This window comes from Cydia splendana, chromosome 24, assembly GCF_910591565.1.
Source record: "Cydia splendana chromosome 24, ilCydSple1.2, whole genome shotgun sequence".
Taxonomy (NCBI): domain Eukaryota; kingdom Metazoa; phylum Arthropoda; class Insecta; order Lepidoptera; family Tortricidae; genus Cydia; species Cydia splendana.
The window spans coordinates 4,846,431-4,990,609 of NC_085983.1; the positions used below are offsets into that span (position 1 = coordinate 4,846,431).

Below are 144,179 nucleotides of genomic sequence, written 5' to 3' on the forward strand. Positions count from 1 at the left end.
ATAGGTCCCTCTTAAAGGGCCTCTGCGCTGTTGGCTTTGGGCCCACGGGTGCCCGGCAAAAGGTCGGGGACCCCATGGTCCGCACAGTTATTGCAAATAATGTATGATCACTAAATAAACACACAAATTTGCATTTTGGTTAAAAACACATATGCGATGAGCTAAGGTTTCGAATTAAGTACCTTATTCTTAATAATTTACACACTGGAAAGAGGAAACTGAATATTCAGAATTAAGCAATGCTATGAATGGTTTACATAAATTAAACCACTTTAGCATTCAGAACCAATCAAGCTTATGCCTACTAGTAGGCACCAGATAAGGTAAACTACTCTTACTGCATATATAGAAATTAATGAGTACAATTAAGGTCACTTGATGATAGCTAAACATGAATATAAGCAGAATGAGCCTGCACCTTTACAAATATAATTGATAAGGTTCTGTGGCATTTCTATATTAACCATTTGAACGCCAAGAGCACCAAAAAGCGTCATAACTAGGCGTGCCCACATGAGTGTTATGTTATGGCTTAAGCTCTCAAAGTAACCTTCACAATTTTAAGTAAGGTTTGTTTAGGTACATTAGCTCGCGTTCGCGTTAGTAAAGCGTACAAAGGATTAACTGCATTTTATAGCTATAACCAAGTATATAGCTCACACTGACTCACAGTCATTAAAGGAATTCAGTAATTCCCTATGACATTTTAGTAAGTAGGTACCCAATATTAACTTTGTGGGTAGTGATAGTGAATTATAACGAATATTTAAAATATTCGTCTACTTAATCCCGAGGGATTCTGGAAACAAGAAAGGTCTTGTCCTTGTTATATTCCTGCAACTGCTTACTTTACTAGATAATTATTATCAAATTTGTTAATAATTGGGAGTTATAAAATAATAAAAACTACTCGAGTACTTTATGATTTTATTCTTTTCATACTTGAATTACATCACTCCTTATCACAGATGTTGTATGCTCCTTGAAGAGTAGACTGACTTATCTCATCTTCTTTTACCTAGTTTTCACATACATATAATTAAGTATAGCACTATTGTGGTGACTCATTTTTTTTTTTTTTTTTTTTTTTTTTTTTTTTTCTCTTTGAACATTTATAAGTACATTAAGTACGTATATGAAATGCAAAGTTAGTAACATAATATAATGGTATATTAAATTGTATGCTTTACATAATACCTCTCTCCTCACAGGTGTTAAAATAAAGGGTGTACTACATAATTAATTAAACACTCGTAATATAATAATATTACATATACATAATAAGTACATGTATAATCACATTGGCTTGGCGTCTTCCCACCACCAGGCGATAACAAACACGTCTCAATATTATTCTTAGGTTTCGAATATCGGTACAGTTGTTTAATGACAGCGTTTTACACAAAAATAAAACGCTAATTAAATAACTTACCATATTCGAAACCTAAAGTTTTAATCCTGCCTGGTGTCAATATGTATAATTTTGAGACAATGACTTGGAAATTTGTTTTGGCGGTAACTGTCAAACACCTGTCAAAACCAACTGCTCTGTGGTGGGAATGTGAGAGAGAGAGAGGGACGTATATGCTAGAAAAGGACAATACGACCGACAACACAATGTTGCCATTCTCAATATTATTCTTAGGTTTCGAATATGGTAAGTTATTTAATTAGCGTTTTATTTTTGTGTAAAACGCTGTCAAAAAACAAACTCTAAAATTTCCATACTATAGTCGCCCAAACAAGTTTGTCAGTAGAAAAAGGCGCGATATTCAAATTTTCTATGGGAAGATAACCCTTCGCGCCTACATTTTTTAGCCGCTTTTTTCTACTGATGGAAATGGCTTGACAGACTATAAATTGTTGCCATGTGTAAGCATTTTACGTCAAAAATGTGACAGCTACGTAGAAAGTGGTGCCCTCATTTATTAACCGACTTCCAAATCTCAAAAGGAGGAGATTCGATTGTGATTTTTTTTATCTTTGTTACTCCGTATCTCTGTCATTACTGGACCGATTTTGAAAATTATTTTTTTGATTGTATGTATATGCATACAGATTGGTCCCGTTTTTGTCAAAACCCAGTTCTGATGATGGGATCCATGAGGAATCGAGGGAACTCCTCAAATCTTAAAAGCATACATATAGTGATTTATGTTTTATCAACAAATCAGGCATATACATTCAAAAAAGTGACATTTGATGAAGTGGAACTGCTATGATGATCAGAACGGAACTCTTCAACGACGCATAGTTCACGTTTGGCGATTTGTCCTCTTCGTTATGTTTGTTAAGCAAGTTAAGTTTTTAAGCCACATTTTTGCCAAGCTCGAGGTCTGATGATGGTATCCATGAGGAATCGAGGGAACTATCCAAATCTTAAAGGCATGCGTATAGAGATTTGTGTATTTTCATCAGAAAATAAAGAATTTACATTAAAAACTGTCGCATTTGATGAAGTGGAACTGCTATGATGATCAGAACGGAACTCTTCAACGACGCATAGTTCACGTTTGGCGATTTGTCCTCTTCGTTATGTTTGTTAAGCAAGTTAAGTTTTTAAGCCACATTTTTGCCAAGCTCGAGGTCTGATGATGGTATCCATGAGGAATCGAGGGAACTACTCAAATATTAAAGGCATGCGTATAGAGATTTGTGTATTTACATCAGAAAATAAAGAATTTACATTAAAAACTGTCGCATTTGATGAAGTGGAACTGCTGATGATGATCAGAACAGAACTGTTCAATCACACGTTTGGTGATTTCGAATTTCGATTTTGACGGAGCTGGCCCTGGAGCCAGACCTGACCCGGATCGGGGCTCTTATCTGGACCTGAACCCGGACCTGGACTTGGACCTGGACCAAGACCTAGACCTGGACCTCGACCTGGACCTGGTCCTGGACCTGGAACTGGACCCGGACCCGGACCCGGACTCGGACCCGGACTCGGACCCGGACTCGGACCTTAACACGGAAAACCACTGATACCTAAGCTAAATAAACCACTATGATTACCTAACATAAAATGTAGGTATAAAGTATAATGATATAATATTTTAAACTTTCGCGTTTTGAACACATCATCATCATCATCATCATCTCAGCCATAAGACGTCCACTGCTGAACATAGGCCTCCCCCTTGGACCTCCATACGTGCCGGTTGGAAGCGACCCGCATCCAGCGTCTTCCGGCGACCTTAACAAGATCGTCTGTCCATCTAGGGAACACATATTAACTCACATTTATAGACGGGTCTAACGTAGGGTTGCCATACGTCCCGGTACGCCGGGACATGTCCCGGTTTGAAGCACGGTGTCCCGGCGTCCCGGCCGATAAGAAAATTGTCCCGGTTTAAAAATCATAGTTATTTAGTAGGGGGCTGGACTTGGTAAATAATAATAAACCTACATTTCTACGTTTCATATGGCCAAAATAAAAAAAATGTTTTATGGTACCTACTTTTACCTAATGTCCAATATCAGTTTCTCAGACACACAATAATTAGATGATTATGTAAATTATGTTATTTTATAGCTTTTAAAGTCTGTAATGTAGAGCTCGAATTTCAGGCTCCCGAGGGCCTAAAACCTCATCAGTGGCACTTCGGCCCTCCAAGTAACTCTTGTACATATGACACATATTATTGTTGAGTAACACTAGCGCTGCTTTCTTACAGCTCGACTTTCGGCGTCGCTTAATTTTTAACAAATATAAAAATTTGTTTCAGAAGCTTGGCCTTTTGCCTCGCATGAAAGCTCACCGCGCTGGTTATAAGTACCCTTCGGCCTTTTTAAGTAATGTGGAGATTTCTGACCTTCAGCCTCACTTTTTACCAAAATTTTTAGTTTGGCTTCCAAATCTCCTCTTCTTCAGCTTAGCCTTTGACCTCGCTGCGCCAAGCTCGGCCTGCGGTTTCGCTTTTTAATACAATGGACATTGGTTGGCGTCTATGCTCTAGCTGAGCTTATCCTGAAGCACGGCTTCGACCTCGCATGAAAGCTCGCCTCACTGGAGAACTTCGGATTTTTAGGCCCGGCCCGGCCTTTTTAACACCCTTTCACAATTTTGTCACAAAAAATTTCGCGCTCGCTGCGCTCGCGTTTTTTACTGGTTGACCCTGAATCCCCTGAATCTACATGGTAGCTTGACTGGTCAATGAATAATCATTTAAACACATGGAAAATTTATCTCCGAAACTACTGTGCTATATAGTTCTTTACCTATCTATGACAGGAAAACCTATTAGAAATGTGCAGTCAAGCGTGAGTCGGACTTAATTATAGACATATTATTTCACTCACGTTTCACGTGAAAAAAATACATTGTTACAAATTGTGTAATGTACGGAACCCTTGAAACGCGACGCGAGTCCGACTCGCACTTGGCCGGTTTTCTTTAAATGTCCCGGTCTGAGTCCCCACACTTATGGCAACCCTAGTCTAACGCGAATTTGATTCAATTACCTTGATTTACCGACGTTTCGACACAGGTTTCACTGGTCGTGGTCGCGTTAGACCCGTCTATAAATGTGAGTAAATAAGTGTAATGATGCCAAACTTACTTAGCCCCTCCCGCTCAAACCCCCGTACACCGTACCGCACGCGCTGTTAAGTAGGTTAGGTTAGGTTTGAACTGCGATCCTCACATAACCGAAAAAAAGTGGGTTAGGTTAGGTTAGAACTGCGAGCCTTACAGAAACGAAATGCTACTAGAAAAGTGGTTTTGGTTAGGTTCAAACTGCAATCTTCACAGAACCGAACTGCTATCAGAGAAGTGGGTTCGTGAGGGTAAAACTGCGACCCTTACAGAAACGAAATGCTACTGCTACCTACTAGAAAAGTGGGTGGTTTTACCTCCTTTTCTACAGTGCACCATCTATGTACAATAATCTTTCAGCGGCCCCCATAGAAATCGTTATTTTTTCTTGAAAATTATTTTCTACTATTTTATGTCTATACGAGTACGTAGGTGCAACAAAGTCAATCGCTCTATATATTTTATGGCAAACCGCGAGTTCTCAGTTCGGGGCGAACTACTAGTTCTAAAGCCTCTCGTGCGCGAATCGCGGCGCGAAGCCACGAACGCGAGTGTGGAGTCGATTTCGCTGTCTGCGTAAATCGACTCCACACTCGCGTTCGCGGCTTCGCCCGCGATTCACGCGCATAGTCTGGAGGGGGCTTAACGCTAAAAAAAACGAACTATAACAGAGTAATACTTTATTTACTTACTTAATAGCATTTGTTAGTTAAGTATGTGTTAGTTGTATTTTAAACAGATCGGTTGCAAGCACTTTAATATAGTTTGGGATATTATTGAAATTTTTCCCTTTGGGCACCCTAACCGCGCCGTTGGCGCCCAAGTCCGCTCATCCTCGCAAAAGAATCAAATTTGCATCTAATTATGTACCTACTTTGCCAGCTCTCGTGAATAAAATGCAACTTTCTCATCAGTTTTTGAAGAATAAAGCCTTTACGAGCTGGAGTGGTAAAAATTGTTATTTGTTATACAATGGGGGCAAAGTTGTTGTTTAACCGCTCGTGCTAAATATTGATACCCGAGCAAGCGCAAGATTCCAAAACTGAACTAGCGAGTGGTTCGAAAAATGGAATCTTGAGCGTTGCGAGGGTTTCAGCACGAGGATTAAACAAAATTTGCCCCCGACCACACCAACCGAATTTTCACCACACCAACCTGAAGCAAATATTAAATGTAAAATATCAAACGAAATCAAACCAATTATATCCAAATGAATGTTATTAAATATTTATCATACAAAATCATCATTTAAAAGTAAATTCTACCAGCAAACATAAGAAAACAACTCAAAAATTGCATTTGATTATTTTGCCTCAGATCTGAATAAAATGTAACTTTGCTATCAGTTTTTGAAGTGCAAAATAAGCCTTTCCGAGCTGGAGTGGTTAAAAAATTATATTCTTCTACCTACAGGGATGGACAACGTCAAATCTAGGAAGATACATGTTTAAATATTACAACACCAGGCCGCCATATTGTGAAGTGATAAACAACCCGGAACGCGGCCATTTTAACATTTTGTGGAGGCCCTGGCCGTGGCTCAAACAGAGACATATGGGACCCCCCATTGGTAATCACATGTAAGTTACCGTTGGCATAGATACATAAGAAATCATTCTTGGTACAAGCTTTTATTGCTGAATGTACTTTTCTGTCCACGGGCAAATAATACTCATCGAGACTATTCTAAAAACCCCAAACACAAGTTGCGTTGTTTTATCACAGAGTTCCTATGGCCACCTCGTGTCTCCATCATCAGATCATGGTACCATTATATTGCATTGTCACCCGAAATACATATTCAGCTTCTTCGGAAACCAGGAAATAAGTCAAATTAAACTTGCAAGATCCCGCACTAGCGTCTCCCGAGCGTCGTCTGGCTAGTGCGGGGTAGCTCTAAGTACTGCAAAATATCCATCAAAAGATAAATAGTAAAAATTATCCCCGACGCAAAAAGGGGGGTGTTATAAGTTTGACCGCTATGTGTGTGCGTGTGTGTCTGTCTGTTACACCGTAACCCTTAAACTGGTAAACCGATATTCAAACGGTTTTCAGGGTTCTGTACCCAAAGGGTAATACGGGACCCTATTACTAAGACTCCGCTCTCCGTCCGTCCGTCCGTCTGTCACCAGGCTGTATCTCACGAACCGTGATAGCTAGACAGTTGAAATTTTTACAGATGATGTATTTCTGTTGCCGCTATAACAACAAATATACTTACACAATCTCTCCGAGGTACAGGACTATGTCTGTATATGTGAACATTTCCTAAACGCGATATCTGGACCATTATTTAGCTTGTCTGATTATCAACTAATGGCATATACTACTAGAAGTAGCGATTGCAAATCCGTGAACATTTTTTCAAATCCGGATTTTCGGATTTTGGTTTGACCGAAATCCGAAGTTCGGATTCAATCCGGATTTTAAGAAAGGAATATGAGGCATAAAGGCAAAGTGAAACAAACAATCAAATTAAGTTGTTTTTATTAAAGTAATAAAACAGAATGCGTACACTGCTACGCCAATAACAAAATCTTTAAAAAATAATAAAAACAAAATACATACGTACACTCCCAAATAACAAAAGGTTCTATAACTAAGGCATTTTATCACCAAACAGTGATATAGTAGGCCTATAATGGTAACCATTGTGACTGCTTGTACTATAAAGGTTTTTAACAGAGCGTTTTGGTTCTATAAGATTAAAGACCTTTTAAGTACTATAATTTAGCTCTTAGAACGCTTATAGGATCATACAAAAGAATCTTTAAAGTGCTGCACTGTAATAGATATACAAAAAGCGATTATGGTACTATTTAATACTATAGACGACTTTACTGATGCTTTTATGTACCTATTTTGCACTAATAATGCGTCAAAGTAACTTTTATAGTACTAGTATTGTAGCAGTATCGTAAACACTATTAGAGGATCAATCTGCACTATAAAAGGATTTTGCACGACCATTACGTAACGTTTTAGCTTTTTAAAAGCTCTCTTAACATCGCTATAAGGCTAGAGTTCTCTAAAAGTCATGAAAGTTTTTCTATAGTGCTATATAGTACCATCAAAGTTACCTGGTACGTTGCTAAATAACTTAAATCATAACTTAAAAAATGGCTGCTGTTTTCTGCCATAATAGCACATTAGCGGCACGGCTGGAGCCTATGTGTACTATAGCAGCCACAGTTGGAACTAGGGAATGCAAATCGGTTATAACCGTAACCGAACGGTTATAACCGAATATTTTGACAAAATTTCATAACCGAATATTGGAAACTCGAATAACCGGTTACGGTTATTTTCGGTTATTTATTTATGACTTAAATTGTATGTTTTTATCATCAAGTGACTACAAAATCCTGCCATTTTTGGCTGTGACGCCTGTGACTATAATTTTTGTCATTCGTGGACTTTAATAACAAAAATATACCAAATTTACTTTCCTTATTTATGAAATATTTTTATTGAATATTGTATCACGTTCAAGGTCATATTTCACTTTTACTGTATTTGGTGTGTTTTATTAACTTACTCACATTCCCTAATACTGTAGGCACTAAAACAAAGATTTTTGTATTTTTTTAATTACTTCATTGTAAATTTATAATTTTTCGTCTAAAATAACCGTAACCGATTATAACCGATATTCGGTTATTTTTCGGGCATAACCGTAACCGAAACCGGTTATGAAGTTTGGCCGGTTATTGCATTCCCTAGTTGGAACAAGTCCTTATTTTATTAATTTTAATTTAATTAAAACATGAAAATTATGAGAGCGCATTGTCAAATTTGAAATTAGCATAATGATTCTATCGATACAATTATTTTCGCATGTACAATGTACCGGCATAGTAACGGTCCACAAATGCTTTTTAGTACATCCTTTTTATTACCTAAATACAAATGTCACTTTAAGAAACAATGGCGAAAGAACTTATTTAATATTTTAGGCACCCACGACGCAAGTATGATAAAAAAGATCACTGGAATCGTTTACGGTGCAAAATAGCACTATAAACATGTTTCATTGGTTACTTTTATAATTCCAAATTGCGACATAAACGTTGCAGACAGCACTATTTTAGTACTAAAGAGCGTTTCTCGTCACTTTTACATTTCAACCATAGAGCTGATTTATCACCGTGAGAGCCTTTATGTAATGTTTATAGAATAAATCAGGGCCTATCTGGGGTTTTGTAAACGTTTACAACACCATTATAGTGCTAATCATGAACACTAATTAGCACGCTCCAAAACGTTCTCAGGACTTTTATAGTACCAAATTTTGTTACTTGGGCTGCTACGCCAAAAAAAAAAGCGGACGCGGGGCAAGCCACAGAACAATAATCGAGATAGAAGGAAAGAGTTCGTCGATTTATATCGAAACCAAGCGTGCCGACTTTTTACCACCTACTGTGACGTCACAGCCGCAATTTAGTGATGGGAAGTCCTAACCGATCTAAGACACCGATGCCCCTCTGCCCCGCTACGATTCAACTGTCTTGCTCATACTCATGGATTTTATATCTGCGCTCCCGCTCGCTAAAAATCACAAATCGATTAACGTGAATGTCATCGATTTTCTGACGGACGAATGATAAAGACAGACGAATGATACAGACAGACAAATGATAAAAACAGACGAATGATATTTAACGGAATCATTAGATTCCTAAATAATATTTGAATTGAATTTTTAAAATAATACTTATTACTTATTCTAAAAAAAGATTGTAAGTATCTAATACTTTTTTATATGTACATGTATAGGTATAAAATTTCGCCTCGCTTCGCCATACTGCAGCTATGTAGTTGTTAGGTGTATAAATACGCATACGCTCTAGAACGGATGGGTTGTCAATAAGATTTCTTAGTAGTAGACAGTAGTGTAAGGCAAGCGTTTGCTTACGCCTTAGCTCGAGAGACTCTAACCCTACCATTCCCAGGACAAAGGATGACGGAAATAAGTATGGGTAGTATCCGTAATACCTTTTGTAAAGATGTCTAGCAAATTTACGTTGGACGCGCTCGATCATGATGTTATACTTTGCTTCCCGAGGGTCCCATGCGATGGAACTGTACTCAAGCTTGCTGAGAACATAAGCATTATAAAGGATTATAGCGATTTTTGGGTCACGAAATTCTGAGGTCGTTCTAATAATGAATCCTAAAATTTTGTAGGCACTTTTGCAGATATTTATAATGTGAGAGTGTATGTTTAGCTTAGTATCGAGTGTTAATCCTAGATCCTTTATTTCTGTTACTCGGTCAAGGGGAGTGTTAGTAAGAGTATATGCCTGGAGAATAGGATCTACAGAACGGCTAAAACTTATTACTTTGCACTTAGATTCATTTAGGTACAAGCGGTTTGTTTTACTCCAGCTGTCAACCATGTTGATTGTTTGTTGCAGAACCGTACAGTCAGATGCATTTACGACCGGTTGAATTATCTTAAGATCATCTGCATAAAATAGTGATTCCACGCCGATATATTATTTGGCAGATCATTGACCATGATTAAGAAAAGAGTAGGCCCGAGAGTGCTACCTTGACTAACCCCGGAACGAGTGTAATATCTTTCAGATTTGTAAGAGTTCAATTGGCATATTGTGTGCGATTCCTGAGGTAGTCAGAGAAGAAAACAAGAAGTTGAGGGGTGAAACCTAAGGCTGACAGTTTGCATAGGAGAGTGACAGTTGTCAACTAAGTCGAAAGCTTTTTTAAAGTCGAAATAAACAACATCAACTTGTCGTACAGTATCCATCCAGCGCAAAACGCTATCAAAGAAGCAGAAGTGGTTGATTGTAGTGGATCGTGAAGCGCGAAATCCATGTTGACAATCAACTAATTTACGATTTATCTGATTAAGTAAGCAGTGGTTAAGAATGGTCTCAAACACTTTTCCAAACACGGATAATACAGCAATGGGCCTGAAGTTTGTGATATCGGAGGACTTGCTTATCTTAGGAATTGGGGTCACTCTCGAGACCTTCCATTGGGATGGATATACCAAAATCGATTTTAATCGATTAAGAATTCGGCATTGAAAATCGTAGGGTACAACACTATATCTTACTTTTGACAGACGAATGAGAAATCAACCTTGAACGCGTCTCGACAAGTTTGGATTGTTTTATTTTCGTTGCTGGTTTTCAATGCTTGCCAAGTCTGACGCGTCAAATTAAAGCCGCAATGGAAAAGTAGCATTAGACACAGAGTCGCCTGCTACTGTTCATATGAAATTAATACTGAGCATCAAAATAAATTGTTTTTTAAATAATAACAGATACTTTAGGGCAAATAGTACTTACCGATGAAAGGAAATGTCTTGATTAATAGCTCCTACATTTTTGGTGGTGTTTGAACAGTTTATTATCGAGCAAGGGGCCATTTTGTTATCACATCCGAACGTCACACACGGAAAGCGGTCGAGAGCAGACTGAGCATCGCGGCGAGCAAAGACGATTTATAATCGTCTTTTCGGCACGCGAGGTACATACACTTTTTCCGTCTACTCGATATAGGTCTGTGGGGCAAGCATACAGGTGCGAGCGAGTGCGCGACGCGCAATGCCCGGCTGGCAATAGCTCTCCCGCGTTACCGCTTCATGTGCACCGCTTTTTATTTCGCATTAGCATTAATTTTGAGCAAATTAGTACTGGTGGGAAAAAATCCGAAAAACCGGTTTTTTCTTTTCAAAATCCGAATTTTAAAACGAATTTTCAAACGCTCCGAAATCCGGATTTTTGAACTTCGAATAATCCGGATTGCAATCACTAACTAGAAGTAAAAAGCTAAGAGGCGGTTCTCTCATTTTGAGTCACAAAAATAAAAAATGTGAAGAACTTCCAATTTGCAGAAAATTATATAAAGATGAATGTTTTGAAATATGTGGTGTAAAACACCACAAAACTAGTTTAAACATAATTTGTTGTTATCGCAGTCCGAACGATGCTAACTTAGAAAATTTTATTGAGCGCCTTGAACAGCTCTTGGAGCATTTTTTCAACAAGAAATGCATAATATATGGTGATTTCAATATCAATTTACTCAAACAAGATAAAAATACTGAGGAGTTTTTATCACTCCTCACTTGTTATAACTTCAAAAGTTTAATTAAATGTCCAACTTTCGTACGCAACCATTCAGAATCATGTCTAGACAACATTTTAACTAACTTGCCAGAGGAGTATGTGGGTCTCCCCGTGGTGGATCACAATGGTCTGGCCGATGGGCATGCAGCCTTAATTAGTGCCATTTCTATTGACCATGGACGGACGGACAAACACGCCGACGAGCATATATGGAAAGAAATTAAGAAATTTAGTGAGAGTGAACAAGTGATGTTTAGAAATAAATTAATAACAGGTGATTGGTCTAACATAGGGGTCAACACTTTCATCAAGAAGTTCAATCATGTTTTTGAAGAATGTTTTAAGAAGCACAAAAAAAGAATAAGCAATAAAACACTCACTAATATTAAATGGATTACGAAAGGCATCAAGGTGTCAAGCAATATGAAACGTATTTTAATGACAAACAAGAATTGTATCCATGAATCAATACTAAACTATGGTAAAAAATATGCAAGTATCTTTAGGCGAGTCATCAAGGACGCCAAAAGATTAGCAGTTCGAGCACAAATTTCAAAAGCCAAGGACTCCTCGAAAGAGATTTGGAAGGTTGTCCACAAACATCGAAATAAGATGACAACAAGAGCACAAGAAAATTTGTTATTAAAAACCGAGAATGAGAATGGGGACTTAAAAGTGCTTAACGATCCTACTGACATTTGTGCAGCTCTGTTAGAACAATTTACTCACAAAAAGGATGTAAGCAATTTTTCTCATCAATCTCTCGCTATCCTGAGAGCGCATGATGTAGAAAGACTTAAAGAATATAAAAACATGTCATTGGAACCGATAACTCATCTAGAAGTGATTTCTCTAGTTAAAAAGCTCAAGCCAAAAAGATCATGTGGATATGATGGCATTCCGATCACTGTTATAAAGGATAACATCGATGTACTTGTGGATCCGCTAGTCAGCTTTTTTAACCAGTGCTTTGAGGACAGCGTCTTTCCGGATCAACTTAAGGTGGCGAAGCTTTTGCCTTTACACAAAAAGGGCTCTAAGTTCGATTCCAAAAACTACAGACCTATCTCGCTATTGCCAACTCTTTCTAAGCTGCTTGAGAGGTTGATGAAGGACAGACTTGTAAAGCATCTTTACCAGAATAAGATAGTCTGTGAAAGGCAATACGGATATCAAAAAAGTAAAGGCACTAGCGATGCAATCGGTACATTCATCAAAGATGTAGTTGATCAAATGAATGCCAGGAAAAAAGTAGCAGGGGTTCTACTAGATTTGAGCTCAGCTTTCGACAGTGTAAATCACGCCACACTATTAGGTAAGTTAGAACATTATGGAGTCAGAGGAAAAACATTAGCTCTTTTTCAATCATACTTAATGAACAGGAAACAATTTGTAGAGATACTCTGGACACAAGATAATAAGGAAAAAACCTACAGATCGAGTGTAGCCAGCATACATAAAGGAGTCCCACAGGGTTCAATACTGGGCCCAATTTTCTTCATCCTGTTCATTAATGACATGATTGCATTTTTGCACAACAATGTACCCGATAGTAAATTTGTGGTTTTTGCTGATGACACTAATGCTGTCATATCGGCAGACAACATTTCAGAGCTAAATGCTAAGGTAAATTATGTTCTTGAAACTTTCCAGTTCTGGTTAAAGATAAATAACCTCAAATTAAACTGCGAAAAAACCAATGCACTTCTCTTTAAATCGACAACAAGAGTTCGTGATTCTCTGCAGCTAAATCTTGAAGGTGAACCAGTTAAACAAGTCGTAACGGGAAGGTTTCTGGGCGTTAATGTCGATTGTTTGCTCAACTGGAAACCTGAGGTTTCGGCGATTGTTAATTCAATAAATTCATCGTGCTATGCTCTCAGAAGTCTTCGCGATGAACTGCGCTTAGCTGAATTGAAAATGGTATACTATGCACTGGTTGAATCCAAGTATCGTTACAGTATTAAATTTTGGGGCAACAGTTATAAGTATAATATCCAGGCTGCATTTGTTGTGCAAAAAAGAGCAATTCGTATTATTGCCAGAATTCCGCAAATTTCTTGTAAACTCTACTTTATTCAATTCAAAATTCTAACCATTCCTTGTTTGTATATATTAGTAGTTCTGACAGATTTGGTTAAAAATATCAAGGATATTGAAACACAAGAACAGAAGGAGAGACGTCTTGCATCTAGGAGGAAAGATTTGCCACAACCTATTATGAGCAAGCTAACAGTGGTCAAACAATCTGCAAATTATCAAGCGATGAGACTGTTCAATCAGTTACCCATTAGCATGAAGGCAATCTATAATAGTTTTCTGTTTAAAAAGAAGTTAAATGCTTTCTTGTTGGAAAAATGTTACTACTCCGTGGAGGAATATTTTAGTAAAAATTTAGATTAATGCAATTATTATGTCTACAAATATTTTAAGATTTTCAATTCATATATTTGACATGAATAATAAATATTAATTTTGGCTTTACATATGAAATATTATTGCCTATATTGTTCTAATTATGTTTTTAATTTAAATTTTCCTTTTAATAACAGTTAATTTCAATATTTATTGTTCATGACATTAGAATTAGATTTTTTTTCATTATTATTATTTTTTAAAGTGTATTTAATTTGGTGTTTTGTATGTCTTGTTATAAGTATCTTATAAGATTTGAAATGATGATTGACTATGAAAATTGTTTATGAAAAAAAAAAAAACCTAAAAAGTACGGAACCCTCGGTGGGCGAGTCCGACTCGCATTTGTCCGGTTTTTTATTTGAACGCTGGTTCTTAGATACGTTTGAACAAAATCGGTTCACCCGTTTCATTGCGGTGATGGTTTTAATTTTTTTGTAATTTAAGTATGTGAAGTTATTACTAATCTTTACCGATTTCATTTCAGTGTTAGTGACCCGTTATTGGGATGCAGCGTGACAAATTGCAAGTTTTTTGAAGACAATAACAGTTTTCTTTCATCCATGGACGCTGTTGTTGTGAATCTACTACAAGGTTTAAATGGTTCGTAGGACATTTAAAAACCGACGTCTTTTCTGTGGACATTACAAAAGTTAACAATTTGTATACATTTTTCTAAGACTATCACCATACGAGTACATATCTTAAGAACTAAGTAAGTACTTAGGTTTTAATATACCTGACGGCGGGATGGCCAAGGCGGGGGCGCATGTCCTCGATACAATAGTTAAACTGTGAAGTTACAACTTCACAGTTTAACTAGTATACTACCAGTGCATGAAATAAGCATTCGGACCTGTAAAGCACAGTCATGTCTAGGTACTATAGACCGACCGCTTTAATGAGTCCTCGCCTGCGCGGTACGGAACGACGGGGAAGGTGCGGCGCCATACACTTGCCGCCACACTCATTTAAGCGGTCGGTCTATACATTTTATCTGTGATTTTATAGAGTCCGCTTCATAGTGATAACCACTCATTTGGTCCCGGGTATGTCCTTAAACTTCGTCCATAAGCAGGCGTGGCTCACTCCGCGATTTCGTCGCTTTGCTACATGTGGCTAAAAGTACATCCCTTCCACACCAATTTTGGTGGCTAGCCATAAGCCGCGCGGGGCGCTGTCGCCACCTAGCGGCCATATCTGTCCTGATCGTAACAGACGCGTTTTGTTAGAGAGTGAGTCTTCTGTGCCTAGTACTATTATTTATTCTGTGCCAAAAGAAAGGTATGGACACGGTTAATGTCATATAGCTTTGTGTGGTAGGGCACAGCACAGCGGATGTCATTCCAGGTCTAGAGCAGAACCCAACTGGGGAAGTACCTCCACCTTACAGAAAACCGCAGCCAAATAACGCTAGACCCTACTCATAGTGGTGTGTTCCTGCCGGTGAGTAAGGTCACTTCGCCAGAGCTCAACGAGGGCGCAACGCGCATGTAACAACTCTGGCGATGCAGACGCATAGGCTACGGAGACTGCTTCCCATTAGCCTTGAAAATCCATATTATTTTTGCAGGCTCTCTACCAGATGTGAAGAACCGCAAGCCGTACCAACGCTGGATATTCTGGACGGACGAGTCTCCAATAAACACATTCGCTACCGTTTCACGGCAGAATAGACCCAGTTTTTCGCAACTGGCTAATGTCTTTAACTGGTCTATGACATACAGGTATGAATAGGATTACTTAATTGATATGAAAGGTGACACCCGGATCACGACTGGGAAAGTATTACCAATATCAAAAATCATTTATTTACATACAATATACATATATACACTGGTACTACTAAACGAAATTATTAACTAGCTTAAACCTAAAATAGGCCCCTGAGGCATTGTACCAAGGATGCTGGCGGCATTTCCTCGTTGTATCGCAATGCTGATACGTTGTGCGAGGTTGCCGCCAGCTCTTCGGTCACCAGTTACGTCAACCAGACGCTTCGCGATTTCTGCAAACAACCAATATTAATATTAATTAAATACCAGCAAAGTTAACATTTTAAGAAATTTAACTTTGAGCTATGATGTATCTACTATGTATCTACCTATTACGGCTACCATGAGTTTACATTTGTGTCGCTTAACTTCACAATCGGATAAATCCACTCGACCCTCTAAACAAATATTGATCCTATTACCTTTTCTTAATACCAAAATCGCATAATCTGACGGATGGATATATCCGAGTTTGAAGGTACCTACTGCCGTTACGTACAGAAAGGACACTTCCTACAAACCCGAAGTTTGACAGCGGTTCAGGGTTGAATCGTGCTATCCCTTTCTAATATATGGCACTATCCCTTTCGGCTATTTAGGGTTGTCAAAATTCAAGTGATTATCTTATCTGTGGTCGTGCACGCAAAAGGAAGTCAAGTGGTGAACCCTAATAATTGCTCGGAGCAATGCTGAGCCGAACGGAGCCGAGTTCGACGGAAGTCAGGAGTGTCTCCCCACTGGTTAAGAGACTCATTTGACGTTTACGCTAGCGACTCCGGTCGACCTCAAGACTGTTCTGTACCTAGTACTATTATTTATTCTGTGCTAATGGTAGCCGTACTATTCTTGTAGAAATTCAGTTCTCTATTTTTTGACCGCAGCCGGTTTGAATTTTATACCTATGTTTTCAGATCCGACTCTGATATCCCAGTACCGTATGGCCGGACAATACCTCTTCGGTATCCGAAACTAAACGACAGAACTGACAAAGAGTTGAAAGAACTCGTTCCATATTGGAAACGAAAACAGACGGACATTTTGGCCGCAATTATAATGTCGCGCTGTCTCGGATTTCGGATGCAGTTTTTGATGCAGCTGCAGAGGTTTATTAACGTGGACGTGTTCGGAAAATGCGCGCTTATTAAGAATCATACGAATAAGTGAGTGATCAGCAGACATCCTAAATTTTATAGCATTTTCGGTACAGCGGAGTGGTATAAACGGAATTGGTATAAACAATTTCGACCCTAATGATTAATTAGCGTTAATTACGTTAATATTAACCTTAATTTACCATTTCAGTTGGAATCATCTATACCAATTCCGTTAAGACTGGATTAATAATGAAGTCGGAGAAATTGTTTGCTTCCATGACACAGCCCTTAAAATATGCTCTCGAGAACCAATATTAGTAGATAAAAAACCGGGCAAGTGCGAGTCGGACTCGCGCACGAAGGGTTCCGTACCATAATGCAAAAAAACAAAAACAAAAAAAAAGCAAAAAAAAAAAACGGTCACCCATCCACATACTGACCACTCCCGACGTTGCTTAACTTTGGTCAAAAATCACGTTTGTTGTATGGGAGCCCCATTTAAATCTTTATTTTATTCTGTTTTTAGTATTTGTTGTTATAGCGGCAACAGAAATACATCATCTGTGAACATTTCAACTGTCTAGCTATCACGGTTCGTGAGATACAGCCTGGTGACAGACGGACGGACGGACGGACGGACGGACAGCGAAGTCTTAGTAATAGGGTCCCGTTTTACCCTTTGGGTACGGAACCCTAAAAAATCGTAGTGAATTAAACGGACTCCCAAGGTCGTGTAATGCAAAAGCCAGCAAATACCTACATTTCCTTCCTTGACAATAATTGTTTATATTGTTCTCTACAGGTGCCCCGGTCACATCAGGGAAGACTGCCCAATAATAGCCGAGTACCTATTCTACATCGTAATAGAAAACTCAAAATGCCGCCAATACATATCAGAAAAAGTTTTCCATCACGCATACTCAAAAGGCGCCATACCTATCATCATGGGAGCACCTTTAGTAGACTGTATTAAGATTTTACCCCCAAACTCTTTTATACATATGGATAACTTTGCTTCTGTAAAGCATTTAGCTAGAAAAATCTACGCTATACGTGACAATATGACTAAATTATTGTCTTATCACGCGTGGAGAATTAATTTTGAAACTGTGGAAGAACATGGTTTTTTTGGTACTAGATCTTTAGCTTTGTGTAGAGTTTGTGAAGCTCTAAATTATAATATGAATGCTGGGAAAGTTTATGGTATAGAGGATATTATGTTGTATTTGGATCCAGCTGTGAGTTGTTCCAGGAATCCTTACTCGAGATCATAGTTTTATGTTTATGGAATGTAGAAAGGGTAATAGAGAGATAGAAACTCTCTCCAGGCGGGTGTTGTGCCTGGGGACAGAAGTCAACTGAGAGTTGGTTAGGATTAAATATAATTTAGTAGTAGTAGTAATCACTTTATAGAACACGACACAGGTTTACATATAAAATTATAATATTTTAGTATTGAGTGTTGTGATTTTAATCTATACACGAGCTCTAACATAAATACCAACGGACCCTGTGTGCAACCATACCTTCATTTATATTAATTATATATAAGTCCTCAAACACACCCAACTTGTCGGTAAATAATCGGCCAAGAGCATGTCGGGCCATGCTCAGTGTAGGGTTTCGTAGTTACCATTCTGTCAAAATAGGCCAAACGGGGGATAAGTATTAGTAGGTAAGTAAAGTATCACAAGGGAGTACCTTTGCAGCGCTTTGTACATTACGTATGACGATATGTAGGATGCTTTAGTTTGGATAGGTAAGTTTAGGTATTTAGGTTAAAACATAACTTGAACGAAGACTAGGTGAAAGCAGGTTAGTTTGAAATGAGAAGTTAGGTTTGGTCAAGTTAGGTTTGGTAAAAGAAGGTTTAGGTTAGTTTAGGCTACCGACGGATTACATGTGTAAATTCTAATTAGGTTAGGTTAGGTTAGAACCTTATAAATCGAAATAGCTCCAAGAGGTTGTAAGATAATAAGATAATCGCAATCGCATCGCAAATAAGTAGCTTTTGCAAATAGAGTCTGTGCGGAAAGAGAAGAGTCGTGGGATTTGAGGGCGCGCCAGTGCTATTTTATGGTTTTTGCTATGCTGACAACACTGGTCACGTGATTATAGTACGACACTAAAGGTCATGATACTTGTATCCCTTTTGTTCCGGTTTTTTACCACGGCTTACTAAACGGAGCCTGGTGGTGGTGTCGGCTCGTCAAATCAATCCTCTGATTTAGCGCAGGCACTAGTTTTCTTTTTAAAACACACTCTTGTTTTTATGTCTCAGATACTAAAAAGTGACAGTGCGATTGACAAAACTGCTAAAACTAGTTAAGAATCTGCCCAATACAACTGTAATTTTAGTACCAAACAAGATAGAGTCTCATTTATGTACTGCCTAATCTGTGCAGTTCAACAGTTATTTTAATTCAAAACCGGGTAGATCGGGTAGAAATTGGGCAATAGAACTGTAATTTTACTATCTGGGATATCCCAGATATATATTTTATCTGGGATTTATTTATTTTATTGTAAACTTGACTTGTAATGTATGTGTACATTATTAGTAATAAATATGAATATGAATAAAAATAGTGCAGTAGATAGGCCTTATTGGGATATGTCAGGTTCTCTCATCTCACGATATTTTACTTCGCCGAAAAGTCTGCTACATATGAAATATAATTTCGTAACTAACAGAACCTAGTAAACGAACTTACAAATAAAGAAATATTTTTATGAAAAAGTTTTATTCTTTGTAATCGAAGTCTGAATTAAAATATTCAATGTCACTTATGTTTGAGCTAGCTTCAGAACAACCAGGGACTGATGTGAGGAACTGGATGTGCTTGAATCCGGCACGTAGATTACGAATTCTTGCATATCACCTACTTAGCGGTCTTTTATTCGAGATACCGTAGGTACTTTTACACAATCCTGAAAAAAAAAATTACATATAAATATGCATAAAATGGCAAGTATCAAGACTATTTGTCAGTAATTTAAAGATCATGAACGACCTGCATATTTATGAAAATTAATATATTTTGAATGAATATATATACTTACCGATTATGTACCGGAGACAAGTTACTTAGGGGCTTATTAAATAGGTAATTATTTAATATTAAATACAACATCAATACCCGTGAATAGCGGAAACACGTTCCGCGACTTTTTGTAAGTCGATAGTCGGCTTTTAGCCGTTTTCTTCCCGCTGACAAAACCGAACAATGTTAAATATAATTTTTCTTGTGGTTTTATGTACGGTTTCATCGTGTTTTGAAAATATTTTATACATAAAACTTGCGGTTTTTGTTAATAAAAATATACAATGACAGAAGTTTGTTTACTTTTTACAAGACAGGTGTCAAAGGTTTGATTGCCATATAAAATTTAAAATGATAGTTCCCGTTTCTGCCACGACTCTTCTCTTTCCGCACAGACTCTACCTATCGCTAATACCTATTGCAAATACCTATCGCTAATACCTATTGCAAATACCTATCGCTAATACCTATTGCAAATACCTATCGCTAATACACTCGGCGTCACGGAAATCGCACACCCACCGATTTTTGTTTTAAGCGAATATAGCTCTTATCATATGTATTATACCCTCACAATATATACATCATTTAAAAGCACAATTAATAAGCATTAAAACATGAGTAAAGCATTTTTGGGAAAAATAATAATAATCACGAAATTACGGCGTTCTGAAAGAACACCTACAATACGCGTTGTAAGGGTCGCTAGTTGCGTTACCTTGGATAGGTTTAAAAGGGGGGGTAAAAGTGGAATATGGGTCATTCGGTATCCAGAGTTCACAGAGGTCACACCGGAACAGCTGGAGAAAGAAAACACCCCAAGAAAATGGATACCACGGAAGCAGAAGCAGCTCAAGCAGTAGCCCTGGTGGAATCAGGAATGACGCAGTCTGCGGTTGCTCGGCAACTCAACATAAGCCGTTTCCGAGTTCTCCGAGCAGTTCATCGATTCCAGAGGACTAGAAGCTTCACCAGGAAGCCTGGATCCGGAGGACAACGCTGCACTTCCGAAAGAGACGACCGCTTTATTGTGTCGACGTCTTTGCGGAACCGTTTCTCCAACGCTGTCCAGCTGCAGCAACAGCTGCAAGCAGTTCGGAGAACGGTGGTGAGTGTCTCTACAGTAAGAAGAAGGTTGCGGGAGAAGAAGATCATGCCCCATAGAGCGGCTACGGGTCCCAAATTGACGGCAGAGCATCGGCGAGTCAGACGTGAGTTTGCTCGCGAACACAAGGATTGGACGGTCGACCAATGGAAGGCCATCCGATCCGATGAGACCAGGGTGTGCCTGTTCTGCAACGATAGGCGCAGAAAAGTGTACAGGAGGCAAGGGGAACGTTATTCACAGGCCTGTCTTGAAGAAACCGTCGGATACGGAGGAGGATCCTGCATGTTCTGGGGTGGCATTTCCCTCGCCGGCAAAACCGAGCTCGTTTGTGTTTCCCGCACTGGTGGTGGTCGAGGCCAGGGATCCATGACTGCTCATCGGTACATCACAGAGATCCTGGAGGACCATGTGGTTCCATACGCCGAATTTGTCGGTCCTGGATTCACATTCATGCAGGATAACGCCCGCTCCCACACAGCGTTGATTGTTCGGGACTACCTTGATCAGGTTGGGATCACCGTCATGCAGTGGCCAGCAAGGAGTCCGGACCTGAATCCCATAGAGCACCTTTGGGATCAGCTAAAACGGAAGGTGCGGTCACGTAATCCTGCACCTGCGACCCTGGAACAGCTTCGAGATGCCGTCATTGAAGAGTGGGATGCTATTCCTCAAGAATACGTCGTGTCTCTCGTGAGGTCCATGAAGGCTCGCATGGAGGCAGTCATTAAGGCCAGAGGAGGCAACACTAGGTTTTAAGTTTAGTTTTAGGCATTTGTATTCCGATATTTGTTGATTTTATTGTGTTTTAATTTGTTGATTTTTTTGCATGAATATACGATTTTTATTTCTTATTAAAAAAGGTGCCTTTTTTTACTCTTTAGTAACTATTGCATTGTTTTTAAATGAAGGGTTAAATTCTCTTTAAAATGATCCCACACACTCATACTTTACCTTCAACAACATAAGGTTTATAACGGCTTGAAACAAAAATCCGTGGGTGTGCGATTTCCGTGACGCCGAGTGTATGTATCACAAACACCTACAGTATACACACATAAAGAAGCCATGAATGGAGACGTCGGTGGGTGAAGGTAAGGAGGGTCCAGGTAGTATGCCCGGTAACACAATAACGCGCCCGAGTCGAGATCTAACAATAGAAAAGGGTCGATAAGCCTATTGTTACCGTGGTGAGCAAGGTGTATTGTTTAATTAGCGTATTTCGTAAGTACTCGAAGGAGGCGCCGGGCGCTGCTGAGACCTAGCGCAATCAATTCAAATGGGGGGCTATTTGTTTTTTTTTTTTTTATTTTTTTTTTAGGGTCAGCAGGGGCGGTGGATCGGCCCTGGGGTCAGGATCGGGGACCACTGAGAGGTGGGGCCAGAATCGGGGAATAGTTTCTATTGTAGTTTCCGAAATACAACCTTTCTAAATTTATAATTTTTTGATTTTGTATTCGTAGGGTAAGTAAGTGCAGTGAGTATGCACTTTTGTCTCAGGCGATGCAGCTTGGCACGATTGTTCCTAAGGTTAAACAAAACTGATTTGAAAATTTTGGAAAATTGAAGAAATTCATAATCATCCGGGTAATTACTAAGTTTTTGAAGGCGGTGCCAACCAACATAAACAATGCCCTTTTATGACGAACGGGCGATTAAAAAACCCTACACTGGGCATGGCTCGACTTGCTCTTGGCCGGGTTTTTTTTAAGACGTGAGCTTCGTTGGTGTATAGTTTGTCGTTTTGTAATGGGCCCCAACGGCTAAGCCTTTGTCTATTGTTAAGTAAAACCGCACGTGCTACTTACCTGCAAAAAGGGGTCTTAATTTATTCTAATTGGCACCTCATCGCGGGCTAGTCCAACGCTCAAAAAACCAGTGTAGGTGCGCTCTCCGATAACGCGCCTTTGTTACGCATCTCGACGATACATTTTAGACTGGTTCTGTAGCGTTCGACTCGCCGGCACTCAGTAACCGTATATAGTACTGAGTGCCGGCAAGTCAAATGGACTACACACAGCCTAGAAAAAATATTTTGCCATTAGTTCATTTTGAACCTTATTGCAATTTCCATAGGAGTTGTAAACTTGTAATTCAATAAGCAGTTAAAGTGACTGCACCATTTTTTATGCAGGGAGTGGCACGTGCCGATTTACTTAACAATAGACAAAGGATAAGCCGTTCGGGGCCAGTTCCAAATCTACGGACTAGACACTTAACAATAGACAAAGGATAAGCCGTTCGGGGCCAGATCCAAATCTACATACTATAAGTAAGGGAAAATATACTAACGGACCAAAAAGCTGGCATTTCTAATTGATCTGTTGGGAAAAATGTACTAACCAACCAATCAGCTGGTGTGTCTGGTTGGCCTTTCGGGAAAAATATACTAACCGACCGACCAGCTGGCATTTCTAATTGGTCTGTTGGGAAAAATTTACTAACTGACCACCTGGTTGGCAATTTAATTGGCTGATTAGGAAAAAAATACTAACAGAACACCTTGTTTGCAGCTTGGATGAATAGTTAGGAAAAAAAAGTTTCAACCCTCCAGCCAGGGTGTAGGTCAGGATTGCCTATTAATAACCAGCAAACCAGATAACCGGTTGGGAAAAAAAAGTACTAATGGTCCAACTGGGTGAAATGTCCGGTTGACAGGTTTGTAATAGACGATTTCAGACATCATGTTTCATAGTAACACTTACTGCTTAAGGCCTACACAATCGATATCTAAATAGAAAGAGTGTTAGTTATGTTTTTCAAAAAGTCTGGATTCAATTCCCGAGCTGAGTACACATTTTTTTTTAAATGTATGAATGCAGTTTTTCTTGTTACTAAAATCAATGACATGGTTCCTAAGAAGAGATCGTCGTATGTCTTATAGTTTCAGATTTTCCCATACTAGCCGATCTAAATAGGCCACCCTGTATATTTATTTATATAACGGCCTCCTAGCCTAGTCGGTAGTGACCCTGCCTACGAAGCAGGAGGTCCCGGGTTCGAATCCCGGTATGGGCATTTATTTGTGTGTTCATCACAAATATTTGTTCCTGAGTTATGGATGTTTTCTATGTATATAATACCGGGTGTGGCCTGTAACATGAGCAAAAAATTAAACTGTAGGCTGTACTCCTCATACTGACCAACATTTGTTCAGCGACTTTTAAAAATAACTTGTGGTTTGATTTTTATTACACTTTAAAGTTTATTCTAAGACGCAATGTATTGCGAATTTTGTTATGTTTAAGGCGTGACAAGCAACGTCAATCACAATAATATGGCGTGGCGATGGCGTCCATTGAAGATAATATTTATTTTGTATGAAAAATAGGGAGTCTAAATACTTCATAATTTTTAAAAGTTGTTGAACAAAAGTGTCACCGTTTGAGGAGTACAATCTATGTTTTAATTCTTTGCTCGTGTTACAGGCCACACCGTGTATATCGAATACCGATGGTCTCAAAGGCGGTGGGCGCGTGGGGTAGTACGATAATGTATTACTTCACAGCTAAACCAGTATGCTACCATGCTACCAGTGCATGAAATAAACCTTAGGACTCGTTAACCATACTAATGCCTACTATATTTCAGAACTAAATGATGAAAAGAATTAATTGCTATTAGAATGTTGACTGGTTAAATTGAGAATGAAAAGATCACATGAAACCGTTCAAATCTTTATTCAAATCAAGCTAGGCCGGCTCCAACCCTACGCCTCTAACATGAGAAGATTTAGCCCTATATGGAACCGGCAACAACACATAACACATCCTTTCTTTATTTCACAAAAGTAAGCTTCTAATGAAACATAAGAAATCAAAATAACACTTGAAATAAAACACTTAGCTAAATGGTTAAACAACACGGGATTCTATAAGCTATCAGAATAATCCTTTAGGTATAAGCCTTCAGGAACGTAGCGAGTTAGGCACGAGGTTGGCTAACGAGTATGTCCGATCTCTAGCGCGGTCCGATCAAGAAGAACTACCAGCGGCGGAGCCTCTCTGCTCCCGCCTCAAAGTCAAGTTGGCAAACCTGCTCGACCAGTCTACCAACATACCGACAAAAATGCCAACTCGTGCCTACGCTCACTCGAGAGAAACCTCTCGACGTTCCAAAGCCTTCTACCTGTCATCTCAGTTCAACAACACGCCAATAGATGGCGTTACTCTCTACGCAACTTTATTTCAACAATGCGCCAATAGACGGAGTTACTGTCTACACAACTTTATTTATTTTGTTACAACCAAATAATACGTAGCTCAACATTGCTAATCGATTTTATACAGGCGTCTAAAATAATGAATTATAACGCTGCAATACGCCTTTCTGGTGTCAGGGTCCGACATATATATGTATTTATATATTTGTGTATATTATATATATCGTCAGTCGTCAGTGTACAGGGGTATTGCACTGCTGCCAACGGCATATAAAGTCCTCTCATATGTCTTATTGGGTCGACTTCAGCCTTATGCCGAAAACATACTCGGTGACTACCAGTGTGGCTTCCGCCAGAACCGCAGCACTGTGGATCAGATATTTCTGTTGAAACAGCTGATGGAGAAGAAATGGGAGTACGCACAAAATATCCACATGCTTTTTGTTGACTTTGCCAAAGCACACGACAGTGTTGACAGAGATACACTGTACAAGATTTTGCGGTACTTCAAAGTACCAGAAAAATTGGTGAACATGGTTATTGTAGCTACCAAAGTGAGCAAGATGAGGGTAAGAGCTTGCGGAGAACTGACGGCCGAATTTGCAGTTGGCACTGGCCTGAAGCAGGGAGACGCCCTTTCGCCAATGCTGTTCAACTTGGCACTCGAATACGTCGTTCGAAAATTGCTTATGTATGATGGGGGTGTAGAGTTGAACGGCAGACATAAGATCATTGGCTATGCTGATGACCTGGGGTTATTGGCTCAAAACAAAAGGGATCTGGAAGCCATGGCTAGAATTGTGGAGCAGGAAGGGGAGAAGATAGGTCTCAGAATCAACCACCAGAAAACTGAATATCTCCAAATGAAAAGGTACAAGAACACCAGAGTGAAAAGAGAAGACCTAGTAGTTGGAGCAACGACCTACAAAGGTGTGGATCTTTTTAGGTGCCTTGGTTGCACAGTAACTGATACCAACCGAAGGGAGGAAGAGATAGATATCCGAATCCAAAACGCCCTAAGATGCTCGGCAGTGCTCCATCGAGTCTTAGTGTCCAAGCTGATCAGTAGACCGACCAAGATTCGAGTCTACAAGACTGTAATTAGACCAATTTTGATGTATGGGTGTGAAGCTTGGACGCTGACTCAGAAAGAAGAGAGCAAGCTCTTAGTGGCGGAGAGGAAAATCTGGCGGAAGATTCTGGGGCCTATCAGAGAGGAAGATGGGACTTGGAGGCGAAGGAAAAATAGGGAGCTAGAGGAGCTTGTTGCGATGCCCAATATAATTGGCGAGATCAAAGCCACACGACTCCGCTGGCTCGGTCACCTGGACAGGATGGGGGAGGATCGTGCTGTGAGAAGAGCGTATGTGGGGCACCCGGGCGCGAATTTACAAAAGCTATACTATTTCAGTCACGACTCAGATTTTAATAGGAGAGCTTTTGTTTATGCATATTACTTGACAATATCTATACCGTTTCGGTAAAAAGTAGTCACTGAAATGGATTAGCTTTTTGCATACATATTTTCAAATATTATTCACGCCAAAACCTAGTCGAGTTTAGTAAGTTCAGGCACGTTTGAATGTGATATCTAAATTTTAATAATACTCATTTACTCAAATGGTTTAGATTTTGTCGCGATATATTTAAACATTAATGCTCTCACAATACCTAGTCGAGCGGAGTCTCGCCGTCATTATTCAATATTATTCATCGAGTTTTATTTGTACGACACTAAAGTTCACTGAATATTGATTTCAACAATTATTTTTTTACTAAATTACTTTTCATTTAGTATTCATGTAAATTGCCAAAAAAGTAGTTTAGGTTAGTTTGATCTGCAACCCCCAAGAAAACGAACTGTTACCAAAAATGTGGGTTAGGTTAAGTTAGAACTGCGATCCTCAAGAAAATGAACTATTGCCAGAAAAGTGGCTTAGGTTAGGTTAGAACTGCAACCCCCAGGAAAATGAACTGTTGCCAGAAAAGTCGTTCTATGTAAAAAAAAAAGTCGGTTCGCTGTTTGGTCGCAGTTCACCTAACACGCTCTTCCTCGCTTCGCTCGTCGTCGCACCTATCTTGACTCAGTGAACTCTCTCAAATGACTAGACGATATCGTATTAATAAATATCTAGCAAGTTGAATGATTTGACCAAAGAAATGTACTCCAAAACGTTGTACACATAGTAATAATCTACTTAACAATAATTCTATAAAGTAAAACGTTGTCATGATGAAAATTTGGCAAATGTTGGTTGCCAAAGTAAATCATCTGCGAAAAGTTGTCTGGCAAGTGAAATTCGGACAATAAAACTTCGGAGAAAAGGCAGAACACCGTAGTAAATCTTGGTCCTTAAATAAATCATCTACTTCGTTATGTATTAGAAAATACAGTCGACTTATAAAATTGTATTACGATTTCACATTAAACATGTCCTAATAAGAAATCTCAACTGATATAGTTCTTAAATGAAAAAAAAAATTAGGCATTTTTAAGTAATTAGCACGAACGGTAATTATTACAATACAATCGGAGTCATTACTAAAATATTATTCAAGTTTAGATCGCAACAAACTAGGATTTGTAGCAATAATATCCATATTAATTTAGCCAACAAAGTCTATACGATTTCAGTAAATTTCTGTACTGTACTGGATTAGGGTTTGGTCAAGTTTTGTCCAAACAAAAGCTAATCCAGTTCAGTTCGCATCTGGACCTTATCAGTATAGGCTTTGTAAATTCGCCACCCGGGCGGAAAACGTCCATCGGGGCGTCCCAGATACCGCTGGAGTGACGAAGCCCAAAAAGACCTGTCCGCCCTCGGAATACCCAACTGGCGTGAAGTGGCGCAGAATAGGGCAGAGTGGCGCTCTCTTGTGTCAGAGGCCAAGATCCACTTTGGGTCACTGAGCCAGTGATGTATGTATGTATGTATGTATGTATATATATCGTCGTCTAGAACCCACAACACAAGCCTTACTGAGCTTACTGTGGGACTAGGTCGATCTGTGTAAATTAATTGTCTTATATAATATTTATAATATTCATTTATTTATTTTATATTTATATATTTCGTGGATCTCGGAAACGGCTCTAACGATTTCGATGAAATTTGCTATATGGGGGTTTTCGAGGGCGAAAAATCGATCTAGCTAGGTCTTATATCTGGGAAAACGCGCATTTTTGAGTTTTTAATACGTTTTCCGAGCAAAGCTATTAAGTATACTTTATGTACCTACCTCTTTACGGCTACCACCAGTTTTGACATTGACAACGCTCACGTTTACGTAACTTACTTTCTATGCATCTCGCTCGTACTCGCATATGCGAGCAATAGTGCAAGCGAGATGTACAGAAAGTAAATTACGTAGACGTGTGCGTTATGTCAATGTTAAAACTGATGGTAGAGGCTCTTATCATAATGTAATCACTTACGAATTTAATGCATTATACTTAACTAGTATCATTACAATGCAACATTAAATAATGAAATTGAATACGTTGAAAACAAGAAATAAAGTACCTACGTATTAACAAACACTTTATAAAAGTTTTCCCAATTCACTAAACTCAAAATTATAAAAACAAGTTTAAAATAAAAAAAAATACACTTAATAAAGGGAGAATTAAAATTAACTCTTATATTACTAAATAGAAATGAAATTCATAACACTGGGACTACTTTTATGTAAGTAAGCAAAGGAATTATAAATATATTTTTTTAATCATTTATTTACATACAATATATATATACAGTGGTACTACTAAACGAAATTATTAACTAGCTTAAATCTAAAATAGGCCCCTGAGGCATTGTACCAAGGATGCTGGTGGCATTTCCTCGCTGTATCGCAATGCTGATACGTTGTGCGAGGTAGCCGCCAGCTCTTCGGTCACCAGTTACGTCAACCAGACGCTTCGCGATTTCTGCAAACAACTTAAAACAATAATAATAAAAAGTAAAAAAAAACCGCTGACACTGACAGACGTCCTTTTACATTTCTTTTAAAAAAAATATATTTTTACATGTGGTTTTTGCCCTAAAAGACTGATAATATACCCATGTGTGAACCGAGTTATTTGTAAAACATGCGGACAATTCATATAATTGAGTATAAACACCGCGATCATGGATTGCAGTCGTTACTACCGTGTTGACATCTGTCATACACCACCGGCAAAACTAGGCAATTAGAAATGATAACAAGAAGTCGAGCTAAAGCGGTAACAACAAGCGCACGCCCACCACCCCCGCCCGCGTCCACATCGTCGTCAGGCGACGAGTTCGCAACGGCGCCTGACACAGACGGGTCCAGTGACGAGAGCGGGCCGCCGCCGCCGCCGCCACGACCACCTGCGCGACGAGGGCGGCCACCGCTGCCGGCACGCTTGGGGATGCGGGACATCCTGCCCCGCCCACGGCTCCCGCTACCGGTGGTATAGTGCGACGCATGAGATGGACTCGAGACATGAACGAGAATGTCATGCGCGCCTATTATGGGGCTACAGAGGGGGGAACACAGCTGTTAGGCGGACAGCAGTCGTTCGAGAATACTGCCTCTGTTTCAGACTCTTGAACCCAGCATCACCGTGTCGGAGCAGCGATTATAGGATCAGAGCAGGAGATCTAAGGTCCCGTTTTCTAAGGGTACCTTGCATTTTGGAGACAAAGCAAACCGCTTGGAACAGGTGTTCCTGGGGGTAACCTGAGCTGATTAAGCCCGGTTGCCAAGAGGTTTCCCCCAGCAGGTGGGCAGGGGAGGGGGGAGGAAAAGTGCCTCCGGCGCGCCTCACTCAAGCTTTATAACTGCATACATCTCGCAACTATATTAAGTTTGGTGTCATTTTCGTATAATTCGAGGATGAAGAATTCATTTCTGTGACTAAATTTTCACTCACCCATACAAAAAATTTGAAAAATACAAAATTAAAAAAAAAAGATTTAATTTTTTTATTCGAAAACCTTTACAAAATTTATACTATGAGGATTTGCTCTAGAAAAAAAAATACCTGTGAATAGCCCAGTTATCCTACTATACAGAATAGTAAACTTGTCAAACATTTTTTTTTCATAACTCTGTTAAAAAAAATGTTTTGTGTCGCGCGGCGTACCTGCATTGTAAGAGCGGTATGCAACGTTTAGGATTTTTAAGTATGTATAGATGATTTCTGATAAGTTGTTATTCTTCTGGTGGTAGATTACATTAATAAATTACTTCTGGACGTGATATATATACAAATATAAATTAAATATATAAATAAAGATGTTGGGAAAACTTTCGCTAATAGAGTTAAGTATTATAAATGTGATCCCACCAAAAACATTCTGTAAAAAACTAGCCAAGTCTCAATGGAGCTGCTTGTTTATCTCTAAAAAGTAATGAAATCTAGACAAAGTCGTGCCAAGTCTAAGGTTCCTTACTGCGATTTTTTTTATTATTATAGTTAATGTTGTGTGACTTGGCCGTTGAAGGGTACACAAGGGTACAAAACCAGGTGCTCCATGACACCATTGCACCAATCTGTCGCCAGAACCGCTACCCATTGACGATGGAAAATTGCCACTTGGAAAACGTTGATTCAATAACCAGTCAATTGTAGGCTTGATAAAGCTGCGTATTTCAATAATACTTATGTATAGGCGAGCCTGAAACAAACACTACTTTTTGAAGCGTCAAATCGACCATCGATCTAACATAAAATAGACGTACAGACGGACTTCTATCAATTATTAGAAGTCCGTCTGTACTGGAAATATTTTTTTATACTGTATGTTTGGTGTCATGGAGCACCTGGTTTTGTACCCTTGTGTACCCTTCAACGGCCAAGTCACACAACATTAACTATAACTAGTAGTTCGCCCCGAACTGAGAACTCGCGGTTTACCAAAAAATATATAGAGCGATTGACTTTGTTGCACCTACTTACTCGTATAGTTCGACATGAAATAGTAGAAAATAATTTTCAAGAAAAAAAAAATTCTATGGGGGCCGGGGAAAGATTATTGTACATAGATGGTGCACTAATGTAGAAAAGGAGGTAAAACAACCCACTTTTCTAGTACGTGGCATTTCGTTTCTGTAAGGGTCGCAGTTTTAGCCTCACGAACCCGCTTCTCTGATAGCAGTTCGGTTCTGTGAGGATTGCAGTTCGAACCTAACGAAAACCACTTTTCTAGTAGCATTTCGTTTCTGTAAGGCTCGCAGTTCTAACCTAACCTAACCCACTTTTTTTCGGTTCTGTGAGGATCGCAGTTCAAACCTAACCTAACCCACTTAACGGCGCGTGCGGTGCGGTGTACGGGGGTTTGAGCGGGAGGGGCTAGTAAGTTTGGCATCATTATACTTTATACCTACATGTTATGGTAAATAATCATAGTGGTTTATTTAGCTTAGGTATCAGTGGTTTTCCGGGTCAAGGTCCGAGTACGGGTCCGAGTCCGGGTCCGGGTCCAGGACCAGGTCCAGGTCGAGGTCCAGGTCTAGGTCTTGGTCCAGGTCCAAGTCCGGATCCAGGTCCGGGTTCAGGTCCAGATAAAAGCCCGGATCCGTCAAAATCGAAATTCGGAATCGCCAAACGTGTAGTCATTGAAGAGTTCTGTTCTGATCATCATCAGCAGTTCCACTTCATTAAATGCGACAGTTATTAATGTAAATTCTTGATTTTCTGATGTAAATACAGAAATCTCTATACGCATGCCTTTAAGATTTGAGGAGTTCCCTCGATTCCTTATGGATACCATCATCAGACCTCGAGCTTGACAAAAATGTGGTTTAAAAACTTAACTTGCTTAACAAACATAACGAAGAGGACAAATCGCCAAACGTGAACTATGTTTCGTTGAAGAGTTCCGTTCTGATCATCATCAGCAGTTCTATTTCATTAAATGTCACTTTTTTGAATGTATATGCTTAATTTGTTGATAAAACACATAAATCACTATATGTATGCCTTTAAGATTTGAGGAGTTCCCTCGATTCCTCATGGATCCCATCATCAGAACTGGGTTTTGACAAAAACGGGACCAATCTGTATGCATATACATACAATAAAAAAAATAATTTTCAAAATCGGTCTAGTAATGACGGAGATATGGAGTAACAAACCTAAAAAAAATCACAATCGAATCTCTTCCTTTTGAAATTTGGAAGTCGGTTAATAAATGAGGGCGCCACTTTCTACGTAGCTGTTACATTTTTGTCGTAAAATGCTTACACATGGCAACAATTTATAGTCTGTCAAGCCATTTCCGTCAGTAGAAAAAGGCGGCTAAAAAATGTAGGCGCGAAGGGTTATCGTCCCATAGAAAATTTGAATATCGCGCTTTTTTCTACTGACAAACTTGTTTGACCGACTATATTATGGAAATTTTAGAGTTCCATTTTATTTCATTTCTACTATTTTATCTCCCACTATAGGCGGCAATGGATCAAAAATCGCGTGGATATATTACAAGGTCTGTGGAGCCCTTAACTGATACTGTATCTGTGGTAAGCCGAAATATTTCCTGTCAAATGTCAAATACCTATATTATGTTTATTTTTATCTTGCTAATTATTTCAAAACGGTAAATTTAAAAACGATATTATAAAAGTGCAAGCCGAGCACTTTCATTTGATACCAAACTCGACCATACTTTCTTGCAAAAAGATGACCAGAATAGCAAGACCCCTCACAAATAGCTTTATAGCCTTCTAAGCTCTTCTAGCTCAATAACCCCTTGATCGAGCCTGCTCATAATTTAATGACTAAAATATAATGCCCTCAACTACACGTTTACCCAATTTCATTTAAATTAGAACAAATTTACTTAAGTTCTTGAGTATCAAACTATCCTCTGATAGTTCAGCTTAAAAACATCGAAAAGTCGGGACGTGCCCCTAGCCAGCCGCGTGTCCCAAGTCGAATGTAAGAACTTCGTTCGCTTCGCTCGCTCGTTCGATAATAAAGAAATCGCAGTAAGGAACCTTAGACTTGGCACGACTTTGACTAGATTTCATTACTTTTTAGAGATAAACAAGCTTAAACTAATAACGCATAGACGGATAGTCTCCATACGGCTAACCTGCCAAAAGTGAAGCCGAAACACGATCGATGTGTGCGTGGAACGCTCGTGTTTTACGCTCAGCAAACACACACATATATACAAAATATGTTGCCAGTATTCATTTACTTCTCTCAAAGTAGGGGAATTTTAACAACATCACACTTGGTTATTAATAATTTGGAAGTGTGTAGATTCGATTTTGTAGCAAAAGCTTTTTGTTTATTTTGGGATTTGTTGCATTTCTGTACTTTGTGAAATAAGGATTAAATAAATAGCTGATAAGTTTTTACTATTTTTATTTATTTAACAAATGTGCATAAAATAATAAGAATAAATTTAAATAGGACAGAGCATATTCGACTGTGTTTAGTCCGTTTCCAATGTTTCCATATTGCGTCATTCCGATTTAGTCTATTTTTTTCCTTCCATCTCGCAGACAGAAGTAGATCAGTCAGAAAACTGAAACGAACATGACACAAAATAAAAATAAGAAAAAAGTAAATACTTACCTAAATAATTAACTTAATTATAATTTTCTATAATTATACAATGAAATTTAATGGAGCGTATTTATTTTAGAATGTAGACGTCATGTCCCATTTGGAGGAAAAAATATTCACTACACTGGCAACATTTAGAAGAAATGGCGGCTGACGAAAATTTGGATTTTTGTATTTACGATTATGTAAAAATATCACATTAAACTCGATACTTACGCGTGAAATGTAATATTAAGCGGTTTGTATTTATTATATGATGTGTTGTGACACCCATTCACTGTACAAACAACCATCTTTCCTGTAGTTTTTGATTTTTAAACGGGAGGTGTACACACACCGATTTGACTTTGAGTACTGCGAGGGCCGTTCGAATACGATGATGCGAGTGTGACGTGACGTCGCACTTGAAATGGCTTCACTGGGGGTGTACGAACTAGGAATCTATGCCTTATAAATCTATGTAAACAAGCAGCTCCATCGAGACTTGGCTAGTTTTTTACAGAATGTTTTTGGTGGGATTTCACTTCTTTTTGTAGAAACGTGGGCATATTGATTTATTTTATTAGATTTTCTTATTTGACATATTTTTTTTCTTTTTAGGAGTAGTTTTTTTATTACCATATCTCTAAAGGCTCCGTCACACATGAGCGTTTTCAAAGCGCGGCGTGAGCGGGGCACGATGCGAGCGTGACGCGAGCGCGTGGCGCTCGCGATCTGCGCCTGGACGCAGCGGCCCGCCGGCGCGCTGCGCGCGCGACCCGCTTTGATCACGCCCGCGCAGTCACACAGAACACAGCGCGTGTTGCGAGCGGTCACTCGATTACTGAACGTTGGACGTTGGAAAGCATGATCATGGACGTTGAATAGTTTCACGAGCGTTTTGTAGCCTGCAGCAGTATATTGCGACAATACTGCCGACTGCATTACTGCAGCAAATGTCAAATACGATGATGCTGACCGAATTTTTGATATTTACCTCAGTAATTCAGTCGGCAGTAGTGCATGCTGCAATCCTGCTGCAGTATAGCTGCCGACTGCATTACTGACAAAAATGTCAAAGTTGATGTATTTTTAACCGCCTTAAAATAAAGGTTCTCAGTTTGACCCGTATGTATGTTTGTTCGCGATTATCTCGCGTTTGGCTGAACCGATTTTGATGCGGTTTTCAGAAAAGTGTTTGTTACATTCTGGTAAAGGTTTTAGTATACATAGATCTGAGCTGATGCTGAACTCTGGTTGTACCTAGTGGAACTCAGGTTTGGTGCAACATAAGCCCACGCTATTTTGGTCATCCGTCACATCTTGATGAGCACTTGGGAGAGCAGTACCTTAGACAGAGCTGATGCTGAATCCTGGCAGTACCTAGTGGAACTCAGGTTTGGTACAACATAAGCCCACGCTATTTTGGTCATCCGTCACATCTTGATGAGCACTTGGGAGAGCAGTACCCAAGATAGAGCTGATGCTGAACCCTGGCTGTGCCTAGTGGAACTCAGGTTTGGTGCAACATAGGCACACTTTGTTTTGGTTAACCGACTTGTCGTCGTGTGCCTGTTGCAGAGTTCCACTAGGCGGTCATCAAGATGTAACGGATGACCAAAATAGCGTGGGGCTATGTTGCACCAAACCTAAGTTCCACTAGGTACAGCTAGCGTTCAGCATCAGCTCTATTTCAGGTACTGCTCTCCCAAGTGCTCATCAAGATGTGACGGATGACCAAAATAGCGTGGGCCTATGTTGCACCAAACCTGAGTTCCAGTAGGTACAGCCAGGGTTCAGCATCAGCTCTATCTTGGGTACTGCGTTCCCAAGTGCTCATCAAGATGTAACGGATGACCAAAATAGCGTGGGCCTATGTTGCACCAAACCTGAGTTCCAGTAGGTACAGCCAGGGTTCAGCATCAGCTCTATCTTGGGTACTGCGTTCCCAAGTGCTCATCAAGATGTAACGGATGACCAAAATAGCGTGGGCCTATGTTGCACCAAACCTGAGTTCCACTAGGTACAGCCAGGGTTCAGCATCAGCTCCATCTTGGGTACTGCTCTCCCAAAGGCTCATCAAGGCGTGTCGGATGACCAAAACAGTGTGTGCATATGTTGCACCAAGCCCGAGTTCCACTAGGTACAGCCAGGGTTCAGCATCAGCTCCATCTTGGGTACTACTTTCCCAAAGGCTCATCAAGGCGTGTCGGATGACCAAAACAGTGTGTACATATGTTGCACCAAGCAAAACGCCTATGTCTGACGGAGCCTTAATACAGCTGAGACCAGCTGAGGGTTCTTCATCAGATACTTTAGATCTTCGATTTTTGACATCAAATGAAGCGGCCCACCAATTTGAATATTTTTTGTAAAGGCGGTATATCGATCTCCAATAGTTTGGTTGGGCTCTTGTGTTTTCTAATCAGGGTCACCAGGTACTCCAGATCTTCGATTATCTTAGTTTTTATAGTTTTCCCTTTATGTGGCCATTAAACCCTAACTTCTCTTCTCTGTACCAAATTTCAGCTCTCTGAGTTTATGGGAAGTACTAGTTCTATTCTGATGATCATAAGTGAGTGAGTGTGTGTCATAAATGCGAAACTTTGCTTTCGCTTAACTTCGGAACTAAATGACCTACAGACTTGAAATTTTGGATTTTAAGTATGTGATTATAGCTTACTGGATGACGAAAATTTCTGCGTTCTGGTCTTATCCAGAGGTTCTCAAATAGGGACCTGAAAATGCGGCGAAATGGTTCCAGTAAAGGATGGTACGGCCGTGTTTGCTTCGCGCTCGACTTGGCGGGGGCACTGCCGTGCCCCCCGATGTCCCATCCCTACGCTTGCACGTGTCAGCGCGCCATGTTTGAAACGACCAATCGCAACGCCGTGAGCACCCCTCCCGCACCTCACAGTTTGGTGATTTGCGTCGGGAACAAAATGGCCAATATTAGGTTTCTAGAGGCGGTGTTCTGTGCCTTCGACCAAAAGTTAACTTGGCACCCTCATCTGAGAAACATTATACAGAAAGCGAAAATGGCCATGTGGTCATGCTGTCGAATGGCAGGAGCAAGATGGGGCTTAAGAGCCAAATTGCTATGTGGTTATACACAGCGGTAGTGAGGCCAATTGTCACCTACGCCTCCGCAGTCTGGTGTAACAAAACCAGCCAAAAGACAGCAATAGACACTCTAAACAGCCTGTAACGCACGGCTTGTTTAACAGTAACAGGCGCCTACTCCTCGACACCGGGAGCGGCCCTAGATGCACTGCTGGACATCATACCACTCCACTTGCAGGTGCAAAAGGACGCCAAGCAGTGCGTCTACAGAATATGCACGCTAAACGGGCCAAAATGGCGCTCTCAGGCATTAACCAATCTAAAGGCCTGGGTTTTTGCGAATAGAACCCTTAGCATGCCCACTGATGACACGCACACCGAATGTCATCTCACCAAACTTTACACAGTAGAAATACCTCCTAGAGACAAATGGATCAACAATAGGGAATGCAAATCGGTTATTTTCGGAATCGGTTATTAACCGAAATCGGTTAATAACCGATAATTTCCATACAAAAAATAACCGAAAATAACCGATTTGCATTCCCTAATCAACAACGAAATGCACGTCGAACAGGGAAGCCACATCTGGTATACAGATGGTTCCAAGAAAGGCAATGATGTAGGATGTGGGATCTATGGTGAGAGATCTAAGCTCAGAGCTAGCGTCAGCATGGGCACACTGGCCTCAATCTTCCAGGCAGAAGTCTTCGCCATCAACAAATGTGCGGAGATCAACCTGGATAGAAATCTAAGACACCAGCATATCTACATCAACTCAGACAGCCAGGCTGCTCCGCTGGCACTAGAATCCCTTGTGTCAAACTCAAAACTAGTCCAGAACTGTAAAACAAACCTAAATGCACTGGCTTACTCCAACAAAGTTACACTTAGATGGGTACCAGGGCACTCCGACATTAACGGAAACGAAGAAGCGGACGAACTTGCTAGAAAGGGCGCAGACACACCCCTGGTCGGCCCAGAACCGTTCTGTGGAAGCACAAAACGAGATGCATATTCTCTGCTCAGCAACTTAGAAAAAACGAGAGCAATCGATTGGTGGAAGTTCGTTAAAGGACAAGAACACTCGAAAGCTCTGATCAAAGGGTTCAACAGCAAAACTGCTAAGGAGCTTTTAGGACTCAAAAGGCACAAAACCTACGCGGTGACCAGAATACTGACTGGACACTGCAAGTTGAACAAACATATGTTTCAAATTGGCAAGAAACAAGATGCGACATGCAGGTTCTGTCAGGAGTCAGAGAAGACTGCAATGCACATTCTCTGTTCTTGTGGACCACTAATGTCAAAAAGAAGTACCTACCTAGGGCGACACGTAGTGCAACCCTATGAGGTACAAAACATTACGGCCCAAAGAATCTGGAACTTTCTGGATGCAACGGGCATTAGTAATGAAATTAAACGGCCGTCACAATAGATCAATGCTGGTCAATGCGACACCCAAAGGCCCACAACACCACAATAATAATAATAATGTCCCGCGGGGGCAGCTTGTGGCGAGCTGACGGTGAGTGGCGATACCGCGGACCCCTATTCCAGAGGGCCCTGTCATCTGGCCCTCGCCTCTGTGCTTGCCTTGATTGGCCGGCCAGAATGGAGTCGCAAGAGCGGGACCTATGCTCCAGGTTGGAAGTGTAAAATGTCATAACGCCGGCGGCCTGCTGAACGGATTACCGGGATCTGGCTACCGCAGACTCACCTCTCGACAACCTCACAGCCACTCCAAAGTGTTGCCCTGTTGTCGCACTGTGCGTGCGGCCATTGCGGGGCCCACTCAATGAGTTGGCGAGTCGCCACCTGTCATTTACAATTTTGAGACTGATTGTCACGGCAGGTATCCGCTAGTCTCTCCCATAGCCCATTATCCAGTCCATCCAACTTTCTACAAAAGTGCTGCACTGCAATAGTCTTTGCACCTGGTGGGGACCATCTCCGGATGTATCACATTGTGCGTTCGGGGATAGTATCCACCACATGTATCCCTTGCTTTTAGATTAAAGTGCCTTAAAGGGCCTCTGCGCTGTTGACTTCGGCCCCACGTACGCCTCTCAAAGGTCCAGGACCCCATGGTCCCGAGATATGGAAAAGACATACAAATAATAATGTTAATTTTATCACATTTATAATAACTTAACTCTGTTGGCGAAAATTTTCCCAACATCATTATTTATATATTTAATTTATATTTGTATATATGTCGCAGTCGGGTCGTATAATCCGCCGTATTACATTACGGCTAGCCGTTTTCAAAAACAGTGGCGTTTTGAAATGCGGCGGTTTAACGATTAGCCGGATTGAATACGGCTGAATGAGAATCCGCCGGAATGTATTCGGCGCCATACGTTCTTCAACACGGCTAGCCGTAATGTAATACAGCGAGTCATTAGCCGCCGCTTTGACAGTTTTTAATTCCCATTTTTAACACCCGTGGCGCTGCCTGACAAACGCTGGGGTGTCCATCAAATCTGGAGTTCGTCGGACTGTTTCTTTTCAAAAAACATTTCTTTCGCAACTTAACTAGACGGACGCGGGGCTCCTATTTCTGAGCGGTTTGCCCTTCGGGCATCTGAAGTTACCTAACGAACCTAACCTACCTACCTATTGATTTAGTGAGACGTCCGTGAAAACATTACACTTTGGGGAAAAAAGCGTAGGTAGGTAAGTAGGTTGGGTTCGTTAGGTAGCTTCAGATGCCCGAAGGGCAAACCGCCCAGAAATAGGAGCCCCGCTTGCGGGGCTCCGTCTATTTAAGTTGTGAAGGAAATGTTTTGGAAAAGAAACACATGTAGTGCGGTGGGACCATGGTAAAAATAAATTAAATTGCAAACATTGTCAAACTCCGGTTACGTAGGCGACCGAAAGAACTGGTCACTCTACAATCTAAAATAGTAGTACGATGCGGCTAAACGTTGGCCGCCTTATTGAAGAACGTATCGCAATGACAATCCGGCTAATCGTCGAACCGCCGCATTTCAAAACGCCCCTGTTTTTGATAACGGCTAGCCGTAATGTAATACGGCGGATTATACGATCTGACTACGACATATATATCACGTCCAGAAGTAATTTATTAATGTAATCTACAACCAGTAGAATAACAACTTATCAGAAATCATCTAACCATACTTAAAAATCCTAAACGCCGCCTATACCGCTCTTACAATTCAGGTACGCCGCGCGACACAAAACATTTTATTTTAACAGGGTTATGAAAATAAATGTTTGACAAGTTTACTATTCTGTATAGTAGGATAACTGAGATATTCACAGGTATTTTTTTCTAGAGCAAATCCTCATAGTTTAAAATTTTTAGAGGATTTACGAAAAAAAAATTAAAATATTTTTTTTGAATTTTGAATTTCTCGATTTTTTTGTATGGGTGAGTGAAAATTTAGTCACAGAAATGAATTCATCATCCTCGAATTACACGAAAAAGACACCAAACTTGATATAGTTGCGAGATGTATGCAGATATAAAGCTTAGAGTGAGGCGCGCCGGAGGCACTTTTCCCCCCCTCCCCTGCCCACCTGCCGGGGGGAACCTCTTGGCAACCGGGCTTAATCAGCTCAGATCACCCCCAGGAACACCTGGTCCAAGCGGTTTGCTTTGTCTCCAAAATGCAAGGTGGTGGACCTTAGATCTCCTGCTATCAAGTGCGCGTCATTCAGCGGCTAAAGCGCTTGGATGACGCGACACTTGATCGACTTCGCCAGGAGGCTCTCTCTGCTCGCGCGGACTCCACCTTGGTGCGAGATCTACCCGCCACGTCGCCAGATCCGGTGCCCGTACCCGACCTGGCACCGGAGGCGCCACGGGTTGATTTCTGTACCGACGAGGGGGACTTCGCGAGTCAGAATGTGAGTACGACTGCTAATGAGCAACTGAGGAGGACTTTGGAAGAGGCGATTATGCAGTATCGCGCCACAACCAACTCTAGGCCACGATTACCATGTCTGCCTATGAATAGACGCAATCTAGCGCTAATGGGAGCCCTAAACGCTTTACTAGAGCCAAGAATATAAGGAAGCAGTGTGCAGTAATCCTCTTGAAAACACAACCATTGAATGCGATTTAGAAGGCGTGCAAACACAAGTTCACCGTGAGCGCTTGAATGTGCACTCACATTTACGGACTAATAAAGATTTTGATGATACGCACTCGATCATGTACTGCGGAGCCATCGCGGCGTGCCGTGTTGCTCGCGTCAAGTTTCTGGACGCTGAACGTGCACCTAGGACCGTCGATGGTGTCCCTGCATGGCAAATGCGGATCGAGCGACGTATCAGCTCGTTTAGGACTCTCATCGCAAAGCTGATCTGCTTCAGGGGGGACACAATTAATCGCCCCTGAGTAATGCGCTTTGTGAACCAGGCGTTCGCGGGGACGGATATCAGGCCCCGCGACTACATGGCCAATGTCACAGAGCGCATCGACTTTCTAAAGCAGAAAGTCTATGCATGGGCAAACCGTATTCGCCGCTACAGAGACCGTGTGGATCGATTCCAGCAGAATCGCCTTTTTCAAAGTGACCAAAGGAAAGTGTACAGAAAGTGGGAGGAAACCAACCTTCTTACGCCCGACACGCAGCCTCCGGATGCTACTGCCATGACTGACTTCTGGCGTAGCATCTGGTCGGTGCCTGCCGGGCACACCAAGGGGAGTTGGATGAGTGTTGTCGAGCGTGAGTGCGAGTCCATCGAACCCATGGGGGCAGTCACCATCAGCCCCTGACGTGAGTTGTGCCATCCGCACGGCCCAGAACTGGAAAAGTCCTGGGCCGGATGGATTGCACAACTTCTGGCTAAAGTGGTTCCGATGCTCTCCCTCGCGCTTGGCAGCACAATTTCAACAAGCCCTCGAGCTTGGTTCTCTCCCACCTTCCTTAACAACTGGTGTCACCTTCCTGCTCTATAAGTCCGGTAGTACCACGGAAGCGAAGAACTACAGACCCGTCACATGCTTGCCTACACTATACAAGCTCCTTACATCCATTTTGAGAGCAAAAATCAACGCGCACATTGTTGCAAACAATATTCTGGCTTCCGCTCAAAATGGATGTAGGGTTGGGTCCCGTGGTACTAAAGAGCTCCTCCTCATAGACATGACCATCTGCCAACAAATCCGGCGGAACAAGGGGGCCGCTTGGATTGACTACAAGAAGGCCTATGATTCGGTGCCTCGTTCATGGTTGGGGAGGGTCTTAGAGTTGTATAAAGTTGCTGCAGCTTTGAGAGCCTTCCTAAGCACGTGTATGAGGCAGTGGACCACAGTCCTTCGTCAACCAGGAGGCGGGGATGACCGCCCTGGCCCGCAGGATTTTATAAGGATTGAGCGAGGAATCTTTCAGGGCGACACTCTGAGTCCCCTGTGGTTCTGCCTAGCTCTGAATCCCCTCAGCACCCTGCTAAAGGATTTGGGACTAGGTTGCCGGCTTCAGAGAGAGGGTGAAGTCATTTCTCACCTTCTGTACATGGATGACCTCAAATTATTTGCACCAAATAGCCAAGACTTGTTGGAGCTACTGAAAACCACCGTGTTCATAACCGAACACAAGTTATATTTATATTAAAACTCTTTAGGTTTTTTTACTGTACTCTTGTCTATGATAGGAAACAATTGAATAGATATAGGAGAAGAGATTGAGTTGTCATGATATAAAAAATGTAAGTTTTGGTGGAGCTGAAATAAATTTATTTTAATACAAGTTGCAGTTAGTTGTTTTAATGTGGAGACACGGTCAGAACCAGGGCCCTTTTAAATTGTCTCGCACATAAAATTGGTCCTTCAAGCTGTTTTAAGAAGATTGCATTTTGCAAATAAAGATGAAAAGTTATAAATCAAGAGCTACATCAACGATGATGAATTTTTAGTAGCTGTTCTTCTTCTCAAGAGAACGACTTCATTCTTAAACCAGACAAGAACGAGTATTTTGTCTGTTCGGAACGTCGTGATTTTCAACAGAGCCAGTTCGTGCGGCGACATCGAGCGGTTTCTGTGTTGGTGTATAGTTTCTAATAGTTTCCGTCGCGGTGAGGCCACCTGCGGCGAACAGTCTTCGGACGAGCTGCTAGCACCTGCTAGTATCCGAACGCGACGGGTCAACGACCGCAGAACTGTCACCGGTCACCGGCGCCTTGTGTTGTTTGTTGTGTTGTGGTGGACGTAAATCTTGTTTATTTAATATAGTTAATAGTTAGCATAACAATAGAAAGCTGGAAAATTGTCATACAAGTGTTCTGCACAAGTTCGCAAACTTATTTAGGTTGAAAATGGCTCAGTTAAAGGAATTAAAGGCCAATCGGGGATATGTAAAAGGGGCGATTAGTAGGTTAGAAACATTTTGTACCTCAAACGAATTCGCGACAGCGACACTTGAAGTGCTTGCTCAAAAAAAAGAAAGGGTGATTAAAGCATTTAATGATTACGAAGCGTACAATAGAGCAATCCTTGCGATTGAGCCTGAGGATGGTGAGTCGTATGAATTGTACGAATCTAAATGCGATTTGTGTATCGCCACGTTAAATACGCGCCTACATCCTGCAGAAGGGTGGATTTCAAAATCCTGCGAAAACTTATGGTTCGGTCTTTATAAAAAAAACTAGTAGGTTGTGCGAGTTGCAACTTTTTTAATATGTTTTTGAGAACTATTATCTTCATGTTTCTTCAATTACCATCTCCAATAACTTAATAGTTTTTTTTATATAAAATGTTTTATGTGTCTAAAATCATCACCGTCTACCGGAAAAATCTGAACCTTATTGTTTGCAGTGAAAATTATAGCATACCTATCGTACGATTGCGATTTTTCTTTTACTTATATCTTTTCCATGTTGTTGTTTAACACATGGGAAAATATGCAATAATTCCTTCACCGAGAAAGTACATTTAAAAATATTTAAAATTTTGTCACAAATATTCGTCAACACCATCATGGTAATGTCAATGTGAGCTTATCTCCGTGTATGAACAACGAAATACCGCTAAAGGTCCTTGCCCTATTTTTCACTTTAATATAGAATGCCAAAAATGATTTCACTATAAAGTCACATCATTGAATCGTGAGAAATATTACGAACAAATTTGTAAATAGTTATTTGTACAACAAGAGATCAAAGTTTGATATTTCTTCGAGTGCTTATTTTGAGTCCCGTGCAAGCGAAAGATTCTATAATAGATTCACGAGCGTAGCGAGTGAATCTAATTTAGAATCTTGAGCGTAGTAAGGGATTCAAAAGCGCACGAGATGTAAATAACTTTGATCTCGTGTAGTACACAAAAATTTTCACCCTAAGCAGTGAGAACATACCTAGAGGGACAGAGATAATAGAACCCAAGTATATCGAACTTGTATTAGACCCCGCATGTTGAAATGACTATAAAGGTCACTTGAATGTCATTATGTCTCACTCAGTGAGCAAAATCGCATTTTGCTCACTGAGTGAGACACAATCAGTGAGCAAAATGCGATTTTGCTCACTGAGTGAGACAAAATGACTCAGTGAGCAAAATCGCATTTTGCTCACTGTTTTTAAGAAGCAAAGTACCCTTGTTCGATCTGCTGAGGTGAAAAAGTAGTTTGTCACAACAGAGCATCATCACCGTTATGCTTTGGTTTAAAAAAGTTACAAATGATATATTAGAAATAATTATTGAAATGAATGGCAAACTACATGAAGTTTATTGTGTAGCATAGACATTAACTACTATTATTCGTATTCTAGAAATAAAAACAAGAAACTCTCAAATTGTCAACACCATACCCATCATCACCGGGAAAAAACGACGACCGGTGATGATTTCATGTGTATGGTGATGACGGTTCTCAGAAACTTTTCTAGTTATTTTGCTATAATTCATTATGAAATTAAGCTGTATGTTTGAAAAACGTTCTCTATGTCTTCTAACACTATATAATGTCTACCTTATAACTGTAGAATAAATGTAGAAGAAGATATGACTCATTTTTTTTACACTAGAGGATGGTTAGTTTTAAATAACATTTTGACTGAAGTAGGCAAAATTTAGGTCACTTAGAACTTAGAATATACAAATGTTTATTTTTTATTATCTAATAATGTAAATCGTGCAACTTAGAGTCTGCAATTGTATGTTAGTCGTGTTAAAACAAAGTATTTAAACAAGCAACATATATTAAGTTTTAAGCGACCATAGGCTACGGTACTGGCTCACTATCGTAATGGCCTTATGTTTTTTGATAATATTATATTAATTGATGTATATAATTACAGCAATTAATAATTATACCATTGGGTAGTCACCGGACCCAATACCTAACATTTTGTAACTTATGACATGCATTACAAGTAGGGGTCTTGCAACTTATAAAACACTGATTATATATTAATGTTTAGCTATTAAACAATATATATATGGATTTAAATCATTATAGCTATTTTTAGAGTTAATTTATAAAACAACAAAAATACAAACTTATGCAATGAATCAAATTATCAAAAAAAAAAGTAATATATCATAAAAATTAAGCTCACTGGTAAGCCAGCAATTTTATAATATGATATAAATACCAAATTATGCAGTAGATAAAAGAAGATGCGGGTTTAAACTGATAATAAGAGTACAATATTGTTAATATGATTTAACATTGAAAAAACCCAAAAAAAATAAATGAATACATATTTTGCCTATTTCGGAATATAAATTATTTAAAATTATACAATAAAAATACTTGTTATATATTTATTTATATGAATAAAATGTATTTTTTATAATTTTCTAAAAATAATTTATGTAGCTAGTCTTATGTTCAAAAACATGTTATTTGTAATGTTTATTAAAGTTCTAAAGCTTTACAATTAAAAAAAGTTTTTGTTTTTTTAATACGTTTTTAATACATATATAAATTAGTTCCCAAATCGTCATTACCGTACATGCAGTGTCATTACCGTCTATAAAAGAGTCATTACCATACCATGATTGTCATCACCATCTTGCGTTTTTATTTTCCGAAAGCGATAACTTCAAATATAAGCCACAAATGATTGTATAAATACCATAAATATCATCAATATACAGCCCCCTATTACTTTACCCAGCTAGAATCGTGTTAAATTAAACATTTAAAAAAAATATTTTTTTGTATGGTGAAATTTTTGGTGATGAAATCCACCCAGAACCACCTGCGGCACAGACATCGACATCTTCCGGACTAGAAGCAGGTAAATTTAAAAAACTTCCGTGCATTAATATTAAAACTTTTGATGGCCAGAGTGTGATGGACTATCACCCATTTATAAATATGTTCAAAGCTCCTGCGAAAAACTGTACTATTTACGGTCGTTTTTGGCAGGAGGAGCTTTAGATTTGATAAAGCATTTAATGCTTACAAATGGAAACTATGAGGTAGCCTTAAAACTCATTGACGATAGGTACAACAACATTCCAAAAATTATAAATTTTCATGTCAATAGTATCACTGACATGCCAGTTTTGACAAAATGTACAGCTTCTGGGCTGCGTTCCATAGTGTCAACTGTAAATATGCATCTGTAAAAACTTGAATGAAAAAGTTGAGTTCTGGGATACTATATTGGTCAAAATTTTGTCTAGGAAGATTGATTCCTACACTTATCGTGGATTTCATCTTGAGCGTGATATGAAAGAGGTTCCTAACTTGTGTGAATTGCTTACTTTCCTAGAAAAAAGAGCAATTGCGTTGGAAGCCACAATGACGGAAGAGCCGAAGAAGCCGGTGAAATCTGTTATGAGTGCAGCGGCTGCCACTGGAGTCACATGTAAGTATTGCCAAGATTCTCATAAAATATATGAATTCGCCAAGTTTAAGTTGCTCCCTTATAAGGAGCGATGTGAGTTTGTTGATGCAAACAATTTGTGTAAATTGTGTCTCAATGGTCATCCAGATAGATGTTTAATGAGATTGAAATGTGCAACTTGTCATGAATTACACAACACTCTGTTGCATTCGCCAAACAAACGTAAGGTAGCTAATGTTTCCTTGGCTGATGAACCCTCTCAGAATGTAAATAATAAAAGCAAATCAAATGATGGTTGCTTGCCTACCGACTCATCCATAAATGTGAGTTTGTCGGCTAGACCTCGGAATGCAAGTGTATTGCTTCCGTCTATAATTGTGAAGTTGAAGAAAAAAGATGGTACCATTACTCATGCTAGAGCACTTCTAGACTCTTGCTCGCAGATACATTTTGCCACTGAAAAACTGATTGAGGAAGTAAGTATTTCTACATATGATACTGATGAGGTAGTGACTGGTGTGTGTGAAAGAGACAATAATATTGCGCAAAAGGCTGATTTAGTTATTTACTCTACCGTGGGTGATTTTAAAGTTGATGTGTCATGCTGTGTGACAAGGAAGATTACTTGTGCCCTTCCGCAGCAAACATTTGACACGTCTCAGTTTGATTTTCCATCTTATGCCCAGTTGGCTGATGAGAAGTTCAATGAATCAAATAAGAATTCACTATTATTAGGTGCCGACGTCTTTTTCCAGGCGTTCCAGTATGTGTGCTGGCAGCTGACACCTGTTGGTCCATATTTGGTGAAGACGAGGTTCGGTCATATTGTAGGCGGGGCGCTGCCCTTCCCTGCTGGCAAGAAGTCTATAAGTAACTATTGTGTTACATCTAAAGGTAATCCTGTTGATTTAAATGTAGCTAGGGATGATTTGCAACCACCTTTCCCATGTGTTAAACAAAGTGAGGTTTGCTTGCTGTCAAACGATTGTCAACCTTCTGAAGACATTGTTGATATAATGTCCAAATTTTGGGATTGTGAAAAAGTACCTGACATCATTAGGGAAACCGGTACAGAGGTTGAGCAGGCGGAACAGATTTTTCAGGAGTCAGTTAAATTGGAAAATGACAAGTTCACTGTAGCCATGCCGGTGAAGGTTGAGTTGGACAAGTTAGACTTAGGTGATTCTTTTAGTAGCGCCTTGCAACGACTTTTCAATTTAGAAAAGCGGTTTTCACGCGATCTGGAGTTGGGTAAAAAGTATAAACAATTCATACAGAATTACATTGACCAAGGTCATGCTAAATATTTTGACATGTCTAATTATGACTTAAGTGCAGGTAATGTCATGTTTCTGCCCCACCACCCTGTGATTAGTTCCAGTAAAACGACACCAGTTAGGGCTGTTTTTGACGCTGGTGCTGTCACAAAAAATGGTATATGTTTAAATTACATTTTGTTAAATGGTCCGGTGGTTCAAAAGGATCTCTTTGAAATTCTGATTTTGTTCAGAACTTTCAAGTATGTATTATTGTGTGATATAAAGGCTATGTATCGCCAAATTTTGATTGAGGATAAGTATCGTTGTTTGCAAAATATCTTGTGGCGCGATTCTCCTGACGAGTCAGTCAAATGTGTACAGTTGCAGACAGTTACATATGGTTTAAAGAATTCTGCGTTCTTAGCATGTAGGTGTTTGTTAGAATTAGCCCGAAGGTATGAAAGTCAATATCCCTTGGCTTCGTTCGTGTTGAAGCACACGTGTTATGTAGATGATATTCAGTGTGGTTCTAATGATTTGAATGAACTTGCGCAGATGAAAAAGGAGTTGATAGGGCTAATGAAGTTCGCTAGTCTGTCTCTACACAAATGGTGTTCTAATAACCAAGAAATTTTAAGCGACATACCGGTTGAATTGCATCAACTCGATAGTAGGAGCTTTGATAAAAATAATGAATATGTTAAAACTCTTGGATTGGCATATGACGTCATTACTGATACTCTCGACATGAAGTGTCCTGTTAAAGAGGTTCAAGAAAAGTATACGAAGCGTCAGATGCTTAGCTTCATAAGTAAAATTTTTGATCCTTTAGGATTATGTGGCCCTGTGTTAGTGCAGGCAAAGATATTAATGCAACAGGTTTGGTTTGAAGCGTAGAAATGGGATGAGGTTTTACCTCAAGGTCTTAACAAAAAATGGGTTGACTTTGCCAATAGCTTAGTTCAAATGTCCAGCATCTCGATCGCTAGGAATATCAATGTTCAAGGAGCGCAATCGTTATAATTAGTGGGATTTTTTTGATGCTTCTAATGCTGCTCATGGATGTTGTTTGTACTTACGTGTCATTGATGCTGACAAGGTTTCGGTGAATCTTTTGTGCTCAAAGACGTGCATCAATCCTAAGGCTAAATCCTTGACCATCCCAAAATTGGAACTGAATGCTGCCCTGTTACTTGCTATTCTAGTTCGGAAGGTGTACAATGCTCTGTCGTTAAAATACTCAGTGAGTGCTCACCTTTATAGTGACTCCATGATTTTACTAGCTTGGTTAAAAACATTACCAGTAAAGCTTAACGTGTATGTAGGTAACAGAGTTGATAAGATTAATAAGCTATCCTCCGACTTTGAATGGCATTATGTAAATACGCATGATAATGCCGCAGATATATTATCTCGTGGTGTAGAGCCCCAATTATTGGAAAAATGTGACATTTGGTGGCATGGGCCAAAGTTTTTGTCTGACCCTACTTACCATCATAAACCTGTAGAACATGACATTTTAAAATCTGATGTACCAGACCTAAAACCTACAACTGAAACCTGTCATACTTGTGTAGATGTAAGTTCTAGCTCGATTGATGCTTTAATGCATAAATATTCAAATATAAACAAATTGACAAGGATTGCAGGTTATCTGCTTAGATTTGTATTTAACTGCAAAAATGTAAATATTAACAAATGTCAGGGATATTTATCTCCCCAAGAATTAGACTCTGCGTTGCGCATGATAATTAAATGTGAGCAAAGAAAGTTCTTTTGTAATGATATTGAAGACTTAAATAATAAGTTGCCATTAAAGTCTGGCTTAAACAGTTTGCATCCTTTTCTTGATTCTGAGGGATTGTTACGTGTAGGTGGTAGATTGCAAAATGCAGGATTGTCCTATGACCAAAAGCACCCGATTATATTGCCCAAAGGTTCTCATGTCACAAAAATAATAATTCATAATGAACACTTGAGGCTAAAACATGCTGGTGCCACTTTGTTATTGAGTACCTACCCTAAATGAAAAATATTGGATTTTGAATGCCAACAGAGAACTAAAGTCCGTTTTGTATAAATGTATAAAATGTTTTCGCCTTAAGGCAAAAAATGCTACTCAATTAATGGGTTCTCTACCACTTGATCGTGTAAATATGACTCGTCCATTTCAAATAGTGGGCACGGACTATGCCGGTCCTTTCCATGTAAAGCAGACTAGGATTAGGAAACCTGTGATCACAAAGGCTTATGTTGTGATTTTTGTATGTTTTGTTACAAAAGCCATTCACGTTGAATTGGCATCTGACATGACAACTGATACTTTTTTAGGGTGTCTTAAAAGATTTATATCTCGTAGAAACAAACCTACTAAAATATATTGTGACAATGCAGCCTATTATAAGGGCGCGGAAAATGTTCTTAAGGAATTGTATGACGTTCAAAATTCCGCTAATCACCAATCAGCTGTGGTTGACTTTTCTAGTTCTGAAAGAATATCCTTTCATTTCATTCCTTCTTATTCCCCAGTTTTTGGTGGTTTGTGGGAAGCTGGCATTAAAAGTGTTAAATATCACATGAAACGTGTAATTGGTAACACGGTGTTTACCTATGAGCAAATGTACACGATTTTGGTTCAATTCGAAGCCATTTTGAATTCTAGGCCGTTGACCCCTATGTCTAGGGATCCTAGTGATATGACCTATTTAACTCCTGGACATTTTCTCACTGGTAGTTCGCTGACTTCTTATCCAGAAACGGATATTACAGATGTAAATATAGGTAGATTAAGTTTTTGGAAACAATGTGTTCAATTGCAGCAACATTTTTGGCGGCAATGGCATAAGCAATACTTGGTTATGCTGCAGAGTAGGCCAAAGTGGAGAAATGAGTCTCCCAACCTAGAAATAGGCACTTTAGTTTTGTTGAGGGAAGACAATACCTCTCCGTTGTGTTGGCCAGTAGGTCGAATTGTTGATGTTAAGCCTGGTAAAGATGGTAAGGTTCGAGCCTTGCATGTAAAAACAGCAAAAGGTTTCATTGTTTGCCTTACCAATAGATTACAGTTAGGTAAACTGTTTTATTCATTTGTTTATAATTTAGCGATAGTGCTGAAGTTAATTAAGGTTTAATTTTTGTTGATTTTTAACATTGTAAGTGTTGTTTTTTGGTTAGGCCCCCAACATGTTCATAACCGAACACAAGTTATATTTATATTAAAACTCTTTAGGTTTTTTTACTGTACTCTTGTCTATGATAGGAAACAATAGAATAGATATAGGAGAACAGATTGAGTTGTCATGATATAAAAAATGTAAGTTTTGGTGGAGCTGAAATAAATTTATTTTAATACAAGTTGCAGTGAGTTGTTTTAATGTGGAGACACGGTCAGAACCAGGGCCCTTTTAAATTGTCTCGCACACACCGAAGTCTTCAGTAATGCCATCAACATGGAATTTGGTATCGATAAATGTGCGGTTATGCATGTACAGCGGGGGAGGGTTGTAAATTCAACAATTTACAACTCTCTGAGACAATGTCTTTCAGATCTATCTCTGAATCAGAAACCTATAAATACCTTGGTATGTCACAGTCGTTGGGTATTGAGGATGAGGGTAGGTATTAGACGGTCGGTGAAGGAGCGCTTTTTCAGTCGGCTCACAAATTAAAGTCCTAAACAGTCTTTTGTCAGGAGGCAACAAAGTGCGCGCCTTCAACGCCTGGGTAATGCCCCTACTCACATACTCCTTTGGCATACTAAGGTGGACTCAGACCGAGCTGGACGCCCTGGATCGGAAGGTCCGATCACTGCTCACCACACATCGTATGCTACACTCGCTCGTCAGTTATGAGATTGTACATCCCACGGAAGTGTGGAGGCCGAGGCTTCCTAAATGCCAAGGATCTCCATAACCGCGAGGTGTACAATCTCAGGAATTATTTCCTTAACAACGAGTGTGGGATGCATCGTGATGTGGTGGCAGTAGACAGGAACCTAACGCCGCTCTCCTTGGCAAACGAGAACTGGCGCAAACCTGTGGTACTAAGTACTGCGGATCGCAAGGCGGCATGGGAGAGTAAGGTGCTACACGGGCGGTTCTACAAGGCCCTCACGGGACCCGACGTGGACCTGCTCGCGTCGGTGAACTGGTTACGATTCGGGGACCTTTACGGAGAAACCGAGGGTTTTGCCTGTGCAATTGCGGACGAAGTGATAGTGAAATATATCCTGAAGGACGGTACGGTCGACATTTGTCGGGCATGCCGCCGTCCCGGAGAGTCACTCAGGCATATCATTTCCGGTAGTTCTCATCTTGCTAACGGCGAGTACTTGCACAGACATAATCTCGTAGCCAGGATTATTCACCAGCAACTTGCTCTTCTATAGGGCCTTGTGGACCGCGAAGTACCGTACTACAAGTACTTACCTGCGCCTGTTCTCGAGAATGGTCGTGCCACGCTCTATTGGGATCGATCTATCATCACTGACAGGACTATTGTAGCCAATAAGCCTGACATCGTGATAATAGATCGATCGCAACGTCGGGCCGTGCTCGTTGACATCACCATCCCCCATGATGAGAATCTCGTGAAAGCCGAGAAGGACAAGTCCAGTAAGTACCTAGACTTGGCTCACGAGATAACCGCCATGTGGGATGTTGATTCGACGATAATTGTCCCAATAGTCGTTTTAGTGAACGGTCTAATAGCGAAGAGTCTCGACCAACATCTTGAGAGACTCTCGCTAGGTGGTTGGATCAAGGGTCAGATGCAGAAGGCTGTGATCTTGGACACGGCGCGGATAGTACGCCGGTTCCTCTCTCTGCGGCCCTGACCACCGGTAGCTTGGGCCCTGCCCCGCTGCTGGCGGCACCCTAGGTTAGGTTTTTTATAATATGTTTATATGTATTTTTTATTGTTTTTTATGTGTTTTTGTATTTTACTTTTATATTCATGTTATAAAGAATCTAACTTATGAAGAAATTAAAAAAACAACCCCAACGCAATGAAATTGATGACTTTGATAAAATATGTCTTTTAAAGGTGACCGTCCATTTCCAACGACAGCTGCACTAGTTTATTAACAAGCTTTTATTAGCTCGACCTATATGTAACTATGTAATGGAATCTTGCAAGTTAAATTTGATCCACTTCCCGGTTTCCGATTGAGCTGAAATTTTGCATGCATGTATAAATCGGATGACAATGCAATATTATGGTACCATCGAGCTGATCTGATGATGGAGACAGGAGGTGGCCATAGGAACTCTGTGATGAAACAACGCAACCAAATTGTGTTAGGGGTTTTTAGAATTGTCTAGATGAGTATTAGTTGTCTGTCGTAAGAAAAGTACAGTCAGTGATAAAAGCTTGTACCAAAAATGAAATTTTGCCAAAAACTTATTTTACTATGGAAATTGACAATAACACCGACGGCGACGCGTTCAGTACAAGTAGTGCAGCTGCGGTCAGAAATGGAATGTTACCCTAAAACTCATCATCTTCCTCGCGTTGTCCCGGCATTTTGCCACGGCTCATGAGAACCTGGGGTCCGCTTGGCGCTCATTGGTACGTGCCGGGGTTTGAATCCGCTACCTCCAGATCCGGATTGCAAGTCACACGCTCTTACCACTTAGGCTACCAGAAACGAATACCGGAAGAAAACCTGTTTTCAAATAAAATTGCATTCAAATCAGTACGTCCGTTTAAGAGCTATAGACAGACACACACATATCGGTTTTTAGGGTTCCGTACCCAAACAGTACCGTCTTTACCATAAGGGCACACGGGTTGCCACGAAAAAAAAACGAAGGACAGACAGTACTTAACAGTATATTGGAGATATATTGTGACCTTTTTTACCACTTAATTATGTGTTATTTCTAGTCAGGATCGCGAGCCCTTTTCATCCTTATAGGAGAAAAAAAAGTGTCCTGAAATTTCCATACTATTTTCAAATTTTCGTTTTTGTTACCACCATACAAAGTATACGGGGAAATGGTAACTCAATAGGAAAAAACTCTGGGACATTTTTTTATCCCATTAGGATCGAAAGAGATCGTGATTCTGAGAAGAAATAACACAAAAGTGGCAAAAAAGGTGACAATAAATAAAAATGGCAAAAAATAAAAGTACGCTCACCTACCCATAATAAATAGAAGATCATAGTAAAAAAATGTTAGTTTAATTAGCTTTCTTTACTTTCCAAAAGGGCCCCAAATTCTTATGTGCCCAGGGTCCCCAGCATAGTTTAAGACGGCCCTGTACCCAAAGGGTAATAAACGGGACCCTCTATTACTAAGACTCCACTGTCCGTCTGTCCTTCTATCTGCCTGTCCGTCTGTCTGTCTGTCACCAAGCTGTATCTCATGAACCGTTATAGACGTTATAGACCAGACAGTTGAAATTTTCACAGATAATATACAGAATATAGTAAACATTTAAATCGGGCTCCCATACAACAAACGTGATTTTATTTGCCGTTTTTTGCGTAATGGTACGGAACCCTTCGTGCGCGAGTCCGACTCGCACTTGGCCGGTTTTATAAAAACTCACTATGTGAAGGACCCTGTACACAATGGGCCAGCGCCGGCCACTCCAAGGGACGCAGCCATGCGGTAGAATGAGATAGCAATATCACTTGCTCCCTCTAACGCATAAATGCGTCCCTTGGAGTGGCCGGCGCTGGCCAATTGTGTACAGGGGCCTTAAGGGAGTATTACTGCAATGCTCTACCGCCAGAGTGCAGCACTAATTTGTTTAGTAAACCATAGAGTAACTTATACCTACATACTAGGATTACTAGGCCTTAAACAGTTTTTTGACAAGTTTTCACTACATATGACATTGATGCACCAAGGCGGTTTGTTTACAGGTGACCTACCGCGAAACGCGAAAATCGAAATTTCGTTATCTGCCTCTCTATCGATCGAATAAGCAAGAGTGATAGAGAGGCAGAAACCGAGCTTTCGATTGTCGTGTTTCACGGTAGGCCATGTGATTGGCCTAGTGACGCCCTCTACTCAGAGTTTTGCGTAATATTCCCTATTGGAGCGTTTCTTTTATTTTTTGTCATTTTTATATATTGTGACTTTTTTTACCACTTTTGTTTCATTTCTAGTCAGGATCGCGAGCCCTTTTCATCCTTATAGGAGAAAAAAAGTGTCCAGAAATTTCCATACTATTTTCAAATTTTAGTTTTTGTTACCGCCATACAAAGTATATACAGGGTGTCCCATAAGTGACACGTCACAGTGACACTGGGGGTAGACCAGGCCAAGAGCCAGGCCAATTAACTATTCATGATGCCGTACACATAAAAAAAATTAACTTCGAGACCTTTTCGAGTGCACACTGGCACTAACAATGTTAAAAACGGTCAAAATTCATGAAAAACCTTAATTTGGCAATACCTAACTCGAAAACCGTGCCACTTTTACTGGGGTCATGTTAAGTTGGTTTGGGTCCTCTTGGCCTGGTCTACCTCCTAGTAGGAGATCCCCCATATAGCCGACCTTCACCAATCTGTCTGACGGATGAAACTATGCAAATATGAAAGAAAATATGTTGTAGAACATAAATAAATAGGGTTGCCTAAAGAAATATGGTCAAGGCTATTTTTAATGAATTTTTGAAAAAAAAATTTATTCCGCAAATTTCACCGATTTGTCTGACGATCGAAATGAGTTTCAGTGGAAAGTATACAACTTGTACAACATACATCATCTAGGTTGCCTATCTTTTTCCGGTCACTATTATGTGGTTGCCGTGTTTAAAGAGGTGATTTTATATCGATAATTGCACTCATCTGTCTGACGCTTGAATTATACATCAAAATTATGGTAATTTTATTGCAAATACAATGGTATAGGGTTGCCTGCGAAAATCCGGTCACAAATGAGGGTTGCCAGGCTTTTAATTAAAATAAGAAGGGAAGACTTTTAACAATAACTCATAAACGGATGAACTGATCAAGTTTGTTTTGATTTTATTTGATTGAGTGTTTTAAGCACTATTTTCATGACTTTTTTTCATTTTTTTTGGACAGATTTTTCAAAAGTTGGAAGTCTCAAGTCCTCACGTACATTTTGTTTCTTTCGAGGCGATTATTTCCTAAAATATTCACTTTATCAAAAAATGTTGTTTTAAGACCCCTATTTATTTTGAAAGACCTATCCAACAACACCCCACACTATAAGGTTGGAACGGTGAAAAAATTGTCACACACATTTTGTTTTTTTTCGAGGCGATTATTTCCGAAAATATTCACTTGATCAAAAAAATTTCTTCTGAAGCCCCTATACATTTTGAAAGACCTTTCCAACTATATCCCACACCATAGGGTTGCCACGAAAAAAAAAATCCTCACGTACATTTTGTTTCTTTCGAGGCGATTATTTCCTAAAATATTCACTTCATCAAAAAATGTTTTCTAAATAACCGTATTTATTTCAAAAGATCTATGGCATTCGGTGTCGAGACACTGGGGCCGCGGGGTCCAAGCGCACATATTCTTTTTAAAGAACTATCCAAAAAGCTGGTCGATACCACCGGTGACCAGAGAGCTGGCAGCTTTCTCTCGCAGCGCATCAGTATTGCGATTCAGCGAGGGAATGCTGCCAGCATCTTTGGCACAATGCCGCGGGGGCCTTTTTTACTTACTTACTCACTTACTCCGTTGGCTCAGCGACCCAAAATGAGACTTGGCCTCCGACACAAGACAGCGCCACTTTTTTCGGTCCTGTGCGACCTCTCGCCAATTGCTGACTCGAAGTTCGCGCAGGTCCGCCTCCACCATGTCGCACCAGCGATATCTGGGGCGTCCGATAGGACGTCTTCCTGCTGGACGGCCCAGGTATGCTCTTGTCACGTTTTTTAGATTTATTTTAATTTAGATTAGTTTAGTTTTATATTTTAGATTTAATTTTAGTTTTTAATTTTAGTTTTTAATTTTAGTTTTAATTTTAGTTTTTAAATTTAGATACTGTACCCTAATATGTAATAAAAGTTTATATAGATTTAATAAATTTACAATAAAAATGTGTTAAAGATCTATCCAACGACAAGCGAAAAAAATGGTCACATACATTTTTTCTTTTATTTTTTCGTTTGATACCTATGTTGTAAGATGTCATTTGATATGAATTTTAAAATAAATAGGGTTCTTCAAAAAACATTTTTTGATAAAGTGAATATTTTAGGAAATAGTCGCCTCGAAAGAAACAAAATGTATGTGAGATTTTTTTTTTCGTGTCAACCCTATGGTGTGGGATGTTGTTGGAAAGGTCTTTCAAAATGAATAGGGGTTTTAGAAGAACATTTTTTGATAAAGTGAATATTTTCGGATATAATCGCTTTGAAAGAAACAAAATGTGTGTGACAATTTTTTTATCTTTTCAACCTCATAGTGTGGGGTGTCGTTGGATAGGCCTTTCAAAATGAATAGGGGTCTTTAAACAACATTTCTTGATAAAGTGAATCTTTTCGGAAATAATCGTTTAGAAAAAAAAAAGGTTTTTCCTTCCAACTTTTGAAACATCTGTCCAACAAATATGAAAAAAATCATGAAAATAGTGCTTAAAACACTCAATCAAATAAAATCAAAACAAACTTGATCAATTCAGCCGTTTATGAGTTATCGCTAAAAGTCTTCCCTTCTTATTTTAATTAAAAGCCTGACAACCCTCATTTGTGACCGGATTTTCGCAGGCAACCCTATGCCATTATATTTGCAATAAAATTACCATCATTTTGATGTATAATTCAAGCGTCAGACAGATGAGTACAATTATGGATATAAAATCACCTCTTTAAACACGGCAACCACATAATAGTGACCGGAAAAAGATAGGCAACCTAGATGATTTATGTTGTACAAGTTGTATACTTTCCATTGAAACTTACTTCGATCATCAGACAAATCGGTGAAATTTGCCGAAAAAATTTTTTTTTCAAAAATTTATTAAAAATAGCCTTGACCATATTTAATTCTTTAGGCAACCCTATTTATTTATGTCCTGGAACATATTTTCTTTCATATTTTCATAGTTTCAGCCGTCAGACAGATTGGTGAAGGTCGACCATATATGTGGGATCTTAGACCATCCAGTGTCACTGTGACGTGTCACTTATGGGACACCCTGTAGACCGCGAGCCACGAACAGATTTCCATGACCAATCGCCTCCCGGGTGATAACTCGTATATTGGTTAACGGCTATGTATGATGATCCCTCATGGACGTCAGCTGGCGCGACATTGGTGGGTTGAGGAATACTCCAGTAAAGATACGGTTACGTTAAACATTAATTAGTAATAGGCAATTTTTTTTATTCCTGTTCTTTAGATCATTTTAAGATACTTTATTTTCGAATCCAACAAACTTTCTGTCCGGAAGTAGGTAAAAAAAATAGTTAAAAAAAAGAGCCGTTCTTGTTTGTTAAAAATAGTAATAGTATTTTTAGTTCGTAAACGTGACGAAAATAATATTTATAATGAGTCGACAATGGAATCAGTCAAAATATTAACACGGAAAATAACTAATTCAATAAATGGCGGGGCCTCACGGATATACGACGTAACTTGATATAAAAAAAAAGTAATAATTAGGTCTTTGATTGAATTACCATAAAACTACCTCATTAAGCTATTTATCCGAGAATCCGACATCAATATTATTTGTATCACTTGTATATATATTTACGCCTTAAACATGCTAGAAAAAATGGTTATAGATATAATTTCTTGCAGACTTTGTTCTGATAACGTTCAAAGTGATATTCAATACATAATCACACAAAAATATGGTCAATGTAATAAATATGTGCATTTTAACAAATTTCTCTAAATGAAACTACCAAATTTGAACTCTTTGCGCTAATGCTAAGGATTACATTTCCTTGCGGCGTGCGGGGACAGTTTCAATGCGGGCGGTGGCGGGAGTTCGTGCCAAGGACGCGTGGATAGTATGTAGGTAAGTATGTACTTACCTACAAGTTGCTACAAGTGACAGGCCAATTCGAACGTGGGCGGGCGTCTCGCTCGCACCAAATATTTGTGCGGCCAAGTCTAAGCAAAATGAACGCGCACGTGAATGATAGCTGATTAAAAATAACTGACATCATTTCCAATATTATTGGTTGATGTTCAAATTATATTCGTAATTATATACGTCAATTATGACCCACTACAAAAATTAAAATTGCGCATGACTATCTATCGTTCTTATTTAATTTCAGAATGGCATAGTGTGGAGTGGCATTATAAAAGGAATACTTATTATCGTAGTCATTTGACAGTTTTGGTGACACTTTCACATTCTGTCACAGCGAAGTGTGTAGGCCCCCTCTTTAATTTGATATTAACGTCTATTCAACAACTTTGTCAGTAGAAAAAGGCGCGAAATTCAAATTTTCTATGAGACAATAACCCTTCGCGCCTAAGCGTCTGTAGACTTTTTTTTTCAACAAACGTATTATATTGACTATTTCGTGCTCTTTCAATTCATAGTTTACTTTCCATAATAAGTATAACATTAAGTTCCATAATAAGTATAACATAGTATAATAAGAGTCGACGTGAAATATATGTTTACACTTTTGCACCTTACTCCTTTGCAATAAGGCGAAAAGTACGGCTTTAAAATGACAGCGTTTTACACAAAAATAAAACGCTAATTAAATAACTTACCATATTCGGAACCTAAGAATAAATAATATTGAGAGTGGCAACACTGTCGTAGGGGCCTATTCATAAATTTAAGTCATTTCAAATTTGGGGGGGGGGGGGGGGGGGTCTGGACATCGGATGATGGTAGCATGACGCAGGAGGAAACGGTGTCATTCGAAGCATGATTTTTTGATGATTTTAGGGGGGGGGGGCGACAAAAATCGTCAAAAATAGATGACGTCCTGTATGGACAGCCCCTAGGTCGTATTGTCTTTTTCTAGCATATACCTCCCTCTCTCCCTCACACCACACAGGCAGGTTGCTTTGTCAGTTATACAAGACAAATTTCCAAGTTATTGTCTCAAAATTATACATATTTGCACCATGCAGGATTAAAACTTTAGGTTCCGAATAGAGATGCACCGGATATTCGGTTACTATCCGGTATCCTATCTCGCACTTATTTTAATATCCAGACGGATACCGGATACTAAAATAAGGGTACTAAATAACTATGCTTGATATCGGAATATAATCGTACTCGATTATTATTTTAAAACAATTAAAACGTTCCATTCACTAGCTCACGCACTAATTTCGTACCTAGTGATAGACCTATATACCGCGCGAAAGTTCATTACGAAACAGGCCAAAACTTCCACAATGCGCACCTGGAAAACCTGAATATTTCCGCCGGCCGAATATTCGGCGGCTGAATACCGAATATTCGGCCTATGGTCAGGCCGTACATCCGGTATCCTGTATGCGGCCAAACAACTATCCGTTGCATCTGTAGTTCCGAATATGATAAGTTATTTAATAAGCGTTTTATTTTTGTGTAAATGCTGTCATTAAACAGCTGTACCGATATTCGGAACATAAGAATAATATTGAAACATGTTTGTTATCGCCTGGTGGTGGGAAGACGCCAAACCAATGTGATTATACATATCCTATGATATACTTATTATGTGTATGTAATATAATTATATTATGAGTGTTTAATTAATTATGTAGTACGCACACCCTTTATTGTAACACCTGTGAGGAGAGAGATATTTAGTAAAGTATACAACTTGACAGGTACATTTTGTAAAATTAACATTTATTGTATTTATTTATTTATTTCAAATAACAAATTGCACCTTACAGCTAATGCCAAAGCGGCACAATTTGGAACACATTAACAACATAAAGCATTTTTAACATTATTTATAACAATACAATATACAGCTAAGACACATGTATTCATTATGGTATGCTACTCTTAGGCATCTCTCTTTCTAATATCCTCTTGCACTTTCACATCACTATTCCGGATCGTTTTTATTTGCTAGATAATTTAATGGACAACTATAGTACATTGTAGGAGAGGACGGAAAACCGCTAAAAGATGGACGAGTGAGTTTGAGGGCCGACACGTTAGTGGAGGCCCTCGAATAATACGGGTCCATCTTTAGCATTTCCGGCCGAGGTTACATAGTGCTTTTCACGACTACTGCGAGGAAATAAGGAAACATTTGGATAACTATAAGTACTAGCCCGCGATTTCTCTGGTAGCAAATTACTAGCCACTGCCTGTGCTGTCTCTTGAATTTCGGTAGGCGTCAGCGTAAGAATATCATTTTCTTCACTAGAAGAACTCATTTTTATAGCGAGCGTAGATACGTGTTTCTTATATTTTATAGTACTATCCAATTCAGTGAGAATTTTCCGATCCCGCCTTTTTTCTTTTTTATCACATTTAAGAGGCGTTTTTATGTTGTTTGCTTCAAACCGACTCTAAACTTAGAAGCGATTTTGCTAAAAAACCACAAACAGCTACAAAAGTAAAAAACACCTTAAGCGTGAATCGAATGAACTGACTGAATGAATTAATAGTTTGACATTTCGTTTTTTTTAAACAAGAAATTGGTCCTATAAATAACCTAAATTTATTTTTGAAGGAAAAAGTTGCGCCAAAAAAGACCTTTTTTTGATTTTTATGTTTTAAATTATACTCATTGCTGTAGCGAACTGTCACCAATGACAGATGATGATAATAATGAAACATTGTAGTAGTGGTGGTTCAGGTGCTACAGCTATTGCCTACTTTCCAGCTTGGTTTTAGACCATCTATTGCCACATTTCCGAACAGTGGCGTGAAAAATTTAATTATTTATTTCACACCAGCTCGGAAAGGCTTACTTTGCACTTCAAAAACTGAGAGCAAAGTTTCATTTTATTCACAAGTGAGGCAAAGGAATCAAATGCAAATTTTGAGTTGTTTTCTTATGTTTGCTGGTAGAATTGACTTTTAAATCATAAATATTTAATAAAATTCATTTGTATTTTATTTTGTATGATATTTTTACATTTAATATTTGCTTTGGGTTGGTGTGGTGAAACATTTTGTGTTTCACTTGGGGCAAATTTTGTTTAACCCTCGTGCTTTGAACTCCTCGCAACGCTCAAGATTCCGTTTCGAATGTTTTACTTGCTCCAGTATCAATATTAGCACGAGCGGTTAAACAACAACTTTGCCCCCTTGTAAAATAAATAACTATTTCAATATAGTCAGCTAAACTGAGGTACAAATTCAAAAACTCACCAGCAGTTTAGCTTCACGACCTTCCAGATGGAAAAACAGCAAGCCAATGACTTGAAAATTTGCCTTGTATAACTGACAAAGCAACCTGCCTGTGTGGTGGGAGTGTAGGAGCGAGGGACGTATATGCTAGAAAAGGGCAATACGACCTACGATAGTGTTGCCACTCTCAATTAGAAATGCAATGGATAGTTGTTTGGTCGGATACCGGATATTTGGCCTGACCGTCGGCCAAATGTTCGGTATCCGACCGCCGAATCTTCGGCCGGCGGAACAATAAAAAAAATAAAAAATCATTTATTTCAGACCTTGGTTCATACACTTACTACTCCAGTAAAGATACGCTTACGTTAAACATTAATTAGTAATAGGCAATTTTTTTTTTATTCCTGTTCTTTAGATCATTTTAAGATACTTTATTTTCGAATCCAAAAAACTTTCTGTCCGGAAGTAGGTAAAAAAAAATAGTTAAAAAAAAGAGCCGTTCTTGTTTGTTAAAAATAGTAATAGTATTTTTAGTTCGTAAACGTGACGAAAATAATATTTATAATGAGTCGACAATGGAATCAGTCAAAATATTAACACGGAAAATAACTAATTCAATAAATGGCGGGGCCTCACGGATATACGTCGTAACTTGATATAAAAAAAAAGTAATAATTAGGTCTTTGATTGAATTACCATAAAACTACCTCATTAAGCTATTTATCCGAGAATCCGACATCAATATGATTTGTAACACTTGTATATATATTTACGCCTTAAACATGCTAGAAAAAATGGTTATAGATATAATTTCTTGCAGACTTTGTTCTGATAACGTTCAAAGTGATATTCAATACATAATCACACAAAAATATGGTCAATGTAATAAATATGTGCATTTTATCAAATTCGCTAAATGAAACTACCAAATTTGAACTCTTTGCGCTAATGCTAAGGATTACATTTCCTTGCGGCACGCGGGGACAGTTTCAATGCGGGCGGTGGCGGGAGTTCGTGCCAAGGACGCGTGGATAGTATGTAGGTAAGTATGTACTTACCTACAAGTTGCTACAAGTGACAGGCCAATTCGAACGTGCGCGGGCGTCTCGCTCGCACCAAATATTTGTGCGGCCAAGTCTGAGCAAAATGAACGCGCGCGTGAATGATAGCTGATTAAAAATAACTGATATCATATCCAATATTATTGGTTGATGTTCAAATTATATTCGTAATTATATACGTCAATTATGACCCACTACAAAAATAAAAATTGCGCATGACTATCTATCGTTCTTATTTAATTTCAGAATGGCATAGTGTGGAGTGGCATTATAAAAGGAATACTTATTATCGTAGTCATTTGACAGTTTTGGTGACACTTTCACATTCTGTCACAGCGAAGCGTGTAGGCCCACTCTTTAATTTGATATTAACGTCTATCCAACAACTTTGTCAGTAGAAAAAGGCGCGAAATTCAAATTTTCTATGAGACAATAACCCTTCGCGCCTAAGCGTCTGTAGACTTTTCAACAAACGTATTATATTGACTATTTCGTGCTCTTTCAATTCATAGTTTACGTTCCATAATAAGTATAACATAGTAAGTTCCATAATAAGTATAACATAGTATAATAAGAGTCGACGTGAAATATATGTTTACACTTTTGCACCTTACTCCTTTGCAATAAGGCGAAAAGTACGGCTTTAAAATGACAGCGTTTTACACAATAATAAAACGCTAATTAAATAACTTACCATATTCGGAACCTAAGAATAAATAATATTGAGAGTGGCAACACTGTCGTAGGGGGCTATTCATAAATTTAAGTCATTTCAAATTGGGGGGGGGGGGGGGTCTGGACATCGGATGATGGTAGCATGACGCAGGTGGAAACGGTGTCATTCGAAGCATGATTTTTTGATGATTTTATGGGGGGGGGGGGGGGACAAAAATCGACAAAAATAGATGACGTCATGTATGGACAGCCCCTAGGTCGTATTGTCTTTTTCTAGCATATACCTCCCTCTCTACCCCACACTCCTACCACACAGGCAGGTTGCTTTGTCAGTTATACAAGACAAATTTTCAAGTCATTGTCTCAATATTATACATATTTGCACCATGCAGGATTAAAAATTTAGGTTCCGAATAGAGATGCACCGGATATTCGGTTACTATCCGGTATCCTATCTCGCCCTTATTTTAATATCCGGACGGATACCGGATACTAAAATAAGAGTACTAAATAACTATGCTTGATATCGGAATATAATCGTACTCGATTATTATTTTAAAACAATTCAAACGTTCCATTCACTAGCTCGCGCACTAATTTCGTACCTAGTGATAGACCTATATACCGCGCGAAAGTTCATTACGAAACAGGCCAAAACTTCCACAATGCGCACCTGAAAAACCTGAATATTTCCGCCGGCCGAATATTCGGCGGCTGAATACTGAATATTCGGCCTATGGTCAGGCCGTACCTCCCGTATCCTGTATGCGGCCAAACAACTATCCGTTGCATCTGTAGTTCCGAATATGATAAGTTATTTAATTAGCGTTTTATTTTTGTGTAAATACTGTCATTAAACAGCTGTACCGATATTCGGAACCTAAGAATAATATTGAAACATGTTTGTTATCGCCTGGTGGTGGGAAGACGCCAAACCAATGTGATTATACATATCCTATGATATACTTATTATGTGTATGTAATATAATTATATTATGAGTGTTTAATTAATAATGTAGTACGTACACCCTTTATTGTAACACCTGTGAGGAGAGAGATATTTAGTAAAGTATACAATTTGACAGGTACATTTTGTAAAATTAACATTTATTGTATTTATTTATTTATTTCAAATAACAAATTGCACCTTACAGCTAATGCCAAAGCGGCACAATTTGGAACACATTAACAACATAAAGCATTTTTAACATTATTTATAACAATACAATATACAGCTAAGACACATGTATTCATTATGTTATGCTACTCTTAGGCATCTCTCTTTCTAATATCCTCTTGCACTTTCACATCACTATTCCGGATCGTTTTTATTTGCTAGATAATTTAATGGACAACTATAGTACATTGTAGGAGAGGACGGAAAACCGCTAAAAGATGGACGAGTGAGTTTGAGGGCCGACACGTTGGTGGAGGCCCTCGAATAATACGACTCCATCTTTAGCGTTTCCGGCCGAGGCATTACATAGTGCTTTTCACGACTACTGCGAGGAAATAAGGAAACATTTGGATAACTATAAGTACTAGCCCGCGATTTCTCTGGTAGCAAATTACTAGCCACTGCCTGTGCTGTCTCTTGAATTTCGGTAGGCGTCAGCGTAAGAATATCATTTTCTTCACTAGAAGAACTCATTTTTATAGCGAGCGTAGATACGTGTTTCTTATATTTTATAGTACTATCCAATTCAGTGAGAATTTTCCGATCCCGCCTTTTTTCTTTTTTATCACATTTAAGAGGCGTTTTTATGTTGTTTGCTTCAAACGGACTCTAAACTTAGAAGCGTTTTTGCTAAAAAAACCACAAACAGCTACAAAAGTAAAAAACGCCTTAAGCGTGAATCGAATGAACTGACTGAATGAATGAATAGTTTGACATTTCGTGTTTTTTTTAAACAAGAAATTGGTCCTATAAATAACCTAAATTTATTTTTGAAGGAAAAAGTTGCGCCAAAAAAGACCTTTTATTGATTTTTATGTTTTAAATTATACTCATTGCTGTAGCGAACTGTCACCAATGACAGATGATGATAATAATGAAACATTGTACACTCGCGTGCAAAAGTATTGCATCACTTTGCATTTTTTCGTCCGCATCCAATATATTTGTAAACTGGTTAATTTCTCTAAATTATTTTAATGTAATCATGTTCCTTGAAGTTTTAGCTTTACGAAAAGTAAAAAAAACATGGAAATCGGCCCAGTATTTTTCAAATTATCGGCATTTTCCCGATTTGTGAGCGGTTTCACGTTATCACGCGCACGAGTTGCGTTACCCTTGACCCTTATAAAACGGGGGTAGAGTAGGGGTTGTTATCAGTCACTTATCAGAAGTCGATCGTTACATATCTCCGCGTATTTTCCCGTGAAAAAGACCTGGAAAAATGGAATCCACTGAAGCTGAAGTCCGCCAAATCATCCAGCCCCTGCAAGCGGGGCGTAGCCAACGTTCAGTAGCTGCCGAGCTGAATTTAAGCCAATCTGCAGTTTGCAGAGTTTACCAGAGGTTCCAGGGGACTGGATCCTTTATTTCAAGACCAAGAAGCGGCCGCAGAGAGTGTACATCAGAGAGGGACGACCGCTTCTTTGTCACAACATCTCTCCGAGATCGACACCAGACCAGCATTGCCATCCAGCAGCGTCTGCGTGAGGTACGAGGAGTGGCTGCCAGTGAGTAGACAATAAGAAGAAGACTTAAGAAAGCGAACTTGACACCCAGGAGGCCCGCAGCGGTGCCCAGATTGCTGGCGCGACACCGTACAGCCTAAAGAGAGTTTACTGAAAATCACAAGGACTGGACCATTGAGCAATGAACCCCAGTTCTCTTCTTGAAAGAGTGCAGAATGTGTTTGAATGGATGTGACCGAAAAGGAAGAGTCTACAGAAGGCCAGAAGAACAGTTCGCTCAATGTTTCTTCTCCGAAAGGGTCGCCTATGGCGGTGGATCCGTAATGTTCTGGGGCGGCATTTCCTACGACGGGCGGACAGAACTGGTTTTCGTGCCTGGCGGGGGCCGTGACAGTGGATTGACCGCTGCCAAGTACATCACTGATATCCTAGAGGAACATGTTGTTCCTTATGCCGGTATTTTTGATGAGGGGTTCATCCTAATGCAGGATAATGTCCCGTGTCATACCGCTAGGGCCACCGCAGCCTACCTTCTCGAAGTGGGCATCGACACAATGGACTGGCCAGCGATGAGCCCGGACCTTAACCCCATTGAACACGTGTGGGACTACCTAAAAAGGAGGGTTCGAAAGCGGAATCCTGCCCTGGTCAATGTTGAGGAGTTGAAGGGAGCCTTGCTGGAGGAGTGGGACGCTATTCCTCATGATCACATTAGAAAATTAATTACGTCTATGAAAAACCACTTGGTTTGTGAAAGGAGGCCTGTAGATGGCAATACCAAGTATTAATTTAATAATAATAAACGATATTGTATTAAAAAAATGACTTTTATTCTCAAGTTTCCGGATTTATTTTTGGAGCATTATGCGACTACTTTCAGTTTTATGATTTTTTATAGTCTTCAGATTCGAAATTTCATTGAATTTACCATTTTTCTAATGCGTTACATTATAAGCTTTCAGTTGATACCAAAATTTTCAGAATCGGGTATAGAATTACAAAGATATTGGGTGCGGACGAAAAAATGCAAAGTGATGCAATACTTTTGCACGCGAGTGTAGTAGTGGTGGTTCAAGTGCTACAGCTATTGCCTACTTTCCAGCTTGGTTTTAGACCATCTATTGCCACATTTCCGAACAGTGGCGTGAAAAATTTAATTATTTATTTCACACCAGCTCGGAAAGGCTTACTTTGCACTTCAAAGACTGAGAGCAAAGTTTCATTTTATTCACAAGTGAGGCAAAGGAATCAAATGCAAATTTTGAGTTGTTTTCTTATGTTTGCTGGTAGAATTGACTTTTAAATCATAAATATTTAATAAAATTCATTTGTATTTGATTTTGTATGATATTTTTACATTTAATATTTGCTTCGGGTTGGTGTGGTGAAACATTTTGTGTTTCACTTGGGGCAAATTTTGTTTAACCCTCTTGCTTTGAAACCCTCGCAACGCTCAAGATTCCATGTTTCGAATGTTTTACTTGCTCAAGTATCAATATTAGCACGAGCGGTTAAACAACAACTTTGCCCCCTTGTTAAATAAATAACTATTTCAATATAGTCAGCTAAACTGAGGTACAAATTCAAAAACTCACCAGCAGTTTAGCTTCACGACCTTCCAGATGGAAAAACAGCATGCCAATGACTTGAAAATTTGCCTTGTATAACTGACAAAGCAACCTGCCTGTGTGGTGGGAGTGTAGGAGCGAGGGACGTATATGCTAGAAAAGGGCAATACAACCTACGATAGTGTTGCCACTCTCAATTAGAAATGCAATGGATAGTTGTTTGGTCGGATACCGGATATTCGGCCCGACCGTCGGCCAAATATTCGGTATCCGACCGCCGAATCTTCGGCCGGCGGAACAATAAAAAAAATAAAAAATCATTTATTTCAGACCTTGGTTCATACACTTACACCAAAAAACTAATTAACTACAAACTAAATTTAACAATACCTACATTTCGGTTTTTAGGTGCGCATTGTGCAGGTTTTAACCTGTTTCGTGGTGAACATTGGCGCGGACTCATTTCTATGTTCGAAATGAGTAGGTACCTACGCGTGCAAGTGAGTGGATGTTTAAATTGTTTTGAAATAATAAACGAGTAATGTACAATATGACCGTGACTGTTTCTTAAATCCAATTTGTTTACTCTGAAATCAAGCAAAGTTACTATCCGGTATCCGGCCGGGTATATTATTCTGAGGTTCCAAATATCGGTACAGTTGTTTAATTGTTGCTTAATTTGGAGATTGACCCCAATTTCATTTCTGATCAAATCGGTCGATTTGATCATCCCGTCTGGACTTCACTTAACAGCCGTAACACATTACCGCGCCGTTCAGGGTCACGGTGCGCCAAACCATAGCCTGATGTCATGTAGGTATGTATAATGTATTTACTAATTATGTTATTTATATGCATTAAACGTTAAATCTGAACCAATTCGATTACTATTCTATAGTGAAACACATTCAGCTTGACTAGAAAAAGCGCGGCAAATTTAAAACATGTATAGCGTTAGGTTTCAATAGCGCTCAGAGACCTGACTTTTATCTCGATATCGTAATTTGAACTGTCGAAAAACTGTCGCAAAAATGTTATCGCTTGTATATCGTGGTACAGGATAGGATGGAGCCATATACTTTACTACTTGCTTGCAAGTATCGTAATTAAACAGTGCTAAGTAGTTAAATACGCGCAATGTATTTTTATGTCATAAATAATGTATTTATTTAATGTTAATTTAGTATTAATTATAGTATGTATATTGTTTTATCCACAAATATGAATAATTGTAGTTAATTTACCAATAAAACATAATTTATACGGCCACAAATGAAATATTAAATGCTTCTAAAGTCTGTTTGGTTATTTCTACATGGAAACGAAGTCATTTCAAATTATAAAAACATTAACTGAACACCTTATTGCCGCCTGCAGTCACCGCTCGCCGCTCAGCTATCCGCTGTCGTTAATACCACGGCCTTACGTTTTATGACACTGAGTCGCGTCAGGGGAGCGACACGGTTCGGTGCGCTTGCGTTCAGTCGAGTTTTGGAATATTACTGCAAATTTTTGTTGTTTGTTAATTTGTTGGTTATTGTTGTTTGTTAATTTGTTGGTTGTGGTGTCGACTTTTATTGCCCTAGTCGCCAAATGATGTTACTAGTGAAATTTTAACCGACACCACACGGTAAAAATAAGTTTAACAATAATTACTTAATTAAAAATCGAATAAAAACGGTATTTCTAATGCATAACTTATATTTTTTGCTATTCAATTAAAGAGTACTAACAAAATCCTATCTCAATTAATTAGTGCAAATATTTTAAGGTTTGCGATTCCTGCTCGGCCTTGCGTCGCAAGGTGCCCGGTACCACTGTATTGCAGCATTAACTAGAAATGCTTACTTTGGGGAACATTAGCAACTGTCGTTTTTGATAATTACATTTTAGTGGTGAGGGGTGGTACTTAAATGACCGCTATTGAAACCTAAAGTTTAAACTTATAGGCGCGAAGATTTGATTTCCCTAAGAAAATTTTAATTTCGCGTCTTTTTCTGCTATCAAATTGGGTGTGTGTCAGTATAATAGCCCTATATAATTGGCCTATTATTGTATTAAATTTAACGCGCACGCAAAGACGGAAAGACTGCAATTACGTCAAATTTACTTTCTTATTTACAGCACTCTTGCCCAGATTAAAGCTGATAATTAGTTCGAATCTAGTCTCCCATATTTTTTACGTTCGCTGGTACATATGTTTTGACCGAGTAAATAGTAAATATACTAAATACTTTTTTAAATATTCGCGCTCGGGGCGATGGAAGTTTCATCGTTCCGTCGCCCCGCTCCATGCAACGACCAATCGCGTTAGCTCGCTGGCTCGTGCGCGGCAACTTTAAAGCAACGATAACGTTTTTGATGGTTTTTTGTGTTACGAATCATATTTCAAGCCGATTTTTACAGTATTCGATGAAGGAGAATTCATAATAAAAATCCCATATGATATTGATCTATTACCATTTTTAACCAGGCAATTAATGCACAACCCCATAAAACCTCCCATACGGTATTATTTAGTGTACGATTAAATTGCAACGCTTGTACTTATTGTAATTTGGAAATAATGAGAGAAAAAATAGCCTATTACCATTTTTGAGGACGGAAATATACTGAATTTAATAATAACCGTAGGTTACTTACTTTAAATGTAGGATACAGAATTATTTTTTGTGTGATTCATGCTTAATGTCATAAAGCAAATATTTCTCTATGAGTATAAATTTAAAAAATGTTATTAATATTTTTTACAAACTTTCTGTGATTTTTTATATTTTTACATTTTTTTTTAAATACCTAAATGTAATATATTTATTTGGATTATGTGTCGACGTAATCACTAGATTTATTATCTGTCCCATACACCGAAAATTTCAGCTATTACTAATTATTTCCATTCCGCCATACTAGCCGAGCGTACCTTTCTTGGCCTATACACCAAAAAACTAATTAACTACAAACTAAATTTAACAATACCTACATTTCGGTTTTTAGGTGCGCATTGTGCAGGTTTTAACCTGTTTCGTGGTGAACGTTGGCGCGGACTCATTTCTATGTTAGAAATGAGTAGGTGCACCTACGCGTGCAAGTGAGTGGATGTTTAAATTGTTTTGAAATAATAAACGAGTAATGTACAATAGGACCGTGACTGTTTCTTAAATCCAATTTGTTTACTCTGAAATCAAGCAAAGTTACTATCCGGTATCCGGCCGGGTATATTATTCTGAGGTTCCAAATATGGGTACAGTTGTTTAATTGTTGCTTAATTTGGAGATTGACCCCAATTTCATTTCTGATCAAATCGGTCGATTTGATCATCCCGTCTGGACTTCACTTAACAGCCGTAACACATTACCGCGCCGTTCAGGGTCACGGTGCGCCAAACCATAGCCTGATGTCATGTAGGTATGTATAATGTACTTAGTCCAAAATTATGTTATTTATATGCATTAAACGTTAAATCTGAACCAATTCGATTACTATTCTATAGTGAAACACATTCAGCTTGACTAGAAAAAGCGCGGCAAATTTAAAACATGTATAAGTAAAAAGCATTTAACGTTTCAATAGCGCTCAGAGACCTGACTTTTATCTCGATATCGTAATTTTCTAGCGACAAATCCATTATCTATACAAAACTGTCGCAAAAATGTTATCGCTTCTATATCGTGGTACAGGATAGGATGGAGCCATATACTTTACTACTTGCTTGCAAGTATCGTAATTAAACAGTGCTAAGTAGTTAAATACGCGCAATGTATTTTTATGTCATAAATAATGTATTTATTTAATGTTAATTTAGTATTAATTATAGTATGTATATTGTTTTATCCACAAATATGAATAATTGTAGTTAATTTACCAATAAAACATAATTTATACGGCCACAAATAAAATATTAAATGCTTCTAAAGTCTGTTTGGTTATTTCTACATGGAAACGAAGTCATTTCAAATTATAAAAACATTAACTGAACACCTTATTGCCGCCTGCAGTCACCGCTCGCCGCTCAGCTATCCGCTGTCGTTAATACCACGGCCTTACGTTTTATGACACTGAGTCGCGTCAGGGGAGCGACACGGTTCGGTGCGCTTGCGTTCAGTCGAGTTTTGGAATATTACTGCAAATTTTTGTTGTTTGTTAATTTGTTGGTTATTGTTGTTTGTTAATTTGTTGGTTATGGTGTCGACTTTTATTGCCCTAGTCGCCAAATGATGTTACTAGTGAAATTTTAACCGACACCACACGGTAAAAATAAATTTAACAATAATTACTTAATTAAAAATCGAATAAAAACGGTATTTCTAATACATAACTTATATTTTTTGCTATTCAATTAAAGAGTACTAACAAAATCCTAACTCAATTAATTAGTGCAAATATTTTAAGGTTTGCGATTCCTGGTCGGCCTTGCGTCGCAAGATGCCCGGTACCACTGTATTGCAGCAATAACTAGAAATGCTTACTTTGGGGAACATTAGCAACTGTCGTTTTTGATAATTACATTTTAGTGGTGAGGGGTGGTACTTAAATGACCGCTATTGAAATTCTAAATGGTTTAAACTTATAGGCGCGAAGATTTGATTTCCCTAAGAAAATTTTAATTTCGCGTCTTTTTCTGCTATCAAATTGGGTGTGTGTCAGTATAATAGCCCTATATAATTGGCCTATTATTGTATTAAATTTAACGCGCACGCAAAGACGGAAAGCCTGCAATTACGTAAAATTAACTTTCTTATTTACAGCACTCTTGCCCAGATTAAAGCTGATAATTAGTTCGAATCTAGTCTCCCATATTTTTTACGTTCACTGGTACATATGTTTTGACCGAGTAAATAGTAAATATACTAAATACTTTTTTAAATATTCGCGCTCGGGGCGATGGAAGTTTCATCGTTCCGTCGCCCCGCTCCATGCAACGACCAATCGCGTTAGCTCGCTGGCTCGTGCGCGGCAACTTTAAAGCAACGATAACGTTTTTGATGATTTTTTGTGTTACGAATCATATTTCAAGCCGATTTTAACAGTATTCGACGAAAGAGAACTCATAATAAAAATCCCATATGATATTGATCTATTACCATTTTTAACCAGGCAATTAATGCACAACCCCATAAAACCTACCATACGGTATTATTTAGTGTACGATTAAATTGCAACGCTTGTACTTATTGTAATTTGGAAATAATGAGAGAAAAAATAGCCTATTACCATTTTTGAGGACAGAAATATACTGAATTTAATAATAACCGTAGGTTACTTACTTTAAATGTAGGATACAGAATTATTTTTTGTGTGATTCATGCTTAATGTCATAAAGCAAATATTTCTCTATGAGTATAAATTTAAAAAATGTTATTAATATTTTTTACAAACTTTCTGTGATTTTTTATATTTTTACATTTTTTTTAAATACCTAAATGTAATATATTTATTTGGATTATGTGTCGACGTAATCACTAGATTTATTATCTGTCCCATACACCGAAAATTTCAGCTATTACTAATTATTTCCATTCCGCCATACTAGCCGAGCGTACCTTTCTTGGCCACCGAAACATGTAAAAAAATAAAATAAATTTTGTCATCGCCTCCCGTTTGATACTTTCTCAGAAGATAGTTTAGATATTATTATAAATAAAAAAAACCGTCAGCCGGTTGTATAGCGGTGGAAACATCGTTAGCTACTTGCATAAACATGTAAATAGTAAGCGCCGTACCTTTTTATTATAGTAATAACTCAATCATGAAACTTTGCATGTAGGATTTCATCAGGCATTTCAATAAAAGCCTTATGGATTTGCGGACATGATAAACTGACGGTCTTTCCACCGCGATACAACCGGCTGACTATTTTTTTAATTCATGATAGCATCTAAACTATCATCTGACAAAGTATCAAGCGGGAGGCGATGACTGACGATATTTGCTCCCGGCCCGCGGTCTAATGTGGGGAAATGGTAACACAATAGGAAAAAAACTGAAATGTCCCAGTTTTTTTCCTATTTATCCCATTAGGCTCGAAAGAGCTCGTGATTCTGAGTAGAAATAACACAAAAGTAGCAAAAAAGGTTAAAGTATATAAAAATGGCAAAAAATAAAAGTAACGCTCATTGAATGTGTACCTACAGTGTGTGGGGCGCCGCTGACTGCCCCCAGAGCACCCAACAAGCCCGGGCTGCGGTTGAAGCCTCAGAGTAAAGACTGGATGCGCAAGGAGATCAGCGCAATCATCCACATGACCGTGGATTTTGTCAAAGGTCAACTCTCATTCATACCCTCATTCTTTTTTTATTTCTGTGTATGTATTGTATAACTGTGTACCTACTTATGACTACTACGGCTATGGAGAGGGCTATGCTCGGAGTTTCTCTGCGTGATCGAATCAGAAACGAGGAGATCCGTAGAGGAACTAAAGTCACCGATATAGCCCACCGGATTAGCAAGCTGAAGTGGCAATGGGCAGGCCACATTGCGCGCAGAGAAGATGGCCGATGGGGTCGAAAAGTGCTCGAGTGGAGACCACGGACTAGCAAGCGCAGCGTAGGACGTCCACCCACAAGATGGACAGACGACCTTGTTAAGGTCGCCGGAGGACGCTGGATGCGGGTCGCTTCCAACCGGTACGAATGGAGGTCCAAAGGGGAGGCCTATGTTCAGCAGTGGAAGTCTTTATTCTATTCTATTCAAAGGGCTTCGCAAAACGTACGTAGGTCCTCACATTAAACCAAGGAGGAGTTTTGGCCAATGGGTGTCAAGTTCCGGCGGTTCCGCGGCCGGCTCCCAATCACTGCGGGGTTGCGTAATGGATCGCAACCATAATTTGTAGTGTTTAGTCACAGAATAAATAATAAAACTAGGTACAGAAGACTCACTCTCTAACAAAACGTGTCTGTTACGATCAGGACAGATATGGCCGCTAGGTGGCGACAGCGCCACACGCGACCACCACCAGAATTGGTGTGGAACGGATGTACTTTTAGCTATATACCTGTAGCAAAGCGACGAAATCGCGGAGTGAGCCACGCCTGGTTTAGTTTTAAAATATATTTTAATAATATGTATGCTAGTTTTAAGGTATTTTTTGTATTGGCCACTAGTTGCCTGAAATAAAAATTTCATTCATTAAATTTAGGTCTCGCTTCCAGATATGGATATGAAAATGCCCGAGGTCCGCCGCATTGAGCGCTTCTACTACAACAGTTTTGACTTTGGCGCCGGGCGCCTACACACCGCTATGGAGAACAAGTTAGACCACATGTGCTCGCTGTACAGAAATACCTCGCAGGTTCCTTACATTATAGAGAAGGAGCGGGATCTGCGGTCGGAGGTCGTCGGAATGCTGCAGTTTATGTGTGAGTCAGACGCACGCAAGCACGCACGCACACTCGCACGCACACACGCACGCACGCATGCACGCACGCAGGCACGCACGCAAGCACGCACGCAGGCACGCACGAACGCACGCACGCAAGCACGCACGCACGCACGCACGAACGCACGCACGAACGCACGCACGCAAGCACGCACGCACGTACGCAAGCACGCACGCACGCACGAACGCACGCACGCAAGCACGCACGCACGCACGCACGCACGCACGCACGCACACACACACACACACACACACACACACACACACACACACACACACACACACACACACACACACACACACACACACACACACACACACACACACACACACACATGTGCGCGCTGTACATAAACACCTCGCGGGTTCCTTACATTATAGAGCAGGAGCGGGATCTGCGGTCGGAGGTCGTCGGAATGCTGCAGTTCATGTGTGAGTCAGACGCACGCAAGCACGCACGCACACTCGCACGCACACACGCACGCACGCATGCACGCACGCAAGCACGCACGCACGCACGCACGAACGCACGCACGCACGCACGCACGAACGCACGCACGCAAGCACGCACGCACGCAAGCACGCACGCACGCACGCAAGCACGCACGCACGAACGCACGAACGCAAGCACGCACGCACGCACGCACGCACGCACGCACGCACGCACGCACGCACGCACGCTCGCACACACACACACACACACACACACACACACACACACAAACACACACACACATGTGCGCGCTGTACATAAACACCTCGCGGGTTCCTTACATTATAGAGCAGGAGCGGGATCTGCGGTCGGAGGTCGTCGGAATGCTGCAGTTCATGTGTGAGTCACACACATACATACACACATGTGCGCGCTGTACAAAAATACCTCGCGGGTTTCTTACATTATAGAGCAGAAGAGAAATCTGCGGTCAGAGGTCGTCGGAATGCTGCAGTTCATGTGTGAGTCACACACACACACACACACACACACACACACACATGTGCGCGCTGTACAAAAACACCTCGCGGGTTCCTTACATTATAGAGCAGAAGAGAAATCTGCGGTCAGAGGTCGTCGGAATGCTGCAGTTCATGTGTGAGTCACACACACACACACACACACACACACACACACACACACACACACACACACACACACACACACACACACACACACACACGTGCTGGTTGTACAAAATCACCTCGCGGGTTCCTTACATTATAGAGCGAGAGCGGGATCTGCGGTCAGAGGTCGTCGGAATGCTGCAGTTCATGTGTGAGTCACGGTTTACTAATGTGTTGCAGAAAGTTTTTTGACATATTTTTGTATTGCATAATGTTACTTGGCAGAAATGTCGTGTGGCAGAATTACCTTTCGCATATATCATTTAGCATACAATCATTTCGCAGAGTTTTAAAATCCAGAACCATGTTTTGGCATACTGTTGATGTTCATAACAGTCTTTTAAACGAATATTGTTTTCGCAGATAAATGTATTGCATAATATTTAGGTGGCATAAAGTTATCAAGTTGAGTCTTCGTCTACGAGGAATGGTGTTAAAGATTTAATAAAACTGCCTTTTGTTCTTCCACGGGTCTCAAACTATCTGCATACCAAATTCCATCTACTCGTAAATCACTTTAGCGGTTTAAGCGTGAAGAGGTAACATACAGACGGATAGAGTTATGATGGAATTGCTGTTTTCTAGTTTTTAAAGTGTGTTTATACGGTAAAATAATCAGTATCTATAAAGTCCGTTGGGTAAAAATATTATGAAATAAATTTCATAATCTAATGATAGGTACCTATCTTAATGTTATGCTCTATAATATAACCTATATTATTTCAGGCGGCGTAGCACGGTCGCGTTTTTATCCCTTGTCACGATGCCTGTCACGTTCTAACAAGTATGTAAGTGCGAAAGGGACGCGCATAGTGATAGACGATAAAAATGGAACCGTGCTGCGCCCACTGGTCGCAGTTCTAACCTAACCTAACCTACTTTTCTGGCAGCTGTTCGTTTTTGTAGTGGGTCGTAGTTCTAACCTAACCTAACCTACTTTTCCGGCAGCCGTTCGTTTTTATAGGAGGCCGCAGTTCCAATCTAATATAAACTTCTTTTCTGGCACAGGTTCAATTTTGTTGGGGTCGCGGTTCTTACTTAACCCATTTTTCTGCTAATAGCATAAAATATCACTATGCCATAATAAGAGTATGCTGCAGGATGATTATGGTAAGTACATAAAATTATGCTAAACTAAAATTGGCGAAAGTAATCTTCTGCTAAATAATATGCTGCAAAATGTATTGTATGCGTAGTAATAGTAATGCCAAGTAATAATTATGCAAAATTATCATTCGACTAAAATTGTTTCTGCGATACATGTTATGCGAAGTGTATTTACAAACAATATTATGCCAGATGAGGGGAACCCGTGAGTCACAGACACACACACACACACACATATGTGCGCGCTGTACAAAAACACCTCGCGGGTTCCTTATATTATAGAGCAGGAGAGGAATCTGTGGTCGGAGGTCGTCGGAATGCTGCAGTTCATGTGTGAGTCACACACACACACACACACATGTGCTCGCTGTACAAAAACACCTCGCGGGTTCCTTACATTATAGAGCAGGAGCGGGATCTGCGGTCGGAGGTCGTCGGAATGCTGCAGTTCATGTGTGAGTCACACTCACACACACACACACACACACACACACACACACACACACACACACACAATCGCCACGAAGGCAGTTGCCAGCATCGTGTCAATAAGATATATTTAAAACATTGTAATACGGGGTTGAGAATTAAACAAACGGATTGATCAGATTAGGGAGCGGGGAACTGTCACAATTTTAGATTAATAATTTTGATAAAATTTGAGAGGAGCCGAAATATGGAGGGGTTAGGAGTTAAAAGTGAGGGCATATGCGTCGGAAGTGGGATGTTTTGAAAGATAAGACCAGAGTACAGGTGTGAATGATCAAGAAGGGGCAATTCAGGAACAGATGGTTCAGGGTTCCATCGTCAAGGCCACATTCACATAAGGATGTGTCCCGATAATGCATTTTAGATAGGCGAACTAAGGAAAGGCAGTGATTCAATCTCATGCGGATAATGGTTGAGGTCGCCCTTTTGCTCAAGAAAACCTTGTGAAACCAGGGTTTTTGCCCTATGTCCGGCTGCAACAACATATTTTTTTAGCTTTGGTCCTACTCGAAACGTGCCACCGGGCGTTCCAGGAATTATACAAAATGTTTTTTGGAAGAGAGAGCAGGTCAAAAGCATAATTTTGTCCCCGCATGATACAGCCTCTTTAGCGGTATGGTCCGCTATTTCATTTCCTGGGATGCCCGAGTGACTGGGAATCCAGGCGAGAACGATTTCAGAGCCTCGAAGGAAGGATGACCTCGCGGGTTTCTTACCTTATAGAGCAGGAGAGGAATCTGCGGTCGGAGGTCGTCGGAATCCTGCAGTTCATGTATGAGTCACACACATACACACACACACACACACACACACACACACACACACACACACACACACACACACACACACACACACATGTGCTGGCTGTACAAAACACCTCGCGGGTTTCTTACCTTATAGAGCAGAAGAGGAATCTGCGGTCGGAGGTCGTCGGAATACTGCAGTTCATGTGTGAGTCACACACACACACACATGTGCGCGCTGTACAAAAACACCTCGCGGGTTCCTTACAATTTACATGATAGAGCAGCGGATTTCAGCTATATATGTACAGGTTGTCCCATAAGTGACACGTCACAGTGACACTAGAGGTAGACCAGGCCAAGAGGACCTAAACCAACTTAACGTGACCCCAGTAAAAGTGGCACGGTTTTCGAGTTATTGCCAAATTAAGGTTTTTCATGTATTTTGACCGTTTTTAACATTGTTAGTGCCAGTGTGCACTCGGAAAGGTCTCGAAGTTATTTTTTTTTTATGTGTACGGCATCATGAATAGTTATTTAAGATAACAGAATAGGTACTTTATCGATAAACAATGTAAAATGCCAAAAAGTACTGGTTTAATCTTGAATTAAATTCACGGCGAAACATTAATTTCGACTTTGACCACCTGTCGTGAAAAAAAAAATACTAGGAAAGTAATGAGCAAATAACGTCAAGCTGTTGAGCATATTATGCAGATTCAAAAATGGTATGACACATGTGCCTTCCTGTAATAAAATAGGAATAATTATCATCTTTCGCAAGCCTCATAAAAAATAAGTTAAAACTAGGAAATCAGCAATCCGTTGCTACTTAGTAAAAATAACGATTTATGTTAAGATATCTCATTCTGGATACAGAAGTAAAAAAACGCCTATTCAGTATTTGCCGAATGCCTAGAAGAAAGAGATGGAAAATTGTTATCTCCCTTTTTAAGGATATCATTGTGTTGATAAAGGTTCAAAGAAAATAAAATACTGCAGGTTGAAGTTTAATCAATTTATTAAAATAATTTTATTTTACAATAAATGCTCGAATTGTTTTTCCCCGGCTCGTATGCACGCTTGGCACCGTCTTGTAAAATGTCAAGTTAATTTCCTTAAATTAATTTTGGATATGTTTCGTGCTGCCTCGAACATACTTACGCCGCCGTAGTTCCTCTTGGGACCTTATTGGCTTGGAGTAAACTTTATCTTTTAAGCATTTAAAGAATCCCCAATGAAAAAAATCTAAACTCCGGGGAACGCGGCGGCCATGCCACTGGTCCCAATCGGCTATTCCATCTGGGAATTTCTGTGTGAGGTGGTCGCGGACATCGCGAGCGTAGTGTTCTGGGCAGCCATCTTGCTGTGGTTCCAGCTCCAAAAAGATGGATCGGCCGACCAGTGGCATGGCCTAACGTTCCCCGGACCTAAAAACATTAGATTTTCTTTATTGGGGATACTTAAAAGATAGATTTTACTCCAAGCCAATAACGTCGCAAGAGGAACTACGGCGGCATGTTCGAGGCAGCACGAAACATATATCCAAAAGTTATTTAAGAAAATTAACTTTTAGAAGACGGTGCCAAGCGTGCATACGAGCCGGGGAAAAACAATTCGAGCACCTATTGTAAAATAAAATTACTTTAATAAATTGATTAAACTTCAACCTGCAGTATTTTATTTTCTTTGAACCTTTATCAACACAATGATATCCTTAAAAAGGGAGATTTTCTAGTATTTTTTTTTTCACGACAGGTGGTCAAAGTCGAAATTAATGTTTCGCCGTGAATTTAATTCAAGATTAAAACCAGTACTTTTTTGCATTTTCATTGTTTATCTATGAAATACCTATTTTTAACCGACTTCCATTTCATAGAAGGAGGAGGTTCTGTATTCGGTTGTGGCTATGTTTTTTTTTTTTTATGTATGTTCATCGATTACTCCGAGACCCGTGGGCCGATTTGAGTAATTCTTTTTTTGTTCGAAAGGAGGTACTTCCAAGGTGGTCCCACATTAATCTGGTGCTGTTCTGATGATGGGATCCATGAGGAATTGAGGGAACTCCTCAATTTTTAAATGCACATGTAGGGTGATTTGGGTGTTTTCTTAAGCAACTCGAGCATTTTCTCTCGAAAACCACCAATTTGATGAAGTAGACCTGATGATGATGATTGTTTTGATGATAATCATGACGATTTCTTAAAATGTACGACGTTCAGCGATTATTCCGAGACCCGTGGTCCGATTTGAGCAATTCTTTTTTTTGTTTGAAGGGAACTGCCTCCAAGAGCGTCCCTCATTAATCTGGTGCTGTTCTGATGATGGGATCCGTGAAGAATTGAGGGAACTCCTCAATTTTTAAAGGCACATGTATGGTGATTTGGGTATTGTCTTAAGCAAATCAAGCAGTGGACCTGATGATGATGATTGTTGATGATAAATGATGATGATTTTATAAGTGTAGATTACTCCGGAACCCGTGGTCCGATTTGAGTAATATTTTTTTTGTTTGAAATGAAATGAAATGAAATGAAAAATTTATTGATAACAATTGTTACATGTCATTTTTTATCATATAAGTGCTAGTATTTGTCTAGTATATTAATGTGCATATACCTGTAAACACAATCCAAATTATATAAATATAAATATAATTAATTGTTATAATTAGCAATATAGGTGTCTAAATTATTTTCAAACAATGAGAAATGTAGTCTATATAGTAATATACAAATGTCACACCTGTAGGTATTAGTTATCAAATTACTAGTGGAATGTCAAAAAACTCACTATAATCGTAAAACATCTTCTCAAGAAGCCACTTTTTTAGTTTAGATTTAAATCCTTCAATGGAAGTTGCATTTCTAATGGAATCGGGTAATCGATTATAGACTGAAGGGCCGAAGCAATAAACCGACTTAGCCGACTTTGCTAATTTGTGTCGCTCTGCTACTAGCCGGTCTCCGTGCTTGTTACTACGCAGTGGATATCTAGAGTTCGTACCCCTGCGTTTGAACCGATCTCGATTAGTGTGTGTAAACACTGCTACTTGCTGTATTAGTATACAGGGTAGGGGTAGAATTTGGAACTCGAGAAATAGCTCCCGGGCTGGAGCGTCGTTCGGTTTACCTGCCATACCGCGGAGTGCTCGCTTTTGCATTGAGAAAACGCGATACCAGTCCGCGGCTCTGGCCCAAAGCTCCACACCATACGTCAACACGGAGTGGACCGTCGCGAAGTAGCATTCTCGCACCGTGGTCCTCCCGGTGGTGCGCGCCAGGCGGCGCAGTGCGAAACAGGCGCGGCCTAGTCGATTACACACCTCGTCTATGTGCCTCTCCCAAGTGAGCGCACTGTCGAGGTGGAACCCGAGCAAGCGTGTGCAGGACACGTGCTGTATAGGGGCATCGTCCGCACACACTTGTAGGTTCTCACTGGGATGGCCGTTGAGTTTTACTGTCATAAAACAGGTCTTATTTTTGTTAAGCGCCAGTCCGTTGGCCTTGAACCACTCATTTAACTGCCGAACAACGTTATTTAGGGCCGTTTCAAGCTCATTTTTCGTGGGCGTACTCACTACCGCAGTGACGTCGTCGGCGTACATGTAAATATCGGCGCCAGTAATTGTAGCTGGTAAGTCGTTAAGTAGTATGCTGAAGAGAGTGTTTGAAAGGCAGGATCCCTGGGGCACCCCCATTAGGTTGTGGCGCTCCGAGGATGTCACGCTGCCGCGTTCTCCAACTACCACTTGTGCCCTCCCGCTCATAAACGAGAGCAACAGTTTTAGAGCTGGGCCTCGAACACCGTAGTAGTCGAGTTTGTCTGCTACGAGCGCGTGGTCGGCGGTGTCGAAGGCGCGTGAGAGGTCGCAGCAGACAATGGCTACGTGACGGCCTGCCTCGCGTGCGCGCAGTGCACAATTGATTACTTCCCGCACGAGATCGGTAGTGGACCGGCCTTGGCGGTACGCGTATTGGCTGTCAGATAGAACATTCCTTGGGAACCAGAATGACAGTAGTCTAATGTTTAACCCTACCTCGAAGCACTTGCTAAGAGCCGGTACTAGCGCAATAGGTCGGTACGATTTCGCGTCTTTTTTGTTACCCTTGCCTTTATATAAGGGGCAGATTTTAACTTTTTTCAAGCATGTGGGGTACGAACCTAACCGCATGCAGTTGTTAAACAGCTGCGAGAGCACGAAGCAAATTGTTGGACTAGCTTGTTTAAGGAGGTTCGCGGACAGTCCGTAGACATCGGTGGTATTTTTTGCTGCTATCTTATAGGCCAGTATAACACTTATTTCCGCCGGGCTGAAGGAGGTTAATCTCAATGAGGTGTCGCTATGTAAAGTGCGGGAGGATAAAGAGGTCAGACACTGCGCGCGGTCCGCGGTGGGAGCACCGCATGCGGCGCCCGCGCATATGAACTCCTCATTCAGTGCATCGACCAGGTGTTGTTTGGACAAGAATGGGTTACCGTCGCTGTCAGTAAGTAGGTCGGTATAATCTACCCGCTCGCGTGGGAGTCTGGCAATTTCCGTGTTTATAGCTCGCCACATTGCTTTATTTTTATTTGAGCTACTACTAATAATCGAGTTGAAGTACTCCGTTCTCTTGGTCTGTAGTTTTCGGTTGTAGGTATTGAGAATTTTTGTTGAGGCAGTATTTACCTTTGTGTTGCCTGGATCGTTTTTAGCTAAGGTAATAAAATCGAAAGCTAGTAATTTTAAGCCGATGAGTTCGGAATCTATCCACGGGCTTTTTTTATGATGTACGGTCACAGTTTTGACTGGCATATGAACATCTTGTAGATAGGTTAAGATGTTGATTATTTTAGTCGCAAACAGCTCGCAGTCGCTTTGGTGTTTGTTTACTAAAATCTGCCAATCTATGGACTCTAGCGAACGAACAAACGAACCAATATTATTACGGCTAAACGCGCGTTTCTTTACTATCGCTGACCGCGGCTGAGGAGCGGGTTGCGGGACGACTAGGCGCTGCGCCATATGATCGCTAAGATTAGTGATAACGCAGGTCGCGGACACACGGCTGTCCCGGATGTTCGAGTAGGCGTGGTCCAACAGTGTTGAACTATCGCCATCTACCCTGGTAGCTTTTTTTACGTACTGCCTAAAGTGGTGGGCGGATAGAATGTCCAGGAGATGTTTTTTTACGGTGGTGTTATTAAGAAGGTCGATGTTTATGTCACCCATAATTATTGCAGTTACCTTGTCGTTGTCTATTTTGGTTAACAGCTTTTCGAATAACTTTAAGTATTCGTTGTGATTGGTTAAATTAGAGTGGTATATTCCTATCACTAACAAGTCATTGTCTAACAAATGTATCGCGCATATGTCAAATATCTGCTCTTGGGACAGTTCGCAATAGTCGAGCCGGTCTATCGCTTTAATGTGAGGCTTCGCATAAATGCAACTTCCACCGCGCTCTATATTTGATCTACAAAACGTTTAGAGAATTTACCTCCAAGGTGTTCCCATAATAGTGTTGGTTATAATCTGGTGACGGAATTCATAAGGAAATGAGGGTACTCCTCAATTTTTAAAGGTACGAGTATGGTAGGGTATTTCATTTTTCCGAATTTTCGATTTTCATCTGACTTTGCTCGAATTCTTGTTCTAAGTGATAAAAAAATATTATACGTTAAAAAAAATTAAAATCGGTCAACATTTGGATGTTACACAACATCAACAAAGATTTTTCAAATAACCAACGACTCTACAGCGGAGGGTAGAAAATGGTTTAAGCGGCTACCATCAAGGCGGAGAGTAGGGTGATACCGAACCTTCTACATATAAATAAATTTTAAAATTAGTAGTAAACTTGGATTTTGGTTACTCGATAAATGTTCTAGTTAAGATTTTTCAGTTTTTCCACCTGTTTCCAAAGGAAAAGTGCTTTTATCGTGTTTTAGACGCAAAATTTAGTTTTCTCATTCGATTTTAGTATCAGTTCATTATATTTTGTCATTTTAGAACATAGTTCATTTTCACGCAATGTATGGGGTTCTCACTCTACCTTTTCAAATTGTGCAACCTCTAAACGTTATTCAATTCTTTTGAAATATGAAATAGATAGTTTTTAGGGTACGGAGACTCCATTGGTGAGCAAAGTCAGGAAAAATATTACAACTTTTTTTTCTCCATACAAAAGTGAAACACCCTAGAGTATGGCGACATCGTTGTTTTTTATAGTAACTAAAACATTTCCTCCCGTTAATAACCCATTTGATGAAGTACAACTGTAGCCTTATCACGAATTTGACACTACATCTTCGCTATCGTCTTCGTAACTTACTTTCTATACATCTCGCTCGCACTAATAGGATGCCAGTACGAGCGAGACGCATAGAAAGTAAGTTACGCACACGCTAGCGAATATGTCAGTGTTAGACTTATGGTAAGGCTACTGAGGAGTCGGGAAATGGCGGTTGAAGGGTTGGTGGTTCAGGCTTCAGGGTCGAGGGGTTCCGTGATGAGGGGTTGATGTGCTGTGAGGTTGAGTGATCTGGGGGTTGAGGGATTGGGTCAGTGGCGGGGCGGAGGATGGATTTTGTGTTTGTACACTGTAGTGACAGGAATGATTACGAATTTAGTGATACGCATCATTATTATTTTCATTCATGCGTCACGCGTCACTCATAAGCTGTTAACAATGCCTTACAATTAAAAATGGAAAATAAAAACTTTTACAAAAAAAAAAAAGAAAACCGACTTCAAAAAGGATAAAATAAAATATAATCCGTTTTTAAGTATATGCGTTACTAACTGATATGTTTGAAGTCGGTGCCAAGACAAATAGTAACAATACCGGTCAAAAATAATCAGCTTTATGTCTATAAATCACATTACAACTGTACTAATAGGTATTATAATAGTGAAAGTCTAAAGGACTAAAGAATAGGTATTATAAGAATTCTGTCTGTCTCTTTGTCACCTTTTCAGCTGAACAACTGCCATGTAAACTGGTGTAATTTGCCATGCAGGTAAAAAGTTAAAGCCCTGTAGATGGTTCTTGAATTGTTTTATATTTTGAAATCAAGTTCTCTGGATAAGAGGCGGGAAATAACTCAGTCCCAATCCCACACCTGAGTACTATGGACAGTTCGAAAATTAGTAAAAATTGCTCTTTAAAAAACATATCGGCAATCACATTGGTTTTATACTAGTACCGACAAACATGGTACGGACTGCGCCAAGGTGGATTGACAGTGGGTTCTTAGGTATCTACAGAAAGTATGATAATTGCTGTCGTGTAAGGCAATCCTTGTTATGGCAAACATTGTTACCGGATCGCCCTAAAATCATGGTATGCTTCAAATTTGGCTTGGCACCGACTTCAAACATATCAGTTAGTAACGCATATACTTAAAAACGGATTATATTTTATTTTATCCTTTTTGAAGTCGGTTTTCTTTTTTTTTGTAAAAGTTTTTATGTTATCTTAAATAACTATTCATGATGCCGTACACATAAAAAAAATTAACTTCGAGACCTTTCCGAGTGCACACTGGCTCTAATAATGTTAAAAACGGTCAAAATTCACGAAAAACCTTAATTTGGCAATAACTCGAAAACCGTGCCACTTTTACTGGGGTCATGTTAAGTTGGTTTGGGTCCTCTTGGACTGGTCTACCTCCAGTGTCACTGTGACGTGTCACTTATGGGACACCCTGTATATAGAGAGTGATTCTTGAGGAAGGTTTATTTATTTATTTATTTATTTATTACTATTCGGAGATCCAACAGCTGTTAACATGTTAATAGGTTTCATAAATGTGATACAAAAAGCCAATTACAGGTTCTCACTAGGGTATGCAGTACCGGTCCCGGTACCAAGAATTTCATTTCCCGGTTCTGGGCATGGCCGGAACCGGGATTCCCGGTTCTTCCCGGTTCTCAAGGCATCTTATGATTATTTTTAAGAAATTGTTTGTGTTAGCGTACAATCTTAATGACTGACTTATTTTCATATAAATAATTGCATAAGTATTTATTTTATTACAAAAAAAAAACACTAATTGGCGTTCCACCATATTTTACGAAATTAACCGGCAGCACACGTTGCTTCCGTATGGGCCGAGCCACACGGCCGTAGCGTAGTCGATGCACTCAGCACTATGACGGCACGGCATACAGAAGTTAAAAATTCGACCCGAGAACGGAATATTTTCATATAAAACCAACTTCCTAGAAGAAGAATATTCGACTAATACCATCCTATTTAAGATTTAAAAGTTGTTTAAAGATATAGCTTAAGTCACCCGGGTCAAAATGTATAGATAGACACCTAATTCATCTAAATAGGTGTAAATTAGTAGCTTTAAGGCTCCATCGGGACATATAACACAAACGTACATAGATTGCTAATAAATAGTCCTTTATGTAACCGGTATAAAAGTACTGAGCGATGTTTCAGATAAAAACAAAATTGAAATAGAAACATGGGTACATTTTTACAACTTACCATTATTCGTACTACTTTTAAATTAAATCGTAAATTCGTCAGGTTATTTGGGTCCTCCGTTTTGTAGTACCATTATAAAATGTTATTTAATATCCCGAGGTAAAGTACTAAAACATTACTACTATTGAAATGGGAATAAATAGTCATATGATGAGAACCGGGAAGTACCGGTACCGGGTCTTCAGTACCGATTCTTTTGACACTATATAATTCCCGGGAATTTGAGAACCGGGAATTCCCGGGAGCATGCTCTAGTTCTCACCAGTAAATACAGATTAACAAAAACACAGTATATAAAACAGTTGTTTAGGTGTATAATGTCGCTTCACTTTGTTCCCCATAAAGTTTTAAGTCATAATGTATTGTTTGTCATATTAACATTAGTCATAAAACCGAATCCGTTAACTTTACAAGATTTTCGTAAGGTCAAGGGTAAGGGGTAAGGTTCAAGTCGGCAATGAACTGACTAGAATTGCCCCAATCGAACTACACATGTAACAACCTAGCAGGGCGGTAGATACAATCTAGGGAGCTAGGAAGGTCTTGCGCCCCTGCCGCCCTGCTGCAGGCCCAATCTAAAAATTGCCCCTGCTTCTCTACACACATCACAATTAAGGGTCCAATTCCAATATTGCCCCTGCGGCAGGTGTGTGGCCCGCTTTATCCTATAGCTAGGTTAGGTTTGTTTTATGGCAATCATGAAAATTAACGCGTTTCTGAACCAAATAAATTATGACTAACGAAAATGCGGGCAAACAGTACATTATGACTTAAAACTTTTTGGGAAACAATTAGAGACCCGTAGGTACTTTGATTCGTGCCCAAAAAACCGACAACTCACGGAACGCAGGCGATGAAAGACGATGACTGGCGGGGACTGCCGAGTATGCTCTCTACACTATCGGTCCCGCCCGTCATCGTCTATCATCGCCGATGGTGTAGACGAGCCATTAAATTTAGGTACTGTCAGTGGGGAGACACTCCTCCTTTCGGGTATTCTCGGCTCCGTTCGGCTCAGCATCGCTCTGAGCAATTAACCGACAGATTACCAGTTGTTCGGAACTGTCACCTTTTGCGTTTAACTGACAGGCTGATATCGTCGAGCGAACTGGTAATCTGTGAGCAAGGGTTGGCACAACTTGACGTCCCCGTGCACGACCACAGATAAGAATGACTTGAATTTTGACAACCCTAAATAGCCGAAAGGGATAGTGCCTTACATTAAGGGGCAGCATGATTCGTCCGTGAATCGCTGTCAAACTTCGGTTTTTTAGGAAATGTCCTGGAACGCAAGATAAACGGGAAAAGACGCAGAGGGAGGCCCAGGCTCACATATCTCGGCCAAATAAAAGATAGAGTTTCTGTCGTGTCGTACGAGGGAGTTAATAGATGGCCCAGCAAAGAGAAAAGTTGCCATTACTCCATCGACAAGAGCATAGCTCTTAAATATTGATAATGACAATGATACCCTATCTATACGGTAATACCATAGAGTAATATAAGTAAAGAAATAGTGGTAACTCCATACATCAGTTTTCTTGCCAAAACGCGAGTTATTTCGTAGTCGACATCTAGATGTCGACTACGAAATAACTCGCGTTTTGGTAAGACGCTAGCGTCAAGTAGCGGAATTTATCAGTACTGCTAGTTGACAATAGATGTCGCGGCGAACGAAAACTCTAATGCTCAACAATTTTCAGCTAATATTATAACCGGATTAACTGGAACTCTATTTTCAACTCCTTCTGATTACAATATAAGTTGTAAATTGTTTTAGTAGTATATTTTTCGTCAGTACTGATAGTTCCACTTCATGCTAGATATCGACTACGAAATAACTCGCGTTTTGGTAAGAATAGTGATGTAATGGAGGTAGTAACTCCATTACATCACTATTCTTTTCCTTTACTTATGGTACTATTACTCTATGGTACTATTATTTATTGTGTGGTACTGTCGACAGTGAGCGACTACAACGAGCTGCAGTCACTGGTAGACCTGTTCAAGGAGCGCGTCAGGCACTGGAGGCAGATGTCGAAGCGCTTTCTGGATCACGATACCATTAAAACGTACCTGATTTCCCAAAAAGTTCTCCCTTCCAAATCGGGCAAGAGTAAGTACATTCAAAATATAACACAAAGCAATATTATTATTAAGTAAGTATACTGTAAGTACTTTTACTAAATTGGTAACAATTTTACCACAATAATTTAAGGTACTAAGGTCGCACATGTCCCATCCCTACGCTTACGCGTGAAGTGGAGTTCAACGGGGTGATCAAATCGACCGATTTGATCAGAAATGAAATTGGCGTCAATTTCCAAATTAATCTCCAATTTTAGATTTATGGTGATATTAGAGCCCTCTAAATTGAAAAAATGCTCCAAAACGAAAATACTGGCGTCACAAATTGGTATTCTTGCGTCCGCACTCCATTTTATCGGTAATATCGGTCATAATCGGCGGTTGAATTCGGCGAGCCAAATTGGCGTTTGCGTCCGCACGGCCTGATTCGATCGGACAATTTAATCAGATTGGCGAAAAATTTACTCCTCTGGACACGCCTTGACTGCGCACCATACCTATTTGGAACGACCAATCGTTAGCACCACAGATATGATTAACACTATACACTAGGGTGGAGCGAAATCCAAAATTCTTGAATATAGCAATGGAACCCGTCTAAAAGGATGTCTAATTTTTTTTATTATTTAAGGGAAAAATAATTAAAAAAATATTGGTATATACTTTTAGCCCTCTACTCTTCGATTATATACAGGGTGGAAAGGCACGACGATCCTTTCCGGAAATGGGAGATAGTTTAGCCTAAGCTCTATATTTTCTCCATAGAAACTATGTTAATATGGGCAACCGTTTCTAAATTATGACCTTTTAAACATCCACGCAAAAAACTACTTTGTTCTAACCCTAACAGGTGACAGGGTCAATGAACTTACTTGTAAACAATCAGTATTCGACAGGAAATTATGCTAATTTGTTGCCATCTAACCATTTTTAGGTCTGCTTACAGCACGGTAAGAATCATTGCAGGATTTTCGCTTTCTTAGTGGTTCCACTTGTTCAATACTTGAATGAAATAGTTATGTTATTCCTTTATATTAATAATACTAACCACAACATTGTTTACAACGACAGTTCAAATGGTGACATTGACAACCACTCAAAAGTACGCAATCGTCTTATAAATATCTCTGGTTTCCTTGACTGATAAAAAGGTTTTAGTTTCTTAACACGTTTCACAAAATTATTTTCGAATAATTGGAAACTATCTAAAATAATTAAAAATTACATGTAGGTTGTGTTAGTTGCACCAAATGAACTTGCAAAAATGAAATACTAAGAATAAATCAAGAATAAATACTTCTTCAATACCAAACTAACAAACCTTCTTGCGTGGTAGGAAATAGACAAGACGTCTGATGTTTGAAATTAAATTTTCATTGAACTATACTTATTGAATGTCATATTCTTCAAATAAAAATGTTAGATGCTCGTGGCTATTTAAATTTGTGGGGCTGTGTAAAAGATATGGTGTACCAAACCAAACTGAATGTGAAACTGCGGACGAAATGAGACAAAGGCTAATTGGTGCTTTCTGCGGAGGATAAATGACGAAGAGCATACACTATATCGCATGTGCATCGACATACTCGGGTACGGGCTGCGGCGGCGTTGTAATACACGGAGGTACATTTGAACACCGTATGTGAAAAGAAGATAGTATTAAATATTGGAAAAAAGTAATTATCTAAGAAAGTAATAAAATTGTTTGTAATATTTTTGCATGCATTTGATTTATTTGACATTTATGCGTCATTCATACATCATTGCGATACTGTCAACGATCGGAAAAAAGTGTAAAGTCCCGAGCTTTCCCGACGGAGATCCTTAATCTAGCCGTCATGTGCACATGCTATAGGGTTATCACCACAGTTAAAAAGTAGTATTTTTGCAATTTTTATTTTTTACTCAATTAACGATTCTTACCATTACCAATAGTCTCTGTATCACTTAAACGACCTAATACTTCCGGGAAGGATCGTCGTGCCTTTCCACCCTGTATAGCAATATATGTATATTTTTAATAAATTTGATTTATGCTTATTTTTTTATAAACAAGTTTTATTCATTAAATAACATCATTTTCATACAGATATACTCGATTCCTATACTTATTTTTGTTTATAACGTATATTTTTATGACACGGTAAAACCACGTAAATAGGGGTTTTATGGAAAATGTCCTTTAACCCGGATATTGTGCACAAATTGGAGTTTACAACCCATAACAGAATCGTGAAAACTATTTTGAACATGATAAGATAATAAAAAGAATACTAATATAAGTATATATATGCCTAACATACGTGTGAACATGACCCAAAAAGGGCGTAAGCGACGCCGAAGGGCGAAATTTGACGCTTATTTAAACATATAAGTAACCCTTTTTTTGCAGTAAAATGATACTTTTCGTAATCAATAACACCGTTACTTTGACACAAGAATGTCTAAAAAAAATAACTCATATATTTTTTTTACACTAGCATTTTCCTTGTTTTGCATGAAATTGCTGTTTAATATGAAATTTTGAAATTATATTATGCATAAATATTGAAAAATGCACTAAAATTTTGGTATTAATTTATTACACGCTTATTAATTTCTTTAGCGCCCGAGTAGAGGGCTAAAAGTAGTGTTGATTTTGAAACTTGATATAATCACTATAATCTACATGACAAACTGCAACTTTTGGTACCGGTTCCACATTGATAATCAAATTTTTATTTTTTTCCATACAACGACGCTCCACCCTACTATACACTGCAGCGGTCGGCAACCTTTTAGCAGTCAAGACCGCTGCTATACAGTGTACAAGTATGCGGCAATTTTTTACAAGGAAAATTATAATGATTTTTCATGAATATTCAATAGGAATAGTTGTTAATATTAATGTAACGTATTTAATCCTTAAACCGGAAACTACCTATACATGCAAGAAGGTCATTCCTGAAAAATCTCATTCCCTGGCCACGCCTATTCTCAAATTTCCAAGAGATTCCGCCATTTTTGTATTTTGTCTCTTTGCCTGTTGAATTTGATATGTTTTCCGATGTATTCGTATGATTTAATGTACATTTTTTTTTAATAAAATATGCATAAAGTAATATAATTCTATAGTAATTTAAATTGTATTTTTCTTATTTACTCGTAATGAATGTTAATTACAAGATGTAAGAATGTTTTGAAAAGATGTGTCCCGCCGAGTTTGTTGCCGGTCCCACATTGGGATACCCTCCTCCAATTGAGGGGGGGATTTAAATCTTCTCAAGGCAGAGGTGTAGGGTTGGAGCCGGTGTAGCTTTATTTGACTTTCATAAGCGCATTGTAATATGCCTACTTGAATAAACTATTTTTTATCCTTATCTTATCTTTTATTAGCATCTAGCTTTTGGTGACTAAGGCCAGGGGAAGGACAGGGTCACAAACGAGAGAGTCCTGGAAATTGCACAGGTTCCTAGCAATCCTAGCATCACCGCCTTGCTGAAACAGGATTTTGCATGTGCAGCGTATGTATAGCACTCGTTTGCCTAGGCAGATTATGTTCAGCTAGATAGCATTTCAAAAGCGCCGCATTGGACGTCCCTTGCTGCGTTTTAAGGACTGCGTGAAACGTGACTAGGGTTACCAGTTGTCAGGAATTTTCCTGACATGTCAGGGTTTTGGCCGTTTGTCAGGAATGCGGCCGGAATACGAAAATGTCAGGAATTTTAGTGAATTAACAGACAACATTAACATTATTCAAATTTGCTTACATAAATCCAAAACAAATCAAATTTAAACAATGTATCAATCATACATAGATAGAGTTACACTTGCACTGCGTGGGCTATCTGAATCTCTGCAGATTTTTCTTGGTCTAACTCTATCGCTTATGATTAGCCAACCCCTCCCCCCGTCACCGATTAATTATTAATTAATTAATCCATATAATTAATCAAGTAAGTACATAATTATCATAATAATTACCAACATAGTATTTACTTAACTTTCAATATTCCTTTGGCGATGATTAACTCAGTGCTGAGACGCAAGGCAGAATGCTCAAAGCAGAATGCAGAATGAATCAATAACGGATCGGTCGGTCCCTTTTATACCCATTTCTACCTGGCAACTGGTTGATCATGCCACTTGTCATTCGATAAGTGACGTCACTGAAGTAGTTTCTCATGTACATCGCCCATTTATCGAATTATGCAGAATAAAACTATTAGAACATCATTTCAATTAACTCCGTCATACATAATTATCAATCAGTAATATTAATACGAAATCAAGTATTCACTTCAAAGTAGTTTACAAATCTTAGTAGTAGGTTAACTTACTGTTTCTCTTGTCAACCGTGGTTTCGTATCGTACCCACATAAATAACAAATTCTGTAAAATTCACGTGATGTTGTGTTAAGTGTTTAAATAGTGTAATATATTATCAACATTGGACGTCAAAGAAAAACATACAATTTGTACATAGAACAACAATATTCTAACACGAGCGTCAGGAAAACAATTCCCAAATCAGGAATGTTGTCAGGAAATCCCAGACTTGGATCAGGTAACCCTAAACGTGACGTCATGACGACGTCGATGTCAAAAGCGACGTGACGACGTTGCTTTTGACATTGATAGAGACTTGGGAGGAGCTCGCGTCAGATCGCGAATATCGCGATGGATGGAGGGGTACTATCGCGAAAGGTCGCGAAATTCACGACAGCGCATGGTTCCAAGTTCCAAGGCCTTGCCCGAAAACGCGCAGAGGCACAATCCACCTGAAGTTACTGCCGACATGGCTCCCTGCTTCAGCTGCCACAAATGCCGTCGCAAATGCCGGTCCCGCATTGGCTTATATACAGCCACGAGAGAACTGTTCCTCGCTTACAGCAGAGTTGGGCAAAATTTAACTGGAATAAGAATAAGAATAAAAACAGAAATTTTATTCTTATTCAAATCAATTTGAATTAGAATAATTCTTGCACTAGTTATTTTAGAATAAAATGAAGGTGAATAATTCATGTGACTTTTATTTTAAATGCGGAATAAAAAACAGAATAATTATTCTAGAAGTGGGGCTATTCTAACTAAGGTTTTATTCAATTAAAATGTTATTTAGAATTAAGTTAATTTTTGTAGTACAATTGGTTACCTATATTTTGTAAGTTGATTTTCACCCTTCTATTTAAAACTCGGATTGATTTGATATTTGTTACTTTAGTTTAGGTATAGTACACATTGAAGAGTTCCGCTATACACTATCTAGTTCTATCATCCGATCAGGGTGCTTAGCCAACATGCCAAACGTTGACGCTCCGTAGAGTTGCGCATAGTCTCTCTCTATCACTCTTACATATTAGTGCGATAGAGAGACAGATAGCGTTTCGTTGTCGTAGCACTCGTGCCGCAAACGATTGGGTGCCTAGCTAAGATGCCAATTTTTGTTTTTAATTTAATAACCAAATCATTAGGTACAATTTAGCTGTTTTTAGCGCTTTCTGTCTCTATCACTCTTACATATTAGTGCGATAGAGAGACAGAGATAGCGTTTCGTTGTCGTAACGCAAACGATTGGCATGTTGGCTACGCACCCATGGTGCCTAGGCAGGATGACAATTTTTGTTTTTAATTTAATAACCAAATCATTAAGTAAATTTAGCTGTTCTGGGGGCCTAGCCAAGATGCCAATCGCTTGTACTCCGACAACGAAGCACTTTCTGTCTCTATCACTCTTACATATTAGTGCGATAGAGAGACAGAGATGCCGTTTCGTTCTCGTAGCGCAAACGATTGGCATATTGGCTACGCACCCAAGGTGCCTAGCCAAGATGTCAGTTTTTGTTTTTAATTTAATAACCATCAAATCTTTGTGTACAATTTAGGTGTTCAGGGGGCCTAGCCAATATGCCAATCGCTTGCGCTCCGACAACGAAGCGCTTTCTGTCTCTATCACTCTTACATATTAGTGTGATAGAGACAGAAATAGCGTTTTGTTGTCGTGGCGCAAACGTTTGGCATGTTCGCTACGCTTCCAAGGTGCCTAGCCAAGATGCCAATTTTTGTTTTTAATTTAATAACCAAATCATTAGGTAAATTTAGCTGTTCTGGGGGTTTAGCCAACATGCCAATCGCTTGCGCTCCAACAACGAAGCGCTTTCTGTCTCTATCACTCTTACATATTAGTGCGATAGAGAGACAGAGAGAGCGCTTCGTTGTCGGAGCGCAAACGATTGGCATAATGTCTAGGCCCCTAGAACAGCTAAATTGTACCCGAAGATTTGGTTATTAAATTAAAAACAAAAATTGTCATCTTGGCTAGGCACCTTGGGTGCATAGCCAACATGCCAATCGTTTGCGGTACGACAACGAAACGCTATCTCTGTCTCTCTATCGCACTAATATGTAAGAGTGATAGAGACAGAGAGCGCTTCGTTGTTGGAGCGCAAGCGATTGGCATGTTGGCTAGCCCCCAGAACAGCTAAATTTACCTAATGATTTGGTTATTAAAATAAAAACAAAAATTGGCAACTTGGCTAGGCACATTGGGAGCGTAGCCAACATGCCAATCATTTGCGCTACGACAACGAAACGCTATCTCTGTCTCTCTATCGCACTAATATGTAAGAGTGATAGAGACAAAGCGCTTCGTTGTCGGAGCGAAAACGATTGGCATCTTGGCTAGGCCCCTAGACCAGCTAAATTGAACCTAATGATTTGGTTAGTAAATTAAAAATAACACGGTTACTGAAACTATGCGTTATGCGACTGTCAATTTGTAAGATTTTATTCCATAAAATAGGTATAAATTAGACAAGAGACTAACTACTATTACATCTACCTAACTATACGTAATTAGTACCTATACACCCGGACTACATTTTTATTCGTGGAATATTAATTCCATTAAAAATCATGATTGTATTTATTTGATTAAGAATAAGTTATTCTCATTCAATTTTTTCTCATACGAATTATTCCCGACCAAAATTATTTGAATATTTTTGACGGGAATAAAATCGAGATGATTTTATTCCTACGAATTCTTATTCAAATAATGATTTTATTCTTGAATGCCCAAGACTGGCTTACAGACGCTGCATAAATCATCTATCAAGATGTTAAAGGCCTGATGATGTGTAGGCAATGCCAAGTTCCATATACAACCAAAACTGCTTAGCGGAATCTCCTGGGAATTTGTGAATAGGTACAGCCAGGCGTGGCTCACACGTACATCCGTTCCACACCAATTTTGGTGGCTAGCCATAAGCCGCGCGTGGCGCTGTCGCCACCTAGCGGCCATATCTGTCCTGATCGTAACAGACGCGTTTTGTTAGAGAGTAAGTCTTCTGTACCTAGTACTATTATTGACCGAAGCGTAGCGAAGGTCTACGTTTTGACTCGGGCATTTTGCTTTTGTATGTCCGGATGTTCTCTCCTACAGGTCGTAATTCTTAACCGATTCTCGTGAAATTTTGTAACCGAATTCTATGATTCGATATTTTTTTTTGTCGAGCCGGTTTTTGGATTTTTTTTTAATGGAAAAGTTGTGACAGCTCGCGCTTAAACAAATAGTCGTATCGGTATCATAAGAGTGTATTATTTTTGAGACATGTTTACAGATTAAATGGCCAAAAATTCAGAAAATTTATTTTGCTGGATTCGGAGGTATTGAGATATTTAATTTTAACTAATTATAACTTGAGAATGAGTAGCTAAATTTCATCAGCTTATCAAAGAACTATTTGGCTCAGTTTGTAAACGTTCGTTTTTTTTTGTTTGCACGGAGAGTCTGGGTTCGATCCCCAGTATTTGTATGCTGGGATATAACTTTTTTTTATTTCGTTACACTTAAATTTCGTATTGTTTTTTTTTAATTTACTATATTTAAAGCTCTTAGCACCATGTAGGTAATTTAAAGCTCTGCTCGCGAGGTCTACAGCTCACAGAGCCACTAGTTTATTCTGTGTTGTAACCAGGGTAATGAGATTGTGAGAAATGAGACAAGAGGGGTTTTAGCTAACATTGTTTCTTATTCAATTACTAGCTGTGCCCGCGGCTCCGCCCGCGTGGAATTCGGTCTGTGTCAGTAAGCGGCTAATTTCTAATCCTAATTTCTCTCCCTCTCCCCTGGAGGCGGAACTTGAAGTAAAGTTGACAGATGGATATGCTAGAGGACTGTAGTCCAGATAAAATATTTTACAATTAGGTACCACTAAATAAAACTACACTCCAAAATCAATAGTTTTTGCGCCCTTATTCAAATTTTACACGTGATTTAAACGACAGAGTAGTAGGTGTATAACGGACGATACAGTAAGGTATACGCGCGCCAGCGAAAGCGAAGTGGCCTGCCTGGCTAGAGCGCCACTCACATCGGCCCAAATCGTTTGACTCCGCAAACGACCAGTGCCGAATTAAGAAATTTTGATGCCCTTAAGCATTTCTAGACCATGGCGCCCCCTCTCCCTATGGTCATCAAGATTACATTGATTTTTTTGGTAAATTGAGTGACGTTCATTGCCGCATTACAGCTGAGAATGGAAATTAGTCACATAATTTTATCACGAAAATTGACAGTGCTGAAGCAGTAACGTTGCAACAGAGTAATGCTGCTGCAGTCGCCACCCGAATGTCACCTTTATCATATCTTAGATAGTATTAGAAAACGCGAGCGAAGCGAGCGCGAAATTTTTTCGATATAAAAAACGCAATTTGATAGACAGTTGTACATTTTTACTTTTAGTATGGAAATCAGTCACATCATGTTATCACGAAAATTGACAGTGCTGCAGCAGTAACGTTGTAACAGAGTAATGCTGCTGCAGTCGCCACCCGAATGTCACCTTTATCATATCTTAGAAAGTTTTTAAAACGCGAGCGAAGCGAGCGCGAAAATTTCTCGATATAAAAAACGCAATTTGATACAGTTGTACATATTTACTTTTAGTATGGAAATCAGTCACATCATTTGATCACGAAAATTGACAGTGCTGCAACAGTAACGTTGTAACAGAGTAATGCTGCTGCAGTCGCCACCCGAATGTCACCTTTATCATTTCTTAGAAAGTTTTTAAAACGCGAGCGAAGCGAGCGCGAAAATTTTTCGATATAAAAAACGCAATTTGATAGACAGTTGTACATTTTTACTTTTAGTATGGAAATCAGTCACATCATTTTATCACGAAAATTGACAGTGCTGCAGCAATAACGTTGTAACAGAGTAATGCTGCTGCAGTCGCCACCCGAATGTCGCCTTTGTCATATCTTAGAAAGTCATTGAAAACGCGAGCGAAGCGAGCGCGAAAATTTCTCGATATAAAAAACGCAATTTGATAGACAGTTGTACATTTTTACTTTTAGTATGGAAATCAGTCACATCATGTTATCCTGAAAATTGACAGTGCTGCAGCAGTAACGTTGTAACAGAGTAATGCTGCTGCAGTCGCCACCCGAATGTCACCTTTATCATATCTTATAAAGTTATTGAAAACGCGAGCGAAGCGAGCGCGAAAATTTCTCGATATAAAAAACGCAATTTGATAGACAGTTGTACATTTAACAGACAAAAATTCTAAAAACTTTTAGATATGTTTTGTTATCGATTCTAAGTATCCCCAGCCAACTTTTTTTCGAATATCTTCCATGTACAGACTTCCGACCCTCTTCAGCTTTATTATATGTATAGATAGCTGTGCCCGCGGCTCCACCCGCGTGGAATTCGGTCTGTGTCAGTTGGTGTCAGTAAGCGGCTAATTCACCCCTATTTTCTCTCCCTCTCCCCTGAAGGCGAAACTTGAAGTAAAGTTGACAGATGGATACGCTAGAGGACTGTAATCCAAGTAAAATATTTTACAATTAGGTACCACTAAATAAAACTACACACCTAAATCAATATGGTCTTTTTCTCCCTTACTTATTCAAAAGTAGTAGGTGTATATCGGATGATACAGTACCATTTTTGTATTTTTACGTCCTTGACTGTACCTATCTAAAACATGTCCATGGCAAATATCAGTCAAATCAGTTTAAGGGCTGATTTAGACGGCGCGCGAACTCGCATGTGATTTTAGTTATAAGTATTGCGGATTGCGGACTGGTGGTTACGTCGAATTCAACCGACTGATCAAATACCACAATGTAATGAAACTCGCATGCGAGTTCGCGCACCGTCTAAATGAGCCTTAAAAGCATGAAATGTTAAGAAATATACACATAGAAATCCATACATACTTCCTAAGAAAATTTAGAAGTAAGATGAGAGGAAAGGAGAATAGATATCAAAAACTTGAGGCCGAGAGACATTTTATTTACAGTTATATTTTATATATATATATGTACAACTATAAACATATCTACAGTTACCTATATACATATATATAAAGTATATTTACATAATATTTACATTTTTTTACAATATTTCCTTGTAAACCACATTGCGAGTCTCCCCGGCGGGCATCAGCACGAACAGCTCCGTGCAGCTGGTGACGCGCGAGCACGCCACGTAGAGCTGCCCGTGCGAGAAGCAATCCGTGCGCAGGTCCACGCCGGCGGCGCGCAGCGTCTGCCCTTGCGACTTGTTGATCGTCATGGCGAAGCAGACGCTCACGGGGAACTGTAGACGCTTGAAGCGGAACGGGAAGTTGTTCGGAATGAGGGGGATGCGCGGGATGAATACGGCTTCTCCGGCGCCGCACCCCGTCAGGATCTGCGCCTCAATGAGGTTTCGCTGTAGTTGCACTACCTTTAACCGGGTTCCGTTGCATAACTTCGGAGGCGACAAATTTCTGAGAAGAATAATTGGGACCCCAACTTTCAGTGTTAATTTGTGTGCCGGGAGTCCTGAAGCACTCAATGAATTTAGGAACTCAACCGGGTATGTCGTGACGTTCCCTTCATCTAAGACAGTATTAATTGAGTTATATACTGCCTGTTCTCCTTCGATTTCCGCCAATATTCGCGCATTAACTGCTGCTGCCTGTTCATTTTTTGGCGTGAGTATGGCTCTCTCACAAACCCAAGAGTTCTCACGCTGCGTCACCTGGCTCAGGTCTCCGTATACGCTCCGAATGAGGTCTTCAACGGTCGGAACGATCCTGCATAACGTCTCTGGTAATCGAACCAGGCCGTTGGTTTCCTCCAGGAGTCCTTCTCCAACCTGAAGCAGTACCCGGGCGAATTCTTGGACATGTGAGCCTCCTCCTTGTTGGACTCGCATATTCTCAGTCAGGCGCAGCTTCTGCACGCTTGGCCAAAACACCGACCTCTTCAGGCAGGCATTTACCTCGTCGGCTCGAGTACCACGCGTCACGACCGGCAAAGTCTGGCGAAAGTCACCGCAAAACAACATTGTAACGCCACCCATTGCGCGCGCCATCCTTCTGACGTCTTGGAGCATCCGATCTACGGCTTCTACGGCCTTTTTATGCGCCATAGTACACTCGTCCCAGACGATCAAACTGCATTCCTGTAGAACTCTGGCTTTATCACAGTTTCTTGACACCCCGCAGACAGGAGTTTCCGTGCTGTCCAAAGCCACAGAAGACGCCACAGCTAGCGCGATTTTTCCTTGTTTCCTCGCTTCTGCCAGTAGAATACCAGTAAGGAACGTCTTTCCGGTGCCTCCTGGCGCGTCCAAGAAAAATATTTCGCCCGATTGCTGTTCAACACTTCGGACGACTCTGTCGAATATGTACCGTTGCTCTATATTCAGCCTGGGGATGTTGGTACTGACGATAGCTGCCATTTCTTCTCGGTCGTAATGGGTTGCTTCCTCATATTCTTTATTTATATGGAGCTGGTTCGGTCGTGTCGGTTGGGGCAAACCATAACTACAATCGTAGTGACAACTTCCTGAAGTAAAGTGAGGCAACTATTTAACACCCTTTCGTCAGCCTGGTCAACTTCTTGCTCGTTACTCCTCATACGATGCAGAATATCTTCGGTAAAATTATTTTGATATTTCTGCCATAGTTGCAAAGGATTGGACATTCCACAGAATACCAACATGATCGCAAATAAGTGGCGTAGTCGACTGGGGTTATCACTAACGACGGCCTCTGCCAGAGTATGATCCCAATTTTGGTCGTCGTCTAAGAGATGCAGGGCGCTACAGGCGGCATGAAATGTAGGGTGTTCCACGCCATCGACCGTTCTGAGGGCCGCGAAGGAGGTTGGTCCACGAACTGTGTGCAGCAGTAACCTCAAATAGCAACATTCTCTGTTACTTGGGTGTATCGTGTACACCCTACCTAGGGCGTGGCCTTTAAAGATTCCCAGCGCCCCTGCCACCCGTTGGCCACGGCGGCGTGTATTAATGACTCCGGCTTGTTTGCTGTACGTAAAATACGATGGCACTTCGTCATACAACAGAGTCTTTGCGAAGTCATCATCTTGGCAAAGCCTGAAGAACGCTAAAAGGGTAGTCTGTCGAGGTTGGCTAAGACGTTCCCTAACATTATCCGCGTCGAAATAAATTCTCTGCCCGTTCTCTAGATGAACATCTAGCTGGACAACGGTAGGGAATCTTTCGTGTATCGGAAACGCCAGGGTCCGCCAAACCGCCTCAGATGTGCAAATATAGCGACCGGACTGGTAGACCGATACCTCGTCTCGATCTCTGTTTTGCAACGCAAGAGTCGCCCGACTGTCCCCCTTGTTGATATATTTGCACACGTATTTTATAGAGGCGATGCTCACACATGACTCGATGTTCAGGTGGGTTTCAAAAGCTCGAGAAAGTACTGGTGAGTACGGGACTATCCATCTGTTGTCTACCTGTACAGTCTGACCGCGAGTTCTCACCTCGGCCGTGAACCCGCCATCTTCAGCAGATCGGCGCCGATACGATGGGTAGCCGTTTTGAACCAACCGACAGGTACGACTGTCGGTTGGTAGCTGACCGGCGAGGAGCTCGTTCGTGATCTCAGGCCACTTCGGATTGCAGGTAAACGTTATGAACAGGTCGGCGCCACCGTATCTCCGCGCATAACATAACGCGTCCTGCGTGCGCTCGGCCATGTATCGATCGCTGCCGACGAACGATGAGGGAAGTATGACCATGCGGTCCAGATTTTCTGCATCCGTGTCGCGCTGCAAGGCATCACGCAAATTCACATAGTTTTCTGCTCGTAGTCGTCTTTGATGCGTGCGGATGTATATCAACCTTTCTGTTTCTATCTTGGCATAGAGATCGACTATAAATTGGCTAAATAACCCTTTGAAACGGTGCAAGTAGGGCCATTCATCCTGCCGCAGCTGCAATCGGTAACTATAAAACTGCAAAGCTGATGTTTTTTTGGTATAGTTAGGTGCTCCAGTTTGAGGATCAACGTGATGAATGGAAAAATTGTATCCGTCTTCTCCTCGGCAGAACATCAGCGGGTACTGGAGAGAGTCGTACGCGCGGTGCGTCTCGCTGATTCTCTGGAGGCGGACGTCACGCGTGCGAAGCACGACGTCCCTGCGGTCACACTCTTGGTCCACCAAGACGATGGCGACTTCGTTCGTAGCCGGGGCGTTGTAGCGGCCCGCGTGGCCCGCGGCGGGGCGACGGTCGGCGCTGATGACGAACTTGTAGTTCTCGCGGTCGTCACGCACCGATTCTAATGCGGCTTTGAAACTATTTACGTAGCCATTTACGTCGTGCAACATATTTTGTAGTCCAGTGATTATTTCCGGATTTAAGTTTGGAATATGTTGTCCACGAATATTGGCCTGCTCCAAGTAATCCGCCACGAAGTATATTTGCAGGAATTTTGGGACATCTTCTGTGGGTAGCAATGCGCCAATGCGGTGGTACACCTGTCCCTGAATTTTAAAAGTAGGCATGTACCCGGGTTCTGGGGCTTGTTTCGCACCGAATGACGTCATTTGGAATGCGCTGTTATAGGCTCGGATGGAATCTAAAAAATGTTTTGACAACGGGTGTTCCCCGGTTAATAGCGATTTTAATGGCTCCGGTGGTTCCAAAATCGGATCTAATCTAATTTTGCCGGCAGAACAACACATTCCATTGGCCTCGCCATTCCATTTTAAAGCGTTGCAAAATTCGCATATTTCCGTCATCCGACCGATGTTTGTGTCATCTGCGTATTTAATAAGTGGATTGTACGTCAACCCAGAACCCTCCTTCGGATCCCAAGGAACTTCTTCAGGCTCGTATACTACAGAATCGTCGGACATCGCTGACAGTCTGTAAACAGCGTGGCGCACGCGGTCTGCCTCCAGCTGTGCGTCCCGCTGCTCGGCAGATTGCGACGACCGTAAATCGCCAATACGTTCACGCTCTTGTGAACTGTGAGCCATCGCGTGTAAACGTGCTTCGTTGTATCTTTCCAGAACTGACTGTACCCGAAGTGCCCATTCTGCGTCGGTTTCAGCTTCGCGAGAAAGACTGTGGCGTTCACGGTCTGTAGCTAACCGCCACTCGCGTTCTTCGTCAAGTTCCTGGAATTAAATAAAGTAATTTCAGGTTTAAGAATCTTTATTTCTCAAGAAGCTATAACAAAAATACTTCAATTTACCTATTTATTTACTGTAAACATTGCACATGACAATGTATAAAATCATAAGTGGCTGTAACTTAGATTCGTAACGATTCTTGTATTGTATAGTTTACGTTTTCATACAGAATGAGAAAACAAAAAAGGTTTTGTTTTTTTGTTGTTAGTCAGTCATAAACATGCCCACATCTTTATAAAGAATAATGAATTCCGTATTTTTGCAAAAAAAAATGTATTACATACCTGAGACCGCGCCGCAGACGTGCGCGTTCGCTGTGACGCTAAGCGTTCATTGCGTTGCGTGAAAGTCTCAGACCTAAGAGATAGAGCGTGGCGCTCCCGGTCGGCGGACAGCCGAAGATCACGCTCCTCGTCGTTTTCCTGAAATAAAGTAAAACAGGTAGGTAAGTATTTCGCCTTATCATAGTCGTCATAAAAAGTGTACGGTCGGTGTCTGGCTACTACCTATATACAGTTTACATTTTCATATGGAATGAGAAAACAAAACAATATATAGTCAGTCATAAACGTGCCAGCGTCTTCTTGAAAAATAATGTATTCCTCATTTTTTTGAAAATAAAATGCAATACATAGAGTCTGTGAAACAGAAGAATCGTGGAATGTATGGGGCCATTGGGCATTGGGCCGTGGAATGTATTGACATTCCACGACACTTCTCTTTCCAAACAGACTTTACATACCTGAGACCGCGCCGTAGACGTGCGTGTTCGCTGTGACGCCAAGCGTTCATTGCGTTGCGTGAAAGTCTCAGACGAGAGGAGATCACACTCCTCCTCGTTTTCCTGAAATAAAATGCAATAAGTGTAGGTAATGCGCGACTACTCTAGAGTTAACACACGTAGTACTAATAGAAAGCCTTTTATAAACATAAAGAAAGCCTATAATTTTGAATTTGTAATGAATTGTCAAAAGTACTTACCGTCGAGCGCGCGTCTGTCGTGCGAATCCGCTGAGCGGTCAACCGATCTTCGCACTGCGTGAACGTCTCCGACGCACGGGATAAAGAATGTCGATCAAGGTCGCGGCTACGTCTAAAATCACGATCGTAGCTAGTTTCGAGCGATCTCAAAGATTGCGTACGACGTCTTTGGGATCGCAACCGGGACTCGCGCTGGCTTGCCGTTTCAGCCGAAAGCGAAGCGGCCTGCCTGGCTAGAGCGGCACTGAGTCTCTCACCGTGGTCTTCCTCAGACTCCTGAGACCGTGCCTCTTGTAATCTCAATGCGGTGCGAGACTTTCGCGAAAGATTGTTTTTTTTTTCGGGAAGGCATGTTAAATGAGTCCCAAATCGTTTGACATTTGCTCCGCAAACGACAGAGGCAAAATGTTTTTTTTTTTCAAAGTACCCACATTCGTGATGGCCATTATTAACTGTTTAAAGGAGGCGATACGTATGAATATGGATGCGATATAATTACGATTAGGTATAATTTATGACGGAGAAAATTTATTAATAATTTTAAATAATTATGCAATTATACTTACCACTACGTAACTATGTAAACTCATTCTTAGTTTTCTTGATTAGCGCCATCTATTAGTTTACCAGGGTACTCTATAGTGGTAGCACATACTTGAAGAAAGTTTGCCCCTCCTTCCTAAGTAGCGCCATAAGATTCAGGGGCAAACTTAACTCAATCGAGTTTTGTGGCTACCCCCCCTTTTAGGGGTTGAATTTTTATAGCCTATAACCTGGCCGGAGATTTTCTCGACAGATTAGTAAAGTTTGCATCAAAATCCGTTCCGCCGTTTTCACGTGATGCGCGTTCAAATAAACAGACAAACAGATAAACAGATAAACAGACAAACAGACAAAAATTCCAAAAATTGTTGGAACGTGTTCTGTTATCGATTCTAAGTATCCCCAGCCAACTTTTTTTCGAATATCTTCCATGTACAGACTTTCGACCCTCTTCAGCTTTATTATATGTATAGATAGATAGATGTTAATTGAAATGTGTATAAATATGTGTATAAATTAGTGCTGTATTTTTTTTTATTTACAGAGAAGGACGAACGGCGCTAATTTTGGTTTATTCGAAGCATATACAAATACAAATCCTCTTTTCACATCACCTTTTCGAAAAAGGTCTTTTCCTTCCACCTCCTTAGGGATCAAAGTGGCACTTTTCTTCCCTGCTAGGAGGGATCAAAGTTGTACTTTTCTGTTGTAGGACACGATTTTTTCTTTCTTGCATACTATTTTTTTACTCAGATAATACATATTTTGGAACATAACAATTTTCTCATAGTTGATGTGACAAACAGTCTCGGGCGTTAACACTTGAATACCTCATTACGCTCAGGATTCTACTTTAGAATCCATCGCTTCATTCAGGATTCAATGTACTCCCTTGACGGAAATATATCATTTTGATCCCTTATAACACAAACTACTATTGTGTTACAAGGGATCAAAATTGTTATATCATCGCTTCATTCAGGATTCAATGTACGCCCTTGACGGGAAATATATCATTCTGATCCCTTGTAACACAAACTACTATTGTGGAGATTCTAAAGTAGAATCCTGAGCGTAATGAGGGATTCAAGTGTTAACGCCCAAGACGAAATAATTTTGATACCGTGTGACACATACTGCTGGTCACATCAACTATGAGGAAATGTTATGTTCCAAAATATGTATTATTTGACAAAATAAAAATAGTATGCAAGAAAGAAAAAATCGTGTCCCAGAACAGTGAAGTACAACTTTGATCCCTCCTACTAGGGAAGAAAAGTGCCACTTTGATCCCTCCTAGCGGGGAAGAAAAAGTCCTTTTTCGAATAGGTGATGTGAAAACTACTATTATTGCACAACCTCAAAACACTTTCTACAAAATAATATTCATTACCCTGTATCACTGTTACAAACATCAAGGGAATTAATACCAGTATTAATTCCCTTGATAGCTGCTAAAATGCTTTTGGCTGATAGCTGTGCTAAAATCGTTTTGGTTGCAACATTACCTACCTATTAAATCAACTAATACAAACACTTATGTAGTTTTTTTTACTAAACTCTGTATATATAAGGTAAACGTACTAGTGCTCGACATGCTAATGCCCAATAGATAACACCTTGCTGTCACTTCTATTGACAATGACTTAAGTTTCAAGATGACATGTACTGGGACCGCGTCGAGCACCAATACGTGTCATGGAGCACCTGGTTTTGTACCCTTGTGTACCCTTCAACGGCCAAGTCACACAACATTAACTATAATATTAAAGAAATCGCAGTAAGGAACCTTAGACTTGGCACGACTTTGTCTATATTTCATTACTTTTTAGAGATAATCAAGCAGCTCCATCGAGACTTGGCTAGTTTTTTACAGAATGTTTTTGGTGGGATTTCACTTCTTTTTGTAGAAACGTGGCCATATTGATTTATGGCATTCGCCTAGCAGTGGGACGCTATAGGCTAGATTAAATTAAAAGATGTGTCCCACTACGCTGGATTTTTGCAATGACAGTCGATTTTTTTATGTACCAATAGTAGAAGGGGGCATTACCATATCTCTAATACAGCTGAAACCAGCTGAGGGTTCTTCATCAGATACTTCAGACCTTCGATTTTTGACATCAAATGAAGCGGCCCACCAAGTTGAATATTTTTTGTAAAGGCGGTATGTCGATCTCTAATAGTTTGGTTGGGCTCTTGTGTAATCAGGGTCACCAGGTACTCCAGATCTTCGATTACCCTAGTTTTTATAGTTTTCCCTTTATGTGGCCATTAAACCCTAACTCTGTACCAAATTTCAGCTCTCTGAGTTTATGGGAAGTACTAGTTCTATTCTGATGATCATGGGTGAGTGAGTGTCATAAATGCGAAACTTTGCTTTCGCTTAACTTCGGAACTAAATGACCTACAGACTTGAAATTTTGGATTTTAAGTATGCGATTATAGCTTACTGGATGACGAAAATTTCTGCTTTCTGGTCTTATCTAGAGGCTCTCAAATAGGGGTTGAAATTGCGGCGAAATGGTTCCAGTAAAGGATGGTACGGCAGTGTTTGCTTCGCGCTCGACTTGGCGGGGGCACTGCCGTGCCCTGAACTGGCGTACGAAGGAACGCGCCTCAAGCGCTGATTGGTTGAACATCGTGAGCCGCGCGCCGCCATATTTTAGTGTCATTAAATACATAGAACTGTTGTCGAATGCAAACAGTGTTTTGATTACTTTAAATTAAAGATTTCGTGTTGGATATTACTAAAAACTTTAAAATTAGTTACCTACATGACATTGTTGCTGAATGGTGAAGTAAAATCCATCTGTGATTATTGATGACCAAAGAAATGCAGTTCAAATGATAAAAAAGAGGGGAAAAATTGCTGCGTTTCTGATTTTTAATTTTATATTTAGTTGTATTTCACGAGAAAGCATTGTTACGTTTATGATTCTATATTGTAGGATTGTTGTAGCGGTGGTGGCCGAGTGGATATGATGTCCGACTTTCAATCCGGAGGTCGCGGGTTTAATCCTGGCTCGTACCAATGAGTTTTTCGGAACTTATGTACGAATTATCATTTGATATTTACCACTAGCTTTTCGGTGAAGGAAAACATCGTGAGGAAATGGTGTATGCGAAGTCCCCAATCCGCATTGGGCTAGCGTAGGAACGATAGTCCAAGCCCTCTCGCTTATAAGAGGAGGCCTGTGCCCAGCAGTGGGACGTATATCGGCTGAATTATTATTTGTATCTCCGTTTTAAAACTCTCGGTCATTTATAAGGCGTGCGTGGGGATATAGATCCAACACGTAGAGGCCGTTTGGAGAGATTTGATGTCATATAGAACGCCTGATGGAACCCATTCACGGGTATATCAATAGATACCCCTGAACCGGTTTCAGCAAGCATTGTAAGCTATTGTAGAGTATCCTCTCTGGACGGCCAATGAAGGCAAGCCAGAGCTGAGAGTCCTACGGGTCCCCTTGAGGTCCACTCCGACCAACAAAGACAGGCCGAAGACGGAGCCTGACCGACTCTCTTTATTCAACTGGGGTCTTAGGTTAGGATTTTACAATGCGAGTATAAAAGTAAAATATAAAAACACTTACAAAACATTACAAAAAATATATAAACACATTATAAAAAACCTAACCTAGGGTGCCGCCGGCAGCGGGGCAGGGCCCAAGCTGCCGGTGGTCAGAGCCGCAGAGTGTGGAACCGACGTACTATACGCGCCGTGTCCAAAATTACCGCCTTCTGCATCTGACCCTTCATCCAACCACCCTGCGAGAGTCTCTCTAGGTGTTGGTCGAGACTCTTCGCTATGAGACCGTTCGCTGACACGACTATAGGTCGTAGGTATCGCTGATCGTTGAGTCAACATCCCACATGGCGGTTATCTCGTGAGCTAAGTCTAGGTACTTGCTGGACTTGTCCTTCTCGGCCTTCACGAGATTCTCATCATGGGGGATGGTGACGTCGACGAGCACGGCCCGGCGCTGCGATCGATCTATCAGCACGATGTCAGGCTTATTGGCTACAATAGTCCTGTCAGTGATGATAGATCGATCCCAATAGAGCGTGGCACGACCATTTTCGAGAACTGGTGCAGGTGAGTACTTGTAGTACGGCACTTCGCGGTCCACAAGGCCGTATAGGAGGGCAAGCTGCTGGTGGGTAATTCTGGCTACGAGATTATGTCTGTGCAAGTACTCGCCGTTAGCAAGATGAGAACAACCGGAGACATTATGCCTGAGTGACTCTCCGGGACGGCGGCATGCCCGACAAATGTCGACCGTACCGTCCTTCAAGATATATCTCCGGTAGTTATGCGTCATGATAACTTCGTCCGCAATTGCACAGGCAAAACCCTCGGTTTTTCCGAAGAGGTCCCCGAATCGTAGCCAGTTCACCGACGCGGGCAGGTCTACATCTGACCCCATGAGGGCCTTGTAAAACCGCCCGTGTACCTGCTTATCCTTTCATACCGCCTCGCGGTCCTCGGTGCTTAGTACTACAGGTATGCGCCAGTTTTCGTTTACCAAGGAGAGTGGCGTGAGGCCCCTGTCAGCTGCCACCACATCACGATGCATCCCACACTCGTTGTTGAGGAAATAATTAAATATTTTTTTTTGTTTCATGAGAAAGTGACGTTTCTGATTTTATTATTTTGTTACTATTTTTTCTTACACAATGTCAGAATTATTGATTCTCTTTATAGTGTATGTTAATTCCGTAATTCAATATCTCCTATCACCAACACTGGCTCGACAATGCCCTCGCACAATCATTAACTCCACTTCCTTGATAGTCAACGTATAGCCAGCGGCCATCGTACCACAGACAAGTGAAGTCTCTTTCACGGCTTTCCCGCCAATACAAGGACACACGAGACAGCGTATGTATGCTATTTAAGCCACTCGCATAACCGCATACACTACATCCCTCCCTTGAAGTTAAATTAGATAAATAACAACAAGCATATTGTGACCAAATCAATATATTCTACAATACTAGAATCAGTCTCCAGGTTAACCATTAACAGTGCATAGTGCATATTATTTTGCTTTTACAAGACTTTAAACAAGTATTATATTTTTTATAAAGTATGAATGTAATTAACAATACAAACTAACAAATAATAATAATAAACGAATAATGGCACAGTAATCACAGCTCATTATTACTATCACCTTGTTCCCCACCAGTTCCTTCTTCCTGGTCTTTCCTCTGCACAGCTTCCCACTGTCCTTCTACTCTTTTCAGGTGAACTACATTTCTCCTCAGTACTTGCCCTGTTATATCATTTTTCACTGAGATGTCGCCTCTAGTGGCACTTTGTACCGTATGAGGTGTTGGATTGTAGTTTGAGCTGAGTTTATGTCCTTTGTCCATATTCTTGACATATACTTTATCTCCTTCAGCTAGACTAGACTCAGTAGCACCTCTTCTTTTGTCTGCATATTCTTTCCCTTTTTCAACAAGCAACATTGGTATGGTGAAGGAGATCACTGTAGAAGAGGTAAAGATGGCTGTGCAAGGTATGAAGAATGGGAAAGCGGTCGGGCCAGATGGTATACCTGTGGAAGTATGGAAGTTTCTGAAAGCGGATGGATGGAAGTGGCTGACTATATTCTTTAATAAGTTGTTGCAAGAAGAGGCGATCCCTGATGAATGGTGCAACAGTTCACTGGTGCCCGTTTTTAAGAATAAGGGTGATGTACAGGATTGCAACAACTATCGGGGAATAAAGCTCATGTCACATAGTATGAAAATATGGGAAAAAGTGGTAGCGAGACGAATGAGAGAAGAAAGTGAGGTAACACAGAACTAATTTGGGTTTATGCCGGGCCGGGGAACTACGGACGCCATATTTGCACTTCGCCAGCTGTGCGAAAAATACAGACTTGCGCAAAAGAACTTGCACATGGTGTTCGTGGACTTGGAAAAGGCATACGATAGAGTCCCCCGTAAGGTTCTGTGGTGGTCTATGAGAGAGAAAGGAATGCCAGAGAAGTATGTACGGCTTGTTCAGGCGATGTATGACAGAGCCAGTACTCACGTCAGGTCGGAAGCAGGAGTAACCGACAAGTTCAATGTGGCGGTAGGTTTACACCAGGGGTCGGCCTTAAGCCCGTATTTGTTCCTCCTGGTTATGGATGCTCTGACATCGAACATACAGGAGGAGGCACCTTGGTGTATGCTGTTTGCCGACGACATTGTTCTTGTCGGAGAAAATGCACTTGAGGTCCAGAGCAGGCTGGGAAAATGGCAAGAAAAGCTGGAAAGTGTGGGACTCAAAATAAGCAGAACCAAAACGGAGCACATGTTCTGCGATTTCGGTGGACTATCCAGTTTTTCCCATATTGCCTTAGATGGTGTATCCCTACCAGTCTGCTCTGACTTCCGGTACCTTGGGTCATTGATCCAAAGTGACGGAAACATCGACCGAGACGTGAAAAATAGAATAAATGTGGGATGGATGAAATGGCGACAGGTCTCTGGAACAACTTGCTATCCACGAATGCCCCTTAAACTTAAGGGCAAAATATACAGAACGATCGTGAGACCTGTTGTAATGTATGGATCAGAATGCTGGGCGTCGAAAGTAGCGGATGAAAGAAGAGTGCACGCAGCGGAAATGAGAATGCTGAGATGGATGTGTGGAGTGACGAGAAAGGATCGTATTAAGAATGAGTATATAAGAGGAAGTTTGAAAGTAGCTCCAGTAACGGAGAAAATGAGGAGTACTAGGTTAGCGTGGTATGGGCATGTAATGAGGAGGGATGAATGCCATATAGGCAAAATAATGTTAGGGATGAATGTTGATGGACGGAGAGCGTATGGTAGACCCAAAAAACGATGGATGGATTGTGTGAAAGAGGATATGAGAAAGAAAGGAGTGAGTGCTGAGGAGACGAAAGACAGAGGAGAATGGAAGAGAAAAACATGTTGTGCCGACCCCACATAACGTGGGATAAGGGCAGGGGAAAGAAGATTCTTTCCCTTTTTCTTTCTGTATCTTATCACGCTCTCGTACCCCCAGGTCAGTAGTGCTTTCAAATCTATCAATAGATGGAATCTTGTCTCTATTCTGTCGTCTAAAGAACAGTTCTGATGGTGACTTGTCTGTGGATGAATGGGGCGTACTGTTATACATTAATAGGTACTCCATCAAACTTTCTTTAATGTCCTTTTTCTCCAAATGACTGATCTTGAGGCGTTTCATTATGTCACGATTCTGTCTTTCGACCTCTCCGTTCATCTGGGGCCAATACGGTACCGTGTTGTGAACGATGATATTGCATTCTTCGCAAAACGATCGAAACTCTTCGCTCACAAACTGCCGGCCGTTGTCTACAGTTATTGAGACAGGGTAACCTAGCCTGCTAAACATTTCTTTGAGCAGCTTTATAATTTGACAACTGGTTACTATCTTGCTGATTTTAACTTCTTTATAGCGGCTATAATAGTCTACTACAACTAGCAGGTAGTCATTGTTAGGTAAAGGTCCTAAAAGATCCATCGCGACATCAACCGGAGCTAAAGGAAGTTCGCGTCTCTTCAGGGGTGTTGGAGGATTTGGTAAGCCTACTAGGGTGCAACTCTTGCAGGATTTAACCAAATTTTCTGCATCCTTGTCGATTCTTGGCCACCACACCTTTGACCTGAGCCTAACCTTAATTGCGACAATCCCAGGGTGGCCTTCGTGCGCAGCGTCCAGTACTCCTTTCCTCAATTTCTGAGGTATCACAATTCGGTTTCCTCGAAGTAAAATATCACCGTAGAAACATAGTTCATTCTCAAATATTTTATAACCTTTGAGGGTCTCATTCCATTCTTTTTCATAGACTCCCTTTTTAACGCCTCTTACTTCTTCATCATTCACCGAAGCTTCAATAATGGCAGACATTGAAGTCGCATGTGGTCTTGCTTGCTCCACAATTTGATGTATGTGTTCGTCTCCTCCTTTAGATTGTGCATCTATCAATTTGCATAGGCGAGATAACGGATCCGCGATATTCACCTTTCCTGGCCTGTAGGTTACGTTATAATCATATGATTGGAGTCTCAGCACCCAACGTTCAATGCGTGCACAAGGCTTTGATTTTAGTCCAAACAATATTTCCAATGGCTTGTGATCTGTAATGAGATCAAACTTCTTGCCGAAGAGAAATATATTAAAATGTTCAACAGACCAAACTAGTGCAAGAGCCTCTTTCTCCGTTTGACTGTATTTTCTTTCGCTGTCTGTTAGTGTCCGGTTTCCATACGCGATTATTCGCGGGCCATTTGAATCAGTTTGTATTAAAATAGCTCCAAGGCCAACAGGGCTCGCGTCAGCAATAACTTGGGTTTTGTCATTAATATCGTAATATCCTAGTGACTGTATTTTACTTAGTGCCTCTTTCAGCTCTGTAAATGCCCTGTCTTGCTCGCTAGTCCAATATGGTTTGATGTCAGCCTTTTTTCCCAGTTTTTTCCTTAACAATTCTTTTAAAGGTTCCGTTCTGGTGGCTAAATTAGGCAACCACTTGTTTACATAATTCACAAGTCCTAAAAAGCTCTGTAGTTCTTCTATTGTTGCCGGAAGCCTGAAGTTAGAAATGCTCTCCATATACTTTGGCAATGGTTTCACTCCACTTGGTGATAGTTCGTGTCCCAAGAAATGGACCTTCCTTACCTTGTATATGCACTTCTGTTCATTGAGTAGTATGTCATTCTCCTTAAGCACTTCCAACACCATTGCCAGTCGCATGTCATGTTGCTCTTCATTGTCTCCAAAAACTAATATGTCATCTATGAAGTTTAACACTCCGTCACATTTAACTAAGAGCTTTTCCAAAACTTTTTGAAATATCTCCGGAGCGCAAGAAATTCCAAACATGAGTCTTTTATATTGGTAGAGCCCTTTATCTGTTATAAAGGTGGTTATGTGTCTACAATCCGGGTGTAATTCCAACTGGTGGAAAGCGTCCTTGATATCAAGCTTACTAAAATATTTAGCTTTCCCAATTTCCGGTAATAGTTTATCCATACATGGCAAAGGATGATTTTCCCTTAAAATAGCGGTATTGGCACGTCGCATATCCACACACAGCCGCAAATCTCTATTTTCTTTTATAATGGGCACCATTGGAGACACCCATCGTGAAGGTCCATTAACTTCTTCAATGATGTCTCGAGCAAGTAAGTCTTGGATCTTGTTCTCAACTTTTTGTTCTAGAGGCAATGGTATTCTCCGGTATGGCTGTGATACTGGTTGTACATTTTGGTCAATAGGGATTTCTACCAGTACATCCTTGAGCTTGGGAAACAGTTTTGACTTGACATCTTCATCAATTTTATTCACATCTACACAAATTTTCAAGACGCCCAGACGTGTTGCCGTTTCTCTGCCCAACAAGTCTTGCGTGCCTCCCGCAATAACATAAACTGTTGCATATTCTTCGCGACCATTTGCCTTAATTGTAGTTTCAAATGATCCTTTAACATTGAGTGGAGTGTGACTGCCATATGGCATAAGAGATCTGGTTGGGTTGGATGTTTGGTTGGTTACTATAGCTCCTAAACTTTTCAAGGTTTCCCAAGTTTCTCCTGTAATAAGGTTGGGCCTGCAACCAGAATCAACCAGCAAATCAATCTTGATTCCACCCAAGACGCATTCAATTATGGCATCGTTGTCAATATTAAAAACATAATCTACTTCAACTCTTGCTTTTTTGATTCCCTTTATGTTCCTACTTGAGTGATTATCCAATTTCCTTTTCATGCCACTTGTTCTGCAGTATTGACGGAAATGTCCCATCTTGCCACAACCAAAACAAGTTTTATCCAATGCAGGACACTCTTTGTAATCGGTTTGATGGTTCTTCTTCCCGCAACGTCCACAAGGTATTGTATTATTTCTTCTGTGTGTTTCTTCTTTCTTAGTTCTGTAAGCACCATCTTTCTTATTTCTATTGTAAATGGCATTAACTTCTTGGTTTTCTTCCTTTTTCTCTGAGCTTCCTTGTTTTTTATCATATATTTCTAATTGGTCATTGACTACTTCTAATGTATTCGCCTCAGTCACTATTTTTTCTAAGGTAATGCTGTCACCTATTGTGAGAATCTTCTTGCGTAGTTCAGCTGAATTACATTTTTCAGTGATCTGGTCAATCAAGTGGTCATCTTTTTTATCAAAACTGCATTTCTCAGCTTGTTTCCGGAGTCGGACTAAAAAACTTTCAAACTTTTCTTTATCTTCCTGTTTGATCAGTCTGAACATGTGACGCTCAAAAACCCGGTTAGTCTTGGGGACAAAGTATTCATCAAGTTTTTTTATTGCTGTGTCGAAAACATCTACTCCCACTGCAGCTTTAACCTCTGCACCAGGTAAGTTGTAGTAAATATCTTGCAGGCTTGTTCCTCCGAAGTGCAGTAATGTAGCTCGTTTCTTCACATCTGATGTGACATCAGCGGCATCAATATATATGAATAGTGACCTCTTCCATCTCTCCCATTTGCTGCCGATAGAACTTCGGTCACCATCCAAGTCTAGCCCCTCCAGGGTCAGCGATGGTTGTTGAGTCATAGTAACGTAATCCCGTTACGGCCACCTGAAATATCAAATTAGTTCGTAACCAATAGGTTAATCACCTGACTGTTTTCAATTTAATGAAGGTTGTCAACCAGTTCCAATTTAATGGAGGTGTTCCTTTGAACAACCAGACGTTTCCCAATTTAATGGAGGCTATGCCGACCAATTCCAATTGAATGGCGGTATTCATTTGAACTACCAGACTATTTCCAATTTAATGGAGGTTGTCAACCATATTCAATTTAATGAAGGTGTTCCTTTGAACAACCAGACATTTCCCAATTTAATGGAGGCTATGCCGACCAATTCCAATTGAATGGAGGTATTCATTTGAACTACCAGACTATTTCCAATTTAATGGAGGTTATGTCAACCCAGTTTAACATAATAAAGTATTTATGAAAGTTTGTACTTCACTAAATAACCTAGAATAGAGTCTGGCTACTGAAATATTACCCAAGGTTTTGGCGGGAAATTCAAAAAATCTTGGGCTGGTCACACTGTGTGTAGTAGGAATTATAGTTTTGATACTAGAAAATATTTTTGATTTTCTGTGCACACGTAAGGTACCTAAGGAAATAAGTTAAATATACGTTGACGTGCACTCAAAGTCAGCTCACATAATTTATACCACTATTTAAAGTACAGTCAACGACAAACACAAGTTTATAGTCTAATGTTTTGATTTTATTGATATTTTCCCGAACTTCTAGTTTATCCGTTTCTTTACACACTTGTCCTCTTTATGAGATTCAGTATTAATAAATTCACGTACTTAATCAAAGTTATAGGGAAATGTTAGAACTAGTACGTAAAGTAAAGTATCAAAATATTAATAGAGCACCAACCTAGTAAATTGTTTACGACTTGTAAACATTGCAGTTTTTCGTTATAAAACGCTTCACGTCGACTTCGCACATTGTCGTAATTATTTACGAGCTTAAATAATAGTTTGCGGACCACACTTGGTATAGTCATTATTAATATTATTTAAGTATTATTTAAAATAAACGCCTTATAAACCGAAAACAATTTGAATGAATGACATAAATTGACAAACAGACTTTTAACTTTTTTTAAAGCATAGACAATTGGTGATACAACAAGAAAATTTTTGTCAACAAAATTTGGCTAGCCAGACTCTAAATATGCGTATTATTGAGATGAACTCCGCTGGAAAATAAGAACTAAACATTTTAATTTTGATTTTTATTACACCAGCTACACACCATTGGCATTAATGACACTAGCAGTTCAAATGTAACATTCTCATGATAAATTGCGATAACTAAATAAATAATATGGATTTATAACAACCCGGCAGCCATTTTGTATATATTTCACATGACTGTGCATCTTAAGAATGAATATGTACAACTTTTATTACTTTAAAGTTGAATGACGGTAAAAAAAAAAGACACATATTAAATGGCTAACATTGAAATTAATAACAATGCACGAATCTCAATTGAGAATGCAAAATGAACATTGTTTTTTTACTATTTTACGCTGTCTAGGTTCCTCACTTGTTTGTGTACAAGCCGGGTTAAACAAACCCAAATTTTCCATTAAAAAGCCCACTTACATAATGATATATGGCATTTAATGGTAGAAACGATCAAATATATTGTACAAATAGTGTTTTGTATATGAGGCTTGGCAATTATAATGATGTTATTTTAATTTTGGAATGGAATTATAACCTAAGTTTTTTGCCAAAACTGGTCATCCATTTCCTTGAGATTTTAGCAATGAAGCTTACCTTTTTCTCGTCGCCACTTATAGTGTATGTTAATTCCGTAATTCGATATCTCCTATCACCAACACTGGCTCGACAATGCCCTCGCACAATCATTAACTCCACTTCCTTGATAGTCAACGTATAGCCAGCGGCCATCGTACCACAGACAAGTGAAGTCTCTTTCACGGCTTTCCCGCCAATACAAGGACACACAAGACAGCGTATGTATGCTATTTAAGCCACTCGCATAACCGCATACACTACACTCTTCTTAATAACAAATACATAGGTACTTGATATCACAATATTTGAAGCGTATTTTACTTAGAGGATATAACCAACGGAGACGCCATGTCTAAAATTTTCGGTGCAAAATAGTCTGCCGTTTTTTGCGGGGGAGGGGCACATCAAATGTATAGGTACGTCATGTCAGATAAACGTCAGTCCATACATATGGTTGACAAGTTGTTGACCATTGGCCGCCTATTTTCGACAGAGGGGAACGCCTGTTAATGGCGGCTCCATTGTTAATTACTCCGAGGTATTTTATTTATATGACTGACACCCGTGTTTGATTCTTAACTCTATGGACACAGAACAGTAGTAACAGACTATCGCACCGGACCGCGACCTTGGTGCGGTGCGGCGCATTTATCGATAGTGTGTAAGCTTCCATCGCGCATAATTATTATGAATAGCGGTGCGGTGGGCATGCACGTCGCACCAACTGACAGGTAATAATAATACTGGTGCGCTCCGCACCAATTTCCCTAGTGTGTAAGCTGCATCGCACCGATTGACAGCTGTCATTTTCAAATTATGACAGTGGAATAATAATACTGGTGCGCGCCGCACCAATTTCCCTAGTGTGTAAGCTCCATCGCACCGATTGACAGCTGTCATTTTCAAATTATGACAGTGGACGGCAATGTAGCCAGTCGATGAAATAACAAATGCGGAAGCAGTGCTTTAAAAACACAGATTTTTTAAGATTTTCATGGATAAAGGTGCATTATATTCCCTCACGTCCTTCATCTACCTCTAAAAAAGCGGAACCACATTAATTTAAATTCAATCTTAAAGGATTCCATTGCAAAAAATCGTTGAAAAACACGGAAATATGGGACACTTGGCAACACTGGCGCACGTGTGCGGCAGTCTGTAAGCTAGGATCGCACCATTTTGACAGTTCGGTGCGATAGTGTGGAAGCCCACGCCAGTACGAGCTATTCCTAGAACCGCTTCAAGGTCGCGGTGCGGTGCGATAGTCTGTTACGGCCTTAAGACCGACCAATCAGCGAGCGAGGTGCGTTTCGTCGTGTGTCAGTTCACAATTTTACGGTTTCTTGTCGATAGTTTATAATCTACCGAAAAACAATCCGTAAAATTCTAATCACTAAGTTACGGTACACAATCTTTCGACAGTTTGCAATCTCGCTAGAGTCTGGCTAGCCAAATTTTGTTGACAAAAATTTTCTTGTTGTATCACCAATTGTCTATGCTTTTAAAAAAAGTTAAAAGTCTGTTTGTCAATTTATGTCATTCATTCAAATTGTTTTCGGTTTATAAGGCGTTTATTTTAAATAATACTTAAATAATATTAATAATGACTATACCAAGTGTGGTCCGCAAACTATTATTTAAGCTCGTAAATAATTACGACAATGTGCGAAGTCGACGTGAAGCGTTTTATAACGAAAAACTGCAATGTTTACAAGTCGTAAACAATTTACTAGGTTGGTGCTCTATTAATATTTTGATACTTTACTTTACGTACTAGTTCTAACATTTCCCTATAACTTTGATTAAGTACGTGAATTTATTAATACTGAATCTCATAAAGAGGACAAGTGTGTAAAGAAACGGATAAACTAGAAGTTCTGGAAAATATCAATAAAATTAAAACATTAGACTATAAACTTGTGTTTGTCGTTGACTGTACTTTAAATAGTGGTATAAATTATGTGAGCTGACTTTGAGTGCACGTCAACGTATATTTAACTTATTTCCTTAGGTACCTTACGTGTGCACAGAAAATCAAAAATATTTTCTAGTATCAAAACTATAATTCCTACTACACACAGTGTGACCAGCCCAAGATTTTTTGAATTTCCCGCCAAAACCTTGGGTAATATTTCAGTAGCCAGACTCTAGTTAGATTATAAACTAACGCTTTTTACAAATTTACGGTGACATCCTTTTGCAAGAAATAATTTTGTCCTTTATTTTTTTGTTGAACTTCCACGTTTGGCAAGCATATGTTAGGCACGGTATAAGGCATGAGTGTAGTACCTTAGTTTTAATATTAGTTGGCAAGCTGCTTTTGAATATCTCCTTTAGTGCCCAGTATTTGTTCCACGTTAACTGTGTTCTACGTTCCACTTCTTTGTCGTTACTATTTTGGTCAAAGCTAATTTGTCTGCCCAGGTATATGTATTTGGCTGTATACTTGAGCGGCTCACTACATTCACTACCAGCGTATATTGTCCTCTTTGTGCTGTTAGTCATCAACATTGTTTTTGACAGGTTCATTTCTAAGCCTACTCTTTTACTAGCTTCATTAAGTGACTCTATCATGTACTGTATGAGTACCAAGTCATCTGCAAATCTTAGGTGGCTTAGGTAGGCTTCCTTGATCTTAATACCCGGACCCTTCCAATTGAGCTGACTGATAATCGATTCCAGTGTTGCTATGAACAGCAGTGGTGATAGAGGGTCGCCCTGTCTTACTCCTCTACTAACCGGAAACCAAGGCCCAGGTGTCTCTAGTTTTACTCTACTCTTGCTGTTTTTGTATATACTCTTGATTACACAAATGTATTGATTTTCTACCTCTTGAGCTTTTAGAGTTCTCCATATGCTTTCATGTGATACGCAATCGAAAGCTTTTTGGTAATCAATAAATGCGATGTAGAGTGGTCTATTTCTCTCTCGGTATTTTTCTAAGACAAGATCGATTGTATGTATATGATCAACAGTTGAGTAACCTCTTCTAAATCCGGCTTGTTCGATAGGTTGACGCGTCTCTACTGTAGAGTTTAATCTCTTGTATATTATTGAGGAGAAGAGCTTGTAGATTGTAGGTAGCAGGCTTATTGGTCTGTAGTTCCCTATGTCATTTGGGTCGCCTTTATTGTAAATGAGAATAATGTCAGATTGAGACCATTGGGTGGGTGTTTCTCCAGTTTTAATAATGAGGTTAAACAGTTCAGTTAGGTGGGCCGTAAGAGTTGTTGATCCAGTTTTCAGTATTTCGTTTGTGATGCCGTCTGAGCCTGGGCTTTTATCCGCCTTTAGAGCTTTTATTTGGAGACACTTGGAGACCTTATACATCTCTAAGTATTTATTTATTTATTTGATTTTTATTTTTGATTGTACATACCTATATTTTTAATGTTTCTGACACTTAGAGACCTTTACATCTCTATGTCAACTAAGGCTAGTAATTATGTGAAGCTATACTGTCTTTTTATGTTACATATGAGCACAAAATGCCGTGTCTTACAGCTACAAGTTATTACTATTTTAATATTAATATAGGCCGGTAGCTTGAACATGTCATGCTCGCTTAAAAGTCTTTGCTTACGGTGGCGTCGTTGATCGGGTCGCCACTTTCCCGAATGAAGGTTGAGGGAGGCGATGGCTGAGATACGCGTCATACTCGTGAACGGGTGCTATTTGTGGAGACTGGTCTGTTTAAGCTAACACAAGCTATTATACTTAGTAACTTTATTTTTATTAATTGATTACAGTGAGACGCCTCATTCTGCTCTCGTATGTTTCTTTTCTCTTAATGAATGTATTAATTATACAGGATATTGACTCTTGGAGACCCTATACATCTCTAAGGATAACTTGATAAACTATATAATCTTATAGTTCTGACACCTAGAGACATTTACACCTCTAAATATTATAGATTTTTTTTGTGTTTTGTATACAAAATACAGATTTTGTATGTAATTCGACATTAAGAGACCATAATACATCTCTTAGTAATTGTAATACGTTAGATTGAATTGTTAGTTTTATTTTATAAAACTAGCTGACCCGGTGAACTTCGTTTCACCTAGGTACATGTATGCATTTGTTTTTTTTTGCACGTTAAATTTAAATATGGATTATACAATCATTGTACAGTGTGTTTGACAAGAGCGTGACCAGTGTATATGTATATTTTAAGGATGTGGCACAGAAAAAAAAGTACTGGCTTAATAGAATGTTCTTTTGCCTACAATGCTACGTAAAAAAAAATACTTTGGACAGTTTCCCACCTAAAGTTCAATAAAAAAAAGAATGCTGCTTACAATTCACGTTATGAGGCAGTGTTCTTTTGTAGGTACCCGAAAGGGCCCAAAATGTCACGAAACCAAGCTGATTGTATATAAATAAATCGAAGGCGTTTGTAATTAAGTGGGTGAAGCATTCATTATATGGAGTATAAAAATGTTTACGATTTACCAGAACGCGGTAAAACAAAAAAGACCTCCTTCACAGAGGATAAACGGATCTTGCAGATATTTTCAAAAAATCCACTTCTATCATTGCGTTCTGGGCCTTCTTGACAAGTAAAACTTAGAAAAAAGGTTTGAAGATACCTTTAGATACAATCAGAAGGTGTTTGAATGAAAATGGTTTAAAATATCGCAGTACGGTGAAAAAGCTTCTCCCTTACTAAAAAACACATGGAAAAAAGCCTATCGTGGGCGAGAGCAAGCAAAAACCAAGATTGCAATAATATTTTTTTTCCGATGAAGTTTCTATTTGGGCAGTTAATTAGTCGACTTGAACTTGTTCTACGGCAGATAAAAGAGTGCTCGTGCGAACCGAGAATTACCCAGTAAAGGAACATGTTTGGGGATGCTTCACGAAGCAGGGTTTCGGCCATTTGCACTTGTGCACCGGTACACTGGACGCCCATAAAATGGTTAAAATTGATGAAAAGGCATTGTTTTCTTCCTCTATCAAAAGCTTCCAAAGTATTTATAAGGCTTCTTGGATCCCACAAGAGAATAATGACCCTAAATGCCGAAGTCAGCTCTGTACTGCATGTAAAACTGAATATGGCGACGATGTTTTGGATTGGCCCTCACAATCACCTGACGCCAATCCAGTTCAAAATGTTTGGGCATGGATGAAGCTCAAATTACGAGGAAATAATACTCTAAGTTTTATTGACCTAACTCGAGAACTGAAATCTGTGCGAACGCGAAAATTTGGTCGAAATTATGCCTCAAATTTGCCAAGGTATTATTGATAATTCAGGAGACGACGCCTTAATAAAAATAAAGCATGAATATGTAATAACAATTTAATACTCTAATATTATAGTATTTGACATGATAACTCTACTTTTTTTCTAAGTTTTACCGGTCACGCTCTTATCGTACATAGTGTATTACACAAATACGTATACGTACCTAAATTTTTTTCGGTTAGTATCTGTTGTATTGGTTCACTATTATATGACTTCTACGAAACAGGCACATTATACTAAAATATGTCAATGTTTTGCTTTCAAATAAGCTTGTGGAATATAACGCGAAGTTTTCAGATTATCATTACACACATCTTTGATTCCAAAATAATCATCATTTCAATCAAGGAGTGCAGCCTTGAAACCTATAAAACGACACCCATGACGACTTTCATGACAAAGTGCACGGCAGACATGTTGGATTCCAAAATAGTCATTATTTTCGAAACCGGTACTCCCTAAAACCTATAAAATGACACCCATGACGACTTTTATGACAAAGTGCACAGCAGACATCTTGGATTCCAAAATAGTCATTATTTTCGAAACCGGCACTCCCTAAAACTTACAAAACGACACCCATGATGACTTTTATGACAAAGTGCACGGCGGATATCTTGGATTCCAAAACAGTCATTATTTTCGAATTCTGCAGTCCCTAAAACCTATAAAACGACATCCATGATGACTTTTATGTCAAAGTGCACGGCAGACATTTTGGATTCCAAAACAGTCATCATTTTCGGATTCTGCACTCCCTAAAACCTATAAAACGGCTTCCATGACTACTTTTATGTCAAAGTGCACGGTAGACATCTTGGATTCCAAAAAAGTCATTATTTTCGAAACCTGCACTCCCTAAAACCTATAAAACGACACCCATGATGACTTTTATATCAAACTGCACGTCAGACATATTTGGATTCCAAAACAGACATCATTTTTGAATTCTGCACTCCCTAAAACTTATAAAACGACATCCATGACGACTTTTATGATCAAGTGCACGGTAGACATCTCGGATTCCAAAATAGTCATTATTTTCGAAACTGGCACTCCCTAAAACTTATAAAACGACACCCATGATGACTTTTATATCAAACTGCACGTCAGACATATTTGGTTTCCAAAACAGACATCATTTTCGAATTCTGCACTCCCTAAAACCTATAAAACGACATCCATGACGACTATTATGATCAAGTGCACGGTAGACATCTCGGATTCCAAAATAGTCATTATTTTCGAAACCGGTACTCCCTAAAACCTATAAAACGACACCCATGATGACTTTTATGACAAAGTGCACGGCAGACATCTTGGATTCCAAAACAGTCATCATTTACAAAACCGGCACTCCCTGAAACCTATAAAACGATATCCATGACGACTTTTATGACAAAGTGCACGGTCGACATCTTGGATTCTAAAACAGTAATCATTTTCGAAACCGGCAATCCCTAAAACCTATAAAACGACACCCATGATGACTTTTATGACAAAGTGTTTGGCTGCCATCTTTTTTTTTAGGGTTCCGTACCCAAAGGGTAAAACGGGACCCTATTACTAAGACTCCGCTGTCCGTCCGTCCGTCTGTCACCAGGCTGTATCTCACGAACCGTGATAGCTAGACAGTTGAAATTTTCACAGATGATGTATTTCTGTTGCCGCTATAACAACAAACACTAAAAACAGAATAAAATAAAGATTTAAGTGGGGCTCCCATACAACAAACGTGATTTTTGACCGAAGTTAAGCAACGTCGGGCGGGGTCAGTACTTGGATGGATGACCGTTTCTTTTTTTGCCGTTTTTTGCATTATGGTACAGAACCCTTCGTGCGCGAGTCCGACTTGCCGGGTTTTTTACGTACAAAAATGACCCCCTGTCAACTTTCAATCGAGATTTAATCGAAAATTTAGTCGATTAATATTCAGATTAATTCAATTTCAATCGTATGTTAGGTCGACTAAATTAATCGCGAATAATTTAATCGACGATTAAATTTGACGATTAACTTTTTTATTCGATTAATTAGTCGAATAAAAAGTAATTCGATTAATACTCATCTGTGGTTAAGTCTGTCGTTTCGATTCATATGATATTTCTGTAATTTGATGACTAACCGTGTGCCTGCTATACGGCCACAATTCAAAATTTTTAATTTTCTGGATTATTGCAGATTCGTATTCGAAATTGTTCAATTTACGACCTTATTTCGAGAGCCATAGCATTTAAGGTCTTTAAGAGCCTTTTTCTCACAAGTGGCCTTATGGATTTGACCATAAATTGTCAGACGATTCCCTGCAATACAGCCACTTGCCAGTCTGCCGCCTGCTCCCGCGGCGTTCGCACGTGAACCTGACGGCCCTTTTGAGTTGTGGCTATATAGCACACGTTTTAAATGAAGCTTTTGAGTTGCGTCCTAGAAAATAATAATTAGATAATGTTGCTGATTATAAGCTAGTTACACATATTATCGCGTACAGTGATCTTGTTCCTATCAAAGTTGATAAAATAAAGGGATTTTAACTATTTTGGTGTTTTTATTTATATTTGCATGGTAACCTTTATCCAATAATTTAGTGTTTAAATTTGGCCGCATCCCAAAATCTTTAAAAAACGTGTCTGCAATACGGCCACAACTCTAAACACCTGTCTTTCGGGCCTTGTGTCTTAAAAAATATACATTTCTTTTAAAAAGTGGCGTGGTCATAAGGAGGGTTATATCATTCCGCGTAAAAAAAGCTAAATTTTAAATTCATAGACCTAAAACTAAAGGAGTAAGATCCTATTAAACACCCTGAACTATACTCTCACAACTTTGAGACGAGATTTCTCGAAAAAATGGTTTTTTGAGATGTGGCAGTGTAGCAGGCACACGGCGACTTGTCGACTAAAAAAAACGATACCTACAATTAAAACAAAAACCAAATGACAATAAAATGAAATTCGATGTGAAAAAAAGGTTATTTAATAATACAACCAAATAATACAAAGTTGCAAAAATCGGCAGTAAAATCGATTAGACTAATTCTTTTATAATCATTAATCGCTACATTTGACAAACGTGATGTAACCCATGGTATAATAATATACTCTGCCTGGTACTCCATTCCCGTCTTTTCTAGGTCACCTAACTGACACGGGCCTACGTCATCATGCGACAGCGCTATATGATAATATGCGATAGCGCTATATATAGCGGCCATGTTGTTGTGACGTAGGCCCGTGTCACTCTGGGAATGGAAGACCATGTTTTATTAGACTATGTTGTAACCTTATGGTTAGCCTCATCACTATAGTGCATGCATAAATATAAATATGTCAATCCGTTGCCATTACTGTCACTATTTTACAATTTTAAAATTTCAAATACGGCGTAATCCTAATATTGTGGATATATCTTGTCGATTCGAAACCCTTTTTTAAATACGTTCTTTAATTTGAGGTAAGAGTTTACCGTATCGACGGGATGAACATCAAATGTTTGACAGGTAAGATATTACCTAGGAAGATTTTGTATGGGAATGATTTTTCTTTCATTATTTTGCTTATGTAAATTTTTTCAATGGTTTTAACAGTTATTCTGCTATTCTGGGCCAAGACTAATCCAACAAATCAAAAACCATGAAAATCGGTCCAGCCGGGCTCGGGTTATGGGTGCTGGAACAAACACGACTTTGTTTTATATATATAGATATAGATTGTTGATATTATTATTTTTGCTTGTATGTAAATTCAATGTTGACGTGTAAAAGTGGCCTTGTGGCCTATTTGCTGAATAAATGTTGATGTTGATATTACATTTGATACTTCCGTTTTTGTAATCTGGACGGCTACCGTGAAAATCGAAAATCGTCAATTGCGGGCATTTTTCTCTGTCACTCTAATTACGCCTTCATAGGAGTAAAAGAGAAAGATCCCCGCAATTTGCGAATTTCTGTTTTCGCGGTAGCCCCTCTGAGGTACTATCGGGTGCAGCGACGGTTGAGCATGCAACAGTTCGTTTTCAAATGCACCCCAGACGCGGTCACTTATTTACATTATCCACCAATGGGAACAGTCCAAGATTTTTGGGTTGGTCAGGTCAGAAACCCAAAAACAATACCGATGCAATATACTTATTGCATGACCGTGATTGGTTGTAATACTTGTAATATAAGGAGGCGTGACGTTGTAGTTTTGGGTGCAAGCGATTTTCGTTGAGAAATGCTCAACCGTGGCTGCACCCGATAGTACAGGTGAATTGTTGTCGTCTTGGGTTGGACATGGGTCTCCGCTTTCATCTGAGATCGATTCTCTAGTGCAGTATACCGGGTGTGGCCTGTAATACGAGCAAAAAATTTAACTGTAGGCTGTACTCCTCTTACTGACCAACATTTGTTCAGCAACTTTTACAAATAATTTGTGGTTTGATTTTTAATACACTTTAAAGTTTATTCTATGACGCAATGTATTGCGAATTTTGTTATATTTAAGGCGTGACAAGCAACGTCAATCACAAATGATATGGCATGGCGATGGCGTCCATCATCATATATATAAAATTGAAAAACCAGAACGGGATAAAAAACGAGGAAGAAGCGAGATGGCGCCTTACAAATTTCTAAAAAAGTTTTTGACACGTTTCTCAAATACGACGCACGTATGATAAGAAAAAACTGTTCCAATCTATTATCTAAATATGAGAATAGACTAGAGCATAAAAACTATCGCTTTCGATGCGTATTTAATTTATAATAAGCAAAATAAATTTTCATAACAATCTTTATTTTACGACGATCGGCCATCTCTCGGCAACTCTCGGTTGTTTTCGTTTCGGTGGTGCTACAGACTAGACCAAATTATTCGTAAGTTAAAGTAACCTAAATTATGTTTATCATGTTGGTATACAGTTATTTCGGCGTTTTTTTACATGAAGTAAAATAAAAAGTGCTGTCAACCTCAACCTTAGTCTATAGCCCATACAATACTTATGCCATGTATGACTTATCAATCAAATTAATATTATCATATTATTTATAATTTGTATTTTGTTGTTTATTTCTTTTTGAGTTATATTATTCAGATTGACTTTCACGGCTTCGGCAAACATTGCCATGCCGGGGAACGGGCTGCCGAGATGGGCCAGAAATACAAAGTGGATTAAGTTAGAATGTAGGTAGATAAAAAAATAGTTATCCAAATAACGGCTACAAATAAGAAATCCCTATCACAGTAGTTATAAGGGCGTTTTCAGAAATAAATATCGAAAACCCGATTCTCACAGATCCCGGTGTTTTTGGGTTCTTTCAACTCAGAATCACTAGCATATTCAATTCTGATGATAAGATAAAATGTCCCAAAAAGTTTGTATTGTAATAGGCGGAGCGCCGGAGTGGGAGGGTGATTCACCAGACACAGTATACAGGTTAACAGATGTAATGTCTTCCAGCTTGTACACTCTAATCCCCCCAATACTTGCTATTCTATCATTATATATAATTATTCTACGTGACAGAAGAGGAAATCCCTTATCGAGTGGAGGCGCAAGATCTACATTAAATGTGCTGATCAGTCAATATGCACAGACGTGCCAATATGAGTGTCTGCCTATCGCAGTATGAAAATTGTACATTCTACTACGTCACGCACATACAAGTGAAAAATGTTTCCATACTAAAACGTGACGTAATGGAATGGACATGTACCGGTCGATGAGAGGTGTGGGAGAATTAAAAATGCAGCGTTCATGCAGCTAGGTAGTGCAAGACAATTTATTTAAGTAAACAACTATGCTTGATGATTTTTAGGACGCGTAACGCCATCTATTCGCAGTAATGAGTTTTAATACATAAGATTGATATGTTCAACGGTTCACATACAAAATTAGGACTTGAAAATTATTGTGATTACATAGTAGATGGCGTAAACATTAAATCGTATATCAATTAACTCGAACATACTCCCTCGGAAAGGACGGAGTCCTTTACACAAGGTAAAACACATAATTTAGTAATAGATCTTTGTAAATCACCAGAAATTGTCCGTATATCGTAAGTCCGAGTTAAGCCATCAGGGCCTGGATGTTATCCTATAATACGACCCATCGGCCAGCTTCCAGGCGGGAGTCGTTGGTCTTTGACCAGTACCAAATCGCCTATGTCCAGATCTTTGGTTACGCGGTTCCACTTAGGACGTTGCTGAAGACGGGTTAAAAACTCCTTCTGCCACTGTCTCCAGAAATCTTGCAACATCTTTTGCGTTAGTTGCCGTCTAGATAGCTGATGAATCTTAAAGTCTGTATAGTCATCATCAGGGATACTAACAATCTGTTCAGTTGTCAAAAAATGACCAGGGGTTAACGGCTGTAAGGAGTGTGGATCATCGTTGAGAGGATATAAGGGCCGAGAATTAAGGCATCCTTCAATCTGGGCGAGGAGCGTCATTTCTTCGGATGTGAGGGTTGAATTTCCTATGACCCTTTTCATATGATATTTTATAGATTTTACGCCGGCCTCCCATATACCACCAAAGTTTGGAGCTGCAGGAGGAATATACTTCCATTTAATCCTCATATTGTCCAACTGGGCTGCGAACTCATCTGGGATTCTTGCTTAACCTTGGCACCACATGGCTATCAAGTCTTTCTTGGCTCCTATGAAATTTGTGCCATGGTCGCTCCACATCTCTGCGCATCGTTCTCGTCTAGCTACGAATCGTCTTAAAGCTGCTAGAAATGCCTCTGTGCTTAAACTACTCACAAGTTCGATGTGGAAAGCTCTGGTCACCATGCAGACAAAGAGAGATATGTACGCCTTGGTGGATTTTGCTCCACGGCCTTTGCTCATACGCACATTTATAGGTCCCGCAAAATATACTCCGCTGATCAAAAAAGGCTTTGCGGGCTTTACTCTTATAGCAGGTAGATCTCCCATGAGCTGACTACCGGTTTCTCCTCTCTGACGGATACACACGATGCAGTTGCGTACATATTTCTTTATTTTATTAGTCATGTTGATCAGCCAGTATTTGGATCGAAGATACATCACCATCAACTGCGGCCCGCCATGAAGAGTGCTGCTGTGTGCTTCTGCTAGAAGAAGAGGTAACAGAGCATTGTCCTTCGTGATTATAATGGGGTGCTTCTGTTGGGCTTCTAAATCAGCATGGCGTAGTCGGCCGCCTACTCTCAACACAACCTTTGGATCTAAAAAGGGGGCGAGTGACAACAATCGACTTTTTCTTTTCAGCTGTCTCTTACTCTTTAAATCTTCAATTTCTTCTTGAAATTCGATTTCCTGGGATCGTCGTAAGCAAATCGTAAGTGCTTCATCTCTTTCTTCAGTTGTCCGGTAAATTGGTAAGTGATCTTTATTTTCTCTCTTTCTTTTCAGGTGCAGCATCTATCTACGACAGTATGCGATTATTCTCACCATTTTCCCGAGCGACGAGTATTTAGCGATCAAGGTAAGTATTAAATCCTCTTCATTTTCTTTAGTTGTGTAATGTTTTTATAACTTTTCTACATTCTAAGTCTGTTTCAGGTACTTCGGTTCCCGGCAGTTCTATGGTTGGCTCCTTGAGAAACGCCGGTCCATTCCACCAGAGTGTATTTGTCAAGAGCTTTTTTGGCATAACTTCTCGTGAGGCTGGGTCTGCAGGATTGTGTTTAGTATTGACATAATACCACCCTAACACCCTAACAGTTTATCTCATTCATTTTCTTAATTTCAGTAACTCGATTTTTAACAAGAGGAGTCCATCGACCTGGGTCGCCTTTTATCCATGACAGTACAACTTGTGAATCTGACCAGGCAAATACTTGATGTTTTTCAACTTTTAATATGCTTACAACATGTTTCAGAAGTCTACCCAGGAGAACCGCAGCGCACATCTCTAATCTTGGCATGGATATTTGCTTCAAAGGCGCTGTTTTCGTTTTAGCCGTTAGTAGAGATACTTGTACTTGCCCATCTGTGTCAATGGCTCGGACGTATATTACTGCCGCGTAAGCGCTCATCGAGGCGTCAGCGAATCCATGAACCTCAATCGAGCTTCTGTCTGCATTGGTATGTATCCAGCGATTTATCTTTACTTCCGTCAATGCAGGAATCTCTTTTCTAAACTTCAGCCACTCTTCCTTCACGTCATCTGCGCGTTCTTCGTCCCAACCAACACCTAACTGCCATAATTTTTGCATGAATGTTTTAGCGATGACTACCGCAGGCGCCAGCCAACCCATCAGATCAAATAATGATGCTATCTGCTAAAACGTTCCTCTTCGTGACTGGTTGTTCAGGTAAGTCTTTCAAATTATTCGTTATTTGTAATTTATCTTCTTTAGTGTTCCAAATTATACCCAAAGTCTTAATACTGTCTCTTCCATCTACTTCTCTTTGGGCCTTCGGTGATCGTTTTACAGGTTCAATCTCTTGCATGAATGCTTCACTATTTGAACTCCACTTTTGAAGTTTGTAACATAGCGCCAGCTAGTGGTTTTGGTGGAACTTCGTTGTTTCTGTTATTTCTGTTAGTGTTAATTTCTTTTTAGAAATATTGAACATGATTTAATTTAATTATATAGTTTAATTACAAATAGAAATATTTGTATTTCACCTTTTTTTCTTGATATTGTGTCGTTGGGTAATTAAACCTTTATGTTTTAAAAGATAGCACAATATGACTGGCAACATGCAGTTCGTGTTGTAAAGAGCACGAAATTGGAAATGGAAGGAAAATAGAATGAGAAGAAAAGACGGCATGGATTTGTGAGAGAACATATATTGATTGTTACAAAAATTAAAATATATTAATATAAAACTCAGCGTGGAAATCCATTGTCGCTGTATATAGTTCCGGAGATACTTATTTTGGTTACTGGGGTTTAATATGTCGTGGCAAATGTTCCTTTCCTTTGCCATGTTGCTGAAGAAAGAGGTGCGTGCCCTTGAGCGTGGCAAGCTGATGTAAGAGACGGGTCTTCTCAAGATCGGGACGCCTTCATGGTCATTGTCACGAGTTCCGACCCAAATGCTATTTCTTGACCGCTGCAGACTTTTCTATCGTCTATCTCGTTCGTCTGGCGGAATGCAGAGGAGTTAACTTGGAGGAATTAACGTCGTCTGTGGCAGCAGGTATGTGTTGGCCCTTAGGTAGCCCATAGTAAGCTCATAGTTTACTTGAAGTTCATGTTTTGTTTTGTCATAGATCGGTAACCTTTTGCTTTTGTCACATTTATAATGAATAACTTTAATATCATAACCAAGGTTTACTGTGATCTAATGGACAGTGTTACTTGCCAATTTAATGCTCAGGCGTAACTTTACGGGTTATAATTATCTGAATAAAATTTAACTAAACAACTAGTTTGTTGGTGGTTTATCCTAAGTGTAAGAATACAGATATTAATGAACCAACAGCTCTACCGTTAGCAGTCAGAGCTAGAAGATGTAATTTTTAGGGTATGTAGGAGTTTTGAGAGAAGAAATAAAACAACTATCAAGTGGACTCTTGTGTTTTCTTTCCTTTATTACATCCCTAGGTATTATGTAACCAGCCGGGTACATTTTCATAGGTTTACAGGTTACAAGTTCAAACCCACCCTTTTTGAGAATTGCTGTGATTTCTCTCTGATTTCTTTTAGCTTCATCTTCTGTTTCATGCCCCGACAGGACGTCATCCATGTAGAAATCCTCTAGTATTATACGCTGTGCTTCAGGATACTCTTGACGCTCCTCTATCGCAACTTGACGTAAGGTTTTGATGGCCAGGTAGGGAGCGCAAGAGGTCCCGAAGGTAACGGTAAGTAGCTTGTAGTCTTCTATTGGTTTTTGAGTATCCCTTCGCCAAACAATTCTTTGATAATTTGTATCTGCGTCATTAACTTCAATCTGCCGATACATTTTAATGATATCTGCGACATATGCGATTTTGTGCGTTCTCCATCTCAGCAGTATATCGCGTAAATCTTCTTGCAGAGTAGGACCTACGAGTAATGTATCGTTTATGGTAACCCCATTAGTTCCAGCACATGAAGCATGAAATACAACTCTAACTCGGGTGGTTTGTTTGTCGTCTCTTACAACAGCATGATGTGGTAGGTACACGCAATTCTCGGCTCTTTCTTCATCATCTACTTTCGTCATTGTCCCCTGTCTCGCACCGTCGCTCGAGCCCTACTGGTCAAGGATTCAAACATGGCCGACCGCGTGTACCGAGTGTTGCGTCAGACGCGTAGGTATTATAGTTTTCGAGAAATTTGACTTGTTTCAATCATGACGTGTTTCTATTGTCCCCGGTCTACGCTACAGATATACATTAAATATGTACAGCTTGTATAGTCTCCAAAACGTTGAAAAATTTCTCGGAATAAATCAGGAAACAAAAGAAACTTTCATTTTAGAAATTATAAACATCGATTTCCATACATAAATATGAGTTGGATGTTTCCGAATTTTTCCCATGTGAACAGTTGGCATATTTGGAAATTTTCGGACGGCACAGTCAAATGGCAAAAATGAAGAACTTCATAATGGCGAACGTATTTTAGGATCTTGACTATGCATGTGGAAGCTTAGTAGGTTTAGTTTTAATTTTATTACGTTATCAGTAATAAAGTAGTAAGTTTTAATTTTATACTCTACTTTCAGATCCGACTCCGACGTCCCGGTCCCATACGGCCGAACCATCCCTCTTCTGGGCGACATAAACAGCGGAAGATTGAAGCAACTCGTCCCATATTGGGCACTCAAACAAAGGGAGGCTTTGGTCACAATAATCATGTCGCATTGTATCGAGTATCGGGTGCGATTTGTGAAGCATCTGCAGAGGTTCGTGAATGTGGACATGTTCGGGAGATGCTCGGTTTTAGTAAATCAAACGTACATGGACAAGTGAGTGATTTTTGCACCTAACTATGCCTACACCGTGATTTTTATGCATAATAATATAGGTAATTATAAGTTTATTTAAGAAACTAAGTTTAAGGACATACCTAGATCCAATTCCACCTTTTATTCAGGCCTACTTAGTCCAGCAAGTTTTCTGTTTAACGTTACCTAATATATATTGTTTATTTTTTAATAACCTAAAGGATTGATGGTCCTCGGTTTGAAATTAATGCTCAAGCATTGACATAGATATCTAGGATCTGGCTTTACGGACAATAATAATGAGGCATGACCGGGGCCAGTACAACGGTGTGACCCCGGTACAACGCGATTGGTTGATGAGTTCGCATCACGCGCGCTATTGGTCGCAACTAGTTGCGTTAGACTGCACGATTGGCTGGAATTCGTGAGGCACACCGCTAAATTAGTACCATTTTTAGTGCCCGTAAGGCCAGTCCATAGATATATACGTTAATGTGTTCAAGTCAGAAAATGCTCCCATTTCCAGCCTGGAAAGTAATTATTTAATCGAACGAGCGAGCGAAGCGAACGAAGTTCTTATCGAACGAGCGAGCGAAGCGAACGAAGTTCTTACATTTGTCTTGGGACACGCGGCTGGCTAGGGGCACGTCCCGGCATTTCGATGTTTTTAAGCTGAACTATCAGAGGATAGTTTGATACTCAAGAACTTAAGTAAATTTGTTCTAATTTAAATTAAATTGGGTAAACGTGTAGTTGAGGGCATTATATTTTAGTCATTAAATTATGAGCAAGCTCGATCAAGGGGTTATTGAGCTAGGAGAGCTTAGAAGGCTAAAAAGCTACTTGTGAGAGGTCTTGCTATTCTGGTCATCTTTTTGCAAGAAAGTATGGTCGAGTTTGGTATCAAATGAAAGTATGGTCGAGGCTTGCACTTTTATAATATCGTTTTTAAATTTACCATTTTGAAATAATTAGCATGATAAAAATAAACATAATATAGGTACCTATTTAACATTTGACAGAAAATATTTCGGCTTACCACAGATACAGTATCAGTTAAGGGCTCCACAGACATTGTAATATATCCACGCGATTTTCGATCCCTTGCCGCCTATAGTGGGACATAAAATAGTAGAAATAAAATAAAATGGAACTCTAAAATTTCCATACTATACTCGGTCAAACAAGTTTATCAGTAGAAAAAGGCGCGATATTCAAATTTTCTATAGGACGATAACCCTTCGCGCCTGCATTTATTAGCCGCTTTTTTCTACTGACGGAAATGGCTTGACAGACTATAAATCGTTACCATGTGTATGCATTTTACGTCAAAAATGTGACAGCCACGTAGAAAGTGGCGCCCTCATTTATTAACCGACTTCGAGTATATTATTATACCATGCCGACTTCCAAATCTCAAAAGGATGAGATTCGATTGGGTTTTTTTTATATTTGTTACTCCAGGATATCTCCGTCATTAATGGACCGACTTTGAAAATTATATTTTTTAATAGACGGGCCCGCAGCTCCGCTCGCGTAAATGAAATAAAGAGTTTGTCTTATGTTTAGTTAAATACCGACATTATTATGTATCCCTGCCAGGGTTTATAACTGTGATAAGGAATACTTATTTGTCAAGTAGGTAGCCGTTATTTGGATAACTTAATTCGAAAATTTCTTATAACGTACTTAGGTATTTATTTAAAACTTGTTTTAACATAAAATTATGACTTATTGTTGTAAGCCTAGTTGCAAAAACGTTCATTAGATTACTTATTTTCCGCTTTAAGCCACGAATATGGACGACCACCACCCATAAATCGCCTTTTCATACAAACGTAGGTAGTCCCCATTTCCCTTTCTGAATCTTAACATTACTACGGCTAAGGTGACGCAGCGATCCAAAGGACTCACCTGGCCTCCGATACCAGATCACGTCATGTTTCTTGCGATCTTGCGATAGCTCTCGCCATCGGGCGTCTTCTCTAGAGATGGGTAACTACCCGGGTAAATACCCGAGAGCGGGTATTTACCCGGTAAATACCCGATATTTACCTACCCGCGGGTAAATACGCGGGTATTTTCGTTTTTCTTCTAAATTTGATGTGTTTAATGGTATGTGAGTATAAATAAGATTAATTTAAGTATTTTTTTACAATGTTACATAAAATGTATGTTCAAACTAATTACGAAAAGGTTGCTATGAGGTGAAGTTCGATTTTAACATATCAGTCCAATTATGAAAATCGTGTAAAATCATTCCCTGGCTTCCGGAAATGTTTTAAAATGCTTTTAATATACATTAGAAAGATGAAAATAAAGAATACTTATGAATGATAATAAAAAAAAATTGTGCAGTATCCCAACTTGTGAAGCTTATAAGTCAAACACAGTTAGTTTTAGGACAAAAATGTATATAACCTTTTTTGTAGAAAATTATGTCTACTTTAGTTTGTACATACAACACTTTTCGATATTAAGGACAGATTCCAAGAAATATGAAAAAGTTCACTTTTTCCCCCCTCCCCCCAACCGCACCCCCCGCCGAACGAAGTTGGAATGTGTATTATCAACGTATAAGTACGATAATTTACTCAAGTCTAATAAAAATACTCTTATGACGGCCTTTTTTAATATTTATTAAAATTGTACTAAAAATTCCTTAGTTACAACTGCAACTGCAACTAAACCATTTCATTTTAAATGACACACAATAATTACAGCCATTAACTCGGTTTATATCTCCACTTTAACACAAATCGACATGTGCAACAAGAAATGAATCTACCCGTCCATTTGGGTAGATACGGGTAAATACCGGGTAGATGGGTATTTACCGGGTATTTACCTGGGTGGGTAAATTGGGTAAATACCCGCGACCCATCTCTAGGCGTCTCCCATTTTGTTGTCCCAAGTACGCTCGTCTCCCATTCTATAACTTTGTATTTTTGGCTCATCTCGGCAGCCCTTTCCCTGGACGAATGACAATGTTTGCCGAGCCATGAAAATCAATCTGAATAATAATAACTCATAAAGAAATTTAAAACAATAAAATACAAATTATTAACACGATAATCATACGATAATATTAAATTGATTGATATGTCATAAATGGCATACTTAATTCACTCGTATGGGCTATAGACTAAGGTTGAGGTTGGCAGCACTTTTTATTTTACTTCGTGTAAAAAAACTCAGAAATACCTGTATACCAACATGACAAACATAATTTAGTTTACTTTAACTTACGAATTATTTGGTCTAATCTGTAGCACCGCCAAACGAAAGCAACCGAGAGTTCCCGAGAAATGGTCGAAGTCGTAAAATGAAGATTGTTATGAAAATTTCTTTTCCTTATTGTAAATTAAATACGCATCGAAAGCGATAGTTTTTATGTTCTAGTTTTATTCTCATGTGTAGATAATAGATTTAAACAGTTTTTTCTTATCATACGTGCGTTGTATTCGAGATACGTGTCAAAAACTTTTTTAGAAATTTGTAAGGCGCCATCTCTCTTCTTCGCTCGTTTTTTATCCCGTTCTGGTTTTTCAATTTTATATATATGATGATGATTGTATATGTATATGCGTATGCACCAATCTGTATAGATTGGTCCCGTTTTTGTCAAAACCCAGTTCTGATGATGGGATCCATGAGGAATCGAGGGAACTCCTCAAATCTTAAAGGCATACATATAGTGATTTATGTGTTTTATCAACAAATCAAGCACATACATTCAAAAAAGTGACATTTGATGAAGTGGAACTGCTGATGATGATCAGAACGGAATTCTTCAACGAAGCATAGTTCACGTTTGGCGATTTGTCCACTTCGTTATTATTATTTTTTTTTGTTTTATTGAGAAACAAACAGTCTTAGAATAAACATATGAGCAACTTAGCTAGTAGCTACAAAATTTCGGTATAGACCTATAGTTCCCTAATTTACAAAGATAATTTACAAATGTATAAAATTAGTGTAAACTTATAGTACCCAATTACATAAAAATAGAATAGATGTAAAAGAGAAAAAACTCAAATTACAAGTATCCGGTTGCTTGCAACATTTCACACTTTCTTTACTTCAACAAAGAATATACAGTTTTCTTAAACAGACCTAATGAACTGCCAAACAAGTCTGCGTCCATACATTTTTCATTGTACTGCTTACATGCGCGCCCAATATATGAATGCTGTGCGTGTTTCGTTCTGCTGTTAGGAATGCTAAATAATGCCTTACTACGACAACTACGTTCATTCCTACGGGGAACACGGAAGCCAATTTTATGTAATAAGTCGGGGGCATCTACGACATTATTAATAATTTTGAATAAAAATACCAAATCTGTACATGACCGCCTAAGTGAAAGCGGCTGGATATTATGATGTGTAGCCAAGGAAGCGTAATTTACATAGTTCCGACCTACTCGTAATTCCAGTCCTTTAATAAACTTTTTCTGGAGTCTTTCAATGCGAGTCTTATGGACATTATAGAAAGGATTCCATACTACAGAGGCAAATTCCAATCTACTACGAACGTAACTATTATAAAGAAGTTTATAAGTGAGAGGTCTTCAAATACAAATACAAATAACTTTATTTTGCATGAAATATGGTACAGAAAAGGTTTTCGAAAAAAGGCTTCGAAAAGGTTTTGCTACGCGAAGAACGAAACCCAGTTGTTTGTATGCTTTGTTTAATATATGATCTATATGTGGGTTAAACGTTAGTTTTGCATCCATTAGCACCCCTAGGTCACGTATACTATGCTGTCGTGCCGGTAATTGAATACAATGGGATCCCTTTTCCGAGTGAAGGTAATAACTGAACATTTGTCACTATTTAAAAACAGATTATTTTGCACACAATATGTTTCGAAGCTAGTTGAATCATCCTGCAATAGAGCACAGTCAGCGTCTGTTTTAATGACTCAAAATATTTTAGTATCATCGGCGTATAAAAGGGCTTTAGAATTTGTCAGACACTCTGTGATATCGTTTATGTATAAAATGAATAATAAAGGGCCCAAATGGGACCCTTGAGGGACACCTGAAGTGGTTATTTTGAAAGCCGATGAAAAACCGCCAAGTACAACACTTAAGGACCTATTTTCTATATACGATTTCACCCATCGAAAAAGATCACCATGGATGCCAAGTTTCCAAAGTTTCACCAGAAGCGTATTGTAAGAAATTTTGTCGAACGCTTTAGCGAAGTCTGTGTAAACTGCGTCGACTTGATACTTATTATCCATTGCATCTCGTATGACTTCACTAAAGGACAAAAGATTACTCTCCACACTTTGACCCTTATAGAACCCGTGTTGACTCGGATTGATATGACGCCGTACAGCGTTTGATAATTGGTCAGTGACAATTTTTTCCAATATTTTACCGAATTGGCACAACTTAGAAATAGGCCTATACTTTTCGACGTCTTGACTTATAGAACCCTTAGGTATAGGTGTGATCCACGCCGTTTTCCAGATTTGCGGTACCTTTCCCTCCTTAATAGACTGCTGATATAATTTGGTGACAGGAACCACCAAAGTACCAGCACATTTACTAATTAGCAAAGGATGTATACGATCAGGTCCTGCGCCTTTATTTATATCAACAGATTTCAGATATTTGAGGACCATTTCATTTGTCAACATAATTGTACTAAAATCAAAAACTGGCTTGGGCGGTGGCTCCAGGCAGTCGGTGTCCAGTGGTGGTAAGGTGGAATTTTTAAAGACTGATTGGAAGTGATCACTGAACATATTACAAATAGTTTCACCGTCTGATGCAGAAACACCCCTGTAATTCATTGTTTGTGGTATACCTTTATTGGACATTGAGGACTTAATAAATTTCCAAAAATGCTTTACATGTGATTTTATTTTATCCTCGGAACTTTCTATATAATTTTTATAACACTCATTTTCTATTTTTTCAGCTATTTTCCTTAAAATTTTATAACTTTCATAATCTAACGGATTACTATAACATTTCCATAATTTATGATATTTTCTTTTTTCTTTTAAAATCTTCCTTAAAGATCTACTATGCCATACAGGATAATTTGTACACGAGTTTCTAGAATAACAGCAAGGTACGTGTTTGTCAATTAAGGTATACTTATAACAAATTATAAAACTTGGTTACGCATCCTTCGATATTTAAATTATTGAAAAATGTGTCCCAATCTATATTTAATAAGTCACTGTTAATATCATCATAATTTGCTAAATAGAATTTATATATAAGCGTTTAAGCGGGTTTAATTGGCGCAGTATAATTAAGTTTTAAATTTAAAAATAATGCCGCATGGTGTACATCCTCTGGAGTCAACGGAATATCACACCTAGTGACTGTACATAAACAGACAAACAGACAAAAATTCTAAAAACTTTTGGAACGTGTTCTGTTATCGATTCTAAGTATCCCCAGCCAACTTTTCTTCAAATATCTTCCATGTACAGACTTTCGACCGTCTTCAGCTTTATTATATGTATATAGATAGATAGATAGATTTAATTTTTCTGTAGTATTTGTTTCATTAGTACGTGCATGTTGTATTTTTCCAGGTGATGGACGACATTCGCGCGGGCATTCAATATTTATTCCAAACACGAAGCCCCCTGGTGCTCGCCATCAGCGGTTCAGGCCACACCGGTATGGAGACCATCATCAGCAACCTCCTCGCCCCTGGCGAGCTGTTGCTTGTCCCCAACAGGAGTATATGGGACGAACGAGCTACTAAAATGGCCAGTAGATATGGTCAGTCATAACAGTATTATTTCAGTATTGAAAATAGAGAAACATCATTACTTTAAAACATGATTTTGAAAGAAACAGTGATTTTACCAAATTGGTGGACTTCATGCATCTCGAATAAACCTTGACAGTTAGTCGGTTACATTATACATAGCATACATACATTACACCCTGTATGTATACAGGGTGTCCCAAGACTATGGGACATCAAGGGAAAGTACCTTAAATATCGTAGATAGGATATTTTACTGAAAGAAGACATTATTTTAATTTAAAAAACCATTTAAACTGCATTCATAGATCATACCGATCGAAAGGCTTCATCATAAGGATTATTTTTTTCTAAATAACATAGTGTCAGAAATAAAAGGAAGACCATGAATTGTAAGTCAAGGATACGATTATTGACATTAACAATATTGTTAAATTGATTTAAATTACTGAGCGACATAAAATCATGCATGAATTGAACTAAAACATTACTAGAATTATTTAAGGATAGTGCTCCGGAGCCTCCACCTAACCATTCAGCATGGGAGATATTAAAGTCCCCTGTAATAAGGAATACATCATCAGGGTGATCGAGAATAAGTCGAGAAGTTATGTCAAAAAATGATTCGATAGCATTGTGGTTAGATCCGTGCGGAATGTATACGCATGCCATATTTAAGTATCTACGCTGAGAGTTAAAGTGATCATTACAAATAGGGAGTGATATCCAAACACACTCTGCGTGTGCGGGGGAGGGGCAGGGCCAGGCGCGGCGCAGCGGCAGCAGCTCGCGGCGCGCCGCCACCAGCACGCCCCCGCCGCGCGCAGCGCCGCTGTCCACCTCCGACCGGTCGCACCTTTATACTATGTATCTTTCGTCAACATATTCTCTGTCATAAAAATTCGAGGTCAGCCAGGATTCAGTAATACAGATAAAATCGTAATCGGCCAGGGCAACTTGTGAAAAGGAACTATGCGATTTAGTTCGTAGTCCCCGTACGTTTTGATAATAACCGTTAAATAGCTTATCCGACACTGCAGATAAAAAATGTATTTATTTGCATTATTGTAAATATAAGAACAAAGCGTAGGCGTATATTTATACTGTGTGTAGCTATGAACAGCAGTAGTCTTTTTTTTTTTTTTACTATTTTTATAGTTGTAGGTCCTCGCTTTCAATACGGGCGGCTTATAACTATTATTACTTACTTCGTTTCATTAGTTTTTATGAATGTATTATTATGCAGTTTATTTAGATATATAAAATATTATAAATATAATTATATATGCATATATATTAGGCACTTTATTTACGTATATAACATATTATAGTAGGGGAGAGGGGGGCAGCCTGGTACACTTTTTACATTAATTGTCATAGTTCAAAATATTACTTATTGAAACCAGTTTTAAACCTCTACACAATAACCTACGTTATTAACCTACGTAATTAATGTATTTGCAGATATGTAATGCTAAAGATAATAGTACAAATTAGATTTTTGCAACTCAAGGAATAATGTTCGATACTGCCCCAAGAGTGGGTAGCTTTGAACTTACATGGGGCAGATTTGAAAAATGGGCTGTAACGGCAATAATATCGAGATATACGCGTTTTTTTTACCTGTACTTGGCACAGTTTGTCACTAGAAATAATCGTGTTAACAGTTTACTCGTATAATTTGCAGTTACAACAGAGATGGGGTAGTTTTGTACATTCATGTTTTTTGGAGTGTTCATAGGTGCCTCAGTGGGGGTACCTTTGAAAAGTATTGAAATCTTACTAAAGCTACCCCCTTGAGGCAGTTTTGCACATACCATTTTTCAAAACTACCCCAATAATGTTTTGACATCGGATTATATGAGTATTTATTATATTTTGGTTCTCTGTGATTCTCTTTATTTATATAATTCCTTACCATTTTTACCTGTTAACAAATAAATCATATTATATTAAACATGACTAAACGTAATAAGTACTGAACCACTTAGTTCATGGAATTTAGATAAATGCATTATTAGTATTTACTAAAATAAGTAAAATATTATTACGGTTTCAATTTACATACCAAATGCCAGTCAATATCGGGGCAGGTATGGACATTTCTTATGGCCGGGGTAGTTTTGAATAGACTGCTAATCAAAACTGCCTCCTATTTATTTTTCATAACTACCCCAACACCTACTTAAAAAAAATAAACGTCGTTATTTTGTAGAAACATCGCAAATTTTGATTATTCATCCTTCGTCACTAAACATAATAGATTGTTCTATCTAATAAATTAAGTTTCACTAACCACTTCCTTCAAATACAGCCTGAGAAACCTTACAAATCTGCACAAATACCGCTAACGGGTAGCATCGAAAACAAAATAAGCTACTGGTTCGTTCATGTTCTGTCAAACTTCAAATATGTCAGGTGACAGTTGTGTGGGTCGATGTTGCAAGCCCAAAATATGGATTTGTATCATTATCCCATCAAAAATACATTTTAAAACGCATTTGTTCTAAGCTGCCTCCAGTGATAGCTGCCCCCTTCTCCCCTATACAGTGTGTTTTTTTTAAGTGGGACAGTATGGGGAAATCCTAAAGTATAAGAGATACAGGGAAACTGTCTTAGGAAACATTAGGTACTTTTTTGTGAAAAAAAAATTGGTATAGTCAAAATTTTGGTCAAGTGTGAGTTGTCCCTAAAAATGATTAATTTTGATGAAATTTTTTTTTGACGCACATCTACTCAGTTTCATGAGGGGATCATTTTATTGTATGGGAAGAAAAAAATCGGGACAGCAGAAGTTAGGTAAATTTAATAAAATAATTTTACATTAAAGTAAATGTTCAAAGTGGCCTCCCTCTTGTCGAATGCAGGCACGAGCGCGTTTCAGAACACCTCTGGTAGCTTTAGACAAGGCGTTGTGATGTATGTTGTTCAAATGATAATGCACTGCGTCTTTTAACTCTTGTACCGAGTTGTAAGTATCTGCATAAATTCGACCTTTAAGGTACCCCCAAATGAAAAAATCCAACGGTGTTAAATCGGGTGAACGTGGTGGCCATTTAATAGGGCCATTTGTGCCCATCCAGCGATCAAGAAAATGTTCATTTAAAAACTGTTTCGTAGCGATACTATTGTGGGCAGGGGCGCCGTCTTGTTGGTAGATGATATTATTCAAATTATTTAATGGAATTGCCATATCTACTAAATCCACAGCCATGTTTAATATTTCCTGATATTTTTGACTATTCAATGTTCCATGGTAAATTTTAATGGCAAAGATTTTATTATCTAATATTGCACACCAACAATTAAAGGAAAAGCGGACCTGGTTATGGGTTGCCGTAGTTCGGAAGGGGTTTGTACGTGCCCAAAAATGATTATTTTTTCTATTGTACATGCCATTGTTTGAAAAATTGCATTCATCTGTCCAAATAATCCGGCTTGGAAAAGACGGGTTTCTAATCGAGCATGCTACAAACCACTGGCAAAATGCTAATCTCCGGTCAGTGTCTCCTGGAAGCAATGCTTGTACAAGATGACCTTCTATGTAACACTTGTACTTGTAAGCCTTCAATACCTTTCGTACTGTAGA

The 144,179-nt window shown here is 39.5% G+C and overlaps 3 protein-coding genes and 2 long non-coding RNA genes across 5 annotated transcripts; 3 read left to right on the forward strand and 2 right to left on the reverse strand.

The window, feature by feature from the left end:
• The first annotated feature begins 13,258 nt into the window (after positions 1–13,258).
• On the forward strand, positions 13,259–18,293 carry LOC134802104 (alpha-(1,3)-fucosyltransferase 4-like). Its single transcript, XM_063774697.1, has 5 exons — positions 13,259–13,266; positions 14,543–14,649; positions 15,629–15,782; positions 16,742–16,990; positions 17,727–18,293. Exons 1-5 carry the CDS (start codon positions 13,259–13,261, stop codon positions 18,196–18,198), a joined length of 990 nt encoding a protein of 329 aa, XP_063630767.1. The 3' UTR covers positions 18,199–18,293.
• A 632-nt stretch (positions 18,294–18,925) lies between these two features.
• Positions 18,926–20,367, reverse strand: LOC134802264 (uncharacterized). Its single transcript, XR_010145824.1, has 2 exons — positions 19,988–20,367; positions 18,926–19,855 (listed from the first exon to the last, which is right to left on the reverse strand). It is a non-coding gene; the product is annotated as an uncharacterized LOC134802264 (long non-coding RNA).
• An 8,426-nt stretch (positions 20,368–28,793) lies between these two features.
• On the forward strand, positions 28,794–106,917 carry LOC134802461 (uncharacterized). Its single transcript, XM_063775140.1, has 5 exons — positions 28,794–28,924; positions 74,174–74,302; positions 75,191–75,397; positions 89,325–89,474; positions 105,957–106,917. Exons 1-5 carry the CDS (start codon positions 28,894–28,896, stop codon positions 105,974–105,976), a joined length of 537 nt encoding a protein of 178 aa, XP_063631210.1. The 5' UTR covers positions 28,794–28,893; the 3' UTR covers positions 105,977–106,917.
• On the forward strand, positions 30,691–36,535 carry LOC134802535 (uncharacterized). Its single transcript, XR_010145858.1, has 3 exons — positions 30,691–30,732; positions 34,276–34,388; positions 36,162–36,535. It is a non-coding gene; the product is annotated as an uncharacterized LOC134802535 (long non-coding RNA).
• Positions 106,918–110,572: 3,655 nt separating the features above from the next.
• On the reverse strand, positions 110,573–115,979 carry LOC134802165 (uncharacterized protein K02A2.6-like). The gene is made up of 2 exons (XM_063774758.1): positions 112,370–115,979; positions 110,573–110,982 (listed from the first exon to the last, which is right to left on the reverse strand). Exons 1-2 carry the CDS (start codon positions 115,977–115,979, stop codon positions 110,573–110,575), a joined length of 4,020 nt encoding a protein of 1,339 aa, XP_063630828.1.
• Between the last annotated feature and the right edge of the window lie 28,200 nt (positions 115,980–144,179).

Excerpts from the sequence above, each read along its gene's own strand:
- LOC134802104 (XM_063774697.1), top strand. Across the intron at positions 14,650-15,628 it reads TGTTGTGAATCTACTACAAG|GCTCTCTACCAGATGTGAAG; the intron begins GTTTAAATGGTT and ends TTATTTTTGCAG. Across the intron at positions 16,991-17,726 it reads ATTAAGAATCATACGAATAA|GTGCCCCGGTCACATCAGGG; the intron begins GTGAGTGATCAG and ends TGTTCTCTACAG.
- LOC134802461 (XM_063775140.1), top strand. The coding sequence starts at position 28,894 with ATGAAATTCATAACACTGGGACTACTTTTAT. Across the intron at positions 74,303-75,190 it reads GACCGTGGATTTTGTCAAAG|ATATGGATATGAAAATGCCC; the intron begins GTCAACTCTCAT and ends TCTCGCTTCCAG. Across the intron at positions 75,398-89,324 it reads CGGAATGCTGCAGTTTATGT|TGAGCGACTACAACGAGCTG; the intron begins GTGAGTCAGACG and ends TACTGTCGACAG.
- LOC134802165 (XM_063774758.1), bottom strand. The coding sequence starts at position 115,979 with ATGACTCAACAACCATCGCTGACCCTGGAGGGGCTAGACTTGGATGGT. Across the intron at positions 110,983-112,369 it reads CTGCCCTTATCCCACGTTAT|GTATACCATCTGGCCCGACC; the intron begins GTGGGGTCGGCA and ends ATACTTCCACAG.